The sequence below is a fragment of the Melanotaenia boesemani genome, chromosome 2, assembly GCF_017639745.1.
Source record: "Melanotaenia boesemani isolate fMelBoe1 chromosome 2, fMelBoe1.pri, whole genome shotgun sequence".
NCBI classification, from domain to species: Eukaryota; Metazoa; Chordata; class Actinopteri; order Atheriniformes; family Melanotaeniidae; genus Melanotaenia; species Melanotaenia boesemani.
The window spans coordinates 13,773,662-13,917,840 of record NC_055683.1 but is presented as its reverse complement, the minus strand read 5'-3'; the positions used below and the strand labels follow the sequence as shown (position 1 = coordinate 13,917,840).

At 39.5% G+C, this 144,179-nt stretch overlaps 4 protein-coding genes and 2 long non-coding RNA genes across 10 annotated transcripts; 3 read left to right on the top strand and 3 right to left on the bottom strand.

Annotated features, from left to right (window-relative positions):
• Positions 1-9,090: 9,090 nt before the first annotated feature.
• Positions 9,091-21,306, bottom strand: rtbdn (retbindin). Its single transcript, XM_041996585.1, has 6 exons — positions 20,909-21,306; positions 19,278-19,439; positions 19,074-19,173; positions 17,192-17,320; positions 15,937-16,033; positions 9,091-10,146 (listed from the first exon to the last, which is right to left on the bottom strand). The coding sequence occupies exons 2-6, from the start codon at positions 19,435-19,437 to the stop codon at positions 9,799-9,801; spliced, it is 834 nt and encodes a 277-aa protein (XP_041852519.1). The 5' UTR covers positions 19,438-19,439; positions 20,909-21,306; the 3' UTR covers positions 9,091-9,798.
• A 27,356-nt stretch (positions 21,307-48,662) lies between these two features.
• LOC121631249 lies at positions 48,663-71,929 on the bottom strand. The gene is made up of 4 exons (XR_006008709.1): positions 71,918-71,929; positions 71,076-71,079; positions 59,274-59,280; positions 48,663-48,945 (listed from the first exon to the last, which is right to left on the bottom strand). It is a non-coding gene; the product is annotated as an uncharacterized LOC121631249 (long non-coding RNA).
• On the top strand, positions 48,989-109,460 carry LOC121631234 (microtubule-associated serine/threonine-protein kinase 1-like). 3 transcript variants are annotated; one of them, XM_041972023.1, is made up of 27 exons: positions 48,989-49,427; positions 60,830-60,858; positions 78,626-78,720; positions 80,855-80,930; positions 86,280-86,349; positions 88,955-89,115; positions 91,269-91,344; positions 92,042-92,251; positions 93,064-93,165; positions 95,066-95,198; positions 95,293-95,360; positions 95,821-95,897; positions 96,082-96,290; positions 97,941-98,079; positions 98,166-98,298; positions 98,906-99,071; positions 99,174-99,275; positions 100,103-100,225; positions 101,577-101,686; positions 101,781-101,941; positions 102,654-102,913; positions 103,002-103,184; positions 103,268-103,497; positions 105,214-105,336; positions 105,433-105,566; positions 105,664-105,851; positions 105,975-109,460. In XM_041972023.1, the coding sequence occupies exons 1-27, from the start codon at positions 49,389-49,391 to the stop codon at positions 107,597-107,599; spliced, it is 5,022 nt and encodes a 1,673-aa protein (XP_041827957.1). In that variant the 5' UTR covers positions 48,989-49,388; the 3' UTR covers positions 107,600-109,460. The 3 variants fall into 3 exon arrangements, with proteins under 3 accessions (XP_041827957.1, XP_041827949.1, XP_041827939.1); XM_041972015.1 differs by having other exon boundaries at positions 60,827-60,858; XM_041972005.1 differs by lacking the exons at positions 48,989-49,427; positions 60,830-60,858 and adding an exon at positions 65,295-65,484.
• Positions 87,022-100,087, bottom strand: LOC121631255. The gene is made up of 3 exons (XR_006008712.1): positions 100,013-100,087; positions 96,205-96,264; positions 87,022-87,279 (listed from the first exon to the last, which is right to left on the bottom strand). It is a non-coding gene; the product is annotated as an uncharacterized LOC121631255 (long non-coding RNA).
• Positions 109,461-109,652: 192 nt separating the features above from the next.
• On the top strand, positions 109,653-116,495 carry LOC121633857 (cysteine protease ATG4D-like). Of its 2 annotated transcripts, none has more exons than XM_041976161.1 (11): positions 109,653-109,782; positions 111,682-111,876; positions 111,982-112,065; positions 112,155-112,328; positions 113,572-113,869; positions 113,956-114,020; positions 114,134-114,261; positions 114,349-114,424; positions 114,534-114,610; positions 115,645-115,764; positions 115,946-116,495. In XM_041976161.1, the coding sequence occupies exons 2-11, from the start codon at positions 111,687-111,689 to the stop codon at positions 116,114-116,116; spliced, it is 1,383 nt and encodes a 460-aa protein (XP_041832095.1). In that variant the 5' UTR covers positions 109,653-109,782; positions 111,682-111,686; the 3' UTR covers positions 116,117-116,495. The 2 variants fall into 2 exon arrangements, with proteins under 2 accessions (XP_041832095.1, XP_041832086.1); XM_041976152.1 differs by having other exon boundaries at positions 114,346-114,424.
• Positions 116,496-119,521: 3,026 nt separating this feature from the next.
• smarca4a (SWI/SNF related, matrix associated, actin dependent regulator of chromatin, subfamily a, member 4a) lies at positions 119,522-139,054 on the top strand. 2 transcript variants are annotated; one of them, XM_041968548.1, is made up of 34 exons: positions 119,522-119,736; positions 121,567-121,830; positions 122,135-122,267; positions 124,439-124,870; positions 124,951-125,049; positions 125,138-125,393; positions 126,469-126,595; positions 126,712-126,885; positions 127,046-127,219; positions 127,330-127,497; positions 127,587-127,637; positions 127,738-127,868; positions 127,982-128,045; positions 128,133-128,245; positions 129,311-129,458; positions 129,538-129,701; positions 129,794-129,860; positions 129,979-130,089; positions 133,137-133,379; positions 133,466-133,579; positions 133,698-133,805; positions 133,896-133,982; positions 134,068-134,114; positions 134,207-134,373; positions 134,509-134,672; positions 135,388-135,654; positions 136,048-136,125; positions 136,220-136,438; positions 136,533-136,795; positions 136,892-136,997; positions 137,094-137,195; positions 137,946-138,078; positions 138,168-138,307; positions 138,436-139,054. In XM_041968548.1, exons 2-34 carry the CDS (start codon positions 121,609-121,611, stop codon positions 138,466-138,468), a joined length of 4,905 nt encoding a protein of 1,634 aa, XP_041824482.1. In that variant the 5' UTR covers positions 119,522-119,736; positions 121,567-121,608; the 3' UTR covers positions 138,469-139,054. The 2 variants fall into 2 exon arrangements, with proteins under 2 accessions (XP_041824482.1, XP_041824491.1); XM_041968557.1 differs by having other exon boundaries at positions 119,523-119,736; positions 135,388-135,615.
• The last annotated feature ends 5,125 nt before the right edge of the window (positions 139,055-144,179 follow it).

Below are 144,179 nucleotides of genomic sequence, written 5' to 3'. Positions count from 1 at the left end.
CCCACGGCCCTACCTGTGTATGTAGTGAAGAGTGGGGAGGGGAGGGGTCAGGAGATGTAGGTCCAGAGGGGGGTAAGCCTCCCCCCTGGAAGACGACCCGCCAGTGGCTTAGGGCGCCCCCGTCCCCCGCCGGCCCCGAAGGGCGTCACAGGCCCAGAGCAGGCACCCCAACCCAGGCACGCCACGAACCCCCCCAGGGGCCAGCCACCAGCCCAAGGGGCCACTTTCCTCTTTCTGAGTGGGAGGGGGGCGAGGCGAAGGAAGGGAACCCCAGGCCCCCGCCCCCAACACCCAGCCAGGGCGCCCCCCAGAGGACACGTCCTAACCCCCTGCAAACGCACACACTCCCTTTTTTTTTTTTTTTTTTTCTCCCCAGCCACTCACACACACTCTCACACACCTCTATATACCAACACCTCAATACGTGCACATACCTCCACACACACACGTCACGCACATATCTATAAACACACACACCGGTGCCCACATACACACACACTCTCATACCCCTCCATACACATACACCACTACACACACACTCACATACATACCTGCATATACACACAAGCACCTCCATACATACTCACGCCTCCACCCACTCCTTCACTCCTCCACACACACCTCGACCTCCACGTGCACACACTCATATATACATACCTTCACACACACCCACATCCCACATAGACCTCCACACACACACCCGCACACTACTCACACACACACATACACGCACACACCCAGACCTTCATACACACCCACACACACATACGGCACACACGTCCCTCTACACCCACCCACACACCAGCATACCCACAGACACACACACACACACACCCACACACAAACACACCCCCACCCAGGTTCCGGGGCTGCGACCAAGCACCAGGGCACGGACCAACCCCCGGCACGGCACATCCGGACGGGCCCAGCCCCCCCCAGCAGCGGCAGACCCCCCACCCCCAGGAGCGGGGGGAGACCAGACGCCTCAGAGCCCGGGGCCCCCACCCGGCCCACCCCGGGCCCGACCGGCCACCCGGCCAGGGGCCGACGGACACCGACCCAGGCACCCCGGCAGCCACCCCCCACCGCCACGAGGCAGCCCCACCCCGGGGCCCACCCAATGCCGCCCGCCCAGACCGGAACCCCCAGCCGACCCAGCAGCGGAGCAGCCTAGATCCCCACCCAGGAGACAACCGGAGACCTGAAGCCACCAGGGACCCCCCACCCACATCCGCCCCCATCCCAGCGAAGCCGCAATCCTCCACCTACATTAAGTGATGTAGCCAGTCACAGGGGACCAGAGGGAATGAAAGTCATCTGACTGGTTCCTGGAGGAGGCAGACATTGTCTCAATGCTGATGTGATCTAACAGGAGATTTCTAAACTGCTGGATAGACAAATTATTCTTATCTTTCCAGTTCACAAGAATAGTTTTCTTTGCGATGCATAAGACTGCGAGGACCAAGTTTATGGAGTGTATTCCTATGTTGGTGTCACCCAGGTCGCCCAGTAGGCAAAGTGTGGGGTTTGCAGGAAAACTAGTTTTAAACCATTTTGAGAGATCTTCACACACCTTAATCCAGAACCTTTGGACAGGTGTGCAGGACCACAGCGCATGGATGTAGCTATCAGAGGTGTTCTCAGAGCAGTGTGGGCAGATATCTGATGGTGAAAGGCCCATCCTGAACATCCTGTGTCCTGTATAATGAGTTCTATGGAGAATTTTGAATTGTATTAGTTGTATATTTGAATTCTGAGTCATTTTAAACGTGTTTAAACATATTTGTGACCATCTTTTCTGATCAAAGTTATTAGATAAATCATCTTCCCATTTTGAAGTCGGGAGAGATATCCTGTCTTCTAGCTTTGCAAGTAATCTATATATTTTTGATAATAATTTTGGAGTATTATGATTCAGGAATTCTGCTATTCTGACAGGAAGCTGCAAGTCTAACTGTACAGGGGTATACTTCTTACATATAATTGATTTTAGTTGGTGGTACTCTAAGAATTTATTGCTGTTGATTCCATACTGTGAGACAATTGTGTTGAAAGATACAAAGTTTCCATTTTCTATTATCTGTCCTAACTGTTGTATTCCTTTAGTCTTCCATTGAGTGAAGTTTATCATCTTTTTGTTCTGCAGGATGTCAGGGTTGTTCCAGATGGGTGTAAGTCTACATGGAAAGAGGGAAGATCTGGTTATCTTACAGAATTCCCACCAAGCCATTAAGGGAAAACGGATGTTAAGGCTTTTAAAGCACTTATATGGTTTAATGGTTGAGCTGATGAACGGCAGGTCAGAGATGACTAAGTCCTCACACAAAGCCTGCTCCACATCTAGCCACGGCTCATCCAGATAACTGGGTTTGAGCCACTTGGAGATGTACTGCAGCCTGTTAGCTATAAAGTAGTTATTAAAGTTTGGTAGGTCCAGTCCTCCTCTATCTTTAGTCTGCTGTAAGGTTTTAAGACTGATACGTGACGGCTTGTTTTTCCAAAGAAACTTGGATATGAAAGAGTCCAGAGATTTAAACCAACTGGTGGAGGGTTTAGTGGGTATCATTGAAAATAAATAATTAACTTTAGGTAGGATCATCATCTTAATGGTGGCAACTCTCCCCATTATTGAGATGGGTAAGCGCCTCCACCGTAAGAGATCATCTTCTATTGTTTTTAGTAGCTGAACATAGTTTAATTTTGTTAAATCTGATAATCTGGGGGAAATATTTATACCTAAATATCTAATGTTTCCTGTCTGTATTTTGATATTAGGGATGTTTTGTAGGTCACAGTTGATGGACATGGCTGTAGTCTTAGACCAGTTAATAGAATAATCAGATATTGATGAGAACTTATTAATAACCGTGATTGTCTGAGAGAGTGGTGTTTGTGAGTTCTGAAGGAAGAGTAATACATCATCTGCATAAAGACTTATTTTATGTTCTATATTTTTGCCCTGGATTCCTTTAATTTCTATATTTTGTCTAATAGCAGCTGCTAACGGCTCTATGAAAATGGCAAAAAGTGAGGGGGAGAGTGGACAGCCCTGTCTGGTGCCTCTCTGTAAGCGGAAGCTTGGAGAAGTTTGATCGTTGGTTTTCACACATGCATTTGGGTTATTATATAATATTTTAATCCACTCTATGAAAGAAGGTCCAAACCCAAATTTGTCTAGTGTTGCAAATAGAAACTTCCAGTTTACCCTGTCGAAGGCTTTTTCTGCATCTAGAGAAATGATTGTGGATTCTAGATTATGTAAAGTAGAGTAATCAATGAGGTTAATTAGTCTACGTGTGTTAGTAGATGAATGTCGACCTTTTATAAAACCTGTCTGGTCCGGATGTATTATAAGAGGGGTTATTTTTTCTATCCTTCTGGCAAGAGCTTTACTAATTATTTTCAGGTCTACATTTATTAAAGATATGGGACGGTAACTGGATGGAAGTGTGGGGTCTTTGCCTGGTTTTAGCAATAGTGTTATATTAGCTAAGTTCATATTTTGCGGTATTTTTTGTTTTTCCTGTATTTCTAACAACATATTATAAAATGTAGGAGCTAGCGTTGTCCAGAATTCCTTGTAAAATTCTGCTGAGTAACCATCTGGACCCGGGGCTTTATTGTTGGGCATATGTTGGAGAGCTTCGTGGAGTTCATCTACAGTAATAGGTGCATCTAAATTTATTTTATTTTCATTTTTTAGTTTTGGTAGATTAATGTTGTTTAAAAATTGTTCAATATGTTCATCTGTTGGATTAATCTGTGATTCATATAATGTTTTATAGAAGCTTCTAAACGTGTCATTTATCTTGTCTGGGTCATGGCTGATGTTTCCGTCTTGATCTTTAACAGAGGAGATTGTTGTTTTCTCCTTGTTTGTTTTTAGTTGATTTGCTAAAAACTTTCCAGATTTGTTACTGTGTTCAAAGTTCTCCAAGCGAAGTCTTTGCACTAAAAACTGTGTTTTTTTATCTATAATTTCTTTAAGCTGCAATTTAGTTTTCCTTATATTATTCATTGTGTGCTCTTCGGGGGAAATGCGGTAAGCCTCCTCCAATGATTTAATCCTGAGTTCTAATTCTAAAACTCTTGCTGTTTCCTTCTTCTTCTTATGTGAGGAGAAGGAAATTATTTTCCCTCGCATTACTGCTTTTCCTGCTTCCCAAAGGAGACACGCTGAAGTTTCAGGCATGTCATTTTTTTCTATATAAATTGACCATTCTTTTTTAAAATAATCAATGAACTCAGGATCTTTCAATAAAGAGGTGTTAAATCTCCAGCTTTTACCAATCGGTTTATTATTTTTGTTTCTCAGAGTGAATGAAACTGGTGCGTGATCGCTAATGCTGATTGGATGTATCTGAGTCTCTGAAATGTCGCCCATTAGTGAGTTACTATTTAATATATAATCTATTCTAGAGAAGGAGTGGTGAACTGAAGAGAAGAAGGTGTATTCTCTTAGTTTAGGATGGTGAGAGCGCCAAGCATCGCAAAGACCAAAATCCTTCATGTACTGTTTGATAGTTTCTGACGACTGCCAGACTCGATGACTACCTGATGTGCTGCAGCGATCTTGTTCAGTCAAGACTACATTAAAATCACCAGCTAGCACTATTCTGTTATCTGAATAATTCTGGAGTGTAGCAAACAGGGAGTGGAAAAAGGAGGGATCATCTGCATTGGGGCCGTACACATTGGTAATACATAATTTGATATTACAAATAGATAATAAAGTTATCAGAAATCTGCCTTCCGGATCCGCTACTGTGCTATCTATGTCAAAATTTAGTCTCTTATTAATAAGAGTAGCTACTCCTCTTTGCCTAGAATTGTAACAAGCTGAGTAAACATGAGGAAACTGAGCTGTTTGAAGAAGGTCTATGGTTGAGTTTGTTAAATGAGTCTCTTGTAGTAAGACAATGTCAGCCTGCAGCTCCTGTAATTTATTAAAGATCTTCAACCTCTTCTCCCTGGAACCGGCTCCATGTACATTCCAACAGACGATTTTTAACATGGTTATTGTGAACGGTTTAATGCTTCATGCGTGTTACTGACGCGTGTGTCTTTGTGCGCCCCTCTTGCGTGTTCGCGCGTGTTTGCATGCAGCCTGATTGCGCGCGTTTGTCCGTATGTTAAATGTCCGTATATGTACCTTAATGCGTGTTCTCTCATACATAAAACGCGAGTGTTTATATTTATCATGTATGGTGCGGCTGTGCGTCCTGACGGTTTTTCGACCGGCCGCGTGCGCTGCTGATATTACGAGCTGGATTACAATTAACAGTGAAAGCGTGAAAGATAGTGAAAAGTGAGAAAAGTATTTGTGTGAAATATAAAAACAAAACAGAAAAAAATACATCGATCTAGATGTAGAGGCTGTGGTGAGACGAGCAGTGTGTTCTACTGTCAGTGATCTATAATGGCGAGTTAAGAGTGATCATTTGGAGAGATTGACATACAGCACCTGGGATCAGAAGAGCCACGGAGTGACGTCCGGGTCGCGGTACAGTTGTCCATTAATAAACAGTTTATCCACCGCGATGACAGCGCGAGCGCCATTAGCCATAGATTTCCTTCTGATGGGAAACAGGACTCTCCGTCGGTCCAGAATCTCTCTCGGATATTGGTCGTTTACTCCGAAGTTGGTCCCCTTCAGTTCGCGGCCCTGGTTCTTCACCTGCTCCTTCTGTTTGAAGCTGACGAACTTCGCTACGATGGGTCTTGGTCTGCTGGACCCGGGTTTCCTCCCGCCGAGCCGATGGACTCTGTGAAAGGAGATGTTTTTCACCGTTTCCTCCGGGAGCTTCAGGTGGGTTTTGATGAAGTTTTTCACCGTGGTCTCGGGGTCCTCCTCCGTCTGCTCTGGAATCCCTGCAAATACCAGGTTCTCTCTCATGCTCCGCGCCTGCAGATCGATCACCGTTTCCTTAATCTTCTTATTTTCATCTGAGAGACGGGTCAAGCCCTCGGTGAGGGATTTTACCGTCTCTCTGAGACCGGCATTTTCTGCAGCCAGACTTTCCACCTGCTTCTGGCTGAATTCTAATGATTCACGTAGCGCCTGGAACTCTTTGTGGAGAATTTCTACCAGACTCAAACGCGCATCAAAACTACTGAGTTTCTTATCTATGGAGATCAGAACATCTGTTGAGTCGTTCCCCGGTGGTGAAATAGCTCCAGGTGAATCCTCATTTCGCTGTCTCTTGGATTTAGATGAGGTGGAGGGGGTGGAGGTGTTGTTTGGTTTCCCCATGACGATTCTGTCGTAACAACGATCTATAAAATCTGTCAGGCTGGCCAAATCCTCCCCGCTGTGCTCCAGAGTGTACCTTTTAAAGACACTATAGTCCTACTTTAAAGAATATTTTTTGATTAAGTTGGCACAAAATACAATCGAATGAAAGTAGAAATGTTTGGGCGCGCCTAGTTTGAATCTGCCGTCTCCCCCGGAACTACGTCACCTACAGCATTAGCGTCACTTACCTGTTGCAGAGCAATTAACCGAGAAGGCATGAAAGGCTTCATAAGGTAAAGCATAACTCTAAAAAAAGAATGAGCTAATTCTTATATTAGAATCTATCACAAACAATGGAAAGCTATTTAAAACCATGTATGTTTTTGTAGCTCCTTCACTCGTTAAGAGACTTCCAATGGATTGCTGAGCTGTTTCATCTAGGAAAAGGGTACAGTCCACATGACAAAAGTCTAACACACTGCAGCTGTACACATTGTTGATTTTCATGTCGGTACATAAACCAAGTAAAGCCAGCATGAAAAGGGCTGTATGTTTTTAATGTCCAAGCTGCATCTTTCAATGTTAATAATTGACTGATTCTGTTATAAATAAATAAATAAAGCAACCTTGCAAACGTTTCAGTGACCATTCAGAAATGGATTTAATATTTATTATTTTAATATTTGGGCTCTAGCTTATCTAAAGAACCTTTTTCAATTTTAAACATGAATCCCAATATTTTTGTTATTGATAAACACTCTTGCTGATTCAGTTAATTTGAAATAATTGCAGAACCAAGTTAATTTATTAAGTTCATTCAACTCAACAATCAGACCTATTCAAACAATCTAGTTTCTTTTAAATAAATAATCTGAATCTTTGACTCATTTTAGTGGAATATCAACGTAATAGATTCAAGCTGTGCCAAGGCTTCTAATTCATTTAAATCTTTTGTGATTGCTACCCGATAAATGTGAGTTACGTGTGTTACTGCCTGTGTTGTGTTTACATTTAATTTAGGATGTTTTGTTCTCTTTGAATGTTAAAGGGGCAATAAGTGGAAATGAATCATTTCTAGATCTCCTCTCTCCTCACAGCCCTCCACCCTCCCTCCCTGTAAAAGACTTCAGCCAGGCAGCAATGACAGCACATAGTTTTGAAGCGAAATGGCAGAATGAAACGTTCACCAGAAGACAACAAGGATCTGACATAACCTTGAAAACAATGGTCATTGGTGAAGAAGTTGTCGGATAAAGAAAGGGACATAACCCAGATTAACATTGAGCTTGTATTTCTGAAGAGGAGAGCACTGTAGACTACAGTGATGAGTTGAAATGTGTAGTTATAAAACATTATTTTTAGTTAGGGAAGTAAAACCTAAATATCCACAGCAAACTGCACCAGGCTCACTTGCAAGTGAACTGAGACCCCTGGTTTTTAAATGGATTGGAGTATGCTTCTTTGGGCTTCATCAGAGTCTGAATGCATGTTTATGCTGGTTCAGATGAAGTGTATGATCCGTCAAAGTGGACCAGGGGTCACGTAAAGTGGACCAAACAGCATTGGTGTGAAAATGCTCTCTGTTTCTGTTGACAAGGGTCAACATTAGACTGACTTTTATTGGCTGGAGAGAGCTCAAAGAAGAGACAGGATGCAAGACAGATGCTGAATTAGCCTTTACTATAAGAGGCATCAAAGTGTCAAAATCTGAAGTTCAGAAATAAATGGACCATCCAGTGAACCAAAGAGAGGAAGATATGTAGCACATGTTGTAATGCAACGTGTCAGGTATCTGGCTGCCTCCCCTGCTGCTCATACCGGACAGAATTTGGTAAAAAATGCATAAGCTCTCCTCTTTTGTAATATCCTCCCAAAAACGACGCCATTGAAAATGTGCTGGCGACGGTTGGACAATAACTTTAAAATTGTAACATACACTCTGCTGTTATCATCCGTCTTTACTCCCACAAACATGAAGACATCACATGCACGCTCACAATTTTGGTGTATAAAATTCATACAGGAGATCACATAAAAGTTGCATTTTATTGGAAATGTGAACAGACTCCAAAAAATCGTATTTCACAAAACAAATCAGAATTGAGCATTATGCCCTGCAGTGTGAACCTAGCCCAAGTGGCCTGGGTCGCATTTGAAAAAAATTGAATCTGTGTCTTCAGACTGTTATGAAAAGATCAGATACAGGTCGCATAGGGGCATAAAAATCGGATTTGGGTCACTTCAGCCTGCAGTCTGAACGTAACCTTTTTGTCGCCCCAGTGTTTATTTGCAGTGAATGAGCTATTTTTGGTCCTGGCCAATCAATGAGTTGAAATTTTCTTCTTTCTTCTTGGCCAATCGTCGTTTTGGGGATTTCAAACAGCATAACATTCCGGTCATTCCCAAAGGCTTATAAATTATTTACACACTAAATTACACTAAAATCAGAATGCACAAATTGAAACATACGTGTAATAATTTTGTTGCATTACAAATGACAACAATGTTGGGTGACAGTTAGAAATATTGTCTTTATTGAGAATATCAAGAAAAGCACAGACTTCAACCAGCTCACCATACATTAGACAAAACACCCCCCTCCCTCATTTTTTTTATTTTTTTTATTTACAAAACGTTTACATCTAACAGTGCCTCACTCTACAATGACATGACGCAATTATAAAAGAAACCCTCACAGAACATTGGTGATCAAACTACCAGAGCAACCTTCTCTGGTATTAAACCAGCTGTGTGGATTTAACCCTGGCTGGCAGATTTAGTTCCTGACTATTTAACTTTACCTCAGCTGTTATGCATGCCTCTCCACTGTCATTACCACATCAGATCCCTCATATTCAGGCCAGTAGACTCTGTTTGAAAATCTAAGTTACATTCATTAATATGGTTACACTGCGTGACCGTCTCAACTACTTCAGAACAAGCAGACTGCACAGTTTCACAACAGTAAGATCTGTGTTTACTAAATGACGAATGCACAGATTAAAATCAGCTAGACAGTTGATAACAGTAGCAGGGTGGTGGAATTCAGGTTGACATGGATTCATGCAGATGTGCTAACACCGTTGGGTTTTATCACATGCAAGACTTCAAACACATTATTCCCATGTTGTTTCATACATTTACTTGAATCATACTTAGAAATTCCAAGCAAAAAAAAAAAAAAAAAAAAAAAATTACCTTTTTAGCTGACATTTGTACAATAGTTGATAGTTGTGGCATATTCATTTATTCATGAAATCAGAGCCCTTTCTGAGTTAAGAATTTTGCCTTTAAATGCTCTACTATCACTCAGCTGCAGAATCTTTAATGCTGATATTTATATTTTTGGATATTTAATCAAATCATTGTTTACTGACATTGTTGAACACTTATCCTTCTCTGCTACAGCAGTACTGTGATATCTGATATGGGATGGTGATAATGAGATCTTAAGTTTGTGTGGTAAATTTAGTAAGAGGAGTAAGGCTACAACTCTGTTTAGGATAAATTTATTTATTTGAAACTACACGGTTATCTCTAAATACGTTGCCATCTATCATCATCTACAAACCGCTCCCACTCCCTTCCACATCTTCAACTTCAACTGAGCGCTTGCGCAACACAGAGTTTCCCTTCCTGCCAACTTTGGGCTGCACGGCCAGCTTAGCCTTGCACGGAGCTCTGTACTGAGGTAAGCCGGTCTTGGTGGTATCCAGCTCTTCTGGGTCGTCCTGCTGGGCCCTGAGGGCGGCGATCACATCCTTGTCTGAGGGACTGAGGGTCAGGCAGCCGCAGGGGCGACCCTCTGCTCCGAAGTCTCCAGTTTCTCCGACTTCCTGCGGGTCGTCCTCCACGGTCATGAAGGCATCACCCCACAGGCTCTCGCAGAGATCCCTGCCGTGCTGGTACATCTGTGGATATAAAAATCACACACAGAGAAATTTATATGTGATGGAGAGAAAAAATGGGGCAACTTCTGACTTTATCATCTTCATCAAAAGGTCACAAAAGTCAATTTTTATGTGGATGATACCATCCTGCGTCTGCACTTATTAAAATAAACTGCATCTACTGTGTAAATTACACACTGTAAATTTAAAAAGCATGCAAAAAATGTAAATATTTAATTATGATGATTCTGATGCTTACATTTTTGTTCTTTGTGCTGTAAACAAATTGCATGTACATGGTTATGTAACTACAGCTGACCTGAGCTGTTTGCCTGTCCCTGGGGTGCTCTTGTGAAAGATTAAAATCTTAATCTTTCTCGATTAAATAAAGGTTGAACAAAGAATTACTATTTGCAACATGCAAATCTCAGGGCACCATTAAACAACTTTGAGGTCAGTTCAGCTGCATCAATAAGAACACCTGCGTGGGTACACCTGCCTTTATACTATAACAATTTAATTAATTAAGCTGAACTGTCTAATTGTACTGGAGAACAAATATAACTCAATGTCAGTATCCACTACCAGGGGTGGTGGTTACTTCTCCTTGTGAGGTCACAAAGGGAAAGATCTCAGACTCACTTGTATAAGCACAAATTCTCATTTTTTGGCCTCATACACAGCCTATGATGACATATATGACTGTTAGAAAACCTTTAGAAAGTGAATTTTGCATAATATGGGACCTTTAAGTTGTAGTCTGATGTTTCACCATCTCCTCATCATGTTTCACCATACTATCCTGCACCTTGCTTTGCAAAACAAACATCAACTGAAATAATTGATTTTGCCCTTTCAAGTCGGCTCTGGCCTTGAAAAACAATTAGACTCTCCCAGGTGTTAAAGGGGCCTGCCGGCGCCTGACAGCTGATCCTGCCAGTTGCCTTTGTCTGCCTCTGCTGCTCCTCTCACCTCATCTACACCAACCTTGAATATAAATCAAAAGGCACGACCATGAAAAGCTCAAGTTAGTATCAGCAAGGCGTCCTACTACATCTCTGATATGCTCCAGAGAGGAGAAATAGATGTAAACTAACCAGATCGGACACTCCCAGCACCTTTTCTGCTGCCTTCTATCACCCTATTCATTACAGTGCTTAGTGTGTGTAAAGTTGTTTTGAAAAAAAACTTTATGGTTTATGCGGCATTAGAAATTCCCTTTAATTGGACATGTGTGCGGATTTAAAAGGATAATACATGTCCAATTAAAAAGCAAATTGCAGTTTAAGCTATTAAACTCCACAATTCAAAATAGTTAAGAAAGCAAATCAAACTTCCTTTTTTTAAATCTCCCCTTTAATTCTTTATCCCATGTATATTCCTGTAATCACCGAATCTCTCTGATTTCCCCTGTTTCTCTGCAGAACAAACCCACTCCAAAGTATGCCTCCTTTCAGCCTCTGTACGTTGTGAGATTATGATGGAGTCACGCAGGATGAAAAGAGGAAGCTGTAATATGTGGAAGCTAAGGACAAAGAGGATGACAGTAATTTCTCTCAACTATATATGCTCTCTGTTTGACACTCAGACTCATCACATTGGTCCAAGAATACACACAGGGGTATACACACAAATATTTCTGTCCTTCCTCAGGCAGACATGGTTTGCTGCCAGAGTTAATTCACTGCAAGCACAAGTGGCTTTAGATGACATGCTGTGATCGAATAAGGGAGATAGAGATGTTTCCTGCGGCTCTGTGATGTCCTTCGCTTCCTTATCTTACTTAATTCTGCCTCTCTAAAACCTGTTACACTGCAGCGGAGAGAAGAAAACTGAGCAGAGAAATGACAGCCCAGTCTAACCAGAAACTGTAATATAAAACAGTCGTATAGAAAAGTAATGGCTGTTGTTTGTTAAATAGTAACATATTGTGAGGCAGTCATGTTCTGTTCAGCATTTTTCATGTGACATGATGGAAATCTGAGGGCATGAATATAAAAATCTGAAAATATTACAGTATGTTGCAACTAGTCTAGTATCAGCAAAAAAATAAATAAATAAGAATGCCTGCCCTTATGTCCAATTTGTAGTTGTTACAAAAAACAAATCAAAACAAAACAAACAAAAAAACTTTTTGGTAGGCGGTTGTTGCAACCAATGTGCCTTTAACTGTGACAAGTTTCCTCAACCTAACCATGAACACTAATTGTAAGCATAACCATACGTGCTACTCCAAATTCTAACCATTAGCAGGTGGAGTGAAGTAGAAAAGTAGATATCCATAAAGTACAGATTTATGCAAGACAAGACATGAATCAGTAATGTTTTAACACCATCAGCCTCAAACCTACATGAGCTTTTGTCCCCACTAAGGGTGGCGAGAGGGGTGATTTTAACTGTATCACAGAAGAGAACTAAACCTTTTTTTTTAGGTATTGTACAAACCTAATTCCAAAAATCTGAGAAGCCCTCTGAAATGCTGCTGGTATACCCAGGCATGTTACTGACTTGTTGCCAACTTTTTTAACTTGATAGTAAGATATATCCTGTCCAGTGCCTTTAATTGCCTGTTCAATTAGTAGCCTCCCCTGCTCCTTTAATACAGACATACAGTTTCTCCCATTTCTTGTGAAAAGTTGCTCCTCTGGTACTCAGGCAGAAAGTCATCTTTTTAATTGCTTCCACTGAAAGGAGGTATAGGGGAGAATGTCAACACCGACAAGAGGAGGTGAGATAAAGAAAAAGGATGATTAATATAGAAATATAATATAAATATAAATATAAAAATGGCTTTTGGGTTGGGAGTGGCTGGTGTCCCACCAATAAAATACATAATAGTCTGTAAAGACTGCCACATTAATACAAATGAAAAAGATAAATTACATTACAGTCATTTAGCAGACACTTTTCTCCAAAGTGACTTACATCTGGGTAGGCAGTATAATTAAGGGTCTTACCCAAGGACCAAACTGATATTACAAAAAAAGTAGATATTTTATAATCTTTCATGAGACTGTTGGAAAACCACAATAATTCCTTTTTAGAGTGACTACAAACAACACAAGCTCTTTAAACCTGCAGTTGAGTTTATTAAACTAAATATTTAGGTGGTTTTTAACTCATTTAACAAATATTGCTCCAAGACTCTACCGATTTTGCATCTTCAATATCTATCAACAGATGTTAATAATATTTTAAAATTAAACATGCAGTTTATAGTATAGCATCACAGCCCACAGGTTACATTTATCAGGTTACAATTATATCAATATTTTAAATAGTATAAGAAAGTAGACAAATAGATGTACTCAGAGGTAATACTGTATATATTTCTATATATTTATTAGCTTAGGCAGCTTTTTAGGAATTGGCATATTATGAGTATTATTATAATATATTAAACTAAGCTGCATTTTATTAGATTACTATGACTGGGATTAAAGTGGACTGATTCTGTCCTGTTTTAATGTATGTTAATTGAATTGATTGCACCTTGAGTGTCATGAAAGGCACCCAGAAATAAAATTTATTATCATAATTACTATTATTCAAACTGATATGTAATGAAACGAGTTGATTAATTCATACACTGTATATAACACTATCAGCTGGGAAACAATATATGAGATTAAACCAGAAAATACAATGTGTGCTTTATAGCTTCTTTCTCAAAATATATATGAATTATATTTAATCTGTCAATTAAAACAAATAAGAAAAATAACTTTTTTTCTTTTTGTTATCAGGAAACCTAAACCTAAATAGCTGAATAACAGTAATTTCTTTTTGTTTTGCAGTAGAAGGAATTGTGTTGAGTAGTTTCTGAAATCATCAATCCAAATGTTTTCTTTACTCTCTGGTAAATGCTGGATATGTAGCTACAAACTGTAAACCTACGTCCTCCTCAGTATTCATTAGATGCAGATTAGATACTGTTTGCAGATGCAAACTCCTTCCCATAAAATCAGAGGCAGAGAGATAATCTAATGCCGAGATAAATCAGACTTTGGATAGTGTCCATAGGGATGGTTGCATGCAGAGGATGAATGGCTAAGTGTGTCTTTAAATCTATTGAATGGTGTTATGCATGTTGTCGTCTACTGCAGTCAGCATCTTACACACATACTCCCATCATGTTACATGAAGTTGTGAGAAGTTTTAAAGTGATGCCAGCCAGAGTTATGACAGTTTTGTTTTCCTATGCAGCACATCTGAGGTGAACTCAAGTGCTTTAGTAAGTCCTCTGTGAAATCCCCCCTTTCTGCTGGCTGGAGAGAAAATTAACAGCATTACTGCTGTGATCACCAAAACACGGCAGAGACGGACACTTGTTTGCACCCTCTCTAAAAGAGGTGGTTTGTTGAATGTGCTGACTACTTTCACTTTCTTCTAATTGTATTCAGGAGCCATTAATTCATTGATTTAAGGGTCTATTACAGCATTAGTGGTGCCCTACATGAAAATGGGCCAACACAATAACACCCATGTAGACCTTGAGACACACACAGATATTTGTCTTTCAACTTTCTAAAGAATTCTGTTCATCATCTAATATCCAGCAGTCTCAAAAAAATTGAACTGGGGATGTGTAAAAAAGAGAGAAAGAGACAAAAGTGTAGCAGAGATAAAGAGAGGTAGAGAAAACATGGAGAACAAGAGCAAGGTACCGTCTCCTATCAGATTGGCTGTCATGGGGTGTGATGCATGAGAGTTAGTTTGCTGCCGGCCTCAGCTGCACACCAGCCTCTTCTGTCACTCTGCTTCTTTTTAAATCACCCAGCTGGCCTCTGCCCAATGAACCTCGGCCAAACTCTTTCACGCTCCAGTCCACAGTGCCGCCCTGCGCTGTTAACCCTTCAACACCCACCAGCCTCACTACCACACAGTTTCAGACCCTCTACCTGCAGCATGTAACTCAGATCACAGGTAAGGTCACTCGCAAGGAGGACTTGAATCACTGACTTGTCCTCTGCTGGCCAGAAAATGGTAGCTTAGCTGTGAAAGTAATCTGCTAACATCTTACAAATAAGCAAGAGCTAGTAACGCTCCACCAACTAAATCATAACTAAAAAACTTTAAAGTTTTAACTATGATAGTGATTAGTTAGCTAATGTGCTAATATTTAGCATGTTGGAAAACATGCTTTATTATCACATAGGCTAGGTATAGTCACAAATTGGTAATACTAACATGCTAATATCTAACAACTGTGACGAGTATAATGTTCATTATCAGATTAGTTTGTTAGCATGAAAAAATTGGCTTGTTGGACCTAAGAGAAACTGTGAGGATGTGAGTTTACTCTGCTTACAACTTGCTAAGCTAATTTTAAAAAAAGCTAGTAAAGTGCTACCCAATGAACAATAGCTAAAAGTCTATAAGTTTTAGCTCTTAGTCAGCTGGTGATTAGTTTTGATTTAATTAGCTAACTTGCGGAAATTTAGCATGTTGGAAAACAGGGTAAAAATGACCTCGTTAGCATTGTTGCAAAGGTGATCGTGCTAAGATATTAATATTTAACAGGTGTAATGCATTCACTGTCAGCTAAACCTGTTACCATGCTAAAATATGTTTATTAGCATTAGATATCTTTGTAGATCCAAGTACTAAAGCAGTATAAGAATACAGCAGTTACAAAGTTTTAAAAAAATCCTAAACAGACACTGAAAGCTACCACCAGTTTTTAATGTTAGCAAGGTATGCTCTCTGTTTCTGCTTCAGACACTTAAAGTATCTGATTTCTGTGGGGACATACAGAAAATAGAAACAACAAATACTAATAAACAACAGATGTATGAAGCTACAGCATACCTGCTGATACTGAACGCAGGTTCCAGTGCAGTTCTGTCCTCTTGGGTCTCTGGCCCAGTTACGAGCACATGTCATGTCCATTCTGCAAGCATCAAACCTGAAAAAAACATATTAACTTAAAAAATTGGAAATGGTAAAACATCAAAATTAGGGGTAATTTGGGTCTTCTAACTTTTTAGAGTTTGATTAGAAGAAGGAAAGGTTGCCACTATCCTATCTTTACAACCAGCAAATGATTAGCAAAGGCCCATATGAAGAGACAGGATAGGCTACTCAGTACTTCTGCATCACTGACATTCTTGGTTGAGAAAATACTGAGCATTGGAAATTAATCATCTAAGGTAAAATCCACAATACTTTCTTTCAAAACATTTGACGTTTGAATCATTTTAGATGGTGAACATCTGCTTTTCTCCTGTCATCATTTTGATCTGCTGCTAGCTCGACTAACCTGTCAGAACCAAACCCCACTTCAGAAACAATGATGTATAACTTTAAGCTGCCCTATGTATGACAATTATTGTAGTTGTATAAGTATTTTATTATTCATACTATGAAATATATCTGATTTGTAGACACGTCTGAAATTACTAAATTACTCAATTTGTCATGACTATAATTCACATGCAGAGAATTTATGCAAATTAAACTACTTCAAAATCTTTAATAGGCTTCAGCACTTCAAACTTTCCTGTTTGGCAAGGCTGATGTGATTTTATTAGGTTATGTGGAGAATTCTTGTTATTATTACTTTATAATAAAGCTATAAGGGGCCGTTTTTAGATTTTAGATTTTGCATGCTTAAGTGTTACAGGTTTTAGTTGTTGGATTTTCTTCTGTTTAAACAGAGTCTGTGCTAAGCTAGTCTAACATGCTACTGAGAATTAGCATATTTTTCCATATATCAAATTAATCTTTCAGATAATGTTCTACGTATACATTGTATATATACAAACATATGTTTAACTAATGAGAGCTCACTAGCTATTTTTCCTTTTTGTCAAGACCACTCAGAAAAAGGATTTATCTAAACAAGTAGAAATCCCCAGCATGTGTTGACTTTCTCTTTCATTTCCAGCTGTGGATGGTCTTATCTGCATCATACAGTTTGATGCTGTTTACTGGGCACTTTGTCTTGGCACTGAATGTTGTTGTTACACAAGATAAGAATCTTGCTTTGGCCCTCTTATTTGTGATAAGGGAGACATACTGATTTTGATTTAGGTTTACTTGGCAGTGTGGGTGGGAGCCTCACCAATCACGGCAGAAGCTGTGGCAGAGTGGCACGGCTTGGATATAGGAGCGGCGATGAGGATGAGGCCAGCGGGATGCATCAGGGGAGCATCGGTAAAAACATGACACACGCTTCAGAAAACCCTCACACCTGAGGAGACAGAATCAGCCTGAATCAACATGTAGTACAATACAGCTGAGCTTGTGTTCGAACTCTTACTGATCCTTACTCAGCATAGCTGGCCAAGGCCAGCAGGTAATAATACCTAAGTAAAGTTCAGGAGAAATAGTAGCTGAATGCTAATTTTACTTTACTGCCAAGTTTGCAGTTGGTCTTTGTGAGTTTTTAGGATTTTTAATGTATTAATGGGAGGTGGGAATGATGTCACATCTGAGTTCAAGCATTTCAGTTGGAAGGTGGAAAACCAGTTGGATTTGTGCATAGTTGTGCCAATAGACATGGCTAGCTATCATTAGCAAAACAAGCTGATGACAAAGCATTAGGTACTATTTTGCACACAGAAAAACAATAAGAATGTGTTTGCTGATAGAGGGTGGACAGTAACATGTCTGGGACTGATTTAATAAAACACAAACTGACAGAACGACAAATAAACTGTTAATTACTGCAGCTATCATTATTTTCTACTTGCAGAGCAGCCATATTGGATCTTCAAGTCAAGGCTGAGATTCTGCTAACTTTTAGAGTAAAGGAAATCCTGCTTGTGGTAGCCTTCTAGTTGATTTTTCCTTCTGGCAAATCAGAAATTCAGATTTTTAAGATTAAATGGAATATCACCTCTTAGAAATATCCTCTTTGAACCCTATTTTTGGTCTCCACCAGCGACATAATGCACCCTTATTAGATCTAAAGCATGGCACTTGGTATTGTGGAAAATTTGTCTTTAAATATTCTTTTCTGGGAAGTAATAGACTGATTTGACTCAGATTACTGGTGAGAGTGAGAAGAGTGAAAAAATGATGAATTCATAACAAAAAATAAGCCAAAGAACAATGATAACAGGCTGTGTATCATCCAGTAGACTGGATTTACCGTTAAAATGAAGAACACTATTTAAACAGGTTTAACTTCTTTTTATCGGCTATCTGTTAAATATAGAGTAGATTTTAAAATTCTTTTCACATTTAAATTCTTTTCACATTTAAAGCTCTTAATGGTTAAGCTCTATTGTTACTTAAAATCAAATTGTTCCATATTTTTCCAACAGAGCACTTAACTCCCAGACTGCAGGTTTATTTGTGGTTAGTAAAGTCATTCAAAAACTTTCATTCAACACGCCCCTCTTTTATTAAACCAGCTACCAATTCAAACACCCAAATGAGACTTAAAACTTTCCTTGTTGATAAAACTTTAGTGCTGACTGCTGAAGGACATTACATGGTGAATTAAGCACTTCCTTCCACTTGTCTCTCTTTGCTCTTTATTCTCTCTATATAAATAGAAAACATTATTGTTGTCTTTTATTAGTCCCTTTCTTTTTCTTTCTCAGCAAGTTTGCCTGGTTTAGAGTTAAAGAGCTTTCCTGTCCTCTCCATCTACAACCAAAAGAAGGAGAGGGACATGAGTCTGATTCTGTTAAAATCAGTTGCCCGCCATCTTGTGCATGCTCAGGATGGGGGATTGAATGAGATTAGCTAGACAAATTTTTTTAATGAACTGGCTTTTATGAACACAGATATAAAATTGACTAATGTGGATCATGTAATGGATTTGTTTCAATTGAACTACAATGAATTGGACTGAATTGGACTGTATCTGTAAAAATGCCTTGAGCTGACTTTGTTGAGAATTGGCACTATACAAATAAAGCTGAATTTAACTGAACTGAACTGTAGTCAATTTAAGGGAATGTAAGAGTACATAAAGGATGGGTGAGACTCACTCAGTGCTCAAAGGTCCACACTTGTCCCAGGGTTCATTCTTATTGCTGACAGAGGGAACATGGGCAATGTCCTGAATGTCTTCTTCGGTGCAGCAGCTATCTGCAGCAGCAAGGATGAGAAAACATTTCAGTTTCTGCCCGTCATCAGATTTAGTTTCATGTTGTCAACAGTACTGGAAATGATCATTTAAAGCAAACACTTACTGTCAGCGTACAGCCCACACTCAGTCAGGTGCGGCTCTGGGCTGGGTGTGGCCTTGTGCTTGCCATCTTGAAGACAGACCCCCTCCGAGTGGGTTCCTCCAATCAGCACAGCCGCCAGGTAAATGCAAATAGGTAGTAGAGGTGGAGACATGACAGCCATCTCTACAGAAAGAAACAGATTTGGATAGGAGTTCAGCACAATAGACAGCTACCTGTTAGTCACGTAGGATAACTACTATTTAACAAGTGTATTTGGGGTCTGTTTCATCTAAAGCACCTTTTACATGATTCCAACTTGATTATTTTGGTTAGTAATAACAACTTACCTTTGACTCATGGGAATGGCCATTTTAAAAGGAATGGGCATATGGGATTGTTACCCTATAAATCTGAGTTATGTGCTTTACTTCCTGTGTTATATTTACATTTTGACACAGTTGTTGGGATGTTTTGTTCTGTTTGAATGTTAAAGTTGGTACCGTAAGTGTGGAAGACAGTACATATGAACATGTGTTCTTAGGTTGCAACACTTCACACCGCAGTAATGTACTTTTAGTGACAAAATAACATGACACAATTAAAATACTTCCTTTACATGCTATATTATTAAGTATTAAGTGGCTTTTAGATTTGTCAAGTATTTTATTTGTTTGACTTTCCATGATACTAAGCCAGAGTAATTCCAGTTTCTTTATTTGAAATTAAAAATAATTGACTTAAAGCTGTTGTGATGAATTAACTTAATAACTGAACTTAATTCAGTCACTTGGTACTAATGGAAGCAAGTCATTAAAGTTGGATCAACTATTCTCTCTCTTTTTTACAGAGCAGGCTACAAATTAATACATGACATCATAATTTATAAAAACTTAAATGGAAAAAGCTCAAACCTAAAAGCAATAAAGCTGCTTTCATGCCTCCAGAAATACAATGCAGGCTGTTGGGCTGTGTGTGTGTTGACCTACTAGTCAGGGTGAGCCTAATTAGCCCGGACTGAGGCACCATGCTGAGATGCACGACATGCGTAGTCGTTTAATCTGACTGGTTGATGTGTGTCCTAACCTACATAGCGCGACTTAAACAAATCTGTTGACCATGGCTGGTAGCCCCCAACGGGTCCTGTGTGGCCCTAATTTTAATCAGAGCCGCTGCTCATTGAAGTCAGAAAATGTAGTAAGATTATAATTAAAAAGAGGTTATGATAAGATCTCTTAAACACAAGGAATTTGTACCGCAGTCTTCCTCTAATAAAATTATGAGTTTACAGTAAATCACGCAATTTGGTGCATAAAGGACAACAGAATAATTCAAAAATATCCACGGAAATGTGTGATCTGAGATAAAATAGTAAAACAGAGATTTTAATAAAGATTAAACAGGAGATTTTAAAGTTAAGACGATTTTTAAAATCTCCAACTTACTGCAAACGTGTATAAGCGTAGTTGCGTGGGAAGGGTGTGTTTTCATTTTACTGACCTTAAGACCTCCACAATAGCTATAGGTATCAACATTTTCTTCTTTTTTTAAAAAATTATTCCACTGAACATGTAGTTTTCACTTGAATGTTTCTAAGTATAAGATTATTTTTAAAGAAAGCGTTAAATCAGGTTCACATGGCGGCTGCTTTGTACCTGTCAGTGGGAAAAGATGCTGCTCTGTCCCGGATAGTTTCCTCTTGCTGTTTTACCGTCGCTTTGCTGTGGATGTAGCGGCTGCGCGTGGTGCTCCGTGCTCCGGTGTCCTCCTCGCGCTCTGTCGCTGTCTCTGCGTCTGTCTGCTCTGGCTGTGATCTCTGCTGCCCCAGGGGCCACTGCTCGCCACTTTGTCACCGGTTTACATGAAGGACATTTCAGTCTCTTCCACCAGGCACCTCACCCCCTCCATCTGCCACACGCTGGGAAGCCCTTTCTATCTCTCTCTATCTCTCTCTCCTCCCTCCCTCTCTCTTTCTCTCTCTCTCTCTTGCACGCACATACACAATCCAGCAGAAGAGACTGGGCTCCCTTCTTGTTAATCTCCCAATAGGATGTTTACCAAATCCTCCTTGTTGACAGCTTTCCTTCCACCTTCTAAGTAATGCTGTGGATGAAAACACTGAAATCAGATTTGTCAAAATGATTTAAAGTTGAAACAACCTAAACATTTTGAGGCTTTGCCCTTCATTTTCAGAGGCTAAAAGAAAAACAGGTGGTGCTGAGTCACACCTGTCCTCCCCCAGCTCTATCCATCCACTCGCGCACACACACACACACACACACACACACACTGAGGTCAGGGTTTTTCAGATGACAGGGTCAGAGCAGGGTATTGCTGAGATTTAATACTGTATGATATGCTGAGGGCAGAGAACACAAATCTCTGCAGAACAAAATGCCATGAACTCACTTGGAAGTTGCAGCTTGCTGCAAAGACCCTTCCTCTTCTGAAGGCAGGGCTTGGCTAAGCTTCTTTTTCTCAATGTGCTTCTTACAGCACCGGTGTTACTGGATGCAAGTGGGTCAAGATTGCAAAGCATGTCACTGATTCTTCTGGAAAACAGTTCAGACATTCATCTTTGCTCAACGACTACCCTGAAAGTGCAGAACATGGTCTGAACTATGTTATGTGGACACAGGAGTTGTTTGCCTGCTGTGTATATTATTGTTCCTGGCTTTTAATCTAACCTCTCCTTGGACCTGTTGTGCCAGCCTAATCCCTAGCTGGGTGCATCTCTCTCTTGCTCTCTCTGTCTCTCTCTCTCTGGCTGTGAGTGCCCTCTCAAGGCTTTTGGCCACAAGAGCAGATGGAGAGCGTCTTGTGGCCTAGATACATCCGCCTCAAACCAAGGCTGTGAAATTGGTGACATGTCTTAGACATGATTGGTTTTGGCAACAAAAGCGTGCAGCTAGGGACAGGAAGGGAGCAGACAGATTGGCCATCCAATAAACACACAGACTGAATACTGTTTAAATGGCCTCAGTGGAGAAACAAGTCAGATACGCACTATATAACCTGGAGGAGTAAACGAGGGCCCTCTTGGGCCCCGCTGTCCACCAGACTGTTTCATAACTGCTGAGGGTCATCACCACAGAGCACTTTATTTCTAGGGATGAGCGCGCAGAAGCGAGAGGCATGCGGACAAACAGCTCTTCATCTGGTAATTAGAGGAGGAATAACGATATCCTTTGTGCGAGAGCTATTCAGGGAACTGAGGGAGGGAGGACAAAACAGGCTAAAAGGACTATCTGTGCACTCTCATTCTCATTTAATAGGGTTTAGTTGAATATGTTTGAGATTCAGGCTGACCTTACTGCTGGCCTGCAGTTACCTACCACCCATCCTTGTTGAGTCATTAACTGGTTAGAGTTTCTTTGATTTGTTCCACTGACCCATTTCTTCAGGATGGCAAACACTCCAGCTACTATTGTAGCAGAAGCAGAATAAAAACAGTTTGTGTAATTGTGTACTATTTTCATTCATGACTTCTTCTGAAAAGCAAGATAAAGAAATGTGAATCTAACACATTTCCTGTAGTTAATTGGGAAGCAGGTAAACTACATAGTGTCTCCAGAGGGAGGCAGTATGTTGCTGGGGTTTGTAATTCAGTAGAAGAAGTAGCAGAGGTGGAAGTAAGTAGATAGAATAGAAGAACTAGAAACAAATCTCAAAGACAAACTACAATCATAGTAAATACTTAACAGTAAAGAAAGTTATTTTAAATGACTCAAATTCATAAAGGTTATTTGTATAGTGGTCTCAAGGTGAAAAAACATTAAACATAATGCAAAACACAGTGATTCTCAGCCCAGTTTCCACCAGGTGCGTGGGCGTTGTGTTCAACCTCCACAGCAGATCAATTCTAGCTGGATTGATGCGTTCTGGACACATGCTCTATCAAAAATAGAGCGTGTATGTTTAGTGGAGAGGCTCTCCTGGGACACTTCTGACACACACCTGGTGGAAATAGATTGTTACCTTTCCATTACATGTAACTTAAAGGTCCCATATCATAAATTTTTTCAACAACTTCATTTGGGTGTCAGCGATCCAAAAAACATTTTTTTTTTTTTTTTTAAAGTGTATTACCCCAAATTCAGCCTTGGTCCTTAATTTCAGCCATTCCAAATGGCTCTAGTGAGCTTTATTGAGAAAGGGCTGTTTCTGTGTCTGAACCTTTAAATGTTCATGAGTGGTGCCTGTCCACGCCCACTCTACGCCTCTCTCTGGGAGAGTATCTAGCTTTTGCTGGAGCCTGTTCTGTGATTTTACAGGGCAGGCTCAGCTAGCCGGGGGCTGGGGCAATGCTAGTATCCACTACTGGGGGCAGTGGTTATTTCCCTTTGTGAGGTCACAAAAGGAAAGAGCTCAGACTCGCTCGTTTGAGCACACATTTGCTAAAAAGGGGAGCAAGCAAGTGAGAGAGGTGACTGGCTATGAGGACACATATGATTGTTAGAAAACCTTTAGAAAGTTAATTTTGCATAATATGGCACCTTTACAAAAATCACCTCACTTTTTCACCTCACCTCCCACCTGTAATGCAATAAGATTTTTTTATCATTTCCTTTTGGCACAATATGTTTTACTCCACATGCTACTTGCACTTATAAAAATATTTTCCCTTTTTCTGCTTTCATCCACTCCAAGTTTAGTTGTATTCATGCTGTTGTTGTTTCGAGGGATAGATTCATATGAGGGAGAAAAGGGAGCTGATACTGGCATATTAAGATTACATTTAAAAACCTACAAATTTCACATAACATAATCACAAAACCAGAGACAATAATATTCCAGAAAACTACTATGAAACACAAAATGTATCTGTTTTGTGATGGAGACTGGTGGTTCCATCCCCACAGGTCATACACATGTTTTTGAAATGATTGGCAGAAATGAATTTAACGACCACACAGATTAATTGATGGTTTTATTGAAAAAATAACAAAGTGAAAATGTTAGTGTTTGTTTGCAAAGGGGGACTGGCTATCCTGCCTGTGTATTTTTTCAAATAATTATGTTTTCTGTGTCAATGTTGGTGCCAGTTAACAATTAATTACACCAGAATCTAGAACACAAGAAGATCAAGGTAATCTAAAAAAATTGTGTCTAGCACCTATAGCCTTATTTTATAACCCTTGTTATGTAGAGATAACTAGATATTTACCTTATATGCTGCTAACAACTTAGCAACAGTTATGATATCTCCACAAGTCACTAAATGGAAATATGAAAATCATATTTGTTTGCCTTTAAAACAGCATCAGTTAGTTTCTCTTGTACGTCATCATCAACTCTCTTATCTGTTTAGGAGCATTTGTTTACATGTAAAAGTTGTGCAAACTAATTCTCATAGGCTAATTCGTGTTTTGACAAGCAGATGTAGGTCTATAACAACTTTGTAGCTCATAAAGTGAATTACATTTACAATTTATGACCTTTTATTGTGAAACTGCTACATTTTGCAGTTATTTCCTTTTGTGTGTATTGTTTTTTGTTCGACTGTTGTGTTGGATTCATGTTTTCATGAATGTCACCGTGTTTGTGTAATGCTGCTGTGCTTAAAGCTTGTAACTCTGGTTGAGTATATGGCACCACACGGGCACTTTATATTTATGTCTACTCATAAGAAGAAATAAAAACACCTAAATGAAATAGAAGATTGCTGTAGTGATGAACTGCAGTACGTTTATGATATGAATGCTTTACATCAACCTTAGTGACTTCAATGTAGAAATCAAGTGAGAAGAGAAGTTATATTTTCCTTAAATTAAAACAATCCATCAATTTAGATGTTCTGTTACTAAAACGAAAGTGAGGATGTGCCCGCAAGTCAGTAAATTAAATAATGAATAATAATATTTGTTTGTCTTTAAAACAACAAATGTTCTCTTCAGTTCACTTTGCACACAGTTTCTCTATGGGTTTAAGCTGCCTCCGTGTCTCTTCATGTAATCCTGAGGCCATGATGTCACGGCAAAGTCAATTTGAGAGCGTTCAGATATGTCCCAGCTGGAATTGTGTGATGGATTAAAATCCACACATCTCAAGTGCCTACATCCGTAGGCTTAACAATAGAATTCATCTGCATCTGTCACTGCACAAAAACAAATTTTACCAACAATGGCAGGTTTGTGAGAATGGGGGGTGGAGATAATGTAATAATATCATTTTTAATTTTAATTAATTGTTAAACCAGTAAGATGCTTATTTTAGGACTGTGACTTATGGTGAAGATAAAGAGTTATTTGTGGTCAAAATTTAATAAACACTAGTCTGCTGTATGTTGAGTATTTCATACAATATCAAGAGCCCAGGGAGGACTTTAAAATCCACTTTTTATCTTAAGAAAATCCAATATGGAGAACATCTGAGCTAATCCTAAGCATAGAAAACTCCTTAAGCAAATTAACTTCTACTTGTTAATTTGGAAAATGGTTGTGTTTTTTAAGATTAACAATCCATGGTTGATTGTATAGCTCTGTGCAGAACTTTTGAGCCACAATTAATTTTTTTTTATTTTGTTTCTGGCTTTAATGTTCAAACAGAACAAAGTCTGGCTGTTATATATAACAGCCAGACTTTATCATTTAAAGTGGTCTTAAGTAATTATTCTTCAGACTTCCTGAACTTTTCTCAGCGGTTTTCTTTGGGCATTGACGGCCTTGTTAACCTTCTTTGTTTGATAAATAACTGAAGGCTGACCTATTACTCAAGCATAAAAAGGAGATTGTATTTTATGGCGACCTATCCAGGGTTTACCCTGCCTCTTGCCTGCTAATTGCTGGGATAGGCTCCACTTTCCATGTGACCCAAATTGGTAAAGAAAATGGATGGAAGGGTTTTGTGCTTTATAGTTGTGTTCAGGCTGCATGGTGGTGGTTAGCACCACAGCCTCAAAGCAAGAAGTTTGCTGGTTCAAGTCTCGGGTAGGGAGAGGTTTGAACATTCGCCTCTCTGCATGTTCTCCCTGTGTACGCATGGGTTCCTCCCACCATCCAAAGACATGATGTTAACTGTACACTATAAATTCTCTCAAGGATATGTGAAGGATAAAAATGCGATGGCACATTGCAAAAAGAATGTATTTTAGTCCAAACCATGGATCGATTTTAAATCCTAACCAAGCAAATTTAAACATAAACAGGAAATGACAGTGTTTTAGTAAAGTGTTATCATGTAATTAACTGAATGTAACAAAGGAATAAACATATTGACAAAAATTGGTCTGAAACTCAAATTACATGTTCAACAATGCACAAATGATTAAAATCCCTTTGTGTAACCACCTCATCCAACCCCATCTCCTATGTCCTGATGAAAATTTTGTGGTTTGTTAAAAAAAAACACACACATGAAAATGACATCTGCTCCCATGTGTAAAAGCTCATATGACTGCTGCCGTAGAGATGGTTCTCTTACAGGATGTGGTTGTGGGTTGTATTAACGGTTTTAGCATATGACCTAGAAAGGTATTCTGACTGGAGATCTTGTTTTGCGAGATGCAAAATGGTATTTCTGTACTAAAAGGTGATTCATAGAGAGCAGTTGGCCAAAAACTTGGCATATATGATAGATCACCTGTCCAATGACCGGATGATTGGCGGTTCGACTCCCACTCACCCTGTCATCTGTCGTGTCCTTGGGCAAGACACTTTATCCTCCTTGCCTCCAGTGTCAGCGTCACTGCTGTATGAATGTTTCGATGGCGGTCGGAGAGGCCGTTGGCACACACTGGCTGCCAAGTTTCCGTCAGTCTGCCCCAGGGCACCTGTGGCTGCACATGTGGTTTATCATCCCCAAGTTTGAATGAGGAGTGGATGAATAATGGATCCAATGTAAGCGCTTTGAATGCCGAGCAATATAACACTAATCCATTATTATCATTATTGTACCTCTTTTCCTGTGTGCTTGGCAGTATGCTAAAAAAACATAGGGAAAAATCTGGAGCGGCTCAAGACGTTTGCATAGTTCATTACTATTAATGTTTTTAATAATTAGGGAACTACAAGTTTAGAAGCTCTTCCCAATAAAAGTTGATGTTCAGTGACCATTTGCTTGACATGTGGTAAATGCCAAATTCCCCAAAGAATAATGTATATTTTAAATGTTTATGAGCAGTATACTTGCCTATTGAAAATTTGAAAAATGCTCAATAGTCAAATAAAAATTCACTAGCTGTGACACCTGAACCACTCTTCACCCTTCTTTTTTTGTTTTTTTTGTCTGTCCTCCAAACACTTTTGCGACCTCTGTGTCTGACTGCTTGCAGCGCAGGTGTCAGGTGGCAAGAAATCAATCCAAATCAAAATAGAAATCTGCACACAAGGCAACATTTAACCATTTATTCAAAGGCAGTGCTTCGATCCATCGTGGATGCCTTTTGTTTTTTTACTACAAATAATTTTCTCTATTTAAGCACACAGAAACATTCAAACAATGCAACATTATGGTAGAAAAATTATCCTGTTGTACAAACATTTACTTACAAAGCACAAGGCAACTTTGGAACAAGAATAAAAACAAAAGAGGAGTTATTTAGTCATTGAACTGTTGCCCTTGTTTGATTTTCATTAATTCTAATGGCTTGTGTTCCTAAGTATCTTTGTTAGGTGATAATTGAGCTGGCAGACACACGAAGTTTTCTGTAGGCTGAAAGTTTGCTGCTGTTGGAAGTCACAACAGGAAGTGGTCCCAGGTCTCCACCTTGTGGTCACATGGCAGCACTGCAGGCGAAGCATTTTCCATTAATTTCCATTCACTCATGGTGAAGACCTGCATTTTGTTTAAAACCAGATGAATCCACACCATCAATTTGGGATAAACTGAGTGGAATAAATTCGGCTCCTCCTGGTATTTCTGCTACTGCTGGTGAGAGAATTTCAAGTCCAGATCTTTAATGAAGCCATCGTTTCTAGTTGCCATTTGGTCTCAGTCTTCGTTCTTGGAGGTTCTTCCCAAAGTTCATGGTCATGGTAGCAACAGCATAAGTGGATAGGATCATGATGGTGCTCCTCACAAACTGAGACGAGGCTCCCCTCTTTCCCACAAACCTCCACCCACGCCTCTGGAAGTGAGCTTCTGTAGCTTCTGCTGCTTGAGTGATGGAGTCCATGGCTGCTGCTTGGACAGAACCCTCCTTCAGCTCCTGAAGTGTAAATGAATTCAGAAGGCTGTGCTTCTGTCTGTTTCTCAGGGATGATGAATGATGTCGCTCTTGCTGCTGCTCTGCTGTTTGCCTTTTCCAAACACACTTCTTTATCTAGTCGGCCTTGTTGGTACACGTCAAATCCTCAGACTCAGCTCGGTGCCAGACTACGTCAACAGTATCTGTGTGAGACTGACAGGATGAACTAGGTTTGCTCCCCCGCAGCGTAAACTGTCCAGACAGGACTCATTAATAGAACTAACAGCAGTTATTAAGCCACCGCCTGTGTAGACTGGGACAAATGTCAGTGCCAAGCAGATTATGTCCTTTAAAAAGCAACACTTAGATTTATTTTTTTTAAACAGTATAATCCTTCTAACAATCTGCCAAGTTATTCACCGCTTAACATGAGAACATTCTTCTGTTAAATCCCCTTATTTGTCTCTTATAGACTATGTCTGAGCATAATAAAAATCATCAGAGTTTACCTGAGCTGAACCTCATTCTGTTCAAAGAATATATATATATATATATATATATATATATATATATATATATATATATATATATATATATATATATTGCATATAAGTTGCTTAATAATTTTACTTTCACACTTATTATACATTGTAAAAAGATGAGAGCTGTATTACTTGTGAAGACTAAATGAAGAAGGCACATATTTCCAATGAAAAGAGTTTCAGGCTCATCTAAAAGAACCCTGAGTCCCTTCAGGATGAATACGAATACCTCTGGATTGATGCAGCTACGGTTTTAAACATAGGTCAGATTATTGTACAATATGTGAACATTATCTCTGCAAAGGCCAACTCTGATAAAAGTAAACCAGGATAAAATAAGTGAGGTTTTAGTACAGACAGTTCAGGTGAGGTCTTTTACAGTTTTTCTCACATCAGAATTAACATTCTCATAACTATTAGTTCAAACTCCACAACGATTAGTCATTTTTAGAACATCAGAGTAGCATTTCTTATTGCATTGATCAAATTGCAAATACCTTTGGACATGTAGAATTTGCTTTTATACAATTCTCTGCTATTTCAAAACATTATCATTTGCTTTGGTCGTATCAGTCAAAATTAACTACAACTGCAGAATGGTCGGTTCCCATGAAACTAATAAGCCACATTTAATTGCCTGAGTCATTACATACAAAAGCGGTAAACTAGTTATCAAAATCTGTCATGCAGATTTGAAACGTTTCTTTATAATATTTTCCTGTTATGTCTCCTAAACGTGGAAGGTGGAAGGTGTACGACCAGCATCCACATACTCAAATGGCTCTGCTTGCAGCCATGGACAATGCAATGAGATCACAGCAGCGTCCTGCAGAGGGTGGATCCACCACTTTCCTTACTGCATCACAAGGGATGATAACTGATGTTAATGAAAATATGTGGCAAGAAAGGAACGCCTGATGCACAGGGGAGATTTAGTATAGTACATACAGTACAGTGGGTATCTACTTTTACATCAGGATATTGTTTACAGTTATGTACAACTTTACCCAAGGTTTGTAACATTAAGTTTGTTGTGTATAAGTGACTGAAGTATATTTTATTGTTTTTAAGATGGCAAAGAGTGAATGAAGGGGAAATATATATTCACTTACCCTACTAACAAGTGTAATGTGTAACTTTACTGTAGTTTTCTAATGGCTGTACATCTAGTAGTGTGTATTGCTGTCTTGGGCATTTTCAGGTAGTGTCTCAGAGATCTGACTTGTTTGTATTAAAAACACTAACAGATTAGACTAAAGACTTTATAATTTCATAATGAAAACATGACTAAGCCATTTGAGTGCCATGTTTATAATTAATGGTGACAGGACATTTCATTTTGATGGCTTGGACAGCTTCATTGACAGAAATACTTGCTTTTTTAAAACTTGATCTTGTTTTAATACCGTTTATATGTTCTTCTCTTTCTGGTTTCTTTTGTTTTGAATGTTAAATTATGCTTCTTGTATTGTGTAAAGCAGTTTGAATCACCCTGTTGTTCAATTGTGCTGCACAAATAAACTTGCTTGCTTTGCGTTTTGAGAAATGATCTATTTTTAGTAAGTGACACACTTTTGCAGGTTATCCACTAGGTTCTTTTTGAGAAAAGCACTAACTGATGTGCAAGTGTTAATTCTGTGTCATGATCATGGTTTACGTTCTTGGTTTTGTCATGTTTAGTTCTGTTTCCAGATTTGTTTTTGTAGCTCCTTCCCTTTGCGTGTTCTGTATTGCTTTCTGTTTCCAGCTCGTTAGTTCACCTGGTCTGATTGCTGACGTCATCTGTTCCCTGTTAGTTGTCCTCAGTATATATACCCCTTGGCTTCTCTTACTCAGTGCCAGATTATTGTTGGTGGTTTCTTGTGTTCCAGTCTGTATCAGTTACCTTGTTCTTTGAAAATGAAATCCTGGATTGTCACATTTGGCTGCCTGCATTTTGGGTCTTCACCTCAGCTGCACTGTGACATTCTGATGTGAGAAATGCACTAAAGCCACTGAGAAAGACTGTAAGTCACCTAAATATGCTCCATGAGTAATTCAGGTATAAAAACTCAAAGGATAAACTAATGTTGTGTCCTCACATAACAGGAAAACTAGCAAAGAACCAATTCTAGATGGATGGATAGATGGATAGGGGAAAGCTCTGAGCTGAGAACTTTCAGCATGGTTTGCAGTGTGCATATAAATATCCAAAGGAAACCGTACAGGATGTGGACAAAAGGAGAAATGGCTCGACTTAAAAAAAGACTTCAACTAAATACAATAATTCAACATTTAAAGAAGTCATTCAAAGAGCCTGGAGAACTATTCCTGAAGACTTCTACAAGCAATTAATGAAAAAGCTTTTCTAAGAATGAGACCAAATATTTACATTCAAGCTGGTTAAAATCACACATAATCTGTTTTTACTCTGTATTTCCATTTATGTTTGTGCATGTTTCTATAAACTGCTGCACTTTTCATTTTCCAATTGAAGATATGAGGGATGATTCAAGACTGCGTTTTAGGCTACCACCACCATTTAAATCAAACTTATTGTAAAATTATCTCTAATATCTTTAAATAAAAAAAAAGACCAAGACTAAAAAGAATCTGTAAATGTAGCCCTCATGGCCAGAATTTCACTGACTATGTGATTGAAAGTAGGTCCTACGACCTGTCAGGAGCTTCTACTGAAGTGCATTCATATCAGCCTATTAAAAATAAATTAATAAAAAACTTGATGCATCATTCAGGTGTGTGTTAGTAAAATGCCAAAGCGAAGGAGGAAAGACATCAACAATCATCTTAGCAAAAACAACGGTTACTGCCCATCAGTTTGGAAAAGTCATAACGTCAAACTATTTGGAGTCTATCATTCGTTAGTAAGAAGATTAACAAGTGGAAAACGTTTGATCCAGCTGCTGATCTTCTCAGGAGTGGATGTCCCACCAAATTCACTCCTAAGTCAGATTGTGCAATGCTCAGAGAAACTGTAAGAAAACCTGAGAGCAACATCTCAGACTCTGCAGGCCTCAGCATGTAAAATGTTCAAGTTCATGGTAGAGCAATTAGAATTATTAGAAAATTAGAAAATTTATGACTCGTTTTGGATGGATTGTAGGAGAAAGCCTCCTCTTTTTAAAAATAACATTGCTGCAAAGCTGCATCTCAACAAACTGCAAGACCTCTGGAACATTGTTGTTTGGACAAACCAGACCAAAGTGTGGCTGTTTAGATATTATGCATAGCAGCATGTCAGCATAAACACTTCATACCAACTCTCAAGCATGGTGTTGGAGGGCTGATGATTTGGGCTTGCTTTTCAACTGTAGGACCTGGACACCTTGAAACTTCTGTATGCCAAGTAAGTATGCTTGGATCAAGTGTGAGAGCATCTGTCTGACAGCTAAAACTAAGCTTAGTTTTTATTAGGTTAACACAATTACATGGTGTACAATTGATCAGAGGTTGTATTTGATTTGAAAAGCTGGTGTGGAGAAATGTTTTTCTTTTTGTTCCAATTATAAAACCTTAGAACAGAAATATGAGTTTTACTTCATAGAAGCTCTACTTTGCACATGGTTTGCTTTCCACATCATCTCTCATACCTAGACTACTACTCTATAAGAGTTTATCAAACCTCATTTCCTCTGCTTACATAAGTAAAAAGACACTAAATGCAGAAAAGGGATCTCTGAGCTACGATCAAACTCCCTTTTTGACATCAAGGTGGGGATAAAGAGACACAAACCAGGGACAAAATCTCAGAGCTTGAGCTGTGATGGTGTACATTTGGGAAGATGTATCACACAACAGACGTCTAGACAGATTCATGTCGGCATTACAAGCACAGGCTCAGCAGCAGAAGACGGATGGCTGGAGAAAATCCTGACAAACAGAACTGTTTGTTCCATAACTCCGCTTCTGAGATGACACCTCAGTGGGAGCAAATCAATAGATGGCACAAATCATCAAGTCTCTTCAAGTCATGTTTTTAAACTGGTTGTATTCCAACTAGTAAATATTTAAATGTACCGTGCTGTACGGAGGTCAGGAAAGCTTATATGGGTCTGAGCAGAAAGCAGCAGCTTTGCTGTGCTTTTGGGAAGCTGCTGTGTACTCCTTCAGGGCTGTTTGCGTCATTGTAATAGGCTTATCTGTACTCTTATAGGTAGGTCTTGTCATCAACTGTCTGAGGTCTGTGCTGCTTTGAAGCTGCGCCCAATTCCCAACAGGACTTCATCAAATGCAGACACATATAGAAACTGCAGTGACTTTAATCAAGTCATCACCTGGATCTGTATGAGCACCTCACTCAGATGCTCTTTTGTTCTCTGCTTTGTTGACTCCTGATGTATTGATGAATAATACAACAAAGTTTCTGTCATTTCCTTCCTCCCTCCCAGTTCATCTTACTGTTCCTCCTCAGATCAACTGAGGCTGTATAAAGGGAACTGATAAAGCTCTCAGAGTCTGTTCTGTTTACAAAGAACCCTGTCAGATCATTAGATTTATTTAATCTCTGTATGCTTATTAAAGTGAAGATAGAAATTTCCCTTTTATCCCATGTTTTATTGCAGCGTACAGGCATAGTAACAGGCAATATTTTTGACACTGGGATTATATTGTCTGGTGTTCCTAAACATCAAGAAGATGCATTTGGATCTTATTATTGTGGAGAAATCATTCCTTTATTTTGGGCATGTCTTTTTAGGTGTTAAAACTCTGACAATATTAAATAAAATAAAATAATACTACATAAGGTTTTTACACTAAACCTTGTTTTAATCTCGTTTTTTTGTTGGCACACTGTAATTCATAGTGCATATTCTTCATTCCTCTAAGTCTCACAAAAATGAGAAACAGCCCTTGACAACTTTTTTTTCCCACCTGGAGCATCATGTGACAGCTGCAAATTGCTTAACTGCACCACGTCACATGCCAGCAACTGGATATCAACACACTGGGCACTTCCAATGCACATTGTGGCTGATTAATCAAAGAAATGCAAGAGGACATTATTGGAGGAAGAGAGGAAAAGTAAGAGAATAAAGTGACAGAGCATCAGATAAGAGTCAACAATAAACTGACTTTTACTGGCTGGAGAGATCTCAGAGAAGAGACAGGAAGCCAGATGGATGCTGAAAGTTCAGCAGTGACATTTTAATAGGTTAACAATGTGTTTTGTTTATCCATAACCTTGACTATGGTTTAACATATATTCATATTAAAATACAAAATCCTAAACAACAATAACTAATAAAGTTTTAAAGCTAAATGTTATTGGACGCTGTTGGATCAGGTGGCACTTATTAGCCTTCCTTGTGTAACTGTTTAGGATTCAACACATCCATCAACCCCTCCTACCTCCTCATAAGGGTTTTCTACCACATAATGAAAAATGTTAACACAGTATGTTACAATTTGCAAAGACAAACTGATGCATGTGATGTAGTATCCATCCATCCATCCATCCATCCATCCATTTTTTATACCTGATTTATGCTATTCTGGGTCGGAGTGGGGATGAAGCCGCCATGGAGGGAAAAACAGCTTTACGCTCTGGACAGGTTACCAGATTATCACAGGGTTAACAAGACCATGCACCTCACCTCTAGAATCTATGCAGAATCAACAGTTATCCTAATCTGTGTGCTTTTGATCATGCATGACATCTTTACATAATGCAAAACGTAGGCATGTTGTGAGGTTTCAGCCAAGATAATGTCATTTCACAAGTTTTGAACCTGCAACATTTTGTGGACCAACTTACCTCATTCACATTCAGGTGTTGTGCTGCATGGGCTTGAAATATTTCTCTCTGACATTTTCCATCGCATTGAAAAATTGAGTTAGTTTGCTCCTTTGAACTCAGAATTAATCCTGAAGCTGTTTCATTGCAAAAGATAAAATGATTGTCCACAAAAGCCCCAAATCACATCAGCAATCCAAGCACAGACATAAACGTAGAGCAAACTTCAACAACCATAATAAATAAATCAATGACCTGATTGGCATTTTGTCACCCAAGAAGCCTTGCTTATGCAGCCGGCTCATTAACACTGGGCTGCTCGTACAATTTGAAACAGGCAGATCTCACACCTCCTTTACAAAACATTTTGTTAGATTTTTTGCATTTCAAATGTGGAAAGAAGAGGATCTATGCTTTTTTTAATCTCTAACCTAACTTTACAAAGTTAGAACACAAACTCAGTTTATCATCAGATGTTGCAGGGATGTTTGGTTTTATCGTGAGCTGAAATCAAGATATTATCAGAGGTGTATAATTATGAATACCAGTATGTCGTGACGACCACATGCAGATTATGTGAACTGAAACGTGTGAATGTTAAAAGGCGTTCAGAGTCAGCATGCAAGCAGCAGTGTGTGATGCAGTACTGATGTGGGTTTTGGGACATCCTGCTGGACAGCATCATTGGACTCCCAGCTGGAGATGTGCCCTGACTCTCTGATCACAATAAGACACTGCTGCCATCAGGATTACCAAAACTACCGGCTGCTCCTGTCTAGACCTCTAATTGGTGACGTCAACCTGTGGGTGCGTGTGATTAAACTGTGGGGTGCAAATGTAGGAAGGAGGGTTGGTGAAATTTGGGAGGAAGTGAGAAATGAAATGGGAAATTTTTATTCTTCCCCACAGCTGCTCCACATGCATTTTAAATGGTAGAAAGGACACATCAGTGAATCTATTTACTTCTACTCTGACAGGAAACAGTAGATTTAAGACTGTCTGAAACGACATCTGACACCTTGGCTTTAATTTAATCTAATTTAAACAACAGCTTGTGTGTGTGTGCATGCTTGTGCATTTAATTCTGACCCTAGCGTGACTCTGTGATCGTCTTACAGATTAAGCTGGGCCTCCACTACGCGTTGACTCTAATTCATCACCACAAAGTGACGTGGATCTCAGAGGAAGTGTGAAAACAGACTAACTTCATCCATACTTAGATGGGGATATTTTCCCAAAAGATCATTCAAACTCAAGCAAATCAACATAGAAACGGATATAAATTTGTAATTTTAAATTATCACCTTGTGTAAATTTACAGAAAAGCTGTTTTTCCTTCGGCAATGTGTGTGATTAATTGCAAAGTTTTACATCCTACTGAGTTCTGCAAACAAATGTAGCGTCAGTGCTGCACTGCCGAGTGTCACCACAAGGAGTCGCAGTGGGGGTTTAACACTAGAAGTCCCAGAGAGGGGTCAATGGACCTTTCTACCTTTACAACCCAGAGATGGGTCGATTGACCAGTAGGATTTTAGCTAAAATCCTGTCTTAAGCTGCGAACAGCTTCTTTTGTTTGTAGACGAGTCAATTACTGGCACACCCCAGGAGGGCGCATACTTAGGGGAGACACTGTAGACTCTTGAAACCGGACTGTCAACTTTTGCCCAAAGCTTGGCTTGAGACACTGCTTGGTCCCCTGAGTATGAGATTGGAGTAGACCTCAAACAGATTCAGAAAGGTTTTCCTGCATTCTAGTATATTTCAAATAATTAAAAATATATTTGATATGATATATGATATATACCTCCTCGACACATTTGTGTGCTTTTAGAAGAAAAAAAAAAGATAATCATTGTGGGCCTTCAATAAAAAAGCAAACAATTTAGAATGATATGACAAAATGATGAATTCATATTTTTTTTAAAAATCACTTTAAAAGGTCCAGCTCTCCTCTTTTCATACAAATGAAAAAATACAAATTTTTCAGAATTTTTGACCAATTTTTCAAACTTTCTAACCCAATGTTCATGTACCTTATGTCCAAAAAGCCCAAGCAATGAACAATTTTGAATATTTAAAATGAACATTTTTTGATTGTGGTGGTACAGGCAGGGTCTGTGAGTAAAATGTCCAGAAGCATTAGTGTCTAAGTCAAGAGGGCATAAATGTCAACATGACAAAGATATAAAAGAACAACTGTGAATTTTTTCCAATGCTTTTTATTTTTGTCATAAAAAAAAACAACAAAACAGTTAAAATAATGCAAGTAATGAAACAATTTCACAAATATTTACACAAGGCTACAGTGGCATGCCCTTGTGTGAATGGCTTTTCTGCTCTTTCAGCAGTCCGTCTGTGCTAAGTCCAAACATGCTTGGCACTTCCATGGTATCTCCATCCTGCATTTGCCACATGTGTATTTGTAGCAGTCAACACATCTTACAGTTGCGCAATTGTTCTTGCATCGATGGTTGACCTGACATTTTGCCCTTTTCCCAGGGCTAGGTGTGGGAGGTTGCTGCTGAAGCAGTTGCTCCTTATGTGCCTTCTTCTGACTCACATGAGAGTTGGCCAACTCTTTCGCGAGCTCAACCAGGAAGTCCACTCTTCTCTCCTGCACTCCGGTGCATTCCTTATGAAGAACATGAGCGTTCAGTGCCGCCATGTCGATCATGTTGTAGAACACGGCGACTGGCCATCTCCGTGTTCCTGCACGCACGCTGTACTCCCGCACCATCTGGTCCATCACATCCACACCACACTTTGTGGTGTTGTATTGTGTGACAGTGTTTGGCTTCCTTTTGGTGGTATTCTCAGTCTCAACCACATTGTGCATGCTGCTGAGAAGATAGACAGTCTTTTTCCGTTTCGGCGCATATACTGTGAGTGTTGCACCAGTGGTGGAAAACACTCGAGTGGTGAATTTAGTGTGGTCCTTCTGTCTAGTTGACTGAGGAATTTCCCGGCGAATCTTGTTGACTGTGCCAAGGATGGTGGTTTTCCGGCTAAGCAGTCGTTGCGCAAGGGACAGCGATGTAAAAAAATTGTCTGTTGTTACAGTTCTGCCCTTATCCATGAACGGCTCCATCAGCCTCATCACTACACTCTCAGAGAGTCTCTCTCCACTGGGACGACTGGGGTCCTTGCCAAGATATGGCAGGATATTGCAAATGTACTTTGATTTCAAGTCACAAGCCAGCCAAAACTTAATGCCAAATTTGTCCGGTTTTATGCCAAATTTGTCCGGTTTTGTTGCAATGTACTGCAGAAAACTGCAGCGAGTCTTTGTCGGGAAAAGCTGTTCATCAATAGTGATGTGTCGACCAGGGTTATAAGATCTGATGCAGTTATTGACAAAAGATTCCCACAGATTAGAAATTGCAGCAAACTTATTTGTCTCCACTCGCTCACTGCGTGTGAACATGTTATCAAAGCGTAGGTGTTGCATGATGTTTTGGAAGCGGTTTCGGGCCATAGTAGCAATGATTCGTGGGTTTCCCAGCTCTGCTGACCAATTGTCACGTAGTGATGGAACTTTCTTCACCCCCCGCAAGATAATAATTGCAATAAATGCCATTAGTTCTGGGAGGTTCATGAACCATTCTGCCTGCTCCTTTTGCCGTGCATGCTGAATGGTCCATTCTTGAATGCTACGAAGCATTTCAAGTGTTATAAAACAGAAGAAGCTTTGAAGACGAGTCCGGATACTTCTTCTGGCCTTAGCAGTTGGCTCTCCATCTGTGCCGTATGGTTCTATTGGGGTGAAATTGAGACATGTCCCCAGCTGTTCTTCATGCCACACTGTGCCATCTTTAGCCATCTCTGTCCTCTCACTTCCCAACCGAGCCCTCTTTTCTGGCAGTGGAGCAGTCTCATCATCTGCAAGGTAAACAATTTCACAATTTCAGAGGACGAAAATAGGATGTTTTGGAAATAAGATTAAAAAAATCCTTTATTTGTACAAAAATGGAGAAATTCCAGTGTTGCAACTCACAGTACAGGACAAAGCAGAAAGAAAGAAATTTGTCATACCAAAAAGTTCAATAATAGTTTCAAATCTTACCTGAAGACTGCTCAGAGTCAGAGTCCGAATCCAGCTGAATTTGTATCTCTTCTCCATCTGAGTCACAAGGGTTTGTATCGTTGAGGATCAGGTCCAATGCCTGCTGAGTTGTAAGCCGCCTCTGCATTTTGCTTCCTTCTATTTGTTGGAGGTGAAGCTAGCTACTATTTATCCCCCTCAGCCCACCATCCCCCACTGCCACAGAATTTACCAGACGTTTCAAGGTAACAAGGAGGGGCTGGATGCAATGGGTGCATTCCTCAGGTAATGGCTGCATTTACAAATGAAGAGATGCTAATTTTTGCCAGCAGAGTCGTCAGTTTGGACTAAAGGTCTTTCGACCCTTCTCTGGGACTTTAGGGAGATATCAAAATTCCTGGGACTTCTAGTGTTAAGGAAGGCAAGTAGGTTTATTCTCATTGTACATTTCATGTACAAAACAACTCAGTATTTTATGTACAACATTAACATAAGAAACATAAAAAATGCAGTAAATTTTTAAAATAAACTATGAAGAAAAAAGAAACAGGACAAGTTCAAATTAAGAGAAACAGACGACAGAATACATACAGTGTACATATAAAACAAATAGATATCAGTGAGAAATATATCATCATCACTATCACTGTCAATGTACATGTGTGATATATTCAGAAAGAAAAACAAAGGGGGAAAAAACACAAAAAAGTTTTTGTTTAATTAAAAGCATCTATGAATAAAAGAGTTTTCAGACCTGACTTAAAAGAACTCAGGTTTGGAGCAGACTTCTGATTTTCTGGTTATTTGTTGCAGACATTAGGAGCATAAAAACTAAATGCTGATTCACCTTGGTCAGTTTTAACTCTCAGGATGTAAAGCAAACTCTACTCAGATTTATTATGTAGAATAATAAATCAGAATGACATGGAGAAGCAATCACAGGAAGAAGGAGGATTAAAATGAATTGCTATTTTAACTATTATGTTTTGTAAATCATCTTCCAGTTGTAGCCCAAACTCTGAGACCATCAGACATAAACACAATACCTTCCATAAGACTTTGAGGACAACCCTGATAACTGCACTAATCACAGTAATTTAAAGGTGCTCTTATTAAAAAAAAGAAAAAAGTTTAAAACAAAAATAATATTGATAAAAAGAATTCAACAACAGGATGTAGTGCATTTCAGATACCACATTGTACCACTGGGTGGGGCATGAGTCAGCTTAATATGCTATGCAGAACAAGCAGAAAAATACAGACCAGTAGAAAACAGAAGATTTAAATCAGTAAAACCCTCCATAACTACAACAATTGAAGTTCCTGGCAAATGAACTTTACCTAAACTAAAACCTCCCACAAAGAAACCATGATTAGCTGCAAAGATGTTAATTAAGTAGAATTATTAAGGGCTAAACTAATGTAAATATCAGTGTGGCTTTTCTTTACTTGAGACACCTGGTGGGAAGCAAAGTACCAAGATCTGATACAGAATGTGTAATTGAAAGGTGAAAGGCTGAAGATGCAGCTATTGTTACTCCTATAAGTACCTGCCGCCCCCAAACTGCCCCCTGATGATTAGCAGGGCTTTGCATCTGCAATGTAAAAATGACGGATACACACTTTTCATTAGAAGTTCATTATGTAATGTCAGGACAAGAGTAGTAAAGTCAGAGAAGTAAAGGACTCCAAAATACTGCTGTGGTTTCTTACAAAGGAGAATATATTTAAAGAGTGGGGCACGGTGGATTGCTGGATATGATGCTTCTGCTGTTTCATGCTTCATGTGTTGGGCTGAAGCACGGTGCAGTGAGGATCAGCTGTACAGTTTCAGTGTTGCTGCAGCTGGATGACAGAGGAGGCCTTGATCTGGAAAGCTTTGCTGCTACCATCTGTTCACTTGTGTGTGTCTGTGCATGCGTGTGTGGACCGTGTACATTCACCACGTGCACTGTTTTGTTGTCCTCAGGGTTGGTGGACTGGAAAAATTCAGCAACTCAATCAATGGCGTTTTGTTTGAGTAGAACCTGATTTTATTTGTTTGTTTTCGAACAAATTGTACTTTTCACTTTCACTTTTCATTAGACAGCAGGAGGGATAATTCTAGACTTCTCTAGAGCAGAAATTACAACCAAAGTTGAATTACTGTTACGTTTATCTGGACTTTTGTTTCATTTCAGACACTATGACACACATGAACACGTTTTAATGTCATCATTCCTTTTTACATCATTCTCTTAGTGTTGATATTATCTAGACAAACCGTGTTAGTAAAGCTTTTTATAGAATGTTTTTCCATACTATAATTTGTATATTTTATCCTATTTTATTTAGTTTTATTTTAATTATTTTTATCTCAGCTAGACATCTTTAAACTTTCACTGTCTGACGTGGTCTGTGGTGGTTGGTTGGACAACGCTCTTGAGACATGATTTTATGTACATGGGTGTGTGTGTGTGTGTGTGTGTGTGTGTGTGTGTGTGTGTGTGTGTGTGTGTGTGTGTGTGTGTGTGTGTGTGTGCATGTGTTTGTGTGTGAATATGTCATGTATGTGTGACTGGGTTTGTGGTCTGGCGGTTTTGATAGGTAAGGATGGGGAGGAGAGGGGGGGTGTTGTTCATCACGTTTTTAATGTAAAGCACTTTAAGTTGCATTTCTGTGTATCAAAAAAAATCTTTAAAGTTTGATTGATTGATGTTCTTCATGCTAAAAAACTCCACCTGTTCTCCACTGGGTACAGTTCATCTGCCGGCAGGTCAGTCCAGCAGGATGCAGCACCAGATCAGAAATCACAGGTTTCTAGGTTTGTTTGCATTTTGCATTGTTTAGGGAGAAATATACAAATTCCTTTCAATCTTTCTTTGAGGAACATTATTTTAAAAACATTTCAAAGCATTTCTTACGCATTTTGAGAAACTCAAACTCATTTACCCATCATTGCTCCTCTAAAACTGTCATTGATGCTTCTTTTGTACCAGATCATGCTTGAAAAATATATTTTTTAAAATACAATTTCCACCGTTTTACAGTGTGCTACAGGTCTGAAATACTAAAAAGGGATGAATATTAGCAAATAAATGTAAGTTTATGTGAAATATTCCAGGTTCATGCTATCTGCAAATAAACAAGATCCCAAGTAAATGTAAGAATGTTTTCATTATTTAGTATTTCATATTATCTCAGGTGCTTCTGATGTGGGGTTATAGGTTCAGTGTGTCTGATGATTACTGTTTAAACTGCATTTGCAACCTGAATGAAAGGAGGCCAGTCGATGTTGTGACCATCTACAGTTTTCAGTTTTAAATTAATGTGATATTAAAGCATTTCTCTGCAGTACAACTAAACTAATTATGATGCCATTTACTTGGGTTTTGCTGAGATGAACAAAACAGATACATGAGCTCATGTTCTAAACAAAACTGAGCAGCTGTTGCTGTCTGAACTTGAAGGGATTACAATTTTGTTATGTAAGAATATATAAAAAGCAGCATTATCAGCATCACAGCTGCTAAGAATCAGCAGTTTATTCTGCATCGGCCATAGTGACAGCGTTATGAAATTTGTCTGACCCGCTTTTTTTGTTGTGTGTGTGTGTGTGTTTTTTTTAGATCAGTTCAGTGATGCTGCAGCAGAAATCCATCGGCTCTCCTGCTGCACGTCCACCGTGCTCATCGCAGCGTAAGGAGCTGAGAGGAGTGGAAAGACAACAAGGCTTTGGAGCACATGAAGGGGGAGCTGACAGTGCTGGGAGAGTTTTGTCTGCTCGTCAGGGTTTACACAGCATACAAGCTGCAGAACAAACCACAGTCATCAGCACTGAGATGATCTGGCTCTCTGACTGCCAGCCAGACAGGCCTGACAGCTCCATTTAATCCAACAAATAACAGCCTGCTTACTGGGCTGGTTCTTTTCTTCTTCTTCTTCTCTTTTTTCTGACTCAGTTTGTGCATCTCTGAACACATTCTGACACAGCAGGGAAGAGGTTTTTAGATTACACTGTAGAAACAGGTTGGATCTCCAGTGCTAAGTTACACCAAGATTTTTTAATTCCTCTTAATCATTAATTCCATAGTATTTCTACTATGAATACTGGTGCACAACATATTTTAGCATCACTTGTAGAAGTTACTGTGATTGTTAGTGTTGTTATTTGGGCTTATGGTGAAGTCACTGACACAGATATGTTAAACAGATAAAAGGAAGGTTGACTTCAATGTACACACACAGTGAATGCACAAGCTGTTTGTTTTGTTATGGTCCTCTGAGTCCTCTGAATGTCCTGAAGAATCTGTGGTTAGACCTCAAAAGAGCAGCACATCCCAAAGATGTTGCCAGAGGGAAACATTTTTCCCTTTTTTCTCATTTGTTGAAACAATAGAAGATGATTATCAAACAGCAGTCTTATGAATTATTAAAGAAACTCCAAGTCTTTTGGAAATCAGATAATCTTTTACTAAGTAAAAGATGACATCCTTATAAAGGTTAGCTCCCCAAACCTTTGCATGTTGCAGAAACTAGATAGAAATGTTTTTTGCTACCTTTCCAAAAAAATAATCTACAGCAACCCAATTTACACAATCTAAACCAGACTGAGGTGATTGTGGAGATTTGGCTGTGGCTGAAAAGGTGTAAGAATAGTTTTTAAAAACAGTGACACAAAATGTTGCAGGAGTTCTTGTCATGATTGCTGCTCTGCAGTGAGCAGACTGTTTGCAGGAACCTCCACTTCCTCATCAAGCTCTTCTGTCCCACCTGCCCTGATTACCCACTCTCCCCACCTGCTCCCCGCCCTACTTAAACACCCTCCAGTCTCTGCTTCCTTGCCAGATGGTCAACATAGCGTACCCTGGTGATATCCAGCGTTTGCCTCTTGTTTCTAGAGTCCTGTTACCGACCTTGCTACGTCTCCTGGACTTCCCCGTGTCTGATTCCCTGTTGGATCTTTTCCCTGCCTTCTGCCTTTTCTGGATTTCGACCCATGTTTGGACTGACCACTGAGCCCTGCCTGTCTCTGGTGAATAGTCTGATTTCTGCCTTCTTGTGAATGACCCTGCCTGTCTGATTACTACTCTTCTGGATTGTTGGACTTTCTGAAAGTCTTTCATTTGTTTGGACATTTGACATTTTATGTTTTTTTTGTTTGTTTTGTTTGTTTTGTTTGTTTTTTTTTTTAAACAAATTTTTATTCCAGTCCTTGACCATTTTTAGATATACTTTTTTTTTTTTTTGGTATTCTTCTAAAACAAGGGTAGGCAAGTTTGGACCTAGAGAGCCACATTCCTGCAGGTTTTCAATGTTTTCATGCTCTAACAAATCTGATTCAAATTAAATGGATCCAACAGCTCATATAGTTCTGCTCAATGGCTCATTGGTTTTTATTAGTTGTGCTGAAACGGGGAAATATAAAACTGCAGGCCTCTAGGACCAAACTTGCCTACACTTGTCCTAAACCATTTATCACTAACCTAGAAATAATTTAAGTAATAAGAAAATTCTCTAACTCAAGAAATGAAGCAATGAACCAATGTTGTGTTGACACATGACAGAGAGTGACTTTGTTATGAGCCGCCTGTTGAACAGAGATCATTTGTTTCCATTTCTTTAACAGCACTTATGGAAAACACCAAAGATAAATAAGTATTACAAACAGAGAAAAAAAGTTTTGCACCAACAATGTGATTCACAAAGAGCTGTCAGGTTTAAACTTGGCAAATGTCACCATGGTGTGTAGTGTGTCCTTAGAACATATGAAAAAAACTGGACGAGTGGAGGACAAGGGTCAGTCCCAAAAACCTCTTTACAGCAGATGAACAGGATCTGAAAGTGATGTCCTCAAGAAACAGGAACAAAGATCAGACAAAGGACCTGAGAAATGCATCTTACCTTCAATTGATCCATTTACTGTTCACTAAATGCTCACCAGGAATGGCCTCCAGGGAAGGGTGGCTGTCAAGAAGTCATGTTTGAGGAAGGAAAATGGGGAGAAAAGGCTGAAGTATGCCGAATGATGCAAGAACTGGACTGAAACTGAACTGATGGAGGGATGAATCCTACCCAGAGCCTGGACCTCAACTTCACTGAAACAGTGTAAGATCATCTGCAGGGAACAGAACAAAGGCAGAAAACATCAAAGAAAACTTTGGAAAGTCCTTCAAGAAGCTTGGAGAGCTATTCCTGATGACTACATAAAGAAACTATAAGAAAGTCTAAAATGGTTCAGGTTCACACCAATGTTAGAGCTGTTAAAATTTACATTTAGGTTGGCATGTTTCAGTTAATCAGTGCCCCTCGCTCCCATATATACGGAAATGAGGAATGGCTCAAGATTTCTGCACATAACTGACTTATTTGCATTTTGAAGAAAGTGCAGGATAATATAATGATAATGTTTTTTATCCATCAAGAAATTTGAAGTATATGTTGCTGACCACCTCATCTTGTTCATTAATATCCGACCAGCAGCATCCCTGCCGTCAGATGGGCCAGCGTGGGCTGTGTTGAGATTATTGGATGTTCCCTTGCAGATCTCCTGCTGCGTTTGGCACTGATGAGGTCACGGCTGTGTGGGCAGCCTGCAACATATGTTCCATCAAAATTGTGTGAAAGGCCTAATCCCTTGCAGAGCATTATGCAATGTATTTGCCAAAGATTCACTCTGAGAAAAAAAATGGAAGCATTCATTTCTTTTCCTTAACATGACCAGGTTGTTTTGTTAATCTATTTAAGAAATTTGTCTCATTCATATATTTAAATGTACTGGACATGCAGCAGCTTCTACAATGGAAAAGTATGCACACGTGCCACATATAATTACGCTGTTTTCGGTCCCTGTCAGGATGAGAGATGATTTTTGTTGAACTGGAATCATAAATGTAGGTTTTAATGGCACAGAAGCTCAGTGTTGCCTGGTGTACATGCCATGAGAACAATAACAAAAGAGTTTAAACAGAGCTGTTCTACAGGACAGGACCACTATTCTGATTTTAAGGAGCTACAGTAGTTCAGCATTTCAGGAGGCTGCTTCTGTATCTTCAGCCAGAACAAGGCTAACTTTCCTCCCTGTTTCCGGTCTTTATGGTAAGCTAAGCTTACCAGCAACTGTCTACACTCTCAAAATAAAATTGTACCTCGCTAATTGGACCTTTCGGGTATTGAGTAAGTATTTGTACCCCTATAGTTTGTATCTCATAAAGACTAGTGTTGTACCTCTGTTCCACTCTAAGAAAAGTCCATAAAAATAGTGCCAAATGTATCATTAAAATGTGAAGGAAGTTTCCGTCGTAAGTTTTCATAGTAGTATTACCTGATTTCTTTTTTTTATTTTCATTTTGCATCTTTAGAGCAAAAACTCTTCTAAAAACTATACCTGGAGTCCCGTGTTGGTTAATCTGAGATTCATTTTATATGCTCAAAGTTCAACATTTAAGTTTGACTAAGCTTTAGTGTCCTAATGATATACACATTTTTTTATATTTAGATCCATAGTGTGCAAAGACCACAAAGGCTCATGGGAAATGCATATTCAGCATGAATTTAACCTTTTGTGATTATTACCCTCTAAATTCGAGTTATGTGCTTTACGATCTGTGTTAGGTGTACATTTAGACAATGTTGTTAGGATGTACAAATCTGTTTGAATGTTAAAGTTGGGACTGCAAGTGTAGACAGTACAAGGAGAGACACCCACCACCGCAATTAATCTGCAGTGAGAGAAGAGTGTTGGGAGTAGAAATGATGCTGGATATGAATTTGATAATTAATCTTGAATAAACTTGATTCAATCATCTATTACAAAGTGAAGCAAATCAATTCATTTGGTTCAGCTATTGTCTTTGTGTTCAGTGTGGTGTTAATCTGTGAATGTAACAGTTTATATACATAAAAGTACAAAAATTTCCATTATTGGATAAACAGACATGTCCGTAAATGTAACATGGAAGTACAGAATTTTCCTTTTTTGGATTAATGTGTCTTACAGTCAGCGGTAAAATGTCCTTATAATTTTTTGCTGTTTTTCTACAGACATTTTTCTTAGAGTGTGTCTATCTTATATCCTAATTTAAAAGTAGAAAATGTCTACCTTGCACCACAGGCCAAAAGAAAGATAATGCTTCTTCTCAGTTACACACATATTGATCAGCCAATAAACACACAGGAATCAACATAGAGTTCAGTCTTGTACTGAATGACACATTGACACGCAGTTTGGGGAAACTTGGGTCAAACCACTAACATACTGAGTGGCAGATGACCGCTCTTCCTCCTGATCCAGCCTAAAAACAAATAAGGATAATATTTTTTTCCCCCCAACATAGACTTTCTTCTAATATTGTACCCTAACATTCAGAAGAAACGGTACATATATTCAGGGGAAACCAAGTTTGGTTGTTACATTGGAGAAGTTGTAACACCACTATTTACGTAGAGATGCTGTTACAAGAGTCATTTCAGTGTTTACCCTTTCATCTTGCTCTCACATGGTGGTTGTCAAAGGCTGGAAAAGGGTAGATGCAGATTTTACAGAGAAAAAAAATCTTTTTAATTAAGACATTTTTTGACTTAGATTAACCTTTGTTTAGTATTTATACAAATGCAGATAAAATCCTTTGACTTAGAATAAATCAAATATTATGCATTATCACTCTGCTTATTTCATACCCACCTTTGGATTTTTGACACAGTAAGCCATGTCTCCTCTCTGTTTCAACAGCTGTCTGAGGTAAGCTTGTGTCCCAACTGTTTTTAAGCAGACTGTCCACTAATCAAAGAACTTCATTTTGATCCATCTGTTCTACCTTTTCTCTCTAAGGTTCTGGAAAAGCTTGTCTTCACACAACTACAGTTATATTTGGATCAGAACTACATATTAAAAAGTTCCAAACCAGTTTCAGAGCATGTCACAGCCCAGAGTCTGTACTTGTAAAAGTGCAGAAAAGCGTCCTGCTGTCCTTGGACACAAAAAAAACTGTGCTGCTAGGACTGATGGACCATACTGCAGCATTTGACACAGTGGACCATTCCATCCTCCTGACCCGCCTGGCCCAGCAGGTAGGCCTTCAGGGACCCGCACTGCAGTGGTTCAGGTCATTCCTAACAGACAGAACTTTCTCTGTAATGATCAATGATCTCTCTTCCTCTCCAGCTCTGTCCTTTGGTTTGCCACAGGGTTTCATGTGGAATATAAATTAGAGCATAAACCACCTTTCAAACACTCGACAAATGTTCAAATAGTTACCTCAAGGTCCAGATATGAGCCTTTGTGGGTACATAAGCCTAGTTTGTACCTAAGGGGACAGAAATATATTCTTACTGGCTTTGTCTGACACTGTTGCTTCATTTGTTGCAGCTTTGGCAGTTGTGAAGATTTGAGCATTTTATTATTGGAAAAATGGCAAATAAGCTATTAAAAAAGAAGAAATTGTGGGTTTTGATAAAAGTGACACAGGCCTACAGATTTCGAATACAGTCCATGCCAAAGAGGCGCTCTGATCCCATAAATACTAAGTTTGTACGTTTATTCTTGAAACAGCTTTCTTTTATGCTAACAGCTGGGAGTGTTTGATGTCAAAATTGCACTGGAAAGGAGCTCAATTCTCATTATGCCTCCTTTGGAAGTAATGACGCAACGTGCACGGTTCTGATTTCGTGCGCTGTTAATCCCGAGTCACTGTCTGTGGTGCTGAATTTTGTGATGCAATGTTAGTATGTCCAAGCTTTTAGTCAATTCAGGATGGAAACGCAATACAACAACTGATGTTTCAGCTGACATCTATAAGCCGACAGAGGTGCATTTGGTTGCAGTACATCTTCTGATGGAGAGGGGGTTGGATGTTCCTCCATTCATAAGTGGAAACATTCGGCTTCTTGCGTAGGAGGAGGGGCAAAAGGGAATCCCAGGAAGGGGGTTAGAAATATCGCGTTGCTGCTGTCGCCCTGTCCACTTCCAGGAAGTTAAGCTTGAGAAGCGAAACGAATGGATGAATGAAGCGGAGAAGAGTTTAAACTTGATGTGTTTTTCAAAAGGGACGATAGGCGCTGGTGGGGGGTAAAGGAAGGACGAGCTCTCCTCCTAGGGGAGTGAGAGGACGAGCTCCTCCGCGGTGAATCAGTGGCAATGTCAGCCCGACCGAGGAGCGCGAGGATAAAGCGCGTCTCAGAGCAGCGCCACTCCGCTACAATGCATCACTAAATTATCGCCGCGCGCGGCGCTTGAAACACCCCGTCCTTTGTGATCAGATGTGGAAAGTCTTTTTAGATTCTTGTAACAACTTGCGCTGATCCCACGCGAACATCGCGTTTTATCTGTGGCAAAATGTCAAGGATGCTCCGGTAAAGGATCGCAGATGCCAGCAGCATGACCGTCAGCAGGGGCGGCACAGGACGCGCGGGTCACACGCGAAGCTGAGGAAGCCAGCCGATGCTTTCTTAAACGCTTTTCAGAGAGAATGGGACCGCTACATATGCGTGTGTCTTCGAGGTTTTGCTCGACGTGACACCGGACTGCTTCTTTGCCTCTGTGTGAGCGCGCCTCTTTGGCTCCGAGTGCGCCAGGACGCTGCGGCTGTTGTGCAGCTCGGCTGTGAACAGGAGCGCCGACGGGGTTGAAACAGCAGTGAAGGTGGTGAAACGATTGTTTTTGTGAGAGGAAACCCCTGACTGGGGTCCCGCTGCTCCTCGTTAGGTATCAACCATGGATGACTCTGGAATAATAAGGCGCAGGAGGCTGCAGGTGAGCTGCGTGCACCTCACTGGAGTTCTGGTTACTGTTGAACATCTTCCTTCCTCTACTGAGAAAAAAAAAGTTTTATCATCTCTGGGATCTGCTAGTTGTTTTATTGACCAATAGAGGTTTTCGTCTTTCATAGACTGCTAATGACAAAATGTACACCGATATTTATAAAAACAATGCCCTAAATCAAAACATATTTACAGTAAATAGAAGGCCATGAACACTTTAAACATGAAATGTGTTTTGCTTTTGCTCAAATTGAAATATTTCTTCAAAATTATTATCTAATAGTGTTTGAACCAAAGAAAACCCCCTTTTTCGTTTGAGGTTTTGAGCCCGGTGCAACAAACTGACCCCATTACGCTTGAAAACAATGTCTTGTGTATATCAATTCCTGTCACATATGCTATATTTGGGCTTGTCGTTTTCCAGCCATTAATCTAATTTCAAGATTTAGGTTTATGCACAATGTACAGTCTCTTTAAGGAAACCCTGGATGGTCACTCATGCATGCTGGTTTGACGCGTTGAGATAACTGTGTTCATCCATTATGAAGCCGCCTGCATTACCACGGGTCATACCCTCCCCTCCATCATTGTGCTGTTCAGTCAAGTGAACTGAGCAGAGATGAGCAGCCTGCAGGCCGGGCGGAGAGCAAGCCTTCTGTGGGCTTCTGCACATGCAATAGTGTTTATGTGTGTGCATTTCATTTCTCTCATTCACTCAGTTTGTACTTCCAGAGGTTTCATTTACTGAAAAGAAGCACTATGAAAGAGCACTCTGAAGTCTGAGCTGCTTTGAGGAAAATTGAGTCTGATCACAGAGAGGGAGAAAGAGTGTGAAAGAGGGAATGGAGGATTGTAGTTAGGTGTGCTGATGATTTCATGTCTCATCATCCTGACTGTTCAGCTCTCTGCAATGCTGCTGTGGATGTATGACAGGAGCTGAAGGAATTAATCATCATAGAGTCAGACTCATAAAGTCACTGGTATTTTATAGATATAGGCAGGGTAGACCAGTGATTTAATGTGTGTGTGCATGTGTGTTATGGTCTAAAAATGTGTGCATTTACCTTATCCACACAAGTTTTCTGCCTTTATGTCATTTTTATGGCTTTGTGTGTCTATAAAAATCGTGTTGAAAAGTGATTGGCTTTGTATGGTGTGCTCAACTGCCGTGTCAGTCCCCTGGGTTTCATCATCCCAACCGCCATTCTCCCTCCATTTCACACACACAAAAACACACACAATTATTCTCTGAGCACCATATGGTGACACACCCCTCTCGTCTGCTGTTGGGGCCAGGGGTTACACCCCACAATGCATTGCTCCAACATGATGCATTGATGGTTCATGTATTGTTGGATGGCATTTACAGCCTTTTTGCTGGGCTATTTAGCCTCTCCAGAATGTGGATGACTTAGCATGGTAGCATTGGCACTTACCTTGTTCAGTTTTCTGTCTGCACACATTCACTCTCCTGTTGAATTAAAGTCAAATTAGACCCATTTGAAATTAATGTTGCATGAATGTTATCCTTTTCCTATAAATTGTTATCAGTCTGTCACTTCATTGTGGAGGAATTTTGGCCCACTTTACAATATTGCTTCAGTTCATCAAATTTTGCAGCCATTTATTAATGCACAGCTCTCTTATAGTCCCAACACCAAGTTCCAATCAAGTTAAGGTCTGGACATTGACTAAGTCGTGTCAACTCCTTGTTTCTTTTCTTTTCAGTCATTTTGTTGTAGATTTACTGCTTTGTTTGGGTTTCGTAATCCAGTTTAGGCCAAGCTACAGCTGTCAAGACATTTGACTCTAGAACAGTTTGGTTCACAGAGGAGTTCATGGTCCACTCAATGATTGCAAGGTGTCCAGGTATGACAGTTGGTATAAGGACTTTGTGCTAATAAACATGCTGCTGTTCATTATGACCAATTGTCTCCACTTGATCTGGTCTGTCCAAAGGACATTTTTCTAGAAGTCTTGTGGTTTATTCAAATACTGCATTGCAAACCTAAACCGTATTGCCATGTCTTTTTTTTTCTTAGAAATAATATGCTCTCTCTCCTGCAATCTTTTTCAAATAAGCTAAACAGGTTTTTATGAACTAATCTTAATTCCTTGATGCCTGATGTCATAAATTTGCTACGAACCACTTTGGGCCTTTTACATTTTTTATCTAATTAATTTATTATTTGCCCACACCTGCTCGGCGCCTCTCACCAGGAGCAACCCCAGAATGGAAGAGTCTCCCTCGTTCTGCTGGGGGACTTCAATACCCACCATGGGCAATGACAGCGAGACCTGGAGGGGCGTGGTTGGGGGGAATGGCCCCCCCTGATCTAAATCCGAGTGGTGTTTTGTTATTGGACTTCTGTGCTCGGCATGTATTGTCCATAACGAACACCTTGTTCAGGCATAAGAGTGTCGACGTGCACTTGGCACCAGGACACTCTAGGCCGCAGTTTAATGATCGACTTTGTAGTCGTGTCATCGGACTTGCGGCCGCATGTCCTGGACACTCGGGTGAAGAGAGGGGCAGAGCTGTCAACTGATCACCACCTGGTGCTGAGTTGGCTCAGATGGTGGGGGAGGATGCCGGTCAAGACTGGCAGACCCAAGCTTGTTTTGAGGGTCTGCTGGGAACGTCTGGCAGAGTCCCCTGTCAGAAAGAGTTTCAACTCCCATCTCTGGCAGAGCTTCAACCATGTGAGGCGGTGGACATTGAGTCAGAGTGGGCTGTGTTCTGTGCCTTTATTGTTGAGGTGACCAGCAGCAGCTGTGGCCACAAGGTCATTGGTGCTTGTCGTGGTGGAAACCCCCAAACTCGTTGGTTGACACCGGCAATGAGGGATTTTCTCAAGCTGAAGAAGGAGTCCTATCGGGCCATTTTTGGCCTGTGGAACTCCAGAGGCAGCTGATGGGTATCGGCGGGCTAAGCCGAACACAGCTTTGGCAGTTGTTAAGGCAAAAACTCAGGCATGGGAGGAGTTTGGAGATGCAATCGAGAATGACTTCCGGACAGCTTCGAGGAGATTCTGGTCCACCATCCGACGGCTCAGAAGGGGAAAACAGTGCTACATCAACACTGTGTATAGTGGGGATGGGGGGCTGCTGACCTCGACTCGGGACGTTGTGAGGCGGTGGAGGGAATACTTGGAAGACCTTCTCAATCCCACTAACACGTCTTCCGATGATGACGTATCTGGGGACCCTGGTGTTGGGTCTCCCATTTCTGGGGCTGAGGTCGCTGAGGTGGTTATAAAGCTCCTCAGTGGCAGGGCCCTGGGGATGGATGAGGTACGCCCAGAGTTCCTTAAGGCTCTGGATGCTGTGGGGCTGTCTTGGCGGACATGCCTCTGCAGCATCATGTGGACATCGGGGACAGTTCCCCTGGACTGGCAGACTGGGGTGGTGGTCCCCCTCTTCAAAAAGGGGGACTGGAGGGTGTGCTCAAACTACAGGGGGATCACACTCCTCAGCCTCCCTGGTAAAGGCTTATTCAGGGGTTCTAGAGAGGAGGGTCCATCGGATAGTTGAACCTCGGATTGAGGAGGAGCAGTGTGGTTTTCGTCCTGATCGTGGAACAGTGGACCAGCTCTACACTCTCTTCAGGGTCTTTGAGTGGGCATGGGAGTTTGCTCAACCAGTCTACATGTGCTTTGTGGACTTGGAGAAGACGTTCCCCCGGGGACTCCTGTGGGGGGTACTCCAGGAGTATGGAGTGCCGGACTTGCTTGTACGGGCTGTCCAGTCCCTGTATGACCGGTGTCAGAGCTTGGTCCGCACTGCCGGCAGTAAATCAGAATTGTTTCCGGTTAGGGTTGGACTTGCCAAGGCTGCCCGTTGTCACCGATTCTGTTCATAACTTATGGACAGAATTTCTAGGCGCAGCCGAGGTGTGGAGGGGATCCGGTTCGGTGGCCTCAGGATTGGATCTCCGCTCTTTGCGGATGATGTGGTTCTGTTGGCTTCATCGGGCTGTGATCTTCAGCTCTCACTGGAGCGATTCGCAGCCGAGTGTGAAGCGGCTGGGATGAGAATCAGCACCTCCAAGTCTGAGACCATGGTCCTCAGCCGGAAAAAGGTGGAGTGCTGTCTCTGGGTCTGCAATAGGGTCCTGCCCCAAGTGGAGGAGTTCACTTATCTCAGGGTCTTGTTCACGAGTGAGGGAAGGATGGAGCGGGAGGTCGACAGGCGGATCGGTGCAGCGTCTGCAGTGATGAGAACTCTGCACCGGTCTGTCGTGGTGAAGAAGGAGCTGGGCCAAAAGGCAAAGCTCTCGATTTACCGGTCAAATTACTTTCCTACCCTCACCTATGGTAACGAGCTGTGGGTAGTGACCAAAAGAACAAGACTGCGAATACAAGCGGCCGAAATGAGTTTTATCTGCAGGGTGGCTGGGCTCTCCCTTAGGGATAGGGTGAGAAGCTCAGTGATCCGGGAGGGGCTCAGAGTAGAGACGTTGCTTCTCTACATCGAGAGGAGCCAGATGAGGTGGCTCGGGCATCTGGTCAGGATCTCTCCTGGACGCCTCCCTGGTGAGGTGTTCAGGGCACACCCACCGGAAAGAGGCCCCGGGGAAGAACCAGGACACGCTGGATGAACCATATCTCTCGGCTGGCCTGGGAACACCTCAGGATCCCTACGGATGAGCTGGTGAATGTGGCTGTGGGAGAGGGAAGTCTGGGTTTCCCTGCTTAGGCAGCTGCCCCCCGTGACCCGACTCCGGTGGATGGATGGATGGATGTATATGATGGATGTATTTTATTTATTATTGTTTATGTATTATTTTATAATGTTACTTTACTATTATTTATTTTTATTCTTTTATTTTATATTTAATTATATTTAGTTTAGTTTCATTCCAGACTTTTTCTTTTTGTTTTTTTCCTATTTATTTTGTTTATATCTATCTATCTATCTATCTATCTATCTATCTATCTATCTATCTATCTATCTATCTATCTATCTATCTATCTATCTATCTATCTATCTATCTATCTATCTATCTATCTATCTATCTATCTATATATATATATATATATATATATATATATGTATAATTGGTATTAAGGCATTAATTCATATGGAAGAAATAAGGGAATAAGGGTGGTGACTAAACTACACATTTTGGTTCAGTTATTTAAAAGTGATGACACAGTGTTATATGTTATGCATTGTTACTTAGCAGTGGTTGTATTTACTCAATTTTAAGACCTGGTGACGACTACATTACTTTTAGATAAAACCTTCAAAATGAAGAAGTATGGACTTTTTTCATATTTACACCTTGTATTCCAGTGACAGGGTACCTTTACATGTTTCCTTCTTATCCATCAGCTCTTTTGTTTTTTTTCCATTTTTTTAAAATGCACTGGTTAGACCGTAACTTATGTAGGCGATAACGCATCTGTTCACTCTCACTTGACAGGAAAAATACTCCTTGATTGATCCTTGTTGTTTGCCTTCTGGCCAGCTCCCCACCATTTCTCTTTACACGGCATTGACTAAATGAGTGGGGTGGCCAATGCATCCTGAGTGAGCAGCAGTGCACTCTGTTTTCATGCAGCCTAGCTAATGCTATTTCCTTATTACAGGGGCCATTTTTTTTTTCATCATTTCTTTAGTGCAGCCTGTATGTCCTGAAGGACACAACAGCAAAGGAGCTTTTATGAGCATAACTTATGACCATACCAGGAGACAGAATTCACTGGCCTTAAAAGTCTCTGTTGGTTTACTGCCTGCATCACAATGCTTGTCCCTGACTGACTGCAACAGCGGCATTCTAAATTATTATAAAAGAAAGGAAGGTTTAACATGCTCATCGTTCCTGCTCATTCCCGATTAGGCACAATTTAATAAAAATAAATTCTCCAGCAGGGACCAATATAATTTGAAGGATTGAAGGAATTGTAAAAACAGGTGCACAAACAGAAAGCATAAAGATAGGTTATTTTTTGTCAAAGAGATTATGCTTGAACTGAATTGTCCGCAGGATAGATATTTAATCTGTATATTTTATGTCAAAATACCTGCGCTTTGACCACAGACATCACAAGACAGCCGCACAGCCACCTTGAAAAGATGTTTGCAAAACACTGCAACACATTCTCACATAGTCTCCTTTCAATGTGACAGCCTGCAGCTAAAAGGGGATCAAACAATCATTTATAAGCTCAAACCCCAGCTTTTCTCCCCTCAAGAGGACACAGCTCAACCTCGATAAAAAGAGCAAGTTGGAAAAGATGGTAAATAAAGTGAGGAATTCATCTGCAATCGGTGGGTATTTTGTATATTTTCATCACTGACAGTCATTAGTGAAAATAAGAGAGTAATTAGTCTGAATTTCACAAAAATTTCAGCCTTAGACATAATTATTTATTTATTTGATAAAAAGCAGGCTTTATTAATGCAGTCATGGAAGAAACTCAGTCATGCAATGAGCAGTAACTATGATATTCTGACAAACTAATTAAACCACATGAGAGTTACCATAAACCAGGCTACAAAATACATATTAGGACCCAGATGTGGAAAAAATGATCTTGTATCTTTATAAAATGTTGTCTGCTTATCCATATATCATAGAGTGTTGATGAAGTCTGTAAAAGAATAATGAAATGAATGATCACTTTATGACCTTTTTAAAAGACTAAGCATTACTATCTGGAATAAATCAAAGAATTATCAAGGAAAATGATATGAAAGTTTAATGGAATCTTAGCAAGTTAATAAGGGCCATGCTATTTGAGGGTTTAATAAGTAAGCTTCTATAAAACAGGCATGTAATGTACTATCCTGCCCAGTTTGGACTGAGTCTCAATACATTTTTTGTGTGTAGGCTCTAAGCAGCAAAAGACATCGTATAAGGAGCGGAAGATGGAGGTATTATGGCTGCACCTTGTTTAATTTGCCATCTGGGTCTTTTATTGTGGATATGCTGGTACAAAAGAACTCTGCTTATATCCAGGGGTTACTGCTTTTAGTTGTAAAAATTTACACACAACAGACATGCTTTTTGTTTCTGTTTAAAATGCGGTGCCTGAGGCAGCCCAACATGAATCAAGAGCTTTTCCTTTATCTTAAATAATCTAAATAATAATATAATCTCCAGAGTTACAGCTACAGCTGAAAAACATGAAGTACAGTCTTGTCTAAAATGTATGTAATATTCTACAAATTATTTACTCGAAAGTTAAGATGCCAAACATATGCCGGAGGCAGCTTATCATATTTGAGCATTGTCTGCTTATCTCTGTCTTGAGAGATGCTGTTCTGACCATCAGGAGCAATGTGAGGGTCAACGTTTTGCCTGAGGATGTTTTACAGGGAATTGTAATTAATGAATCCCCTTTTCTTTCCTAGCAGCCCCTTTTTTGTTGTCTAATTATCATTTCAGGGGACACAGGATGACATTTTGAGCTACTAAAAGGGATGGCCACATTAATCTATAACGAAAATGTTGTTTATAGTTTAGGTCATTTTGCTGGTAAAGCCATAGTGGAGTCAGAGCATGTGTTGTAGTCAGAGCTTTCTCTGTTTTATGCTGTTCAATGTAGTCATGCATATAAGTTCCTACCATGTAGTTTATGACTTCCAGATGCGTTTTCTTCCATCAAGTAAACCACCTGTTTTTTTTTTTTGTTTTTTTTGTTTTTTTTGGTTTTTTTTTGCCAAAAGAAGGGTTTGCTTCCACAAAGAGAGAGATTAGGACTACGATCATCATTTCTTAGAGTTGCCTTAGACTGAGCACCCCACAAGCCCATGAAGGCTGTGTAAAATGGGGAACAGTCTTGAAGCCCATTTAAGGAGAGCAGTTTTTAGGCTTGGAGGAAGCCCTGAGTTAGTTTTTATGGAGTTGTGTTTATGCTGCATGGAACAGCCATTCTGCTCTACTACTGTCTGGTGTGTTTACAGTAAACCTCCTCATGCAAGCTTGATCTTCTTGCCTTTGGAAGTCATAATCACCTTGGCTGTGACAACTCAGGGCCAATTAACCGGATCAATGAAGGACAAAGTGAAGAGGGATCAATGGGTTGAATATTCGGTCATCCTTGTAGAGAGGGATTTGTCTCAGATAACATGTAAACCCTGGGGACATGCAGTCCAACAACTAGAGTGTGTTTCCTCTGACTTGCTTATAATCCTGGGTGAGGACAAAACATTAGTGTTGCTTTCTTTTTGTTTGTGTGTTTGTTTGTTTTGTCAGGTGAGAATTGTCTGCTTTGTTTGATAATTTAATCTTGTGGATGCCGACTGATGAAGCTGCCTTATAATTTCTTTTTATGCTGTAGCATGTATAAGTGGCAGCAGGTGCTCATGTGCTGGCCCAGCACCCAATCTTTATCTGAAGGTTAACCTAATAATTGTATTGACTAGCAGACTGTCAGTGCATTTCTGACAGCACCATAACAACATTACCATGTGTGTGACAGAAGGGGGTGTGAAGCAACTAACACATTAACTGCTTCTGTTACTTTGAGTAATGGCTCACACCTGACACACAAACAGCATACTGGACACATACACAAATACGTAGAGTTGAAGGCCAGAAGGATGAGGCTGCAGGCAAGAACGAACCTATTTCTCACCCTTTACTCCACCCTTGTTTATACCCTCTGTCCCCTCAGTGTCCCTGACTTAGCAAAGAGCCAGGCTGTGCTGGCATGAGACTCGGCGCTGCTCATGCTGTTTTCATTTGGTGCAGCAAGCATCGGCTGCTGTTTCAGCCTAGCGTTACATGTCCATATGGCTCCATGAAGTAGGGAATGAAATTAATAGACTAAGATGATTTCTAAACAAAGATATGACTCAAACACACTTGCGTACAGACTGTGGGCAGCCCTGTTGGGGAGGGAGGTGCTGCTGGAGTTAATGAGGACAAGTAGTCAAACTGGTTATTCTTGATTAGTAACTTTTCCAGGGTCACTGTGCATTTCCATCCAGTTATGACATCCACAGGCCTGATGAGATTTGGATTTCTCTAGTGGTGTGTGCTGCAGTCACTGGAGCTGGGGAAGTGTGGGAGCACTGATCCTCTTTAATGTCACCCATAATGATAGTTAATACAGAAATGTGACATGTAAAGAATATGGCATATCTTTAAACTCAGTGTTTTGGCAGTTTTAATTATTTGAGCTGTACTTAGATCCATGTCTCACTGGTCAACAGTACAATACCCACAAGCCCATGCTGCCTTTGCAAAATAAGTAAGATATAACTGTATGGAGTTCATCAAAATATCAGATACTGTTCTACTCCCAAACACTGTCACATGGATTGTTGTTTCAAATGCTAATAAACAACCTCTAGTGGTCAGTAGAGCAACTGTTCATGCAGCTGTCCGTTAAATGACAGGGGCGTATTACAGAGAATGGATTTTTATTCCTATGATGTTCGTATTTATTTTTCTTAAAAAAGAAAAAGAAAATCTGAACAAGTAGCTTTGAATTTTAAGCTGAATCACCTGAAATTATTGCCCAAACACAACCAGAAAGTCAGAAAGTGCTGCTGTGCTGACATGTGGTTTGGTTGAACGGCCCAAGTGCAGAATTTCCCAACAGGAGTCAGGCAAATGCTGGAACTGAAGGCTTTATTTAGAATAGCTAATGGTGCTGCCGCAACAGGATAAACAAAGTACTTAACCCACATTCTTAAAGTACTAATAAACAAAACTCAGGGGACAACACATGGCTGACTAACTGGCTTGTTTACTGACTGACTGACTGGGACCTAGGTGACCATGGTAACAATGATAACAAAATGGATAGGAGCAAAGGAAACCAATCAGAAACAGACACCTGACAACATCTACGACAAGTGAGATTTTTTCAAAGGAAACAAAGGAACTGGACATTTAAAATAAAACAGGAAGCAAAGCAAGGTAGGATATAAAACACAAAAAAGTCAAATACTGACAACACCAAAACCAAAAGCAACGAGCATAACACCAAAGCAACCTTAAAAGTAAAAGACATTAACAAAAAGTTATATTTAGCCAAGAAAAAACAAAAAACTAAATCCAAAGCAAACAAAAACTTACAGACCATGACACATGTGACCAACGTAAATGACACTGTAACAAGATCATATATTTAACTGGTAACCAAAGGATTGTCTGAATCCAACCAAAATGTGTATAAGTCATGTTATTAACTGAATGTAACCAAGTCGTGGAAAATATGTTGTTTTAGCTGGATGCTGGATTGAAGTCCAATGATTAAAATAACACCTTTCACCACTGCCTTAAGATGGCTGTGGGTTGTTAAAGGAAACATTTGAGAATAAGGTTTGTTTCAAAGTGAAAATGCATTACATTCATACAGTATTTTACACCCACCACCTCTAGAAGTCATTTAGTCATTTAGAGGACCCACTTTTGACTCATGAGGTCCAACGATGGGGGATGTTGACAACAGATGACCAAACTGTGACTGAGACTTTATCTGAACCATCTGTGCTAAAACCTCTAACTTTGTTGTGCTTTACTTTATGAGTTTATGGGAGCGTCTTGCATGGCAGCTCCTGCCGTCAGTGTGTGAATGGGTGAATGTTATGTATATGTAAAGCTCTTTGAGTAAACACACTATATATGTACAGACCATGTACTATTTATGAGAGGGACTTTGCAGAGTTAATGATCTGAGATATAGAGCTACAGCTGCATCATTAAAGAGATATTTATTCTGAAAGTGTTTGGGTTTTCTTTTTAGGCTAGCCTGAAATGTTTTTTATTTGTGCTATGTGCCATTTTAACTTATTCTTCACCAGTAACACATTTGTTACACACCTCAACAAATGTGTTTGTGTTTCCTTTATTTTGACTCCAACAAGTATTCAAATAGACCTCGTAATTGCAGAGATATGCTAATTTCATAATGGGTATTTACTTTTCAATAAACACAGAGCTCAAAGTGTTAAAGGTACAAACAAATAACATATTTATTCATTTTAAATAGAGGTCTGGTTAAAAAAAAGTAAACAAAACAAAAAAAACTGAATCAGTAACTGATCAATAATGTAAATTTTATAACTAAATTAAACATTTTTTTGCAAATATATATATATATATATATATATATATACATACATATAGATAGACAGACAGACAGACAGACAGACAGAGAGATAGATAGATAGATAGATAGATAGATAGATAGATAGATAGATAGATAGATAGATAGATAGATAGATAGATAGATAGATAGATAGATAGATAGATAGATAGATAGATAGATTCTAGAAAATGGTAACTGTGACTCTAACACTTTAATGTAGAGATGCAATCATCTTTGATAGCACCTATTATTGTATTATTGTTATTATTATTATTATTATTTGCATTTTCTGTACCTGATCTTTCTTTTTCATCTTCTTTCTTTGCATTTCTGCCAGAAGGACTTGCCACTGCCTCGTAAAAACAGCAGGTGAGTGTTAAGTTTCTTTATCTTTCCAGTCTTCTTTCTGTCTGTCTTTTCTTTTCTCTCTAAGGGGAACGTTGGCCTTTCCATAAAGACAAACAATCATATTGAGCTTGTGGGCATCAACAGAGTCTGTCCTCCCGAGCTTACATCACACTGGCAGGCTTTCTTGGATCATCAGCATGATTTGCACATTCTGTTTGAAAGCTGGGAGGATGCTTCTGTGGGGCTTGTGGTGTGGAGTGTGTAGTCCATATGTGAAGGAGGAGGAAGCCTCCTGGAGTGCAGCTGTCAGGCTCTGATTGTGGCCAGCAGAGAGCTGTGGATGCTGTCCATGGTGCTGAAAGCTTTTCAGCCTTTTCTAGTTCCTTAGCCTTTATCTCCACTCCTCTTTTCCTACTGCTCGGTAATTAAACTGTTGCTGTTACACTCAAATTTCCACCTCTCTGATTTTCTACTGTCCTCTGTCCGGGTACAAAGCCGTCTTTCCTTAATCCCAGCTCTTCCTCCTCCCTTTCTTTAAAAACACTATTATGTCAGTAGCAAAGTGTGATTAAATTAATTTAATAATTTGTAATATAGCTCATATCCACTTACAGTGTAAAGATGTCACATGTATGAATCCCTCAGCTAACAAAATGAGGTATGTAAAACAAACAAACATAATAAAAAAAAACATTTTTAGGAACCAGATAGAGGATTTGTTTAGCTCCTTAATGGATAGTTTTAAGTGTTTCATACAACATGAGAAAAATATAGAATAAGTGTGTAATATATGATTATCAAATCTTCATAAAATTATTGACTGTTAAATTGTCTTTCTGAGCTGGTCTCAATTAAAAAAAAAAGTTCTGCTTGAAAACCCACAACAGAGGACAAAGACTGAGACTTGGAGGAGAATATAATAAGTATCACTTAACTTTTGTTTTTCTCTCAGGCAGCGTCCATGTGACATGAGAAGAATCAGGATACATTAAGTTAAATTAAAGCTGAAACCATGCAGAGATTTGCAACATTTAGACCAGGGGTGCCCAAGTCCGGTCCTCGAGATCTACCATCCTGCAACTTTTAGATGCAACCCTCCTCCAACACACCTCAATCAAATAGCTGGCTCGTTACCAGGCCTCTGCAGAGCTGAATGATATGTAGAAGACATCTGATTCAAGTGTGCTGGAGAAGGGTTGCATCTAGAAGTTGCAGGATGGAAGATTTTGAGGACTGAACTTGGGCACCCCTGATTTAGACCAAACCACGAGGTGTTTTCCAACTTCAGTATTGTACTTCTGACTCTTAAACACAGTAAGGAGTGGAAGGACATGGAAAACTTAAACAACCATGGTTGATATAAACCAGTGAGCTCTTATAAGAAACTCAGAGAATAAAAGCCTTCCACCATCACATCCTTCGTCTATACCAGGACCAACTAGGGATTTGTTTTAAGATGTATGACATCAACTTGCTTTTGCTTATAGATAAAAAATTTAATCAGCACATGTGTAATGATAATAATAAAATAATAATAATATATTCATATTTTTGTGAAACTGCAGTGTTCTGCATTGTCCACAAATGTTGCTATTTAATGTTTGTTAAGAGCTTAAATTACCTAAAGAATTGTAGTTAAGGGGCAAGAAAAGGGTGAACTTGAAGTTTGTATGGTAGTTAAAAAATAAATACACAATACTGGATGTTTACGATCAGCAAACCCCCACAGTCTTCATAAGACATGACACAGGTTATTTAAGTTATTATAACCTGGAGTGACATATGCATTATTGTACCTTTACATCCTGGAGCAATGCATACATCAGACAAACACTTTAAGAAAAGAGAAAAAAAAGAGAGATTTTGTCTGCTTTTCTGAAGAATGAACACAAGGACTAACATTGAAAGTTTAGCATCTTAAACGTTCATGTTTCTACTTCCTTCAGTGGAGGAAGACTGAAAAGGTTAAGTGGACAGTTTGAAATTTTCCAGTTAAACTCCCACAGGTTTTTGAGGACTGCTTAAAAAAAAAAAAAAAAACGTTAGACATTAAACTGCCTTCAAGTGTTCAGAAAAATCTCTTTGTGCAGATTTAACTCTTGTAATGTTTACACTGCAACAAAAGGCAAATGGTAATTTCTTTCTTTGCATATTTTATCATTATCTTTGGTCAAATATAATAATGAGACTTCTATTTTTAAATAAATGGTCTGGGTGTAAATGTTCCAAAGTAATGTCATGAAATATGCTCACTGCTCAGAGTATATCTACTTAAACAGGTATAGGTAGCTATGTCACGGACAGGTTTAGTTCCAAACCATTTTAATAAGATGTAGTGATTAAACTCTGACCTACTAAATGGATGAGCTTGACATTAAAGGGTTAAGTAGGACTTATAATATGACCTTTAAAGGTCTTATTATGGTAATTTTGTAGACAGGTCAATAGTTTCCTGTTTCATGCATACAACAGTGCATACATGTACACTCTCTTTGTTAGGTCCACCTGTTCAGTCGCTTGTTAACACAAACCCAACACATTTAGTCATGTGGACATGGTCCACATAACTTCTGGAAGTTCAAACTTGCCATCAGAATGAGAAAGAAAGGGGATTTTAGTGACTTTGAATGTGGCCTGGATCTTGGTCTAGGTATTTCAGAAAATGCTGATCTACTGGCATTTTCTGACACAACCGTCTCTAGGGTTTACAGAGAATGGACTAAAATGAGAAAATATCCAGTGAGCAGAAGATATCTGGACCAAAATGTCTTTTTGATGTCAGCGGTCAGAGCAGAATGGAAACACTGGTTGGAGGCAAGAGAAATTCAAATGACCACTGGTTCCAATGAAGGTATGCTGAATGCCATTTCTGCATACACAAAGTGTCCAAACTTAAAACAGATGCCCTACAGCAGCAAAAGACCACACGGGCGCCACTCTTGTCATCTAAGAACAGAAAACTGAATCTACAATTCACACAGACTCACCAAAGCTGGACAACAGAAGACGGAGAAACATTGCTGGTCTGATGAGTCTCCATTTCATCTCCACATTAAGATGGTAGAGTTAGAATTTGGTAGAAACAACATGAAAACATGGATCCATCCTGTCTTGTATCAACACTTCAGGCTGCTGGTGGTGTAATAGTTATGTAGGAAATTTTCTTGGTACACTTTGGGCCCCTTAGTACCACCTAAGCATCACTTAAACCCCACAGCCTACCTAACTATTGTTACTGGCCTTGTCCATCCCTTTATGACCACAGTGTAGCATCTTCTGATGCTACTTCCAGCAGGATAATCCATCATGTCACAAAGCTCAAACCATCTCCAACTGAGAACATAACAATGAGTTGACTGGACTCCAACGGCCTCCACAGTCACCAGATCTCAATCCAGTAGAGCAGCTTTGGGATGTGGTGGAACGGCAGATTCTCATCATTGATGCAGCCGACAAATCTGCAGCAACTGTGTGATGCTGTCATGTCAATATGGGAAAAACCTCTGAGGAATGTTTCCAACACCTTGTTGACTCTATAAACAAGAATGAATGCAGTTCTGAAGGTAAAAGGCAGTCCTGTCCAAGATGTGGCTAATAAACAGGCTGGCGAGCATGTGAATCTTATAAGAACAACAGTGTAATAATATGTCACTTAAGGATCTTTGTTTCACTGAATATAATTATTTCCATATATGTGAGTCTCCACCCTCGTTTTATGCTGCCTCATCTCATTAAACATTATGTAATCAAGCCACAGACCACTTCTGTTTATGCCCAGGCTTTGCCCTCCACTTCAGCTCACTGCCGTCTCTAACCTTCCACTGCTACCTCATAGTTTTTACCACCACACCATTGTCTCTTGAGACAGTTTCCACTTGGATTTAGCATGTCACTGTCTCCCTCACATGGAATTCCCTCTCCCTCTGTAGGATGCTATTAGCCCACTATCCATTATGGATGAGCTCAGTTGAGTTGGCCTCACATTCAATCTGCCTGGTGCCTCTATTCATGGGTAAACACAGTCATTCAGCGTTTGTGTGCATGTGTGGCATACATCATCATTATCTATGCTTTCTTAATCTTTGATTCCATTCAAAACCCTTTTTCACAGTTATGTAACAGTCCACATGAGCTTGTTCTTCCGTCATTTCTTCCCTCTCTGCTGGGGTAGATTAACCTCCTTTTATTCTCCCCTTCCTTCATTCATGGTGTAAATAGCCCGCAGTGAAAGCTTTTTAACTGAAAGGAAAACAAGAAACAGAAGCACAAATCACTAAATACACTGTGTATAGCATCTTAGCCTTGAGAAAAATGGCCTGCCACTTTTTGTTATTTTTTTCTAAAAGGCCGACCCACCCTTCCTCTGTTCATCCCTCCCTCTGCGCTGCTCTCTCTCGCTCTCTCCCTCCCTCCTTTCTTTTTTTTTTTTTTTCTCCCTCACCTTTGGTTCTCGGATACACTCGCTCAGACACGCAGACACCAGAGGTTGTGTGACCAACAGTATGCATTGCTTTGCGAGGATATTTTTCCGGAGACTTGCTGTTTTATGACTGCTCTTCCTCAACGCCCAGTCGTTGCTGCTGCTGTTGCCCAGACCCACAACTATAGGAAAAATCCAATCAACAGCATGTTTCGACGCACTAAAAGGTACCACAAGAGGCTGGAGATGGAGTAGTGATGATTTAGTTTCTATGGTGCAAGGAGTGATAAACAGGCTTTCTGTTCATCCTCAATTTTGCTAACATCTCATTCTACCTGTTTGATTTTCTTTTTGAGTCTATAGCGTTTGCAGTATAGATTACAAACAGGCTGTGGCTGGTGTGTGAGGTAATAATTGTGTGTGTTCATGGACCTAACTTAGTTGTAGATGCTTGCTTTTTTAATTTTAATTTTTTTTTAACTTTTGATTAGTGTACACATTGAGATGTATATTTTTTCTGCTGTTACTATCATGCTGAAGGTCTAGTAGCTTGCATGAGGGTCAGTTCAAAAGGTCCCACAAACAGATGTAAGGTCAAACCTTACATCCTTTAAAGTTTATAAGGTGTTTTCATGGAAAGTTACATGCAGCCAAGTAAACCGAATGTTGAATCACATGAAAGTATCAATGCATGTTTGCGCCCATGTGAGCATGTTATAGCTGTAGCTGCACATAGGGTGGAATGATTACATTTTTAGACTAGTGTTCATTGCCATCAAAAGATAAATCCTATTTTCAGAAATGTCTTAATTTTCAAATAGTTAGCATCACTAGCAAGTCTTTTGCAAGTAAAAGATCTTATTTTAGCTAATTTAAGCTCTAATAGACACAGATATTCAATTTCTCAGATTTCAGAGCTCATTCCGGATCAGTAAAAGGTTTAATTAATCTTTTCTTTGTATTTGCACAAATACATTTAAATAATCTGTGGATGTAGTTTTTGTATGCAAATAGTGGTTCTATTCTATTCTATTCTGCAGTCATTTAGCAGACGCTTTTATCCAAAGTGACTTACATTTGAGGTGTTCTCTTTTTACTTTTTATTTAGGATTGTCATCATATCATATAGTTACCTTGACCAGAATTATTAATGACTAAACTCAAAAAGTTAATGGCATACCCATAGCCTTCCTTTTTGTTTAATGCTAAGAATCAAATGGCAACATGCTAACATGCTTGTGTTTTCTTAATATTTTCCATATTATCATAGTAGCTTTCTCTATTAGTATAACTTAAGAGCACAAAAATGCTTGAACAATAATTGATAAAATGTTCTATGTTGCACAAACTACAGTTGACTTTAAAACTAATAAAATAGCAGGCTAGACTTACATTGGTTTTGTTAGCATTAGTTGTTAAAGCTAAAGTCTCTATAGCAGCAGACATGGAAAGTGATTGTATTGTCAGGGTATACATGAGGTAAGTTCTGTTTGCATTTAGGTCTTTACAAATCAACAAACTTTGTTAAGGGAAGCTTTTGTTTTTGAACTGCTCTGCACATGCTAGCATGCTAACCTTTTCAGTTACCCCTAAGCTCAAGGTCTTTGAAAGACACATAGCTTGGCAGTTGACTATCAATACAACCAAAGTATCTGTGATAAACCTGCAATAGAAAATGAAAATGGGTGCTAGTAAGAGATTATCATTTTGTAGACAAAGTGTTAGCAATACATTTGGCACTGATTTTGGTGTTGTTGAACCTGATCTAGTAGAAATAGCATTAAATAATTTAAATGCTGCATCATTGACTCGTCATACTGACATTTCTGGCAGAGCTGCAGGTTCATCATCAGCCAATGACTGTGTGAGTCAGACAGAACCACAGGCTGAAGATTGATTTTTCTGGAGTCTGACTCTCTGATGCTAAGGCAAGCTTTTGTGGTGTTGGATGACTGGCTTGGGAGGTTTCTTTACTGTGATATCAAATCCATTTTTGCTGCATGATGCACCACATCAGGTGTTAAATTAAACTATCAAGTCATCTAATAACTAGAAGGTTGACAATTTAAATCCTGCTCCATCACAGTCAATCTGTCATGTTCTTGGGAAAGACACTTCACCCTCCATGCCTCCAGTGTTGGTATCGTTGGTGTATGAATGTGTGTAAATGTTTGGTGGTGGTCAGAAAGGCCATTGGCGCAGATTGGCTGCCATGTTTCCATCCGTCTGCCCCGGTGTAGCTGTGGCTACACATTTAGCTCACCATCACAAAGTATGAATGTAGCACAAATGAATAATGGATTCATTATAAAGCACTTTGAGTGCCTTGAAAGCATTATATAAATCTATTATTATTATCATTATTACAATGAATACCATAAGCCATGTTTTCTTTGAGGTTATAATTAATATCTTTAATCACTCCCTACCTTTAAAAATTTGAAGATTTCAGCTGACATTTAAGCACCAGGGATTTCCTCTTTGGCACTGGCACTAGTGGATGTCATGCTGAGTCTCTTAGAGTGGCTTCACATGCCCCTGCTGATGAAGGATTTAACAGGCACTGAATTACAGACGAGACTCTGGCTATGGCCCACCTGAGCCCAAACACATGATCAAAGAGATGGAAATAATGCTAACGTCTCATAAACACCTGACAAGACAATGTCCTACTAGGGGAATCTTTCTGAAACTATATTGTTGGGTTTTTAAGTTTAAATGTGGTCAGTTCAAAATGAACTGTCTCATTCCAGTTGCAGTAAAATACATTTCTTAGCTACAAAACCTGTGAGACAAGTAGGCGATGTCGCAGCTAGTAAAGAGAATTATGAAAGTGAAAGAGGTGGAGACAGAAGGAGGCTATGCAAGAGGTGAAACCAGGAGAGATAGAGCGCAGGGCCCTGGAGTGATATATGCGTCTGCTCTTTCATTAGGGACCAGCTCGCTGAGGTTACGTGAGCAGGAGGCAGGACCTGCTTACTCGCTTTGACTCGTCTTTATCTTCCACTCTTTCTCTGTTTCCTCTGTCTTTTCTACTTTAGTTTGAGTTCACGAACCAGGGACTGGGGGCATTTTGGGGAATGAAGGCATTTTGTCTTGTCTTCACTTCTGACACATCTTCAGAGAGCTGTTCAGCCACAGATTTAAGTTTAAGGTTAGACATATAGTTGGATTGGCTATTGATAAGGGAAATGACAATCATACGAATGGCTCTGGTGTGTGTGTTTGTATTGTATCTTATGTGGACTTAAATCTGTTTACACAATTTTATATCCTATTATAACAAAAGATCCATCCAAACTACTTAATTTAAGGTTGCTGAAATGTCAAAGTCAAAGTTCTTTCATAAGATTTTAATTCCTGTACTTACTTTTAATGCATGTGTATGAGTATTAATTAAGATAAAATGATAAATCTTTTGTTGAAATTACATTTCTGGGTCTGTTTGTGTGAACTCCAGCCTTCAATAAACAAGGTATTCTAATTATAAAGATAGCTGATTTTATTTATTTTGTAGACATGACATTTTATATAAGTTAAAGGTTTGTTCTATGAAAATCCTTTTTTAAATTCTATTTCCACCTGGTTAAATCAGCAGGTAATTACAAAAATATGTTATAAATTAGGTGAACAAATATGTTTAATGTTTCAAATGCTTCTTTAAATATACAAAAAAGAAAAAAGAATATTTTTTTCACATTATGTTTGAATAATTTTTTGCTTCCTGCATCTCATAAAAGGGAAAATAACATGTAAAATCTGACAAGAACAACATAGTAGTTGCTCACACACACACACACACACACACACACACACACACACACACACACACACACACACACACACACACACACACACACACACACACACACACACACACACACACATTCATACAGCACATGCAATCACGTATTTTTACAATCATGCAATCAATTATGTATTTGATTTACATATATATGTATATATATTCAAAAAGGTTAATTTTGTCTTCTATCTTAATATATTAAAGGTTTCCTCTTTCAGACAATATTGTCTAAAAAAGGAAATAGATATATTTAGCATTATAATGAAAAAAATTTGCCATTATAATGAAAAAAAAAAACATTGAAAGAAACACGTATGATTAAATGCATTTAGTTGCACTTATAATCTGAACAATTTTCCCCCCAAAAAGAAATAGACTATTGAAAATTCTGATTAACTTTACTAATCTACTTGACAAATTGGCTGGAGATTTAAACAGCTTGTTTAGAGCCCTGACACAAATCATTCATAATTGCTAAATTGGGGTAATAAAGGAGCTCCCAGTGATACTAAATGAAGAGCTATTTGGGAGCAATAAGAGCTGAATCTTTGAAAAGAGTCTGACCTCTAGTCAGTACTAGGATGTAAATGGAATAAATAAGGTACTTGGTGAGAAGAAATGCTTTGAACAACTGGACATTTACTGTTACAGCTGCTCACTGTGCTTGGACCAGAGCCCTTTAATAATGAGGAAGAAGGCCATTTCTAAGGGTCTTTATAAAGGTATGAATTGAGGTAATGGTTAACTGGTATTTTTTTTATTAGATAGGCAAGCTGTAGCTTTTGTGTGTGTGTGTGTGTCCCTCTGGTGCTTTGGCTCAGGTGCGCTGTGCCGCTAGGCAAACAGCACAGACATAATCACATCTAATTTAATGCCTGCTTGCCACACATCCTTCACACACTAACATCTCCACACCTTCTACTCATAAACACTCTTCCTCTGTACCTAAATAAGCCATTACGCTTCACCAAGCTAATAATGTGGAAACCAAAGTAAGTCAGTGGGAGGTCAGATTAAAGAGTGTGTCCTGCTAAGTGCTGCAGCTCTCCCTAAGAAGAGTCCAGGGTTTTATGCCCACAACCTTACTCCTCCACTGCTACATCCTCTACTTACTCCTGTTGTCAGTAAAAGGCACTGCCTTTGCTCTGATGTAAAAGTAATGGAGCCCTTGGTCTCTTTCATCGTCCCCCCCCCCTGCTGTCTACTCTCAGCTTCCCTTACTAGAGGAAAACCTTTCTAAGATCACAGACCTCTTTATGGCACTAGATTTGCGTGTGTTTGATATATATTCCTAATGGCAGCTGCAGTGTAACTCCACAAAGTGACTCAAAAGATTTGAGCACACTATAGAGAGGGAGAAAAGAAGTGAAAGGCTTTGAAAGATGTTTCAAGGCACCAGAGAACTGACAAAACTGGGACTGATGAAGGTCATACTTTATTTGTCTCCTGGCCAAGCATTGATTCTGACATTTTACTCAATCCTCTTTGCAATCAAGGAGAGATCTGAGGGAGCTAAGTGAGGTCAGTGTAGTGCCTCAGGCACTTTTTGGGGTGTATGTCCTACTGCTGGTCATGTGATACAATGGACAGTACTGTTAAATTTCTGTTGCTAGTTAACACAATTAGCCAATCACATGGCAGTAACTCAACACATTTAGTCATGCAGACATGGTGAAGACGACTTGCTTAAGTTAAAACTGAGCATCAGAATGAGGAAGAAAGAGCATTTAAGTGGCATGAACGTGGCATGGTTGTTGGTCTGAGTATTACAGAAACTGTTTCACACACAACCATCTCTAGGGTTTACAGAGAATAGCCTGAAAGAGAGAAAATCTCCAGTGAGCAGCAGTTGTCTGGACCAGAATGTCAGAGGTTTAGAGGAGAATGGGCAGACTGGTTGGAGATGATAGAAAGAAAACAGGAAATCATTGGTTCTGACCATGTCCATCCCTTTATGACCACAGTGTAGCATCTTCTGATGGCTACTTCCAGCAGGATAATGCACCATGTCACAAAGCTCAGACCATCTCCAGCTGCTTTCTAGAACATGACAATGAGTTCAGTGGACTCCAGTGACCTCCACAGCCACCAGATCTCGATCCAGTAGAGCAGCTTTGGGATGTGGTGGAACGGGAGATTCTCGTCATGAATGCAGCCGACAAACCTGCAGCATCTGTGTGATGCTGTCATGTCAATCTGGAGAAAACCTCTGAGGAATGTTTCCAACACCTTGTTGAATCTATGCCACCAAGATTTAAGGCACTTCTGTAGGAAAAAAAGGAGTACAACTCATTATTTAAAACCATGATCTGTGAAAAATATATATTCAATATTTTCCAGATGTATGAAGACATTCATGTGAACACATAAATAACGTGCGTTGTCATGTGAGACTTGACTGAGACGGTGATTATTGCTTCTGTTGTTTGTATGCAGTCCTGTTATTTACTTTCCTTCCTCTGCTGCCGCCTCAATTTTTTTTTCTTTTTTAGAAAGTAACTGATTCTCTTTTTAATTTCCACAATTTTAGGAAGGCATAGCTCTAACTAGAAAGCTAAGACCATTTGTTTTACTGCACATAACTAATCGGAGCCCAAGGATCTCTTGTTCTCTGCTGCTAGTGTTTTTTTCTAATGCCAATGATTTATTTGTCTTTTCGCATTAAGTCTCATCAGATCATTTAATGCGCCCTTCTTTTCTCTCACTCTCTCACTCCACCCTTAACCAGGAAACATGACTGACTTCTATAATGAGCACTATTTCTTTTCCTCTTCCACTCCTCCTCTGTGGTCCCTGGTTGGCATTATCAGAGGTCTCCCTGCTGCACGCTGCGTAGCAACAAGCTGTCATGTGACCAACTCCCTTTTTTTTCCCTCCACCACATTCCCTCCAGGCTTCTAGATGTTGGATAAATTAGCTTTGATTTCTACCCCTGCTATAAATTAATATCAGTAAAGGGAATCTGAATCAAAATCATTGATATTTGATACATTTTGTGTCTGCACACCTTTTGCTCCCTTCATCCCTCCCATGAGTTGATGGATTTATCTTTTTATGCCATGTAGGTATTTAAAACACACCTCCTCATCAACAGCACCTTCCTCCACCTCTTTTGATCCACCACTTTTTCTGTATCTGTGCTTGCCATGAATTTCTCTTCCTCCTTTGCCTTAGATCTACTTCTTTTTGAGCCTCACATAAATGGCCAGTTTGTTTTGATCGATATTAATGGTCCCCCTGCTGTTAAATAGAGGGAGGAGAACGAACGAGGAGCAGACGAAGGCTCCTGTGTGTCTGGCTTTGTTTGAGCTTTGCCATTCCTGTCTGCCTTCTGCTCATGCGCACGGTGAACCATAGTTCCCCACGTGCTCGGTTTATGCATCCTGTCATGCATGTGGAGAAAAAAAATTAATAATAGAAAACTGGGTTATGTTTACATTGTGCTTGGGATGAGCAACACTGGAAGCACATTTAACCTTTCCTGCATCTAAATCTTGTTTTTCATATTTTCTCTGGGTTTCCAGAAGCTTTTACTTCCCTCTTTTACTTCACTGTCATCCCTGCTTTAACTAACACCCTTCTCTCTGTGTACATGTTCTTAACATGTAGCCCAGACTACTGGCAGTATTTTATACCCTGGCTGTGCTGAGGAATCTCAAGGCCAAAGCTCTGTGGGGTTTTGTGTGTTTACAGCTGGCTTCTATCGATTTTGTTCAGCACTGAAAATCCATTAAACAAGAATAGTCCTGCCACTGAGTCTTGGCATTACTCTCCCTCTGTTTTTTTCCTTTTTACTCAGGAGAAGCATTGGAAGCATGAAATGATGCTGAACCACACACACACACTCATACAGCACATGCAGTCACGTACAGAAATGATTGGTATTGCTGGGATCATTTAGGCCAGAGTGTGTGTTACTGTGAGATCACTGCATCATCAAAATAGGATTCTCTGAATATAATTGATGAAGGAGCGAAAGGGTGAAATTGCGCATTAGCAGTTTGCTGCCCTGAACCATAAATCCATCATATTGATGAACGTGATCAATGTCTATAAAGCCAGTAGAGATCTCATCGATCAGGATATCTTGTGTGTATTCTTTGCACTTTCTCAGTTTTTTATTATTATAGTCAGGCATGGCATTAAACTCTACATGTGTTAAATCACAGAATTACAATCAGTCCTGTTTCCAGATGTGCAGGAAGGGAAGCTGTGATCGACTGGTTGTTCTCCAGCACACTCGCCTATCTACCCTTTTTTTCTGGTCATATCAAACTCACAACTCTGCATTTTTATATGACTTCATAAAGACGCAGATCTTTGCCTTAGTCCAATCAAAACTAGACTTTAAAATGCTTGTAAACATGTTAGTTGACACAAAATAATGTGAAGTCAAGGCTCTCAAAAGTGCACTAGCACACCCAGGTGATGTTATTACCTCAAAGGATGAAGAACTCCTGCACATATATAATGCTCAACTAAAATGGGCTTAGGTGCCATACAAGCTCTGATTACACATATCTGAGCATGTTTTTGTAAAACAGTAAAGTGTTGATATACTAACTTATGTCAGATGGCAAAACGTGTCAGAAACTTGTCAGGTTTAAAAAGCAACCCATAAAATCTCCAGACTGAGATTTCCAGACTGTTGTTCTGCTCTAATATAGCCCTATACAATAGATAAAGTCACCACTGAGGCAACTTAAAGACATCTGTGGAGTTAATTTTACTGTAATTACTCTACATGCGTAACGGTCTCCCCCTGAGAAAGTTAGAAGCAGCAGAATGTCTTCACACGGTCCACAGCGTTGTGGCGTCTGACATAACTCTGTGAATAACTATATTAGCCTCCTGTATATGTAAAATAAGGGACAGAAATGGTCTAATTATACATGCAGGTCAAACTCTAGCTGTGGATGGACTCAGCTGTGCATGAAACTAGGGTGAATATCTTAAGGAGTGAATGTTTAATACATGAACAAAAAACTCATTCTGAGCAGATTCTGCAGACTTACTGCATTGCTGGAAGAATCTCTGTTTAGAAAGCCTAAAAAAAGGTGGAAGAAGCTGCAGAAGTGTTAGTGTGACTTAATGATTTGACATGTTGCACAACCCGTGAGTACAACATTAGAAAAATGTCGAAACTGCACAAAAGAGCCAAGTGACCATAGAAGAAGAATAGAGTGGAAAATAATTTTTATGATTCCATAAAAAATCTCTGACTGAAGACACAATGTTTGCTCACTGTTTACATGGCTTGATATGTTGTCCATTATGTTGAGCAGCTATTATTGCAGATTATTAGCAACAAATCTCTCTCTGCTCTCTTCCTCTACATACAAACAGGATTTTATTTAGTTAGAATTGTGCAATTTAACTCACCGAGCCTATATGTAATGCTGGGCAGTATGAGAAAAATTACACATGATGGTATTTCTTAAAATAATGCCAGTCGTATTACTTTTTTCCATGCATAAATGGGTGTTTACTACATTTTCCACTGACTGACTGAAGAATTTCTGCAGTAGAGGCCAACCTCTTTTTGACTAAAACCAGCTGTACAGGAGGCTGCATGGGATACATGCAGTACAGGAGATCTTTGCACAAGCTAGGAAGCAGCAACGCTAGTGTGTAGCATACCAAAATGATGGGTAGAAACTCAGCTAAAAGACTCCACCAAGCATTGCCAACAAAAAGAAAAACAGTTCAAACCCCAAGCAATTACAGAATCTCACAGAAGTGAGTACACCCTTCACATTTAGCTAATATTTCATTCTATCTTTTCATGGGACAACACTATAGAAATTAAACTTTGACATACAGAATATCAAAGTTTAATTTTATAGTTTGGTGTCCTGTATATCAAAGTTTCATTTCTATAGTGTTGTCCCTTGAAAAGATATAATTAAATATTTGCAACAATGCAAGTGGTGTACTCACTTCTGTGAGATACTGTGGGACTATAACGAAAACATAAGAACATTACTGTCCATTTTAGAGTGTTTGCTTATTTCTTCACTTCAGGCAAACCACACAAACAATGTGTTAAATAAAAGCTGAGGCTCTGCTGATTACAAAGATATTTGTCCCATCATTGTGGAATGAAAACTATCAGCTGGCAGCCGAAGAATAGTAAACAAAAAAAAATCCCTTAGTGATAAATCATGTCTTAATTCTTCTGTTTTGTGGTAAAAAGTTTTATTTTACCCCAAAAATGTGTTCTCCTTTGCCTCTGCCTTTGTTTGAAATGAACCATGAAGGTCCTGGTAGTTTCCATGAAGATGAAGGAGGTTTCCTAGTGAAGTATTCACCATTCCCATCATATATTATCTTGATCTTCACTAATTTTTGGGTTCTCATGGTGTTTATAAGGTGAATTCGGGGACCATCCCTCAATTCTCCACTTTGACAATTGAAGGTGATGTCCATCATGAACACTAACTGATAGCTTCCTGAAAATTATATAATTATATATTTAGCTGTGTAACAAATCTATCCAATGATCTGTTAAACTGCTCACTTTTTTAGCTTCTATTTTTGCACAGTTCCTCATAAGACATGACGTCACTCATTCCTAGATGAATTGGGCTGCTGTCCTCTGGTTTTCAATGAATATAATGTGATTTTCTTTGAGGAGGAGCCCTAACCCTGTGTTCCAGGTGAATTTACTTTGACACAGAAGCACACATCTTGATTCTGACAATTCTGTAGTAATCTGACATGTTTCAGCTTTCTTTTGAGACCAAGATTATACATAGTCCTTGCAGCTGTGAAGATATAATTCATTTCTCACTTGGTCACTGCCCAGAGTGTGTTGATCACAGCCCTGAATGCATCTTTCACCTCAGTACTTAGCAGAAACAGGTCTTTGGCTGTATGGATTGTGATGGTGTTGTGAACTCGATCAACCACTTTTTTTTTTTTTTTTTTTTTTTTTTTCGTAGACAGTACAAGCACTGTAGACTCATCAACTCACCTGTCCTCCAGCTTCTTCTTTTCACCTGAGGATGTGGAGGGTATTGATCTCAGTTTCATTCATTCTTGGTATGCCAAAGCATGTTTGTGGCTAAGACGGTGCAAGAAGTTGCTTGTGTTACCAACAACTTTAGCTCAGCAGCATTTGCAGTAAATAGTTGTATTTTTTTTTTTATCAAGAACTTAGACTTTGTCATGTGACAACAAACTAAAAATACTGTAAATAATTTTTGGAAGACTAAACTGAAAGCTACTCAGACTAAAGAACTGAAAAACCACCTATGAACTGGCAAAGAATAAAAGAAAACCAGGAAGGAGAGATACCGCAGAACTGATAATAAACTAGGAACCAGTGTTAAAGTCAGGAACCGGAGCAGGTGTCTCAGGAAAGCAGAAAGTAAACAAGACAGAATACATAAAGGGAAAACCTCTACTAAATAAAACAGGAAGTAAAAGCTGACTAGAATACAAACTGAACCAAGAAATAAGAAATTTATCAGGAAAAGAACCAAGACTAGCCCAAACAGAATGAAATCCCACAGATCCTAACATTTGTGCAGGTATGGTTTAATTTTTTTATTATAACCCTGCATCTGAAGGAGGAATGTGTTAAACCTACATAAAGATAATTTGCAGAAAAACTATGTTTATCCAAAACAAATTATTCATATAAAAACAAAATTATATGATTTCAAAAATATTGCAGAAATCTGAAGAATAAGCAGAAATCCCTGTACAGACTGGGCAATATTAAAGTGAATTTAACTCACAAGCCTTCATGTAGTGTGCATTTTAAATAGTGAAAGCCACCACATGACTCAGGCACATCACTGAAAAACAGCAATGATAATTCAGAAACAGTGCTGCTTTTTTAGGGTCTGACCTCATCTATAATCAACTGAAATAAATAAATAAATAAATAATAACCACGTGGCAAACAGTGACCCTGGTTTAAATTGGAACAGATAAAAATTAATTATAAATTTCTTATAACACAAAAGAATGTGTTATTAGCTATTCAGCTAAACATAAACAATAAAAACAACTAATAAGAGAATAAAATTAAGTTTCAAAATAATAATAATTAAAAAGGTTTTTTTTTGTTTTTTTTTTTGTTTTGTTTTTTTTTTGAGTAATGATTTTCAAATGAAAATCAGACAAAAAAGCTTGGAGACACTAGTGAGAGACAAGTATAAGAGTGTCCCAACAAAACAGGTCACTCATGCCTGTAGAAACTTTCCAACACCCCCTCATTCCTTCATGTTAAGCGTTTGTGGTCAAATAAACCTTAAGGAGAAACTGAAAGTGGGTATTGTAATGTAGGAACATGTAAACAGATGAAGGATGTTAAGCTGCTGATGAAGAATGATTACAAATCAAACAAAAATGTGTTCATCTATTGTCTAAGTGTAAGTGTCCATTCAGATAGTTATACAATACATGGACGGAAAATTGATCATTTCTTGGATCCTCTGATTTACAGCTGGTAAAAGCAACCTTTAGAAAATTAAGTGAAGATGGAAAATACCCACAGAGCCACAAGCTGCCTGTGTCTGTGTGCATTCATGGAAAATAAAGAATCAGTTGTGAGATCCCTTCGTAAATTATTCACAATTGAAGCTGTTGTAGAAAACACTTTGTAATGTCAGAGCCGTCCTGTCGCCTGGCTTTGCAGCCTCCCCGCCTCTTGTCATCTTCATCTTACTGTGTTGATCTCGTCACTGTGATCTCACATCTCTGCACTACACTGCCAGTGTGCATGGAGATCTTGTGTATGTGTTTAGAGGTGACACGTCCAGCTCACATGTGACCCCATGTGATGGTGCTGAAAGGGGAGGAGAGGGGAAACCAGCCCTCTTCTTTATCTAACAGCACAGATAAGATGATGTGGTTTGCATTTTGTTTGTTCCCTCCTCTTTGTTCTCAGTTGTATTCATTTGCATTTGGTTAAGCCCCTCATGCAGCCTTAGAGTAAAGCACATTGCGAGGCTCAAACAAATAAATAAAAAGGAAAAAAGAGGACCTTAGATTATATGACACAGCTGGAGGGGGGTTTTGACTAAATAAGTGGAACTTATCAACACATAAAGCTTCCTCGGTTGACCTAATGATGTGGGAATTGGATGCAGAGTTTTCATTTTTAGTTAAACGTGACTGGAGTCCAGAGGCAGAGTGGAAGTGACTCCGTGTGGGCGCTCCAATGTAATTAATCGAGGTCTTAGAAGAATGTGGGTGTTTTTGACACCATCCGTTTTTCACGGTTGTCATCTCTGTCTTTTCTCTTCTCCCCCATTCTCTCCTCCAACTTTACCCTCTCCTTTCCTTATCTCGGCTCAGAGGAGCCAGACAGGGATGGATTACTGAGGAAATTGAATTCTCTTTATCGCCACTGTGCTCATGCAGTGAGCCATGCATTTGCACATCAGCCTCTTCTGCACCCACAGTTTGCAGCTATATGCACATTAATGCACATTATTGCACAGTGACACAGATATCATATCCAAACACAACTCTGCTGAGGTGACTTGGACATGCTGGATGCAATGTCCTATCACGCTTATGTTTATCTCTCCCTGTTTTCTCCACAGTTGCCGCACAAGCAACAGGAAAAGTCTAATCCTGACGACCACGTCTCCCACGCTGCCTCGCCCTCACTCCCCTCTGCCTCTCCCTGGACACCTCGGTATGCACATCAATGGATGGATTTATTTAAATATCCAAATATATATTCTGGAACACTTTTCACTTGAACAGAATCCAGTCCTGCTTGGCAAAATAAACATTGACATTTAGTGTTCTTATGTCTGGGAATATGAAGTTGGAAGACAGAGCTAGCAATAGGTTAGCTTAGCAATAAGACTTGAAACAGATGGCTGTGTCAACGGAAAAACAAAATCCATTTAGCAGCACCTTTAAAACTTTGCAATTAAGTATTTATACCATGTTTGTTTAATCTGTATGAAAATCAAAATGTAACAACTACATGCTCCGGTTTTACAAGCGATTATGAGATTGTGGTTAATACCAGGTTTCCAAGCAACCAGTGGGAACTCTAGGAAATTACTGCCTCAAGCTTAGCTACGCTGTTGCTCCCTGTTAACAGCAAATTGAATTTTTCATTATACAATGTGTATAGCAGTTGTTTTCTTAAGCTAACTGCCTGTTAGCACTAGCTTAATTTTTATGATGTGTACTAGTTTTTGAAAGTGTACCAGTTTTTTATTTGTAAGAAAAATATGTAATTGTTGAATTAATCGTTTTATGTCATGATCCAGAAACAAAGCTCCTCCTGAAAGCCGATTTGGAAGAAATTGTTACTCTCTTGAGCACCTTAAATGTTCAGTTGCCTCAACAAGATATTTGACCATTTGGGTCCCAAAGTGAATAAATCTAAAAAAAAAAAAAAAAAAAAAAAAAAACGCCACTGTTTAGTTTCCACATTTACAAATCATTCGCGTCGTTCCTGAAATGATGACACCATTGCCCAACTTCTCTGTAATAGATACAGTGTGTAAGAATTACTGACATCCGGTGGTAAAGATGAGCATATCAATTACTTCAAATGCCAAGCACAGTTGTAAATGGACGGTGGCCATAAGTGGCCAAAAAGTTTTCCAGAGTTGAACATGTTTTCATCTGCGAGTGGATCCACTACAGGTGAAATTGTGTACTATCTTCTTCTATATACCATTTAAGGCATTGCTTATTCAAAATTCTAATGAACCTATGAAAAACAGCCAGTACTTGCAGTTTTAAAGCTTAGACTGTTCTCACTTCATATACAGATATTTTGTACATTCAGAGATGCCGTAGTTAAAATGGTGGCACAAATATGGCAGATTTCATTTATGTGGCCCCATGGTAAGTAGATGTTAGTGGTTCATAGAATAAAAACACAACAGTTATTTTGTAAAGAGAGTAAATAACTATGGAATCTTTTTTGCCATTTAACAAATCATCTCTCCACGAGTGTGCCCATGTTCTATGCCTTATTCTCTTCTTTTTGTGCACCACATCACTTGCACTTCTCGCTGTCATGTAGCTCTCAGGTAGAGAGTGAGAAGTCTGTTTTAGTTGAAGATCAGTTCTGAAATCACAAAAGGAACAACAGATCTGTAAGTTCAGAGCAAAGGACCTTACTGAAAAAAATAAAGAAATGGTTAGGTCACAAAAGAAAGGTCAAAAAGCACTTTGGGGCTTATAGAAAGACAATCAATCCCTACTTGTTTTTTTTGTTATGCATTAATACACATCCTATGTATTGGGTCATATACCCTAGTGTGGGGATGACACTAATGGAAGGATTTGGCTGATTTCTGAAACAGCCTTTGAGGGTCTGAAGCAACCTATGAGCCAAATGTCGTGTGTCAAAATTAGTGCAATCTCTAAATAGTTGGTCTATTCCTAAAGTGTGTGCCAAAAGCAAACTAGTTGTGTTTGTGTTGACACATGTCATGGGGATGTTTATTCATCCCTATGGATTTGAGTAATGTGCTCATTCATAGACAATGGGTTTATGTTTGCTGTTCTTTGTGTGTGTTCTAAACTTTAGATGTCTCATTCTTTAATGTTTGGAAATAGTTACTGTACAAGAAAAGAAGGTTTTTAAACTTTATAAACTTTAGAAAACAAAACATTTCTCAATATTTTTTATCCCCAAAGCCTTATGTAATAATAACACTGTTTTATTGAATCACAGATTTAGTGAGCCTCTGGATAGAAGTCTTTTACTACTGGGTCATACCACTATGACTTTTCTGACACCTTTGTCTCTCCTGTCTGTCTGACCATCTGTTCTTGTCTTGTTGTTCCACCAGGAAGCAGCCCCCTGGACAGCCCACGAAACTTCTCTCCCAGCAACCCGGCACACTTCTCGTTCGCCTCTTCCAGAAGGTCACTGCTTTATTACACTACATGATATCGATTGTGACTACACGTGTTTTCTTTAGCCCGTGTTTCTGCCAGAGGTGTGAGAAGGGCCGATAATGAGACGGGTACAAGTCAAGTCAGTTTGAGACAAAGGGCAGAGGGGGAAAGAGAGCAAATGAGCATGTGGGTCTGTTGTTGCACATCCTGTTGAGCCGGGAGCGCCGCAGTTGCTCACGGTGTAACAGGATGACTCATGCATGACGGGGCCCTAGCCATTAGACTTGCAGCGCCTTGGTGTTTACTCTCACTGCTTTAGTGTGGAGGCTGTGACACGGGTGTGCATCTGTTCATAATGATGTTTTGTTCTAAGCTGCTTTGGATTTTACACACATCTCTGCACACACTCATAAATATTTTTTGGAAAGTACAGCATAGTAGCTAATGTATTCACCCCTGGCCACATGCTCGTGTGCTTTTGGATATAGCAGGGATCACCAACTCTGGATTTCTGGGGCCACTGTCATAGTAGTTTTCCTGCTGCAACACACCTGGACAGGACAGTGGCACAAGAAGTCTGAAGCTGGTGATCCCTAGTATAGGGACTGTTTTTAACTCCAGTAATGGAATATAAATCCCACAGTATAGCACTTTTATTGTTGGTAAAAATGGTAAAATTGTTGAATTAGTATAGAGGATGCCCCATCTTTTATGACTTCAACACCAAAGACAAACCCAAGTCCAAACAGAGCATAACTAACATGCACCTAGTTGTGACTTCTTTGGCAATGAGCCACAGCCCTGTGCAAAAGGCTTTATCCACCCCTTATTTTTTCATATTTTGCTTCTAAAAAACAAGACTTTTATGCATTCCTTTAGTGTTGTTGTTCCACTTAACACTTACCAATAAAACATTCAAGCATAAAACAGCCCCGAATTCAAGCGATGAAACAGTGTAACTCAGCATGCAGTAAACATTTGAGAAAACTGGAAAAGTAAACGAACAAAAAAAGAGGCAGGACTTAATCAATCAATTAATCAATTAAACGTTATTTATATTGCACTTTTCATGCAGGATTGGAGCATAAAGTGCTTCACATAATAAAAAAACAACAGCTTTTGCTTCTTAAAAGTATCTTAAAGACACCAGTAGTCACAAACCAAAGTTTATCACAAAAACAAAGCACAAACTCACCTAAACATGCTCTCTCTCTCTCTCTCACACACACACACACACGCACACACACACCCAACACACACAGAGATTAAATGGACAAACTGCCCCCTATAAAACAAGCTGTCTCGAAAAATAACTTTATAAGTGAACATGTCTTGGCACCAGGTGAGGAAACAATATCCTTCCACACCAGGGGCCAACCCACCCATGACCACAGAGACCATTACCACGGGAAACCACCCAGACCGAGGCAGGCCATGCCCACATCACAACCATAATGCTGCAGTGCAGGGCCTCGTCCACCCAGACAGGGACAGTCACCATAGCAATGACCCTGCAGTCAGAGCAGGGGTAGTTACCGATGTGGAAGGCCCCCATGGGGAAAACACTGGAGTTAAAAAATAAATCAATAAATAAAAATAAAGCAGAATCATAAAAGCTACATAAACAGGCAGCAGTTACAGAATAAATTAATAATTATATTCGTAAGTAAATAAATGAATAAATACAAAGATTTAATAACCATATATAAAAATGGATTAGTTTACCGGGTAATAAAACTTAGTTATAAGCTAAACTAAAAGGTAGGTCTTAAGCCTCTTTTTCAAGAACATTAACAGTCTCTGCGGCCATGAGGCCCTAAGGCAGGCTATTCCACAGGCGGGGCCAATAATGGTGAAACAAGGCCCCGCCATAGGTTTTGGTCCAAACATTAGGAACAACCAGAGGACGTCAAGGTCCGCGAAGGTTCATACTCTAAAAGCAGGTCAGATAAAGGTCAGATAAAGAAGAAGGCCCAAGACCATTAAGACATTTATAAACAACTAAAAGAACTTTAAAATGTATTCTGAAACATACAGGGAGCCAATGCAGCGATTTCAAAACTAGTGTTATGTGTTCCCACCCTTAGGTCCTCGTCAGACCTCGTGCTGCTGATTTCTGGAGCAACTGTAAACTAAAAGTACTCTTTTTGAGAAAACCAGAGAGCAGGGCATTACAATAATCCAATCTACTAAAAATAAAAGCATGCATCAGCACGTCCGTGCTGACAAGAGAGAGACTGTGGCAAAGTTTATAAGATGATAAAATCCTCTTTGTTACATTTGTAATGTGTGGCATAAAATCCATCTTCAAGTCAAAAAGAACACCCAAGTTTCTTACAAACTGTAAGAAAGAGGGTTTAAAACTCTGTAGTTTGCTTGAAATGATCTCTCTTTTGTCTTTAGGACCAGTAATTAAAACCTTTGGTCTTATCCTGGATGAGCTGTAAGAACTTTTCTGCCGTCCATGACTTTATATCTGAAAAACAGTTTAAAAGAGTGTTAAATGGCTCCGGGTCATCAAGAGACATGGCATCGTATCATTAACATAGCTGTGAAAATCAATAGCGTGTCTCCTGATGACTTCCCCAAGTGGCAACATATACAGATTAAAAAGTGTTGGGCCTAAAACAGAACCTTGGGGAACCCCACATTTTATTTTATGGGTCCTTGAGGAGCATGTATCCATACTTACAAAAAATTGTTGGTCTGTGAGAGGATTAAAACCATTTTAAAACAGTACCTGAGAAGCCCACAAGACTTTTAAAGCTGGATTTATACTCATGTGGCATCTACCGAAGGCTGGCTCCGGCGTCACCACCATAGGCACCGCATAGGTCAGCGGAGGCATGACGAGCACCTCTTCCAGACCTGACGTGCACCCCTGCTACACAGACGCTTACGTGGAAGTACTCCTTTGTGATTGGTCAGTTTGGGATTATACGTTTCCGGATTTCTGGATCTTCTCGCTGAATTTGTGTGGTAACCATCATTTTTGAAAACAACACCCACTGGATCAAGCTGATGAGAGGCTGATCAAATTTTTTCTTTGTTTGCTTCTACAAGCTAATAAAGACACTGCACCATGTTGGCCTCCACTGTTGTTTTAAAACAGGAAATACCTACGAGAACTGAAGTAAACCATCACATAAACTCAGACCTGTTGAGTTTACCACCCCTGTTGCCACCTTCAGATTAGGAAGAGAAACTGCAACACAACACCAAAACTATGCATACACCTATGCTCGAGTGCAAGAACAAACTCACCAGCGTTAGCTACGCCGTAACTGCCCTTACGCAGATGCCACGCGAGTGTAAATTCAGCTTTAGTCTGTTTAGTAAAATCTAGTGATCTACTGTGTCAAAGGTGGCGCTTAGATCCAGTAGAGCCAGGACAGAAAGTTTCTGTACATCCAAATTACATCTAAGATCATTGACAATTTTAATAACTACAACAGGTGAAAAATATCTGAAGGTGATGTCTTTAAGAAATAGGGGGAAAAAAATTTTACTATTCACTAAAGCCTCATCAGAAATGGTTTCAGTGGAGGGGTGGCTGTCAAGAACCCCATTCTTAAGGAAGTGAAACTGTAAGAAAAGGCAGAGGTATGCCAAATGACACAAGAACTGAGCTGAAAATCAGTGTCTGATGGAGTGATGAATCCTCCCCAGAGCCTGGGCTTCAAATTTATTTAAGCATGAAACATCCAAAGAAAAGCTTTGGAAAGTCTTAAAAGACTAAAAGAAGTTACAGGAAATTTTGTCTTAGAGGGTTTAGACTGTGTTGAAGAATAAAGCTGCTCATTTCAAACACTGGCTTTCATGCTAGCTAGAATTGCACAAACCATTTATGTTGCAGTAAAACATTGCACCTTCTTTCCCGCCACAAAATCTGCTATACAATATTTTAAAACATTTATACATTCTCTAAAATGTAAGCTACTTAGTAGCCCACATCTTGAGCATCCAATCAGTTTTAGTCTGTGCATTATGTGGATTAGTGAGGTCAGTAAGCTGGTGGAGCTACGGTAGTGAAATAGTTCATGTCTATCCTGGAAACCTTGAGTTTTCCTTCTAAAATTTCATGAATAAAACATGAAACACCGCAGTGCAGATGATTTGTCCCTAGAAACAGAAGGAAAGAATATAAAAGTAAGGCTATATGTCGATAGTTCCCTTAACTTTGGTTTAATCGTAGGTCAGGACTCAGCCAGAATGCATCATTTGTGGTGAGAAAGCCAAGCATGGATTCAGCATGGGATGGGGTCACATCTTTCTGGGGATTGCTTTCAGGGGGTCTTAAAGGAAAGTAGGTTTGTAACCACTGCTGCAGGGTGACTTTTATCTTCAAACATCAGAGGATGACATCTTCTTAATAAAAAAAAGGGGCAAATTCACGCAGCCACAGTTAGAAATCTTCCACAGTCTATAAGAAGATTATTGTATATGTAATCTATAAGCAGATTAATGCAGTCACGTTTGGTTTTAATGCTGGTATGTGCACATATTTTGCCTTCCATTGCAATTTTGCATAAAATTAACCTATTTTTAACTTGGTTTTGCAAATCTGTAATACGACTAAATGTGTTTTGGCAATCCTATTTGCTGTAACAATGTAATTTTGCTAAAAACATGTTTTTTGACTAAGTTCAGTCAAACAGCTCTCAGGTTAATGTGTAACAAAGAGTGTGTTTAGCATTAATATTTCCCACTTTCTTACTTTTACTTAAAAAAATTTTTAATTGGTGCATCCTCAAACAGGCTTTTAGTCTTGGCTTTTTCTGCATGATCTGATACTCGTTTTATTTCAGCAATATTTCTCTCAATAAAGTAAATGTTCAATAATGCTAAAAAAATATATGAGAAAAAGAACTAACATTCTTTAATTAAAGCCAGAGTGACTAAAATATCTATTAACTAGAACAAAACTTCACTCTCATGTATCCTAATGACAGAGATTACAGTGAAGAAGAGCGACTAGACTGTTGTCTAGCTCTGCTTCTCCTCAGCTGGACATAGTTCTGACAGTGGATGTTCTGGGAGCCTGTCGTGCCCATAAATCCTTCATCAAATCCCCATTTATCAAATCTGCCTGCCTGCCTGTCACTCTGCGACTAAGGAACATTGAATAAGTCTTCTGTGTTCGTCTCAGCAAAAAAAAAGCTCCACGGACTAACTAGATGCTTTATAAGACATTTGGTTGCTGATATTTTTGTCTTTATGCACTGAAAACCAAAATATGGCCATAAAGAATGTAAATTAGGTTAAAGTTTCTTGTTTGTTTGTTTGTTTTTTTGCTTTTTAATCAGAGCAAAGCTAACAACACAATGCCAATTTAGCATGTGTCATTGAGTATGAAATTTATTTTATGCATTGCAGAGATGGGCGGCGGTGGTCTTTAGCATCTTTGCCCTCATCTGGATATGGCACCAACACTCCCAGCTCAACGGTAAATAACTTTTCTATTATGATAACCATTACAATTTATTACCTTGTTGGCATGTAAATTTACACATTTGATCACAATAAGAAATATCAATTTACTGGATAACGATTTGATGTTTGCCAATATCACAAATTCTGCAAAGAGGCCGTTATGATGCGATTCAATTCAGGATGTGGTGATTGATATGAGACGATATAAAAATGCTGAATTAACACAATCCCTTCCATTCATGGTAAATTACAAGGAGCAAATAAAATATCAAAATTTATTTTATTCTTTAGCTCAGTCACACATTTATGGAACAGCTAGCACAACCTGATACAGCACTCCTACAAATATGGGCAAATATTTATTGCTGCTGTATTTACTTACATGGTAAACTTATTAGTCTAGCTACTGAGATAGTATCCACATGAAGTGTTGACAAATAATAAAATGAAATAAAACTAGTGGAGTCAATCTGTCAAGTCAAACTGTTTACCATGTTTGATAAAAGCCAAATAAAACAGCTTCATAGTTTAGATTAGAAATCTTTCATGGACACATTTTGGAACACTGCAAGTTATCAGCATAACTACAAACTCTATAACGGATGATTCATTGTTAAGAACATCTGGACCACGGGTAGGGCTGTGGATTTGATAAAAAAAAAAGAAAAAGAAAACACAGCTGTCATCCTACAATCACCACACTGCTTGAATATAAAACAACCTCATGCATTAACATATAAACAGAACAATTCATCTTTAGCTCTTTATTTAAATTTCTCTCCCTTGTTGTCTTTTTGGTGTGAAGCTTATTGCATAACAGTGATGTCAGAAGCCTGGCTCATCTCTCCATCTGTGGATGGAGGGTTAGATAAATGGAGGGAGGAGAGCAGGAGGGAAAGTGATGAGTACCGGGCCAGTGGGATGAGACAGCATGAGAGATGTGCTGTGGAGAGGAACGGATGGTGTGAGGAAGAGTGCAGTTTCACAGTAATTTAACCACAAGACCATCTTAGCCAGACAAGGAAAAAAAAAAGATAAAATGAATGTTTTTCTGAAATAATTAGATCATTTTACACAAAATAATTTATTTTATTTTTTTCTTAATTTATGGATATTTTAAAAATAAATAAATAAATAAAAATAAATCAAACTAGTAAAAATTAAAGGCATAATTTAAAGTCAATTAAATGATTTATTTAAATTTACGGAAATAACAAAGAATATAATTTTGGTTTAAAATGATCTAATTATTTCAAATAACAAACAGAAAATATATCTATGGGAATTAACTTGTTCATTTAGAAAAATGGACATGAAATATGATTTTAATGTAAATACTTTAGAATAAACAAAGAGAAAATATATTTTTATGTAAAATGATGTTGCTTACTCACAAAAACAAACTGAATGTGTAATTCAAATTTAAAACTGTCAAATTAATATAGAAAAAAAGAAAATATAATTTAATTAAAAAAAAAATTTAATTAAGAAAACAACAAAATTAATTATTTTTTCTTTAAATAATCTTGTTAATTTAGAAAAGAGGAGCTTTTAAGCCCCGCCCTTAAGCTGTACTCTAACTGTATTCAATTTAACATGCTAACAATGTAAAATAACAAAAAGTTTAAACGCATATAAATGACACACATAAAGTGCCAGACAACAAACGTTAGCTAACCTGCTCACTAAAAGATTGCTTGTAAACTTGGCCATTATTCACTTCTTACAAGGTCAACAATAAAAGGACGAAGAATCCAACATAGCTAAAATATTATCCTGTAAGATACTGTTCTAAATAATATTTCTTTTGCATAATATACATTCTGACAGCATGGCTGAGCTTCTTTGAAAGTATCTTGTTAATTCAGGAAAACAGAGGGGGTAATGATGTAATGTTTATAACAAACCCCGAAGGTAGAACTAACAAACATGACATGCATGAGACTGGTAACTCTGCTTGTCACCAAAGTAACAAAAGCCAACACTTTTGCAACTTAACAGAAATTCAAAGCCAAAACAGATGTTAGGCTTTATTCAAGGCAAGAAAGAAGCAATATTAAAACAGAACACCCTAAAAATATTAAAAAGACAAAGCAGGGAAGCCTCCATCATTCTACTAAATCTTCTGGGTCTGAAAGTTTTAAATTAGTTTGTTGCTTGTTATTGATTTACAATCGTTCTTTCAGTCATCTTTCAGTCCTGATCTCATTGCGGTGATGGAGGCAAGTGAACCTGTGATGCAAAGTTTGCTTGATAGACCGATTCCCGGGTGTGGCCCTGAGGCTCATGGGACAACTTCATAACATTCTAATTCTTGGTCCATCATCATCATGTCTGGGCTGGTGAAGAATTCGTAGGCTTTGGCCTACAAGATGTTGTAATTGGATGTCTTTTAGAGTCTCACTTAGATACGCCTCAGTCACTCACTCAACTTTTGTTGCCATAAATTTCATGGCATTTTTCTTTGATCCTCCAACTCCTTCTCCCCTCACATCAACATTCACTATTTCCTCTTTTCCCCTCTCATTTCCTTCTCCCCATTCTCATCTGCTTCCTCTTTCTCCTCCACCTTCCACTGTTGCTTCCCCTCCTCCTCTTCTATGTTCGTCTCATTCCAGTCCTCCAGCTCCTCCCAGGAGAGGCTGCACCAGCTGCCCTCCCAGCCCACCATGGATGAGCTCCACTTTTTATCCAAACACTTTGGCAGCACAGAGAGCATTACGGACGATGATGGCGGCCGCTGCTCCCCCCACATGCGCCCACGCTCCCGCAGCCTCAGGTCAGCGACTGTAGCAACCCAAATGATTAAACAGCAGCATCTGCCAAAAAGCACAATTCTGTCCTTAAAGGACTCTTTCAAAGCAGATTTGCTATCGTATCTTGCCATGGTCCAAAATGAAAAGAAAATCAGCTAAATGAAAGAAAGACACCTGAAATCAGCAGACTGAACATTCACTTTTTTCACACCAACTATCTTTTGTTGTGGCAATATAGTTAACCAGATTCGTTTTGTTGTGGTTAAACCCATGCTGTAAATCAAAACTACCAGAGTCAGTATCTGGCTGGTATTTCACAGCCAGATGTCACTTAAATGTTGCTTTAACCTGGGATGCATTATTGTACATCATCCTGGCTATTTTGATTTTATAATCATCTAAGAAGGGCAAGGTCTTGCAAAGCAATGGAGGCTTCAGTTCATCAGACAAACACACGATCTTTGAACTCCTCTAAACCAAGTTGAAACCATTAAATGAATGTTTAATCCTACTTAGATTCAACATTTAAACCATTCAAATCACTGTGAGCTGAATAGAAGATTTAATGTTATACCCTGAACTACAGTGAAGCTGCAACTAGGGATAAAGTCTTAAGCTAATATAGTTGTTAGCTACGAAATGTTAGCTGGCAAAGGATTCCATGACAAATTCTCATGAGACAAATGCTCACAACACTAAGAGAAAAAGAAACAAATGCTCACAAATTGTTTTATAATGTACACTCACTTTGATGATAGATATACAACTATGAAAAATGCTCACATATCAGTTTCATTATGAAAATATGTTCAAATGCTTTTTAATACCCAATGCACTTGTATAATATAATGGGGGCGGCATGGCTCAGTGGGTAGAGTGGTCATCTTGTAGCCCAAGGGTTGCCGGTTCAATCCCCGCCTGTCAAACTCATGTTGAGGTGTCCCTGGGCAAGATACCAAACCCCAAATTGCTCCTGATGGGTCGTGGTAAGATTCTTGCACAGCAGCTTCTGCCATCATTGTGTGAATGGGCCAATGTGACGTACAGGTAAAGCGCTTCGGATTAAATCGCTTTATAAGTACAGACAATTTACCATAATATAAAACTTTCTTTTGTAGTTTTATAAAGTCCCACTTTATTTCACACCACTGGTGAGACAGGTAAAAGGTTGAAAAATGTTGCCCCCATTATGCTAATTGTATACTCCTTTGGTTGGTCTTTTATTTATTTATCTATGAAAAATAACTATTTAAAACTGTTTGTGGGCATTTGTCTCATTTTCTGTTAATTCTCTTGTGAGCATTTGTCTGCGCACCTGGCTAAGGATACTAATATGAGTAGGGTAGCTAAGAGAGAGATTATTTTTTCTAAGTGAGAAATTCACATTTTATTTGCAGTAGATGTAAAACTTTATATCAGAAGTTTTGTTAATTGTATTACAGTTTTTTTTTCTTTTTTGTTTGTTTTTCACAAATAGGAAAAATAAGGATAAACCGATAGCTAAGTAGCTGCTAGCTTAACATGAGCTAAGCTAGCAAACAACCCATGGGAGTAGCTGCTACTCCCATGGGTTGTTTCAAAAGGTGACAGTTATGTGACATTTGGAGCAGCTATCTTAATTCACTGATTATTTCAACTGCTTGATTCTCCAAACTGAGTGCTTAGTCTACACGTAATACAAAGGCAGCTCATAGATACACTACCGTTCAAAAGTTTGGGGTCACTTTGCCATGGGATTCAATAGGGAAGTGACCCCAAACTTTTGAACGGTAGTGTAAATTATCCCACTAAAATAAACAAAATAACTGTAACAACAACAACAAAAGCAAACACAAACATTGTTTTAACCTAATGGTAATAGCAAACCGGGCTTTAGCAGATAAGCTTCCCAATGTATCAAACTGAACAATGGTTCAGTTTCTGATTATTCCACCTGATTGATATGTGCATCAGTTAATTAATTAATCTATTCATTACTAAAAGGATTGTTGATTAAAAATTTAAATAGTTTAACGTTTCTTTCTTTTCTAAGTTGTTTAAGCTAATTTCGCTTTTATTGGTTCATTTTGTGTCCAAATCAAATCTGTCTATATTTCTACTTTCCACTAAACACATTGAACACTAAACTGAGTTTGGGTTGTATATTTATTGACTTTGTAATGTTTTTTCCTTCCAGCCCTGGACGCTCCTCTTCCTGCTATGATAATGAGATAGTCATGATGAACCATGTGTACAAGGAGCGCTTTCCAAAGGTAAAACACACACACACACACACAAATACCCTAAAGCTAATGCATACGCCCACATGGTATTAAAGCCAACCTTTGATTCTAATGTCAAATACCACAGCATCACCCCTAAAATATGAATGAGTTTAGAGATTTGTACATATGATTGATGTCTGAAATCTTAATAAATAAGAAGCATAGTGTCTGTTAAGATATTAAAAATAATGTAATGTGATGCTTTCAAGCTCTTTTGCTTTGTCTGGGAATGAAGTTCATCAACGGCACAAATGCTACTGCTGCTTTGAGCAGTTGAGTAAAGGCGTATTTCTCTCTCTCTCTCTCTTTGGGTTGAGGTTGGTATCAAGAGGAAAGGAGCTAAAAGCTTTTACACTGATAAAAATCAAACTGTAGGAAATTGTGCCTCAGAGTTTGTTGGGACTTCATCAGGGGTAAAGCTTTTTGAGATTGTTCTGACTCACGTTAAATGGAAAAAAAAAGACACTGTTAAAGTCGGTGTGGATCAGTCCTGTCACACTATCTGAATCACAAATGTAAAAGCTTTTTCAACTTTCTGTCCCACATCTTCAGCTCATCTAAAGAAAGAATTTTTATTATCAATATCATTACACCATTCCCTCCAATCCAATGCAACCTCCCCATTGTCTTTTTTCCTCTGTCTTGTTATGGCTTCTGTACCCCCCACCCCTTTGTCCTCCAACAGGCCACAGCACAGATGGAGGAGAGGCTGTCCGAGTTCATACAGGCTTTTTCTCCTGAGTATGTTCTTCCATTGGCTGATGGAGTCCTCAGCTTCATCCACCACCAGATAGCTGAGCTGGCCAGAGATTGCCTGGCCAAATCCCACGATGGTCTCATCACCTCTGTGTACTTCTTTGAGCTACAAAAGAGTCTGGAGAAGTTGTTTCATGATGTGAGTTAAATTCTATTCTGTTCTATTCTACAGTCATTTGGCAGACACTTTTGTCCAAAGCGACTTACATCTGAAAGCAAGAACACAAGCAAAAAAATGTTCTAACTCATAGGTTTGCTTTCATGTTGAGGGTCCCACATAAGCATATGCTGGTGTTTCCTGCAGCAGGCCAATACATTTGTTTCTGCTTCGTCTGTAGATTTTGTGCAAGGATGATATCATGTAAGAAAAATAATTTTACTAGTTTTTGGAATGTTTTACAAGCAGGAAGCGTTTAGCAGCTAACTCATTTTATTTTCACAAACAAAATTAGTAAAAATTGTTACCACAGCCTAGGTTCTCCCAGGTTCTCCAAACCCAATCCCACCTCTGTAACCACAAGGCTACCACTGCCCACTGTGGAGAAGATTTGTAAGTCATAACTGAAACAGTCTCATAAACAAATACACATTTCTTCTACCAGTTGAAATAATGTGATGCTTGGGATGATTACAGATACTACATCCAGTTCAAGCCTTTGTAATTTCATTCAACACATGATGACTTTAGTGAGAATCAATTTGAGATGTGGCTAAGCCTAGTTATGCTTGTGATTTTCCAGAGCAGATAACAAGTATCAGGGAATTTCATCCCCTACACCTTCTTCTCTGCTTGATTAAGTTGTTTAGATTGCTCAGGGTTACCTGTGTGGCGTTTAATTCTATCTTCTCATTTTTGTGATCAGGTCGTCTCCTCCTTCACAGCTTTTTGAATCCCTGATCGCCTTTAATCACAAAACCTGCCATTTTACCTCTTCCATGTCTGTTTTTCAGGCTTTTGAGCGCTCTGAGAGCTCAGAGGTAGCCTTCGTCACAGAGTTGGTGAAAAAGCTTCTCATCATCATCTCCCGACCTGCAAGGCTTTTGGAGTGTCTGGTAGGTTCATACACAATCCGGCTACAATGACCACAGTCCTTCTTTAATCCCACTCTCTATGATACAGGATGTTATAGCTCTGATGGTAAAAAAAAATAATAATAATAAACTGATTTTTAAGCCCATTTTAAGCATTTAAGCAGCCTAGTATATTACACAGCAGGAGATAGAAAATCAAAACAAGCAAAAATAAAGACAAATAGAGACAAAAAGAGAGACTTAGTGGTTGGTGGAAGACATTTGCATTTAGATTAAAATTTGTCATGCCACAGGACAGCTAATTCCAGCAGGCCCCTGCCAATTGGCTGCCTTCCAGCCTGACTCAGACAGACCATGACCACGGAGTCTTTTAAAGTTTGAAGGATGGCTGAGCTGGGGTTTGTCTGTGAAGCTTTTTCAAAAATAGGTTTTCAACTGAGACCCCATGTGTGAGTCATACCCTGCTGATATGGATGATGAGTGACAGCTGAAAAGTAAGGCAGAGGATTCAATAATCCAATTTGAGTCTGAATGTCACTACCTTTGATTTACAGAGTCTATGGTCCTTGGCGTGCTCCTGATGTAACAATGTGTAAATAAGCATTCAGGATTATACAGGGACAATTAGTGTAAATATATATACTGTATATATAACCAAAGGTTTAGAGTTTTCTCTGTATTATGGTGATATATCTTAATAACAAAACTGATGAGTTATTGCTTACAAGTTTACAATTGTAACAGTTTGTAAACTTTCAAATTTTCTGTAATTTTCTGACCTGAATTTTAGGGTAGGGTAAGAAGAACTCAGATATTAAAGGCAGGTTTATTTGAATGGGACATTGCATGAACAAAGCTGGTCAAAGTGCTTTACATAAGACATAAAACACTGGGTGCAGAAGAAGCATTAGAATGTGGAGAATGTTTGTGAGTAACCTGAAGTGAAAAGTCGTGTAAAGAAACATGCCAACATCCCAGATTTTTACCAATTCTGTGCATTGGAATGGGCCAAACTTTCTCTAATGCTGATGTCCAGGGCGGATCATAATTGCTCAAACTGTTTAGTGCAGTTATTGCTGCAGAAAGTGTCACACTGCATTCTATTTTTTACAGCGGCTTAATCTGCTTCTCAGGTGTGATATGTGATAGAGTAACGGCAAGAATTAAAAGGAAAGTTATACAAGATGTTGATGCAATGCTGCATGGTGCCTGAGGAAAAGACGGGGGACAGAACTGGAGGTAGCAAGGATTAAAATGTTGTAGTTCTCTTTGGAAGTGACGAGGGTGGCTAGGGACAGAGTACATCAGAGGGACAGCATGTGTTAGATGTTTTGGAGACAAAGTCAGAGAGACCAGACTAAGATGGTTTGGGGATGCACAGAGGAGGGATAGTGAATATATCTGCAGAAGGATGCTGAGGTTGGAACAACTAGACAGGAAGCCCAGACGAAGACCAAAGAGGAGATTTATGGATATAATGAGATAAGGCACTAACTTAGTTGATGATGAAGAAGATTGGATCAGATGAAGGCACATGATTCGCCATGGTGACCTCTGAAAGGAACAGCTGAAATGCAAAAGGGGTTCAATCTGCTTCTCCTTATGTGGTCTGATTTTATGTGAAAATCTGATGATGCTTGAGATCATATTTATGCTGAAATATTCATGAACCTTTAAAGACTACTGCAACTCTGTGAGCAGTGAGGCAGGATCTGGAGGGTAAGTGTTGCATCTGTAACATATCTGAGAATGCCATAAGCATAACATAAACCTTGTAAAGCATATCTTTAAATGGAGAATCTATCCCTAAAACAGAGTTGAGATGAGTATACATGAAGCATCTCCAGAGGAGCAGTGCAGACTGTTGAAACAAATCTTCAAACTGCTCTACAAGCAGTTAATGCAGGATCTTCATGTGCAGGAGTTTAACCCTGAGGAGTTTTACCACCTACTGGAGGCAGCGGAGGACCACGCCAAGGAGGGCCATCTGATGAAAACAGACATTCCTCGTTACATCATCAGCCAGCTGGGGCTGACCAGAGACCCAATTGAAGGTAAATTTAAAAATTCAAACTTATCTATATCACTGTCTTTTTAGAAAAGAAAATGTCTTCCAGCTGGTATAACTAGACATTTCTTTGTCATTAGACATGGTGAATCTGGAGAGTTACGACAGCGAGGGGCCGGTAACGCCTGAAACAGATGACTCAACAGAGGTGAGGTCCAAAATAATCCTCCGTCTGGTCAGTTCTCTTGACTCCAGTGCTTTTCTTACTTCTTCAGACAGCATTACGTCAGACTTGCCGAAATGTTGTTGCCCTCAGTGAAATGTCTGTCTCATCTTCTAATGACTTGGCATGCCTGCTTTTATTCTTCTAATTTAACTAATTCATGCTGACGTTCAGAAAACAGGATATCCCCCCTTTTTGAAACCCTGCCTTCCCTTTAGCAATGGGCAGGCCTCCAACAGACTAAATGAAACTGACAAAAAAATAAAGATAATTACAAAAGAGGAAGAGAAGAGGATGTAAACCACAATGTGTAGCACCAACGATAACGTTATGTGGTGATAGAAACAATATAATACATGGAATAAACTTTTTAAGGGCTTATTCTTTACTGATTTCATTGTAGATGATCAGATTCAGTTTGTTCATTCTGGTCTTTGATCCACAGGGTAAGATTAAAATGATAAAACCACCAGGAGAAGCAGACTTCCAGACCATCAAGCTGATCAGTAACGGAGCATATGGGTGAGCAGCTTATTTTAGGACCTTTTTCATTCAGCTGATGAAAATGTGTTTTTGTATAAATGATTTATTCCCACACGTGTAACCTCTGATATGAACACAAATACTTTTCCAAGCAACACAAAGCCAAAGAAAATAAAAAGTAATGTATTTATATGTTGCCTCTGTGTGTGTATGTGTGAACTAGTGCTGTTTACTTGGTGCGCCATTTGGAGACACGTCAGCGGTTTGCCATGAAGAAGATAAACAAGCAAAATCTGATCCTCAGGAACCAAATCCAGCAGGCCTTTGTAGAAAGAGACATCCTCACCTTTGCAGAGAATCCCTTTGTCGTCTCCATGTTCTGTTCCTTTGAAACTCGTCGGCACCTCTGTATGGTCATGGAATATGTGGAAGGTGAGGATTTAGAGATAGAGATCTGTATCAGTATGCATGTAGGGTACACTGGATCTAATAGATGAAGAAATATTTGTTACATAGATATTCTGTTAATGACTACACTACCACATAGTCTAAATAAACATTTTAATTTCTGCCTTTTTAGCTGTGAATTTGCAACATTTTGAAGGGCAGATGTGTCCAATCTTTTTAACCGGTGCTGGAAACAGTACTGCAAATGCTCACTACAATCTAACTCCAGTGGTGGCGTTCATGTGGCGTGACTCTGTGTGCTTCACTCTCACCCAGTGCCAGGTGAAGGATATTGTTAATGCCATCAAGGTTCGCATTTCTATTGCAAAAAATTAACATTATGTAGCCCTTGTAGAGGATGCTGCTTGTAACCTCACCTGCTGACTGGTTAAAAGTTGGTTGAGCTAAAGGAGGGCTAAAGACAATACATTTAAACACAAAAAGACCAGACTTGAAAAACACTAAAGAATGGTGGAGTACAGGTGAATATCAGTAGTTGACAGTCATTATTTCTGCACCTAGTTTTTTTCCCCCATCATAATGCAAAATTATGTCTAGTTTGTCTTCTCTGCTGCTAGGCAAATGGCACTTTAAACAGGAAAAACTAAGTTAAACACGCTCAAAAGTTAGATGTCTAACTCAAAGTTGTAGAAAACCCTCCAGCCCTGACTCCAAAACTCTATTTGGCCACCCTACTCATACAGGTAGCCATAGCTGATCAGTGGTGCATTGTTCTGTCCACCTTTTATCAGAGAATAGATTACTTACTAGATTATAGCACTGATTACTAGATTACAATTTCCCTCTGGGAATAGATAATTCATATTTTTTATTACTATTATTATTTCATGTATGCTGTTTGTATGCATAAATACAGCATAATGTATAATTAGCTTGTATGCTAATAACAACAAGACTGCTAAGTGAACAAATCCTAGAAGTTTTACAACTTGCAACTGAAATTGTCAATCCTAATTCTGAGATCGTGCTTCTAAAAGCCATGTATGTCTTTGCTTTTGTTACTCTAAATGCCTTGGAAATTTTTCAAAACAAATCAAACAAACATGCAGTCCTCCAAAAAGCTAACAACACAGAACCTTTGGAGCTGAGGCTATACATTGATTGAATACTGATTGATTAAAGGTTACATGGCACTAAAGCTGAAAAGGCCTGACTCTGGTTGACAACAACCAACTTAATAGCAAATAGGACAAAGCACCAGACATTTCATCCTCATAAGCACAAAAGTGCCGCCTGTAATGATGTACTCTGGCAGTAATTCATACTTTTAATAATTAGACTGGAAAGCTAATGAGCTCTTTCCACTGTCAGAGCAGAAATCCAACAACAGGAAAAGCAAAAGCCAAAAGGCACTTTGTTCTAAGCCATTTCATATTTTGAACATTGCTCTTGTAGAGCCATGCTGCTAGCATAACATACAAACCAATAACACTACTACCACACTTACGCTACCAAACCACACTCAAACTCATAGCTTTCTGCTTTTCACTGTGTTTGTTGCGCAATGTCCTAAATTTATACTAAAATAACTTGGGTCAAGAGGTACTCTGAGATGTTCATGGTAACCAAAAATGTCAGAGGAGAGACTCATGAGACAATGAATTCTGTTGGCAGGTGGGGACTGCGCCACTCTGTTGAAGAACATTGGGGCTCTGCCTGTGGAGATGGCGCGCATGTACTTTGCAGAGACAGTCCTTGCATTGGAGTACTTACACAACTATGGCATTGTACATCGTGACCTCAAACCTGACAAGTGAGGCAATGAAGTTTTCTCAAATTGTTGCACAGATTATGCAAACTACGACTTACCTGCTGTAACTCTGCTGTGACTGTTCTTAGCCTCCTGATTACCTCAATGGGCCACATCAAGCTGACCGACTTTGGTCTGTCTAAGATGGGTCTGATGAGTCTGACCACCAACTTGTATGAAGGACACATAGAGAAGGATACACGCGAGTTTTTGGACAAACAGGTATGACATCGTGAAGAACGTCAAGCTGTATTCTAAATAGAAATCCCACATTTTGTTGTAGCATGAGTTTTGTTGGCACTATTTTAATGTGGACTGCTCAAACACATTATGATCCAATCAGTGTCTCTATAAAATGTCCTTTGAAGTCTTCATTTTTATGGAAAGATATTCCCTTCCATTGTGTGGCAGGCATATCTGAAGCCCGACTAAATGAGTCTGTTAACAGTTGGCAGAACAACACAAAGTTATTTCCCTTGTTATTACAATAATTTCTTTTACGTAAGGCTTACATTCACAAGCCTTTCATTTGGTGCACATGCTTTGAAACGAAGCCTCATTATTTCTCGTGGCCTCATCATGGCAGCCAGGAATCTGTTAGCATTCAGTGTATGCCCATCTGCACATGAAAACACTCGCTAGGGCTTTCATCTTGTCTTGGCATTTTTGAGGGTGCTTACTTGGCTAGACATGAACGTGTGTTCTTATGATATGGTGCATGGGCGTTTGTACCTCTGACTTCACTTAGAAACTGCAAATATCTAATCTGGGCCAGACTAAAAGGAATTCGACCATTGTCTGACTAAATCAAGTGTTTCTTATTTTTTAGGTGTGTGGAACTCCAGAGTATATCGCCCCAGAGGTTATTCTTCGTCAGGGTTATGGGAAGCCAGTGGACTGGTGGGCTATGGGCATCATCCTGTATGAGTTCCTGGTGGGCTGTGTGCCTTTCTTTGGAGACACTCCAGAAGAACTGTTTGGACAAGTGATTACAGGTAAGGATTACAGGTCTTTGTGGGATGACTGTGTATTGCTAATAAATAAGCCAAACTTCTTGATATACACCCTCCTTCATCCTCCACCTCGTCTTGCTGTAGATGACATAGTGTGGCCAGAAGGGGATGAGGCTCTGCCTGTTGATGCCCAGCACCTGATCTCCTCCCTACTGCAGACAAATCCACTGATTCGGCTGGGCACAGGTCAGTTATCTACAAGAAAAGGTCTAGCATTTTCAGACTTTATAACGTCATTAGATGAATTTGTGCACCTCTAATGTGATGTTCCAATATTTTACAGCTAGCTGTTGCACATGTTTATTCATTATTTTACGGTTTTGACTGCTCTGTTCATTTGCTCTTTGTTTTTGTGCACCAAGGAAAGCAGAAATAATTACATGTTTCGATTTTGTCACATTGCAGTCAAATGTAATTTACCAGTACACCAATGAGGACATGTCACCTCAGGGATGTTAAGTCACAGATTTTAGATCAGTCAAATCCCAACAAGCACAGAATGTTAGGCTAAAATTAGCAGGTGGTTCTCTTAAGATTAAAATAGCAAACAACCATAAACTATTCAGAGAAACCTTCAGAGAAGCAGAACATTCCCCGAACATTTGAAGAACTGAAAATGCAGATATTCTCTTAAAGATGCATTGTGCTCTTTGCATATTATTCCTAACTGGTTGCATGGTGGTAAACAAGAAAACAGCTGGAAGAGCACGTTACTAAAACGTTGCACAGAGGTTGACAATTTTTAAATTGGAGTTGTACACTGGCGTAAGGCTCTGAATTAATCCTGCATCACTAAAAGTACCCCTCGGGTACCTCTACCCTTAAATGGGACTCGCTGACCTAGAAGATTAATTGTTATCATGCATGTCTGCTCACTGGTTTGGTTTACCCACATAAGTCAACTTCTGTCAGGGTCAAAATACCTTTAAGTGCTTTCAGGCTGAAGCTATTTGTCTTTCCACCTGCTCCTCTTTATGTATGCACCCACCCACTTCCTTCCTCTTGCCCTCCAGGTGGTGCTTTTGAAGTGAAGCAGCACTCATTCTTCACAGAGGTAGACTGGAACAGCCTGCTGAGACAGAAAGCAGAGTTCATCCCTCACTTAGAGTCAGAGGAAGACACCAGTTATTTTGACAGTAAGTTTATCTCTGTGTATTCAGGATGCTTTTTGAAAAGTTGATCTTAGGAAAAGACTACGTCTTTTGTTGCTTTAGATTTCTTAGAAACCAAAGGATTTTAATTCTCATCAAGTTAGCATTATTACTATAATCAATGTGAATGAGGAATATGAAGTTTAAATAGTTAAAAATGTGTATTGTACTTTGTTTTTTTTTCCAAATTAGCAACTTCAATACATGCCAGCGAACCATCTACATACACTGCCACTTACTGTGTAAATGTCTTTGCCTCACTGATAAACAGTAAAAGAAATGGATACAGCTATATTTTTATATAATATTCATATTATATATCATATTAAATAAGCCCATATATTATCTTATTAATATGTTTGTAGAATTGATTCATGTAAATTAAATAAATAAATAGTAAAATATGACGAACCTTAAAAAACAAACCCTTAAAACTAAATATGGAAGTAGTTTCTGTTGTCTGCTTGTTTCAGTGCCAATATTTCCTCTTAACAACCAAGACTTGATAGTAGTTCTGTTAATAACAAAATATATGTAACTGTAACTTTTGTTTTTATTCATGCTTGAAAGGGTCAATTATGTTTTCATGGAAAGCATCCAATAACTATAAATAGAAAAGAGAGAACACTCAAATCTGATAAAAATCCAGGTGTCCCAGCTTTCCACCAGCACTTAAACGCAGCATGTATTTGTGGATCTGTTGTGAGTAGCTGTGAGAATGTCAAAGTCATCCCAAAACTCTGCATGCACACATACATGAGCTGATCTGTGCACAACTGCAATGTGATCCTTGCACTTCAGGCTCTGTATTCACACACATTTAACTATTTGTACACAAGGGAAGCTTTTTAAACACAGAATGATCACATCTGTGAGGTTATGTGAAGACATCTGTATAAAAATATTATTGTTTGTGCAATTTGTAACGTATGCATGTGTTAAAATTGCCTGATATACATGTGTAGATCTGAACATATATTTGCAAGTACCAAAAGTTACTCTAAAATTGTGATGCGCATTTGTTAATCATGTAACACATGTTTGTTATCACTTTGAAACCAATTTCTCTGTAGGAGAAAGACACTTGTTGACATAATGTGTTTTGTTAAGCTTGAATGCATCAACTTAGTATAAAATGATGAGTTAATCTCAGTTTGCAACTTTGACTGCTCATGTCTAATAAAATTTAGGCCAGTGGCAGCAACTTGTAGCCTGTAAGAGTATTGTATAAGAGTATACCTGTAGGATTAAGAAGAAAACCTAAAAAGATGCTGCACTGCTGGGTGAATTGATGCTCTTTTTTAAGTAATAATCTCTTGTCCCTTCTCATCTTCAGCCCGCTCTGAGCGCTACCATCATGTGCAGTCGTATGATGAGGACGACACCAATGATGATGAGCCTGTGGAGATCCATCGCTTCTCTTCCTGCTCCCCTCGCTTTAGCAAGGTCTGCACCTTAAGTTATACATTTTTTCCCAAAAATATTAATCTCTCCATGTAACATTGTGCTAAAATGCAAGCCGTGATATGTGGACCTGCAGGTGTACAGCAGCATGGAGCATCTGTCTCAGCTGGAACATAAACCCCACACTATAACTCTGAGGGAGCATAAAGTCCCCAGAGAGGACCGAGTCACCAAGAGAGAAAGCCTGGGAGGTGTCACCCTCAGAGACAAGAGCTGGAGGACTGGTTCACCTGAGATGTGAGTGAAGACAACATATGGGGGTATTTTTCTATCTTTAATCAAGAGCGTAATTGTTTGCTTTGAGAGCAAGATTTCTGGTTTTCATGCTCAAATATCATCTTGCTCTCTCTCAAAACTCTGCTCTCACACTCAGAAAGTCCCTCTTGCTTTCAAATATATTGTTCTTCCTTTCAAAACTCTGCACTCAGACTTGGTCTCTTTCCCTCACACTCAGACACATCCTCTGCTCTCAAAACTTCTGCTCTTGGATATTTTTTCCTCTCTCTTGGGTTGCAGAAAGAGCTGTCTGTCAAACCTCCTCCAGCCAATAGAATACGAGATAATTCAAGCAAATAGTCCTCACCTTCTTCAGGGTGCACTTGTTTTACTTGACACAGTGACTCCACAATCTTAGCCCAGATTTTGTTTGAATATAAACTTTTTAGTAGTGACTAATTATCATTTTATGTTTTATATAACAGTGTCTCATTAGTAAAACAAATAAGTTGTTTCTAATAGTTTTCTACATTGTGCACTGTATAATAATAATAATGTAATAATGTAATAATAATGATTAGCCAAGAAAACTCAACATGTTACGTTTCTGTCAGAGGGGGATATGCTGAGTTTTGAAAACTTTTTTGTTTTGAACCCCCCCTTAACATCAGAGCAGCAATTTTTATTTAATAACTACTGTAATATCTAAAGGATGACTGCTTTGCTGTTCCAGGAAGCGTTTCTCTTGTTCTGAGTCATCCTTCACTGAGAGCGATTCCAGCCCACCATCAGGGGCCCGAAGACGCTTCTCCGCGCTGATGGATACACACCGCTTGGCATCCCCTCTGGAGCAGGACTCTGAGCTGCCTGTTCCAAACAAGCAGCTGCCGACAAAAACCAGGGGAACTTCCCTGGAAGGAGCTATGGGGGCCAATTCCTCTCATGGAGATCTGAGAACATTCCTCAAAGATGGAAATGGCCTCACAGCAGGAGGTAAGAGGGGACAATGAGGAATATGATATGTGACTGTATATCCATATTTAACGAAAAGCATCTGTTTTATGTTTGGTTCATGTCACAGACAAACTTTTGAGGCCTGCTGATGCATCGCTGCCTCTGCCAGCCAGCGCTACCACAGACCTCGTGCTGCGGCGGGTCCGACACCAGCAGCTCTCAGCCGAGGGAGAAAAGCGGAACTCGCGACCAGGAAGCAAAGTTATCAAATCTGCCTCTGCTACTGCATTGTCTGTCATCATTCCTGCAGGTAAAGACACATCAGATTTGTAAAAGAAACTCTGAATGAAACTTAGAAATAAATCCTAAAATTCAACCTGAACTCTCCCGCAGTGGAGCAGCATGGAGTATCCCCGCTACCGAGCCCCATGTCTCCTCGATCCCTCTCGTCCAACCCCTCCTCTCGCGACTCCTCCCCCAGTCGAGACTACAGCCCACTGGTCAGCGTCCTGCACTCTCCGATCACCATCCACCGCTCTGGGAAGAAGTATGGGTTCACTCTCCGTGCAATCCGAGTCTACATGGGAGACAGTGATGTTTACAGCGTGCATCACATGGTCTGGGTAAGAAAGCACAGCAAACAGTGTGGAGAGTTCACGGAGTATCAAGAAGCACAACTCATTTCAGTTCAAGTGTTTACATTTTGTAAGTAAAATCTCAGATTTAGAGCAACATGTTAGACTGAATCATTATTATTTGAACAAAAACTAAATAAAAATGCAGAAGTAGTTTTTTAAAAACTAAGTGCAATGTCAGGATTAAATAGTTCTTAGATCATTTTGGTGGGATTGTGGTCCTCTCATCTTTACAAAGTTGCTGAAGTCTGCAGACGTTCATTTAATCACAGCTCTCTCACGGGTCCTAACACAGCAATTTCTTGTAACACCTTGATTCTTTTCTTTTTTAAGTCATTTTGTTGTAGGTGTGCTGCTGTGTTTGGGATCGTTGTCCTGTTTCATTCCCCAGTTTTAGCCAAACTTTAACAACCAGACAAATGGCCTCAATTTGACTCAAGAATACTTTGGTATACAGAGGAGTTTATAGATGACTCAATGACTGCAACACACCCAGGAACTGAACAAGCCCAAATCATCACCCATCCACCACCGTGTTTGACAGTTGAAATGAGGCAGGGATCTCCAACTCTGGTCTTCGTGAGCTATTGTCCTGAAGGTTTTAGATGTTTCGCAGCTGCAACACACTTGACTCAAATCAATGGATCATGTAGAGCCTTGTGTAGACTTTTCATTTGAGTGTGATGTGTTCCAGTAGGGAAACATCTAAAACATGCAGAACAGTTGCTCATGAGGACCAGAGTTGCGGGTCCCTGGTATGAGGTGTTTGTGCTGATATGCTGTGTTTGGTTTTCTCCATGCTGCTTTGCATTATGACCAAACACTTCCACAGAAGTCTTGTGATTTGTTCAGATGGAGCTTTCCAAACCTAAGCTGTGCTGCCATGTTCTTTTTAGAGATAAAATACTCTCTCTTTCAATCCTTCCAAACAAGCTCTACTTGTTCAATATTTTTCTAGCTGTACTGACATGAACTTTAATATTAAACATGCTAACTGAGGCTTGGAGAGTCTGAGATGTAGCTTTTGGGTCTTTTGCTGTTTCTCTGAACACTGCACAGCCTGATGTGAATAATCTTTCTCATCAGTTGCTTCTCTAAGATCATTGCTGATGTCTTTCCTCCTTGGCATTCTGAATGCTACAGACAATGAACCAAAACTTCTGCTTCACATGATGATCAGTTATTCAGGAGAGTTTGATTAGCAGCACCTGACTGATACTTACCCTCCTAATTCCTATGGAAGCAGTGAAGGTGGATTTAGTTTTTCAAACACTGCTTCTGTGTTTTTGCTAAATTATCGTTAAATGAGTACCATAATTAAACGGTGAAACATGTCATGTGTTGCTCTTTATCTGTGGGTGTATTTTCCCAATGTTAAGACAACAAATGACATGCAGAAATTAATATATGTATAAAACTGATTGATAGACCACTGGAAAATCCTGCGTCCTTTTCCTTAAAGAGAATATTTGTATTTCTATTTTTCTTTGCCAGTTTAATATCAAATAGTTTTTGCCCATTTAAACTGAAATATTTTAAATTTGCTCTGTAAAATATGAACGTGTGCTGTTGGAAATGTGGTTGCAAGTGGAAATTGGTGCAGATGATGAGCAGAATATCACATATCTTGTACCAGGGTTTTACATTAGTATCTGTCTGAATGTCAAAAATATATTATATTAAGGTTTTTTCTTCTATTATCAGCATGTGGAGGATGGTGGCCCCGCCCAGGAGGCTGGACTTAGTGCTGGTGACCTCATCACACATGTGAACGGGGAGTCAGTCCATGGTCTGGTCCATACAGAGGTGGTGGAGCTTATACTGAAGGTGAGAGATTGTAGCTAATTTGAACTTTTGTTTTTAATCTTTTTTGATAAAGTAATATGAATAAATTGATTTGATTTAAATATGTATACTCTGCAGAGCGGAAACAAAGTTACAGTTACAACCACCCCCTTTGAGAACACCTCAATAAAAGTTGGTCCTGCCCGCAAGTCTAGCTACAGATCCAAGATGGCCCGGCGCAGCAAGAGGACGGGAGTCAAGGAGGGACAAGAGTATGTTGATGGAAAATAGACGTATTTTATAAGAATGGTGCAAACAACGAGCTTCAGTTCACCCTACTTGTTTTTAAATTTACTTTTTGTTTTTCAGTAAGAAGCGCAGCTCCTTGTTCAGGAAAATCACCAAGCAGTCCAACCTGCTCCACACAAGCCGGAGCCTCTCCTCTTTAAATCGCTCTCTGTCTTCTGGAGACAGTCTTCCAGGTTCCCCCACCCACAGCCTCACCGCCCGCTCTCCCACTCAGAGTTACCGCTCCACTCTGGAGTCCTCTTACCTGGGTTAGTATGAAAAACATGAACACCATCCCAGCAGCATAACATATGAGGATTTAAACAAAAGAATAAGGCAAAACACTGTTCCTGACATATTATGATCAATAAGGTTTCCTCATCTGTCTTCAGGCACATCGTCTCAGAGCAGCTCCCCAGCATCCAGCACTCCCAACTCCCCAGCAGCCTCTCACCACATGAGGCCCAGCTCCCTGCACGGCCTTTCTCCCAAACTTCACCGCCAGTACCGCTCTGCACGCTGCAAATCTGCAGGCAACATCCCTCTGTCGCCTCTGGCTCACACCCCGTCCCCAACCACTTCCTCTCCTCCGCCTCTCACAGGCCACTCGATAGGAAGCTCCAACACCACTCAAATCTTCCCCGCCAAGCTGCACTCCTCCCCTCCCGTAGCCCGCCCTCGTCCCAAGAGCGCCGAGCCACCCAGGTCCCCGCTGCTGCAGCGGGTACAGTCTGCAGAAAAGTTAGGAGCACCGATCTTGCCTTCCTCATCTTCATCATCATCGTCGCCTTCTCCTTTGACAGGAGGGGTGTCGTTACGCAAGCATAGCTTGGAGGTAACTCATGGAGACTACAGGAGGGAGTCTTTCCACTGTGAGCACAGTCTACAGAGTTTGTTAGAGATTGAAGGAGAGAACGGACCTGCCCCGCCATCTCCGTCTTCATCTTCCTCGCCTTCTCCTCCCATGGGGGTAGAGATTGGAGGTCTGAAGCCTGTGAGGAGGCTGGGGAGGCAGGAGTCACCACTCAGCCGAGACACTCTTGTAACAGCAAAAGAAAAAGACACCCAAACAACAGAGTCTGAGCCAACTGAGGTGGAAACTGAGGTCACAGTTTCTACAAAAGGGCCTAAAGGCAACATCACTGAAACGAGGAAAACATCATCCACTGCTGAGGTTAGAAAGAGTAACGAAAGTTCGACTTCTGTTGAAATAAAGTCCTGCGCTTCATCCACAGAGACCAGGCTAAGTCCTGGGAACAACCCTCCAAATTCTGGCACCTCAGCCTCTGAGGCAGTAACTGCCAAGAGTAAGCCCAGTGAGAAAATCACAACTTCAGGCACATCAAAGAGCCTGCAACAAGACACCAAGCAGCAGAGTGCACAGACAGACAATGGACCTGCTACTAGAACTCCAGAGAAGAAAGAAGAGAAAGAAAAAAGCTCTACAGCTGTCGACAAAGCTAACTTGCAGAAAGCATCAGGAACTGAGCAGCCCAAGCAACGAAAAGGCAGCGAGAACGTAGAAAAAGGAGGCATCAGTGGGAGTGCAAAAGCAGTTGATGCCACAAAAGCCAAAGGGCCTGCACCTTCAGTTCCAACCCAGGTCCAAACCCACTCTGCAGCCAGACACAGAGTGGAGAAGCCAACAAACAGCTACCAAAGGGCCAAGGAAGAGAGAGCACATTTAGAGGTCCTGGAGGAAAATCCAATGTCTCCCTCCTCAAACGCAGCTTCGCCCTCCTCCAGCAGGTCCCGGCCTATGTCTCCGGGGGATAAAGCCAGCTTTGTCACCCAGCTCACAAGTGTGGCCAAAACAGTGCTGGGGCCCATTAAAGGGGGATCACAGGAGGGGGGAAAGGCAAAAGACACCTCAAAGTCAAGCGAGGAGAAGAAAGGGAACACTGCGGGAAAGGCGGAGGCGTCCTCTGGGGGTGTCCGTCGGGGCGTCGCCTCAGCCAGTTCTGGCATCGCTCACTCCGATAAGGGAAGCAGTCGTGGCGCCAAGCATCATTTGTGATGACAGAGTGAGACTCTCCCATGCAATGCCTTTTACTTTAGCATCATACAGACATATTATGACTTAACATGACTCCAAATGGAGGGGAGACATAAATGCCTGAAGAAAATAAATAAATAAAAAATAAACCACACCAAATAGATGACATGTGACATGTAGACAAGATGTAAAAAACATACATCACCTACTTTTGGAAAAACATGTGCACATGGTGTCATGATGTAGACCGGTGTATGTACTGTATGTCAATCACGATGTGTGTCATATATAGTAAAAACAAATGCATATGTCTTAATGCATGTCTGAAAATGGATAATGAAAGAATATTTAAAAAGAAGATGAAAAATATACAGCAGACCTGGAGGTAGAGATCACTGTGAACAACTTTTCAACTGAACACAACAGGCTAACCTTGAACTGTGTGTAAACAAGTAGGCTTGTGTTAGAAACGGGCATTACTCACATTTCAGAAACGCTCCAGTTCCCTCGTTTAGTTTTCTTAGTGTTGAGCTGTTAAGAGGTATCAGAGGCAGGTTTTTTCCTTGTATGATGTACTGAAGAATATCACAAAACGTACCAGAAACTGGACCAAGAAACCAAAATTCTAGCAGTGATGGAGCTGAAGGGTTGATCAGACGTCTTCAGATCTGTTTAAGGGCTGACTTTTAGTGGGATAGAAAGAGGTAGATTAGATGAACTTGCACAGGGACACTATGCAATGTGCTGATAATGCCACTTATTTTTATTTTTGTTTTTGTTTTCATGCTTGGGTGTCCCCATTCATGAAGTTTACATTGTGCTCTAGACAAGGAAAAGAAAAAAAAAATAGGTGAAAAGGTTGCAATAAGCCAAGCAAACACATTTTGATCATAGTAAAAATGTGCATTTCTATAATTTAGTGCTCGTAGTGTAATAAAGGAGGCAATTATGGAAGTAGCACTTAGAGGTGAGTATGCTCTTTCATTCACTGTTTTATGTTCATCCAGAATTACTATCTAATGTTTGGTGTGACAGAAATTGCCAGTGTTTTTATTTGGGATTATGTGAAGTTTATTTGTTGTTTTTGTACCTAAACGTATAACAATATGCAATCCATCAATTTCATAGAACTGAGCATCCTCGTCAGTGAAACTGTACAAGGCTATATGTAAACCAGGAGTAGATTTGTAGAGAGAAAAATTTGTGGTGAGGTCTTGTTTGTTGTTGTGTGTAAAAAGTGTAGTTTCTGAACACCAGGCAACAGACCTGTGTTATGCTGCCACGTTGTGGACAGCGTGATACGGCACCAGAAATTCCTAGGTACAAGGAAATTTGGAATTTCTGAGAAGCCTCATATCTTCTGCCTGTGGATGTTTTCCATTCCAAAATGTATAATTAATTACTATGAACGCATTTACATTAGCTTCAGATTAGCTTTACAGTCATTTGTTCCCCTATGATATATTGGATTAAAGACATTAACCTAATGTTTAGACATGAAACAGCAGTGTTTTTGTGTGTGATGTGACAGAATTGCACTTTATGTTGTGTTAAATATTTTTTTATTTATTTTGTCTTTCGTTTGTTTTTCCTTTCTGTTCTATTTATTGAACTGTCTCTTTTTTATTTATCAAAAACTCTGCTGTAGGCCTGCTATATAAAATAGTTTGGGTCATTTTGAAATATCTGCATTTTTACATCCCTAGTAACCCTAGTTTTGACTTATCATCCCTTAAATCTGAAATTGTAAGCTAATTTAGCTGTCATATCAATTTTATCCAAGTCTCTTTTTTTTTCTTTTTTTAACAGCAACTATCTCTGTTATTGTCTTATATTGCTACATATTTACCAGCCACTGTTGTCAAGAACCAATGCAGGGGAGGAAAAAAGGCTTACACAAACGAAGTGTAATAAAATAAAAACTTTAAAAAGAAAAAAATCTTTATTGCTTTATTTAGCCAGCTTTTGTTCTTCAAGAGACTATTCCCATGTAGAATGGAAGCCCTTCGTGATTGGCTCCCTGTTGACCAATCACAGAAGTGCTGACATGTGACTGTCATAAACAGGAAGTGGACTCAAATTCAGTACTACGCTGTTTGAGAGGGTCAGGCAGAACGGACAACTAATAAACAAAAGGGACGACACTCTTCGTTAAATCTTACAAAGCTGTTTAAAGGAGGAAGAATGAAGTTTTCAAAATGAAGGTAGATATTATTCCACTAAAGGTTCATTTACCCGTAAACTTTAAATACGACACTGTCTTTGCATAAACGAGATGTTTGCAAACGGTACTTGTCATTTAAATTGCTCAAGAAGTTTCCTAAAGTAACAGTTGTTATTGATGTACTTCATATTAACTACAATACGTTTATTATACTGTCAACACAGTTCACAGTTAGAAATTTAAAAAAAGGTCCAGTACGACATTACTTTAAATATTGTTAGCAGTTATGTGGCTTGTTTAGCAAAAATATTATTAAACATAAAACAGTCAGAAATGGAGAGTGTTGTACATTAACATTATTTTAATGTAGACTAGTTTTTTTCCCCGTTTTTAATCTATCGGATGTCTGAGATTTTTTTTCCTATCGCATATATGTTTAATGTAGTTTTTATTGTTGTTGTGTTTACAAGATAAATTTAATTTAAACTGATATTTATAGTACAATCCGTTGCTAAATATTTTAATGAGTTCTTCATTTGTCTCGGGATCGTATAAAATAACAAAATACTTTTTTTTATAAAGGAATATGTTTTTTCAATATTGCATTTTATACTATATAACCTGTTATAAATAGTTAAATATTTCAAAGGTTATTGGTTATAAAAATAAGGAAAATGAAAATTAATTGGTTTTTAAGATGTATGTCATTTCTTAGATCTTTACTTTGGGTTTATTTAATTGGGACAATGCAACTAAATGAACATCAAACAAAAGGGCACGATGTAAGCATGCTGAATTACAGCAAAAAGAAAGATAATTTCCCTCCATTGTCACAAGTGCAGGAGTATTTATCATCTGCCTTACTTTCCTGTGTCTGAGTATACAGAGGGGCCTGACCTTTGGAAGCCACTGGACCAACCTACCAAACACTACAGGCAGTTCAGTGACTGGCAAATAAATAAATCAAGATATAAAGTCTTTACCTGGATAAGACTCAGCAAATAATTAGAGGTTACTTCAGTTTCCCATGTATTTTCCAAGATGGCAATCCAGGAATACTTGGGCGCACTTTGTGAAATCATGGTTCAAAAAGCATGAAAAATCACAGTTTACATGTTGACTGTCCATTCCATAATCAAGACTTTAACCACATTAGTAATCTTTTAAAAGTGCTGGAGAAAACTTTATGTAGTGGTCCAACTTTTCCAGTATCAGTACAAGATGTTAGAGGCAAATAACTACATGGGATTGATGGAAATAAATATTTTGACATTGCATAAGCTTATTGAAATGATGCAGCAGTGAATGTGTGCTGTAATCAAAGCTAAAAGTGATACTAAAATTACAGTGTGTGACATCACTTTTTGAGTAGGCAGTGCAGTTAAAACTGACTCCGTATTTAAAAGGGTTGCTTATCCATTTCTGCACTAGCATTTATCATTTATTTAGACAAAGGTCTTTCTTTTCTGTTGTTCAAGCAGTTTCTTATAATGAAGCTTTCTACAGCTGTTTAATTCTCATTTCTAAATACCTCTTATTGCACTACACACTGTCTAGACTTTCTATATACTTGTAACTGCATATGTACAGTGGTATTATAGCTCCATTCTGTTTCTATAAGGAGGATGTTTTCAGACCAAATGTTGATGATAACCAGCACGTCTCCATTTGCAGTTAAAGTGGCTTATCTGAAATTCCTTGAGTCACAGGGTCCAGTCACATTTTCCCTTTCTACTTACTGTCAGCGAGGCTGATTTGCTTTGCTACAGATAACATTAACTCATCAGAATCCTGAGGCAAAGCTTGTTTGTAGCATTCATAATGTGTACTGCAGTTCACCGTTCACAGCTGCCTGGAACATGTGTATACAAGGGAACTTAGTTTAGGTTGCAGTGGTCATGAGGAGCAATCCCTCTCTCTTATTTGTGGTCATCTGCAGCTGTTATGAATCCCACCTCATCCTACACTCGCTGTGATGTGTCTGCTGCTGAGCATTACATGGATGACTGGCTCTTCCTCTGCCCTGACCCTGCTGAGCCACTCGGCAGAGAGGTGTGCAGGGAGGATCAGGAGGCAGAGGACAAAAGCAAATTCAAATCCAAGCTGGTTTCGGCGTGGAACAGCGTCAAATATGGTCAGTTTTCATTCCTTGATATTGGAGCTGCATCTTGTCTTTTTGTCATGTTTCTTTCATGAATCTGAGATATTTTTCTTTTTTCTTCTCTCTTTGGTGCATCAGGTTGGACATTGAAGCAGAAATCAAAATTCAGCAAGAGCTCTCCTCTGATCATGTTTGGAAAGTTTTATGATCTCAAAGATGAAGGTAATCTTTTTTTCTTTCAGAATGATGTTTGTCGTATAACTGCAAAACCAAAGTGGCAAATTTAAACTCAAGCTCTGTAATCGTGTCAGGGGACAAAGAGTGTTTCCGTCGCTCCTTTGCTTCTCTGCTGTGGTTGACGTACAGACGGGGCTTTCCTAAGCTGGCCGGCTGCTCTCTGACCACTGACAGCGGCTGGGGTTGTGTTCTACGGACGGGTCAGATGCTGCTGGCACGAGGCCTGATTTTACACTTGATGCCACCAGGTGACACACACATGGACACTATGATAAATCCAGTACAGTCCAGTTAATCAGTCAGTCAACATGCATTAATAAAATCATTTCATGTATACTTTAAGATTTGCTTCTGTTCCGTTTCAGTAAGTATTAAACTCCTTAAAACTTATCTGTTTTTGTTCCGAGTTGTACATGTGGATGTTTTTATGATTAAAATAAACTTTTTATGGCCTTAAAAAGCTTGAGGGTGACACTAGACCATTTTGCTCATACAGTGAAGGAGAATATCCTGATCCAGTCTCCTACATCTCCACCAACACTGAAATAAAGAGCAAACCCAAGCAATAAAGAAACTTCAAGTAGGGACTAGGAGGTTATTGAGACTCCTATCAGTTTATTGATAAGCTGCCACTTTTTTGTTTGACCAATTCTTGATGGATGACATCTAATGCCCCCTTACTCAGCCAAGCTAGTCCCAGTGGCTGCTAGCTCACAGCCAACTTCTCCTTCAGGGGCCACAAGTTTTTAAATCTGAAGACAGAAAACTGACTGAAAAGTGGACTAGATGTTTTATTACCACAACTTCTTCTGACTAAATAACAATTCAAATAGGGTAAAGACAACATCTCTGCAGGAGTTTCTGCTGTGTAGAACTAACCCTAGCAATCATAGCTAACCCAGGTCAGGGGCGATCATAGGATCACATCTTTAGGGGTACTCAGCCCCTAATGAGGTTGAGGTTGATTTTTTTTTTTTTTTTTATGGGTCTTTTATGGGTAATCTTTCCCTTTTTTCTTTTGGGTTTGTTTTGTTTTACAATGAGAAATAAAATCTATTTTAGGAAATAAAAAAATATTGATAAAATTATCATAATAGACCAGTTGTTATGGGGATTTTGAAAACTGTGAATTGCGTGATTGTCATGATCATTGTGTAGGACATGTGAGTCCTGAGTGGACCACTGACCTCGCCTTTTCTAAGACTGGAGGTGAGGCTGTTCCAATTTAAAGCAAAACTGATGCACTGATGAATGAATTAGCTCATGATTTGTTTTATTATAAAAAAAAAATTACAACATAATTTAAAAAAATAGACATTTAGTGGAGGGGCCTTTTAAGATTTCTTTTCAGGTTGTATCATTATTTATTTGAAAGAAACTCAAGTAGAGAAAGTTATTGGATGACATCCAGCAAACAACAGCTAGTACAAAGTGTGCTGTCTCTTTTAAATGTTTAATTATGCTTTTGTAACGTCCTCATATCATTTCCAGATTGGAATTGGTCTATGGGGACCCGGGCGGTCAAAGATGACATGGATCTGGTTCGTCCTGCAGACAACGCAGAGCCGGTCTGGAATGTAGAAGATAGAACAATTATGAGAGGTCGAAAACTGAGTGTGGGCTCCATCCTGGACAGACCCAAGGAGGCTACGCACAGAAAGGTGGTATCTTGGTTTGCAGACAACCCCAAAGCTCCTTTTGGTATCCACCAGCTCGTGGAGTTGGGCAGAAGCTCTGGGAAGAAGGCTGGGGACTGGTATGGTCCATCTATTGTGGCACATATCCTACAGTGAGACCCGATCTGATCTCTTAAAGTCCAGTTTTTCCAAGGAGATTTTTAATCCAGCTGTAACTGTGAATGTTATCCCGTTTCAGAAAAGCTGTGTCTGTTTCACCAGACCTTTCCAGTCTAGCTGTGTATGTCGCACAAGATTGCACCAGTACGTTTATTCTTTCATTTTATTGTTTTTTCTTAAACATAAGTGTAGATTGGAGGATTCACCAAACCATGTGGGAACTTCGTTATACTGTAGACCCCTTTCTTTCTGTTCAGTCTACCTACAGGATGTGAGGAAGCTGTGTGAACGGCCTCACCCTCATTCCTGGAAGTCTGTTATCATCCTGGTTCCAGTTCGACTTGGAGGACAAGATCTCAATCCCTCCTACATCACCTGCGTCAAAGTATTTACATGTTCAGATATTGTATAAACTGAGATGACAAGTAACAAGTTTAAAGTAATTAAAGACAGATAAATATTTCTGCAGAAGCTGTTGAAGTTACAGTCCTGCATTGGCATCATCGGTGGCAAACCAAGACACTCTTTGTTCTTCATTGGTTTCCAGGGTACGTTTGATAAATACTATGTCACGATAACTGATCATCAACTAATTGATTAGTCCTTTATATGCATATATGCTTGTTTTGTTATTTGTTGGCCCTGCTGTGCAACAAGATGACAATTTGCTGTACCTGGACCCTCACTACTGTCAGCCCACAGTGAACATGACAAAGGAGAACTTTCCCTTAGAGGTATGAGGTCCCATTTCTCTTCCTGTGGTGACGTTCTGTTTTGTTTCCTCTTAAAACACCCACTTCACTAACTCACATGAAAAGTTTCCAGATGTATAAAGCTAAACTTTATGTGCTTGTCATGTTCATTGTCAGATATACATTTAAACTCATTAGTACAATAATTTGTAAAATTTGTTTCCTTTTTTGTTTTAATTCACATTTTAGTTTGTTTTATAAATTTAATATTTTATTTTACATTAATTTGCTTAATCATGTTTTTATTTTAAATGTTATTTTAATCTATATTTTTCATCTATTCCTTATCTATTAAGTTATTTAAAGTTTTTGTTTTATTCATTCATTTATTTAAGTCATGTTTTTGCTCATTAGAGTAGTAAATAGGGATTATTTATTAATACGTGTGAGATTCTAAATATCAGAAAATATCCTGGAAATATATTTTCAAGCCAAGGAAACATAGTTAAGATTGTTTTTTAATACTTTGCACTCAAACTACTGTGAATTGCTTTTAGTTCTTTTATCTATTCTTTTTTGTGTGTGTGTTACTTTTCATCCATTTATGTATTACTTTAGATTGGACACAAAGGATGGGCATAGCGACTGGTTATGAAATATGAAGCCATTTAGTGCCTTATGTGCAAGTCTTACAGACCCAGTTGGCTCCAAAAACACAAATTTTTCTTCAATGAATGTTTTTATTTGATCCACAAGCCATTATTAGTCGTATTGCTCTATCCTTGCTTCCTGGTCATCTCTAGGTTAAACATAAAGATGACAATGGCCTAATGCAGAACTCAAGGCTTCAAATTTACTCTGCTTTTCTTTGTTTTTGTTCATTTACATTTTTTAATCAGTTCTGTTAACTCGGGTTAGTTGAGTTAGTCTACAGTTTTTCCATGAACTCTCTGCTACAAATAACTCTTGCTGACTTTCTCAATTAAGAACAAAGTCGAGTATTAGTGTTAAATTGATGCATTGATAATTCATTAGCATTCTCTTTCTGATCTGATTGCTTTCTACGCTACTTGCAGTCGTTTCACTGTAAACAACCCAGAAAGATGAATTTCTCTCGCATGGACCCCAGCTGCACCATAGGATTGTATGCAAAAGGACAAAAGGAGTTTGAATCCTTGTGCACATCTGTTAATGAGGTACGACTTTGTAATAATCTAGTCACTGAAACTGCTGCTTGTTTGGTTTAAACCATGTAATAGAATTCAAATTGGATTTGGTGGCCACATAGTAGATCTTTTTTTTTTTTTATCATTTGTAACTCTGACTGATTCTGTTGTCTATGAATTGGGTTATTGTTTCTGTCCTTTTCTCCCATAGGCCGTCTCCACATCTGCAGAGACATACCCCATGTTCATATTTTCAGAGGGACAAAGTCGAGAGGACGACGAACACAGCACACCAACAAACAGCATCACCTACATTCAGAGGAAAAGCGGACTGGAGAGGGCCGACATCAGCAGCAGCATGGACGAGTTTGTTCTCCTTTGAGCTGCAAAAGGATCAGATCCACCTCATATATGTGACATTCGTGTCCTTTAGAAGGACACCGTTTGGTTTGGTAGAACAAACTGCTCAGGTATCAGCTACACTGTATTTTTATTTCCGTTTCATGCATATTTGTAGTTTTATTTATTTCTTCAGCTGCAAAGTGATTAATTCCATTCAGCTGACGGCCTTTAAGGGATGAGGAATGTTTATGTTATCTCAGTCTGTTTAAGGTCATAAAAACAGCAGTTTAATGTGTTAAACTTGAATAATAAAACAAGAATCAGAGGAATTGCACTCATGAAAAACACTTAACAGGGATATTGTGCTCACATTTAATTGAATGTATGTCAGATTATAATTAAAAAGGACATTTCCAAGATATTTGTTTGTTCTTTTCTGAGATTGTTCACTTGAATATATTTAAAACAATCAGCTGTTGGATTTAACCGCTGTATTCTCAGGCTATGTCCACACAAACATGGGGATTTTGCAAAATGGAGTTTTTCCTTCCTACATACCCCCAAAAAAGTGGCGTCCACATGGCACCATTTCCAAAAAAGAAGGTAACTGCAAATATTGTGACACAAGCCAAAAGCTCTGGTCCTCACATTCATGGTACAGCCAGATAATCAGAAAATCTTAACCAAGGAAGATTTTACTTTTATCACTAAAGTGTCCAAATTTGTATTTGCATGTGGTCAAAAGACATAAAATCTATTTTAAAAAAAAATCTGCATTTGGCTAAATACTCATGTAGGTGTGGACATGGCCTCAGTTTTTCATTATGTAAGCACAGACCTCATTGCTGGATTATAGTACTGGAAGTACACGTGTATGGTACTGACGTTCAGACATTACAAGCTGCATGCAGAACCCTTGCTTCTATTTGGTCAGATTACCCTGTACATGATAGCCCATGATGGTGACTGAATCAGTCTACCAGGGTCTTATCAAGTGCCCAGGAGGCCCCTTTCTTCTTGCTGCATTTCTATCTGATTATCTCTGTGGAGGTCCTGAGCTACATCTCTGTTCTGCCTTCTCCCAAAACACTTGGAGTAAAAAGTCAGTAGCAAATCCATGCAGATCCACGTTTGAATCTGGGCTTCAACTGCATCGTCCAGTGGGATTGACATTGTGTGAGGAGCGGATATTGAGGCGAACTAAGGCTAGCTTCGCTAGCTCCAGCTTCAGGCTCTCAGGAGGACCAGGAATTCATCAAAGTGCTCTGCAACCATAATCTGCTGGCAGGTAGTCTCAAGCAGTCAGGCTCGCTGGCCAGCAGGAGTCCCAATGCTAGATGTCAAGGCCAAAGTCAAAGCTCATGGGATTCATCCCAAGGCTGTTATCAGGAACTTTAGTGTCAGGAACACAGACAGTGCCAATCTGTGCTCCATGGTCTCTGCTGCTTTTCTGGCTATGGAGAATGCAGGAACAGAGCTGTTGTAATACGAGAAAACACTCAAATGTCTGTTCATGATCACAGAGGATGGCGATGTAGATAGTGTTTGATGGCATCAAAGGTTTCAGCTCTTCCACACCTAGATGCATGTGACTACAAAGTATGTCAAAATTAGATCTGCCTTAAACCTGAGAAAGAAGGAAACGAAAATGGCATTTGATTACCACAAATGGAGAACAAATAAAGCAGATGTTCACAGCGTTTTGAGGTCTAAACATAATATCTGCTAACTTATCTGGAGAGCTGAACTGCTAGTTGGAAGAAGGAAAAAGCAAATGTAGTTCCATCTTTTTCTTCCTTGTAAAACACCAGATTTTGGATGATGCTGCTTCCTGTTTTGTGAGTTTTAAGGAAAACAACCAGTGGAATATGTGTCAAAGGGAGAATTTAGATTGGGACTTGTGTGCTTTTATTTACCTTGAATGCTGTTAAGTGTGTGCCTACAAGTATAAGTAAAGAGGTTACCCCCATGAGACCTTCAACACAGTATCTCCTAACCTAAGCGGGCAACTCATACTGGAGGTCCAACCAAACCCAGTTTTTTTCCCCCCTCTGTTGGTTTCTTTGTCTGCACTCTGTAAATATCTCCTTAGCATGGGGTGGTAACAGCTTACAGACTTTTACTGCCTTAACCTCACTGTCCTTAAGCTTGTAAGTCACATGGCAAACAGCCTCCACCATGCTGCATTGAATAACTTGCAAAAAATATATACATTTTTAAAAAGAAGCATATTTGTATATGAAGTACATTACAGTTTCCTATAAGTATTAATAGCCAGCCATGGGAGTTTTTGTTATAGATATATCACCTGCAATAAGAAGAAAAAAAACTGTCACAAAAAACCCTTAAGAAGAAGCTGAGTATATAAACTGAGCACACCCCATGTTTCAATAACTTGTGGAATCACCTTCTGCAGAACTACACTACAGGTATTAATTTTTTTTTCTTTATATAGTTGGTTCAATTCATTGAACACTCATACGATTTTCAAAGATGCTGCTGTGCATTGTGACCAAACTTGGATTTATCTGTCGAAAGGATATTGTTTTAAACAGTTTGTTCAGATGCAGCTTTTCAACCCTGAGCTGTGCAGTCATGCTCCTTTTTTTTTTTTTTTTTTTAGAGATTATTTCTCCTGCAACCCCTCTATTCCAGTTGAACTGATTACGTTCCATTTCAGTAGCCTAAGATGGTTGTTTTTTGTTTATTTATTTTTAAGATTTTTGAAGATCTGTTAAGGACCTATTTTTATTTATTAAAAAATATCATAGAATGTAAAGGTATAATATACTTTTTGAGGGCTTTTTTCATGCTTTTGCTATTTTAGCTGCTATAATTCTCTCTTCCTTCACACATCATCACTTGTATGGTCAGCACAAAATAATCAGAACCCAGCATTGATTTGTAGCCATCCAGCAAACTCAAACCAACACAATGCACCCCCACTACCACCCAAGAGCCACGTCTTTGTTGGGGTGAAGGGTTAGATTTATCCACTCACCTGTACTGGTTTATGTAAGTGGTAATAAACTCAGATACATCAAAGCTGTTTTTATTCATTATTCTAAATTGCGTGTATAAACACTCACTATGATATAAATAAACATCTAATTAATCAGGCAATTAAAAACGGGTATGAAACAGATTATTTTTAGACAAATGTTTTGTTTATCAGAGGAACCTGTAACGTGTAGCAAAATTAGAAATACCACAGTCGTTATTTCTGATGCCATTACCCGTTGTTTTGTTTTTTTTTTGTTTGTTTTTTTGTGTGTGTGTGTGTGTTTGTTTGTTTGTTTGTTTTTCATCCTATTAAATATTTAGTCACTTTCGGTATAATACAGGCAGTTAAATCGGATTTCTTACGGTCTTATCCATAATAACGTGTCCAACCCGAGCTCCCATCCCCCACGCCGGCCGGCTTCTCGTGCTTTCGTACCTCCCTGTAACGCAGAGCCTTCACTGGGCATGCGGGAAATTAGACTGTGGAGGGGGGGCGCTACCGAGTCGCACAGGCCGGCTTCTGCGATACAATCTACCAAGAGAGGGGGGTGAAGGGAAAAAAACCAATTGGTTAGGTCGCTCTTTGTTTCTGGCTAGGAGGAGAACTAAGAGACTGTGTGACCTGTGAGAACCCAGATTTCAGCGATCACCGCTCGTGTAAGTCCACTATAATATTGTTGCTGGATGATAAGACTTTGTCTTTGTTTTACGCTGCTGTTAAGAGGATAACCGTGGTTCTATAGATTTTTTTCTCAGAGGAAAAAGATGAGACCGACATTACCCTACTGCTGCTGTCGCGCGGCACAGCGCAATGAATGAAAATTATTTTTGGAAATGTACTCAGAGCGGAGCGCTTGAGCCAAGGGTACGGGAGGCGCGTTGGATCAATCAGCTCCCACGATGAGTGATGCTCTAATCTTTCACATGTCGCCAAAACATATCGCTAAACAGCACAGTTTTTATGCCTAATTGGCCAAGCAGAGCATGGCCGGCAAGGCTAACACTCTTAGCTTGTTAGCATGCTAGCCACCATAACCAGACAGCTTATGTTGTTAGTTCAGGCTTTAACTTAGCAGAGCAGCCCGAGTCCGGCTTTTGTCTTTTGTAGCATTATCACTGTCCCGGTTTCATTTATACGACTGAACAAGATACTCAGTGAAAACTAACAAACTGGTTCAACGTTAAATGAACGAAGAAATTGAAATAAAACGTTTTAAATGTCGAAATCTAACGTTATGCTTAAACCCCGGCTAGGCCCGGCTAACGTTAGCAAAGCCCCAAAATGCTAAAGTAACTGATAACTTAGACTTGAAAATGTAAACATTGTAGCAGCTGTACTGATATAAGTTTTTCCCTCCTGTTAGCTTTCTGTTCATGAATTCCGGCTTGCAACCGATAGCATATGCGTTGTGGCTTTCAGTTTTTTATTATGATTTCATAAACCTCATAATTAAATGTTTTCATACATAAGTTTTTTTTTGTTCTGTTTTTTTACATCCACATTCCAGACTGCTTTATCGATTATATTAAAAGTATATTTTTTAAAAATGATCTTACTATTCCTGTCCTATTCAGCCATTTACCATCTGTCACAATTAGTATCAATTAAAGGGACATCTTGTAAGAACATGTTCTTAGCTGTCACTTTGACATGCGTTTGCTCAAGTTCACTTAATTGTTATCTGTTTCATGTTGACTGTGGATTGTGTTTTGTCACATTCTGATAAACACAATGAAAGTATTACTTTTCCTTAAAAGGTTCCCAGTGATCTGCACAAATCATGAACTACTTTCTAGATCATTTGTCATCACAAGAAAATATTGAATTTGCATGACTGCCATTAGGTGTAGGACTGAAACTACTTATTGAAAGTTAGTAAACAATTTTAAATGAATCATTAGGCAAAAGGGGCAGACATGATCAGATTCCTGCTTCTCAAAGGTAAATAACTTATCATTGATTGCTTGTCATGTTGCTGTATATTTAATGTTATGAGATTTAAAACGGCTTCTCTCGTTAGAAATAAACAATGCAAAGATGATACCTTCTCAATTTAGAGAAATGGCAATGGTTGTTTTAAACAAATTTCAGAAATTTTTTGCACAAGTTTGAAAGAAAGTTGTTGGTTGATATAAATATTAAATAATGCTACATTATGGTTTTTTATATGATAAGGTAGTTTAGGATTTTAGAACTATTCCTAAAATGTCAAAATAATGATATGAAAAATTGATAGATAGATAGATAGATAGATAGATACTTTATTGATCCCGAGGGAAATTCAAGCATCCAGTAGCATATACATACATTAAAGGTTAGTACTTGACATTAGGGGTTAGTACTTAAGCATAACTAGACTAATTTAAAATTAAATAGAGGCAACGGTAGATAAAGAAGACCATTATTATGGTCTATGATAGATCTGTATATGTGTCACAAATGAGTCCTGATCTTTATTCTTTGTTGCTTTTGCTGTTTCTCTGTAGGGGTACTTGCTGCTGCCCCACATTCCCAGTACCACCTGAGAGATGTCCACTCCTGATCCCCCAATGGGAGGGACACCTCGGCCAGGTCCCTCCCCAGGCCCAGGGCCATCTCCAGGCAGTATGATGGGCCCAAGCCCAGGTCCTTCACCTGGCTCGGCCCACAGCATGATGGGACCCAGCCCAGGACCTCCAGGGTCTGGACACCCCCACCCTCCACAGGGACCCTCAGGATATCCTCAGGACAACATGCACCCAATGCACAAAGTACAAAACCCTTTTTTTTAAATATATATATATATAAGAAACCCTTCATTAGTCACTCAGTGGGGAAATTGCTTTTAATCCTGTAACAAACAATATATTTGACAAAAAAAAAAAAAAAAACATAAGTACAGTTTGTTCATTGCTATCATTGTTATATTCTTTACTAGAGTTAAATTTGATTTATTCTGCAGTAACAACAAACTACCAGTTTATAATGCTTTTTTTTAACAATTTATGGAGTTATTTTATAATCAAAGCCCACAAATCAAGATGTGTGTGTTGCTTTACTTATGACCTTGTACAGCCCATAGAAGCCATGCATGAAAAGGGAATGCCTGATGACCCTCGCTATGGCCAGATGAAGGGTATGGCCATGAGACCTGGTAGTCACAGTGGGATGGGACCCCCTCCAAGTCCAATGGATCAACATTCCCAAGGTAACACGTCTCTCAGTACTTCATTTTATGTAGTTTGGGCATTACTTGCGATCTAGATTAAGAAATGGTTTAACAGGATTAAATGGACCATTTACTTTCTCTCCTGATGTTGTGGGAAAAAAGTTAAGAATTATGGATCTTCTTGCCTAAAATCTTTGTGCAAGAGGAGCAGATAACTCAGTCATATGATATTCAGTATATGTGTGAACCTGTCCTGTCAGTTTCTCCCCTTCTGTTGCTGTTTGTGTGGCAGCAAGGAGAAGAGGCGGGGTCGAGGTGCTTCCCCTTTCAGACAACAACAAAGGTGCAGCTGCATGTACAAAACCAAACAGTCAGTTAGTAGGAGAGGATGTGATGAGAGGGAGTTGCATAGGAGCACCTTGCTGCCTGACAATGGCATGGTGCACCTTTTGGGTTAAAACGCTTTTGATTTCTGTTTTTTGTGACATTCTGACCTGCTGATTACCTTTGTCTTTTCATAAGAACAAGAATAAAACATGCATACATTTATTTTTACTTTTTTTTCCATACTTTGACTTGTCAGTGGTTAAAAAGCTAAAGTGTGTAAGGATAGTTAGTTTATCTGATCATTTATTAATGTTTGGTTTTATGAACTCAATTGGAAAAGCTTAGTAGACTTTAATTACTTTTACAGAGGTCATTGTTTAGTAGGGCTGCAACTAATGAGTATTCTGATGGTCGATTAGTCACCGACTATTAAAACGACTAGTCGACCAATCGGATTATGTATCTCATGATTATTATAAATGGATCTTATTTCACTTTCAGCTTTGAAATTTTGCATAAGGTTGTTAAGTCCGACGTGCCTCCTCTTTAAATGTTCGAGCATTGCAGACGTACTTCCGTGGTACACAAGGTCCGCTTTACAAATCTCACAAGTATTTAATTTATTTTATAAGTTTAACGTTAAGTTATCCCAGACTTTTAACGTTCTCCGCTGCCGTTTTCTTGCCTAGTCCGCCACCATATTTTTCCCCTGGGGGACTTTACTGCGCATGTGCAACTCTCAGCAGAGATTAAAAAAGAAGACGATGTCTCACGCTGTATTTTTTTCCCCTCTCTGCGCATGTGCATTGTGCAACTCTCAACAGAGATAGGATTAGAAGACGATGTCTCACTCTGTAGTTTTTTTATTTATTTTTTTTGCCGACAATAGTCGACTGCTAAATTTGTTGTTGACTATTTTTATTGTCGACAACGTCGACTAATCGTTGCAGCCCTATTGTTTAGTTACTGACTAATTTTTGTCATAACCACAGTCTAAAGAGGCCCATGAGGTCAGTGAGTTCTTTTCATCTGTACATATGTAAAATTACAACTTGTAATCTTAAAGTAGACAGCTGGACTTAAATGATTTGTCTGCTGTTGAAGTGGAAGCTGGGGCTCTGTTGATTTTGTACATTTTATTATTTTGTGGAAAGCTCCTGCCCTTCCCCTGGTGTCTTTTTGGGGATTTTTATTTAGAGGATTTTCCTCTCGCAGAAATTTTACAACATGCTATGTTAGCTTAGCTGCATTTGGCTGTTGCTACTAACTTGGTGCATTCACTTGACTGGGGGAAAAATTGGATTTCTGGCAGTTGAGCTGTGTTTCCACCCAGGAGACTGTTGCGTTTCCACAGCCAACCGTATCTTACCTGTAAGCAGGGTATAAACCGGATAGTAATAAATGCATCAGCTACACAATAATGTGACTTGATGGAGGTGCAATACCTACCTTGAATTATAACGACGAAGAACACGACACATAAATAATGGAGAAGAATGATGGACATCCAGATTTTTTTTTCTTCTTGGCATGTGACTTTAAATGTAATAAAAGACCCACAGTAAGTTTAAACATGGAGCCGATTCTGCTTTTTTCTTATTGCTGAGTCACATGTGAAGTGACTATTCTTTCGACCAATCAGTAGACTGCAGTTTGTCAAGCTCCACCCTTTAGGGTTGGCTCAGTGAGATTGAGATCCCAAGGGATCCCAAATTCATCATGTTCCAAGCCGGGCCGCTTGGTGAAAAGCTTTAGACCCACCAGTCCACAGTTGACCAGGTTGATAAGTTTGTAATTCCTGCTCATGATTAACATGATTTTTTTTTTTTTTACCATATAACAACTTCTTTAACAGTAACTTAGTTATTATTATGTGTCTCCAGGTTACCCCTCTCCGTTGGGAGGTTTAGAGCATGCACCCAGCCCTGTCCCATCCAATGGCCCTCCCTCAGGTCCCGGGTCAGGCCCTATGGAGGGCAGCGGGGACCCTAATCAGGGTATGGGTCAACCAAACCGTGGTGGTCCTCAGGGTCCAGGTGGACCTCCTGGTCCAGGAGGTGGACCAGGTGGTGCAGGTGGACCCACTCCTTTTAACCAGAACCAACTGCACCAACTCAGGGCTCAGATTATGGCCTACAAGATGCTGGCACGCAGTCAGCCCCTCCCAGAGCACCTGCAGATGGCCGTACAGGGGAAGAGGCCCATGCCAGGGATGCAGCAACAGCCAATGCCCAACATCCCACCTTCTACAGGGCCAGGAGGGGGACCGGGTGCTGGGCCAGGACCAGCTCAGACCAATTACAACAGACCACATGGTGAGTTAATAAAGCACAATGACAGTGAACGTACACATTAAAGAAAAAGATCAGCAAAGACAATGTTTTTTGTTTTTTAGGTATGGTAGGTCCCAATATGGCGCCTCCTGGACCTGCAGGAGTTCCTCCTGGTATGCAAGGCCAGCCTGCTAATGGACCCCCCAAGTCATGGCCTGAAGGTAAAATTGATCATAGCACCCAAACACCTTTTGTTTTTATGTTAATCTCAAGTAAAAAGCTAATTTCTTTTAAATTATTCTCTTATAGGACCAATGGTGAATGCTGCTGCTCCATCCAACCCTCCTCAGAAGCTGATTCCACCTCAGCCCACCGGCAGACCCTCTCCTGCTCCGCCCTCTGTGCCTCCTGCTGCCTCCCCAGTAATGCCTCCTCAGACGCAGTCTCCCGGGCAGCCTGCGCAGCCGCCTCCCATGATGCTACACCAGAAGCAGAACCGCATAACGCCTATCCAAAAACCCCGCGGGCTGGACCCAGTGGAGATCCTCCAGGAGAGAGAGTACAGGTGAGAACGGCTTGGGAATCGTGAGAAAAAACGCAAACAGGGATTCCCTGTTTCCTCATTTGTATCAAGCAATTCTGTTAAGAACTGAAACTTTTTGATGATTTGGAAGATTTTTGAACGTCGACTTAATCATTAGTACGAAAAGGGGCGACAGAAGTGGAAATTTTTGGTCATTTAAAACAGAAATTTCACAGTGGTTCAGTAGTGGTTCATTGGCAGTATCTACAGTTCTACCGGGGGAGTTATTTCCTTTCGTGAGGTCACAAAGGGAAAGATGTTAGACTCACCTGTTTGAGCACACGTTCACTAAAAAAGTGGAGCAAGCAAGTGAGAGAGGAAACAGAATTTTCTTATAATTGGGCCTCATACACAGACTATGAGGACACATATGACTGTTAGGAAACCTTTAGAAAGTGAATTTTGCATAATATGGGACCTATAATTCAGAATGGTAATTTTCATTTGGAATTGGGCGTTTACAAGGTCATTTTAAATTATTTTAAAGAGGATTTAATTTCATTCTGAATTAAAGAGGAATTAAAAGTCATGTAAACGTGGTCTTTTGTAATATCGCAGGTGTGCCACAACATAAATCTTGTACAATACCAGCCCTTGCTTAAGTGATAAACACATGCTTTTCCTCTTCACAATAAATTAAATAATTCCATGTAAGCGAGTGTGTGTTTTCTGCCTGTTTTATAGCAGCAAACTGACGCCCACCAGCATTCCTTTAAACTACCAGCAAAATGTTAAGATTTAAACTTTTATTAAAGAGCGAAAAATGAACATTTCTGTTGTTCATCTTCTGAGTGATGGTTAGTTCGACCTACATGTCAGGACTCTGTCCTGATTCTCTCATTTTTCTCCAGTCATTTAAAAAGTCACATTTTTGTGTCATGTCGGGATCATTTCAATTCTTATCTCTACAATTGTACATTATTGTAGAAGCTAAGCTTTAGTTTTAGTTTAATTTAAATAAGCAAGTTTAACACTCCCATAACACTATCCTCTATAAAAGACTTTTGGAAAAGAACTTCTTGATGTTATATTTATTAGAAAAATGTTTGTTTTCCAGGCTACAGGCTCGTGTAACTCACCGTATACAGGAGCTGGAGAACCTTCCCGGCTCCCTTGCAGGAGATCTTCGCACCAAGGCCACCATCGAGCTCAAGGCCTTGAGGCTGCTTAACTTCCAGAGACAGGTAACCAGGAAATGATCTAAAATCATAGTAAAAAAGATGCAGATTATTGTCTTATGTTTGTAATTTTCCCTCAGTGGAATATTAACCAGAAAATGACCTTTCTTGTGTGCTTGCAGCTACGTCAGGAGGTGGTAGTTTGCATGCGCCGTGACACGGCTCTGGAAACTGCCCTCAACGCTAAAGCCTACAAACGCAGCAAACGCCAGTCACTACGCGAGGCCCGCATCACAGAGAAGCTCGAGAAACAGCAGAAGATCGAGCAAGAGCGCAAACGACGGCAGAAACATCAGGTAGGTGTTTGGAAAGGACTGGTATGAAAAGAACGAATGGGTGGTTACACATGATCAAGGCATTGTTCTGCTTATTTGTGTTGCTTAAAATTGCATGAATGAGAAAACCGACTGAAAGAAAATAGCTTGAAGAGCTCAATTTGTGTCCTTTTCTTCATAGGAATACCTCAACAGCATCCTGCAGCACGCCAAGGACTTCAAGGAATACCATCGCTCCATCACAGCTAAGATCCAAAAGGCCACCAAAGCTGTCGCCACCTACCACGCAAACACTGAGCGCGAGCAGAAAAAAGAGAACGAGCGCATTGAAAAGGAGAGAATGCGGAGGCTGATGGTGAGGCTTTCTGTCAAATATGTCGCTAACTTGACAAATGTCATAGAGCTTGATAATAAAATGTGTTCACAACACCAACAATCAGAGCTGTCGGTGAATCTCTTTCGCAGGCTGAAGATGAAGAGGGTTACCGTAAACTTATTGACCAGAAGAAAGACAAGCGTCTGGCTTACCTGCTGCAGCAGACAGACGAGTACGTGGCCAACCTCACCGAGCTGGTGCGCGCCCACAAAGCTGCACAAGCGCTCAAAGAGAAGAAGAAGAAGAAGAAAAAGAAGGTAAAATATTTGTAAGAGGCACATGTGAAGTTTGAGATTTAACCTACACTTTTTTTTTTACGTTTACTGAAAATGATTTCTACTTTCAGAAGCCAGAACCTGCCGAGGGCGGTGCTGCTGGTCTAGGACCTGATGGAGAAGTGAGTTTAGAAGAAAGAAATGACTTTTGAAGATCACCTAATGTGCAAATTTTCCTATTAACAGCCATGTTTTCCTATTCTTTTAACTTTTCTTTGCCAGCCTTTGGATGAGACGAGTCAAATGAGTGACCTGCCAGTCAAAGTCATCCATGTGGACAGTGGAAAGATCCTGACGGGTATCGACGCACCGAAGGCCGGACAGCTGGAGGCCTGGCTTGAAATGAACCCAGGGTAAGTGTCACTGTTGCTATGCAACAGCTATGCAACAGCTCAGGAGGAGTTAAGAGTCAATAACATAGGTGTAACGTGACATGATAATTTTTAAAAGTCATCTTCCTTCACAGATACGAAGTAGCACCACGTTCAGACAGCGAAGACAGCGGTTCAGAAGAAGAAGAGGAGGAGGACGTAAGTAATGTGTGATCCTCGATGCTAAATGGTGGCATGCAACGACACGTTCACTTCTCAAGTTTCATTATTGTATTTTTTTGTCAGGACGATGAGGAGGAGCATTCTCAGCACACCACAGCTCCAACAGAAGAGAAGAAGAAAATTCCAGATCCTGACAGCGAAGATGTCTCAGAAGTGGATGTCCAGCACATCATTGAGTAAGCTGCTTCAAACACAGTTTTGGAAGTATGGAATAGGGACAAGAGTACAGAGTAAAAAAAAAATTCCTTGCCATATGGATTCTTTAGGCCTTCATCATTCATGGGGGACAGGTTCTTTCTTTCACTTACACTTTACTGTCCTTATATTTTCCAAATATCAAGGTGTTTCAACATTTTCCTGGATGGAGGTTTCGTGCTCGCTGCCAACAGGACCTGCAGCAGTTTTTTTTTCTCCCCTCTTTCAAAATCCTGTTGAACACAATCTGATACTTGTCTTCTGTCCCCTAACAGATACCTAGAAGCAGAAAACCACATTATAATATTTTTAATATATCACATGATAATAAATGGTAGATACCCCCCCTAAAAAAAAAAAAAAAAGTAAATTTTTGTTAAAGGGCCAAATAAATACTTCATATTAAAAAAATTTGACATTTTTCATAGGTTGGTCCTTGATGGGTTAAATTTACTGTACTGTAAATATCCCTCCACTGCTTGGTGAGTTCAGAGCAGTCCCAAAATATGTGGAAATGAGTCGTACCTTTACATTTACCTCAGTGTGGAGTCTTATATCTTTCCAGCAATGTTCTCTCCACTCCATGGAGTTTGCTGATGACCATGGGGAGCTACATATCTACTGCCAAACTTCCTGATCCCTGATTCACTTTCCTTCTTTTTTTTTTTTTTTTTTTTTCTTTTTGTAAGGTGTTTTTGTCTTTAGGCTTTAACAGAGCATCATATTATTTGGAGACAGGTTGAGTAAGAGCCTAGTGGAAGGTTGAAGTTAGGATGCTGAACTCTTAATTCTACTTTAGTTAAGTCTGTAGGTCTTTATATCAAAAGCAATTTGTACCAAATCAATTAAAAGAAATTAGGACATTTTCACCTGAAAACGTCTGAAATTTATGGGAAAAGTTGAAAAATGAGTTAGATTCCTCTTCAGTTCATACTTCATCCTTTGTTTTTTGGTCAGCGTTTGAGTCAAAGAAGGATCTGTGCTGCTGTGTGTTTTATTTTAGCCCACTAATGTGTATTTTTTTCTCTCTCTTTCTCTACCATCAGGCACGCCAAGCAAGATGTGGACGACGAGTACGGCAACGCAGCGTTTAACAGAGGCCTGCAGTCTTACTACGCCGTCGCTCACGCTGTTACTGAGAAGGTGGATAAGCAATCCTCACTGCTGATCAATGGGCAGCTCAAACAGTACCAGGTAATCACTGAAAGCAGAAACCTTCATGAGATTTATTCCAACTAGATGGTTAAACCTTTCTTTTTTTTTTACTGCTCAGATTAAAGGTCTGGAGTGGCTGGTGTCTCTTTACAACAACAACCTGAACGGCATCCTGGCTGATGAGATGGGTTTAGGAAAAACCATCCAGACCATCGCACTTATCACTTACCTCATGGAGTACAAGCGCATTAATGGACCCTTTCTCATCATTGTACCTCTCTCGTAAGTCCTAAAACCACGTCCTCTTCTAGAAACAATAATCACATGTTGAGCAGAAACTTCTCACACTCAAATTTTTATCTTGTGTTTTTTAGAACTTTATCAAACTGGGTGTACGAGTTTGATAAGTGGGCGCCGTCTGTTGTGAAGGTCTCCTACAAGGTGGGTGGCTGCATCTTTCAGAGTGTGTGGTGTTACCAGTTTCCTGAATGTCCATTATAAGTCATTTAATTGGTGAACTTGTTTAGTTCAAGCTGAAAGCAGTTCTCTTCACCCTCAGGGGTCTCCTGTTGCTCGTCGTTCATTCGTTCCGATCTTGCGAAGCGGCAAGTTCAACGTGCTGCTCACCACATACGAGTACATCATTAAAGATAAGCAGGTGTTAGCCAAGGTAAGGAGAGACTTGTTCGGTTTATTCCACACACACAGACTTTCATTTGTTTAAACTCAACAGGCTGCTTTCTGCTTCTTTAGAGTTATGTATCAGATCCTAATAAATAAATAATCTGGTTCTTAACAGATCCTAAAATACAGTCTCAGATGCACAACAGCACAACATATTGCACTATGTTATTATTTATTTTAACAAAAATTAAGCCAAAACACAGCAGTTAACAGTTAAGGCAGTGCCAAGGAGGAAAGACATCTGCAATGATTTAAGAGAAGCAGTTGTTGTGGCCATATGTCTGAGAAGGGTTATAAAGCCAGAAGCTGATGTCCCAAAAAGTTCACCTGAAGGTCAAACCATTCTCATAAAGCCCTTTTTCCAGTTTATCCACTGCTGGTTCAGGTCAGGCCCGAAGCCGGCATTAAGTTAGTTCTCGTTATCCTTTTCTGGTTTTCTACTGCCAGAAAACCCACCACGGAGCCACTTAATAATATCAGTCCCAGTGTATGCTTGACTCTCCCTCAAGTGTAGTCTTCACAGAAGTCATAACAGCAGCTAACAGTCTGGATCGCTTCAGTTTTCAGCTAATTTTTCACCCCCAGGTCTTTCAATCAACCTCAGTCTTAACCAAAACTACCAAATATGCAATTATTTTAAATATTTTAACTCTTTAAATTCCAATTTATTTACTCCAATTCTCAATGTTAATATGAGAACAACAATATTAAGGATTTTGGGTGGATTTTTTTTATCTTCTTACATGTACTGAAAATGAGTAAAACATTGATTTTAATCTTTCAGTAAATTCCCCATTCCCTTTAATAATGTATTATATGAAAAATAACTCCTTTTTTATCTCATTAAAATAGTGACACGCGATCAAATTTATATTTAAAGGGTTTAATTAATTTGAATAATCACAGATTTGGTGGTTTTAATTATGAATAAAGTTGATTGAATAGATTTTATTTAAAAAAAAAAAGTGGGGGGAAAATTAATCTAATGATTTCTAGCAGCGGTAGAGGACTTTTTAGCCTAACCACTGAAAACAGTAAATTTGTCTCCAGAGTCCAATTGACCTTAAAGAAATAATTTAACTGGAATTTCAAAGTTCTTTAAAAGTAATGGTTTCTTACTAACAAACATCCCATAGCACAACCAAAATGGCAAAAATGTGGGGAAAAAAGTACCTGAAAGTACAAAAAAAAAGAGGGTCCATATCAACAGTCTAGTTTTAAAACCAAAGTTGGTGTTTTTGAACGCTCTCTGCAAAAGTGTTTCCAAACAATGGCCAGTATGAATGACTGGCAACGACAAATTAAATGCTACACTGGCTCTGGATTTTTTAAACATGCTGGTCTTAATGGTTAGCTGGTCTGGTGGGTCTCTGTAACTCTGTCTCTAGTTTTTGACGTGGCTCAGAAAAGAGTTGTTTCCAATGTAACACCAGTTTTTTTTTTGTGCTGGAATCTGAGCCAGTGGAAACAGGAAGAACTGGTGCTAAGTCAGGTTCTGGCTCTGAAACCAGTTTTGTGGGAAAACCCTTCCGAGGAACTGTAAAAGAAATCCAAGAGATAAATCACACACTCTCCAGGCCCCAGTTAGCATGATAAATGTTAAAGTTTATGACAGTGGAATTAGAAAAAGACTGAACAAATATGATTTATTTGAAAGAGCTGCAGGAAAAAGCCTCTTCTCTCTTAAAAAAACAAACAAAAAAACATGGTAGCACAGCTTTGGTTTACAGCAAACCACAAGACTTCTGGAGAAATGTGGAGATGTTTGGGAATAATGCACAGCAGCATGTTTAAATTGTGAGTAAAGTCCATTTTATTTTTATAACACCTTTCAAGATAAAAAATAAAAAGAAGCACAAGAAACATGAAAATATAAAACATAACAAGACTAAACAAAAGAAAGTTTAAAAGATGAGGTTAGCTTCTTCTTAAAAGAGATCACCGGGTCTACGGATCTCAGGCTCAAAGGGAGGGAGTTCCAGAGTGGGGGGGCCATCAGTACAAAGGCTCTGTCACCTTTAGTCCTTTAGTCACATGACCTCAGGGAGGTGACCCCTAGAAAGGTATGCCTGCAAAAGTTCTGATAAAAATTGGTGCTTAACCATGTAAAACTACAAGTTTAAACCAGTAATTCTAAATGTACTCTGTAGTGAATGAGGAGCCAGTGCAGCCGAGTTAACAACGGGTGACTGACGGTATTTAATAGATTGTGTTAGGAGCCTCGCAGCAGCGTCTTGTACTACTTACAGTAATCTAGACGTGATGAATTAAAATCATGTGTGATCGTTTTCATCTCAGGGCATCTAATAATGGGACTTAGCTTGGCAGTATTTTTTAAAAGATAAAAACGAGGGCGAACCCGTGATTAAACATGAGCATCCATAGACAACACTTTAGTTACTGAGGATGAGGCGACGGGCCGTGAGAGAAGTTTTCTCATCCTTAAGTTTGTTCATCCAATTTCTCACAGAATCTAAGCACCTGAGCGAGATGTGTACCTTAAAAAATCACGAGGCTTAAAAGAAATAAATAACTAGATGTCATCAAACCACCTCTGGTCTTTGTTTTTTTTTATATATAGGTATTCTATTTGATTTATATTATTAATTCGTATTTATGGATTTATTTCTAAATTATTTATTAATCTTTATTTATATATTGTTTTTAATTTATTTTATACTGAATTGTATTTTATTTTGTTCCTGTCATTTTCTTATTTTTTTCCTGAACATTTAAAGACTGTTAACTTTATAATGAAAATAAAAATTCATAGTAATTTCAAGTTATTGCTTTAAAAGTCAGTTCTATAAACTGTTAAACATTCTGCACTTTGGCCTAATTTTTGTTCATCAAACAAGAAGGATGTAATAATTTATGGGTGTTTTATACAAATATTTAACCAATTTCAAGACCCTGGTGAGGACCAGTTGGTATTTTATGTGTTATAAGACAACTCTATTTATCTTGTTTGGTAGATTAAACTGCAATTATAAACTTGCTCTTCATCTACAATATCTCTTCCCCTCCTCAAAGATCCGTTGGAAGTACATGATTGTGGACGAGGGTCATCGTATGAAGAACCACCACTGTAAGCTGACGCAGGTTTTGAACACACACTACTTGGCCCCACGCCGTGTGCTGCTCACAGGTACGCCGCTGCAGAACAAACTCCCTGAGCTCTGGGCCCTGCTCAACTTCCTGCTGCCCACCATTTTCAAGAGCTGCAGCACGTTCGAGCAGTGGTTCAACGCCCCCTTCGCTATGACCGGAGAGAAGGTGAGGTAGAGGTGTTTATGGAGACATGGAGCCTGTTTTACTAAAAAAAAATAAGTACTAGTAACTGTCTTTTATTTTACCTCAAGGTTGATCTGAATGAAGAAGAGACCATCCTGATCATCCGACGTTTACACAAGGTGCTCCGACCGTTCCTGCTGCGCAGACTCAAGAAAGAGGTGGAGGCCCAGCTTCCGGAGAAGGTCAGGCTGCATCAGCGTCTCTGCTTTCCCGCTGTGTAGATTTAAAACATCTGGTTGTGATAGAACGGGCAACAGCGGCTGAATCGTTTCCACCAACACGCTTTTATTTGACTTCCAGGTGGAGTATGTGATCAAGTGCGACATGTCAGCCTTACAGAGGGTTCTGTACAGACACATGCAGGCCAAGGGAGTCCTGCTCACCGACGGGTCAGAAAAAGACAAGAAGGTGAGAAGATTTGACATCACATCAGTGAAGCTTCTAAGACATGCGGGATCTCGCTGTGGTTTTAAGTTTTTCTCTTTCTAAATTTTCCAGGGTAAAGGTGGCACGAAGACCCTGATGAACACTATAATGCAGCTGAGGAAGATCTGCAATCATCCCTTCATGTTTCAGCACATCGAGGTTTGAAACAGCTCATCACATAAAAAAATCAGACTTCAAGCCTTGAACTTGGAAGCTAAACTTGGCGTATTGATGGTTTTTACAGGAGTCTTTCTCTGAGCACCTCGGTTATTCCGGCGGAATCGTGTCTGGGTGGGTAGAACTTCATGTCTGTTGGTTAGGAATGATGTGTGTGGATGTTTTTGTGTATTTTTCCTCATATTATTTGTCATTCTTCGGCTCAGCCCTGATCTGTACCGCGCCTCTGGAAAGTTCGAGCTGCTGGATCGTATCCTGCCCAAGCTGAGAGCCACTAACCACAAAGTGCTGCTTTTCTGTCAGATGACCTCACTCATGACCATCATGGAGGACTACTTTGCTTACCGCAGCTTCAAGTACCTGCGTCTGGATGGTGAGACATCTCTGAACAAGTCTGGCTTTTGTTCTTGTAATGCTTCAGAAAACGTGTGGATAGTTTTTAAACACAGGACTTGTGCTGCCACCTGATCTTTAAGAGCACTTGAAACTAAATATGCTGTTTCATCAGGAACAACCAAAGCGGAGGACCGCGGCATGCTGCTGAAGACCTTCAATGACCCGGCGTCGGAGTACTTTGTGTTCCTGCTCAGTACCAGAGCCGGAGGCCTGGGCTTGAACCTGCAGTCTGCTGATACCGTCATCATTTTCGACAGCGACTGGAACCCTCATCAGGCAAGTTCAGAGACGGCATCGACGTCAAACATCACATTTAAACAATACTGGATAAGTGTCATGCGGAAGCGCGTTGCTGCCTCCTCCGGAGAAGAAAAGTGGGCCTTTTAACCTTGTAATGTAAAAGTTTATTGTTCTGACGAAATATTTTTCATGTAAAATCTTATGTTTCAGTGTGTTAGAATATTTTCTTATTGTAACAATTTTTTTATAATTACAACCTATATACTATATATACCAATATAACCTGTGTCAACAAACATTTTTTTATATGATTTATATAGTGTTTTAACTTGAATTTAAAAATATATATATATATTTAAAGATTTTTTTTTTTTTTTTTTTTTGCTCTCTTGGCCTTTTGACAGCGACTTGACATGAAAAAGGGTCTGAGAGGGCGGTGAAGGACATGCAGCTAAGGACCTCAGGCCAGGATTTGATCAGATTTGACTGGATTTGTTTCGTTGGCTGGCTGGTGGAGGAGCTGTAGCCTCTGTATCAGGCTTTATTTAAGAAGTTCATGATAAGAAAGCTCCAAGTGATGTAACTTGGAATTGGTTGGTGTTGGTGTTTGTCGTAACGTGTTTCATCAAACAGGTTGGAGGGTGACTAAACGCTTGTGGTCTGCAGCCCTGATCAGATTGTAAATGGATCTGTTGTCCACCCCTGGTCACCAACACTCCACCTGAACAATCCTCTCTCCTCCCACTTCCAGGACCTGCAGGCTCAGGACCGAGCCCACCGTATCGGTCAGCAGAACGAGGTGCGGGTTCTCCGCCTGTGCACCGTCAACAGCGTGGAGGAGAAGATCCTGGCAGCAGCCAAGTACAAACTGAACGTGGACCAGAAGGTCATCCAGGCCGGCATGTTCGACCAGAAGTCCTCCGGCTGCGAGCGCCGGGCCTTCTTGCAGGCCATTCTGGAGCACGAGGAGCAGGACGAGGTCGGGGCTCGAGGAGGCTGCCGCACTAGGGGGGCGTGGGTGGGTGTGACCTGAACCTGTTCTCGCATCGCCCACCCACATCCGCCTGTGGGCTGCCCCACTTCTTCACTCCTTCTTTTTTCCTCCTTCTACTCCTCCCTCCCTTGTGTTTCCTCAGGATTTCATCAATCCAAGCTTCTCCTTTTCTCCCTGATGTATTTCTGCTTCTGTACAAACCTTTGATGGTTAATATGATACTTTATCTTTCACTCTCTTTTTTTCCTTTTCCTGCTGTTGGCTTTTTCTGTTATTATTTTTTATTTTTTAGTGTTAATATTTTAGTAAGCAAAGGTTCTTTTTTTGTTTGTGTACAAAAGTCAGAGACTTTGCTCTGAGGTGCCAATAAATGTGTGGTCAGACTCTTCTTATTCCTCCTCTTTGGTTGATCCACAGGAGGAAGATGAAGTTCCTGATGATGAAACAGTCAATCAGATGATTGCCAGAAGTGAAGAGGAGTTCGAACAATTCATGGTTTGCCTCATTTCTGAATCTGTTGTACAGATTATTTACTTGTATGTTTTTGTTTTTGTTTTTTTTTATAAATTTGACTCCTCTCTTTTTCCAGCGCATGGATCTAGACAGACGCCGCGAGGAAGCCCGCAATCCTAAGAGGAAACCTCGCCTGATGGAGGAGGATGATCTTCCTGGCTGGATTTTGAAAGATGACGCTGAGGTGGAGAGGCTAACCTGTGAAGAGGAGGAGGAGAAGATGTTTGGTAGGGGATCTCGTCAGCGGAAGGAGGTGGACTACAGCGACTCGCTTACTGAGAAGCAGTGGCTCAAGGTGATGATGATGATGAGCTGTTGAAGCGAGATTCTGTCCACTCAATCTAAGATTACTTATTTGTCCAGTTGTGGTTTTTGTTTCTTTACCACAGGCCATAGAAGAAGGTAACCTGGAAGACATAGAGGAGGAAGTTCGTCATAAAAAGACGACTAGAAAGCGAAAGCGAGACCGCGACCATGACTGCGGGCCGTCCACGCCTGGCTCTAGCAGCGGGCGCGGTCGGGACAAGGACGAGGAGGTGAAGAAGGCAAAGAAACGAGGTCGCCCGCCAGCTGAGAAGCTCTCTCCTAACCCTCCATCCCTCACCAAGAAGATGAAGAAGATCGTCGACGCTGTCATCAAATATAAGGACGGGTGAGATAACAGAGCATCCTCTCAGCATCATGACCAGATTACACACGCCTGATTTTGTCAGTGACAAGACGGAAAAATGTGTTTTGTGCTCTGCAGGAATGGCCGACAGCTGAGCGAGGTCTTCATCCAGCTGCCTTCTCGCAAGGAGCTGCCAGAGTACTACGAGCTCATCCGCAAACCAGTGGACTTCAGAAAGATTAAGGTAAGAGGAAAAGTGACTTCATCTGTTTTTTTTGGTTTTTGTTTTTTTCCATCTTATGACGGCCTGCATGCTTATTACCGACTCCGCTTCCATCAGGAGAGGATCCGCAGCCACAAGTACCGCAGCCTCAACGACCTGGAGAAGGACGTGATGCTGCTGTGCCAGAACGCCCAGACTTTCAACTTGGAGGGTTCTCTGGTGAGTCTCAGACCAGTGTTGTGTACATTACTTTAAAAAAGTGATTAGTGGACTGGTGACCTGTCCAGGGTGTTTCCTGCCTCTTGCCTGGCAGTAGCAGGGACTTGATTAATGAATGAGATAGAGACTTAACTAAATAAATTACTAACAGAAAACATTGACATTTACTACTACACTGTTTCCTTTTTCTCACACATAAATGTTTACAGCCAACATAGACAAACACTGTTTCTGGTCTTAATGAACATTTCACACCATGTCCTTGTTTTGTTTTTTGTTTTGTTTTTTTTTGCTAATGTCTGTGCTTCTATTTTAAAAACTCTTCCTTTGTATTCTCTGGATTCACCATTTCTGTTTGTGTGTCATCGTGGGAGTGACTGTGTGTGGTGTTTGGGTGTGCACACTTTCCCAGATCTGCCTCCATTTGGCTTACCATGACATTTTACTCTTCCTCAGCCAGTCATCATTTGTACTCTTTTCTCTGATCTTTTTATGTATTTATTCTGTCTATATAATTATCAAGTAAATGAAGTGGGATGACAGACACACACAAACTATTGGTTGGATGAAAGAAATAAAAACATATGGGTAAAAATAAGAGGAAATGACTACATTTTAAATAAAAAAACATTATTAGGAATATTTCTAATAATAAGGATGATGATAATGTGCGGAAGAAGCAGCAGCAGAAGACCTAGAGACCGCCCCCCACGTCCCAGTTTTAAACCTAACTTGATGTTAATCTTCCAGATCTACGAGGACTCCATTGTGCTGCAGTCGGTCTTCACCAGCGTCAGGCAGAAGATCGAGAAAGACGACGAAAGCGAGGGGGAGGAGAGCGAGGAAGAAGAGGATGACTTAGATGAAGGCTCCGAGTCTGAATGTGAGTATTGTAAATGGCTCTTAAACCCAAGAGTCCGAGCAGGAGCAGGCGTTGTGACCTCACGCCGGTCTGTGTTTGACTCCCATCAGCCCGTTCGGTGAAGGTGAAGATTAAACTAAGCCGGAAAGATAAGGGGGAGCGGGGAGGTAAAAGCCAGCGGCGGAGGGGCCGCGGCTCCCGAGCTAAGCCTGTGGTCAGCGACGACGACAGCGATGAAGAACAAGAAGAGGTGAGAGAGAAAGAACAGAAAAACTGATTATTGTTTTAATCATTAAAGACCTTAAAAAAAAAGTAAATCTGCTTCCTCTGTGTGTGTGTGTGTGTGTGTGTGTGTGTGTGTGTGTGTGTGTGTTGCAGGAACGTTCGGCCAGTGGAAGCGAGGACGACTGAAGTGAACCTGGACTCGTATATTTTACTTAGATACAGCAGGAAGACAGTCAGTGGAAAGGCCTAGTTTTACCTAGATGATCTGATTTTAGTGAGACAGTGAACCAATAATGAAAAAAAAAAACAAACCCTAAAATATGAAATTTATGAACCATCCTTCATATTTAAACCATTTCCCAGTATAATTAGTTGTGTCTCTTTGCCTTTTTTGTTTTCTCTTCTAAGTGGAACATGGACAGAGCCTGAATTATTATAGACTGATCGTGGGCCATACTGTTTTTTTTTTGTTTTTTTTAAGTGATATTTTGTGGTCTTATACTTTGAGACAAAGCGTACACATGAACCAGGAAGTCCCTGCGTTCCTCCAAGTCTTGAATGCATGTCGTGCGTGTCTGTGGAAATGCACCTGGATGTGTCTTCACTATTATCTATGTGTTTAATTTAAACTTTCAACCGGGATCGCGGTACATCCCACCTTGCAGCCCCCTCCCTCTCAGGTCACGTATGTAAAAGGGAGGGAGGGATAGGACCCTTTTCTCGTGTCGGTGTCACTGGATTCCAACATTTACAATAAAGGCATCTCATGATTCATGTGCCGTCTTTGTTTTTGGTGTGAAATTTAACTATTAGAGATGCAGATAAACAAAACATGATAAAAGCATCACATTCAGATCACATTGACCTAATTTAAACACGCTAAAAAACAAAAAGGAGATCCAATATTTTCAAATATGGTCGTTTTGTGTTAGGGTAGACCTGGATTGTGATTGGATAAACCATTTTTAATTATTTCGGCATAAACAGAGTATTTTAAAGTAAAGTCATTGCTAGTTACTGGATTTGATGTGTCTCATGATGGTAGAATGTTCAGTAACATTCATTTGGCACATTAAGTCAGTTCTTATGCTGCTGTCTACATTAATTGGTGTACATTCAGGGCTAATTGGATTGTATTTGGTACACATTGCTAGAATAAATTCTATAGCTTCACTGAGTACAAAATTTATGATCCTGAACCCAAAATGTCTAACAGAAACTTTATTTCTGATAACTGAATTTTAGTCTTAAAAATGGCCATACCCTTCAAAGTGAATAGCCATGTTGAACTTTATGGGCAACATGTAAAAATTCATACATTTTGATTCAGAAGTCATTACAAACATGATGTCAGCCATCTTGGTTTTTTAGGTATGCTTTTTTTGTGTTTTTCTTTAAAAATATCATAGGTATTCTGTAAGCCAGTTTTGGTATTTATGTCTAAAAATGTCTAATATTCACCTTATCTGCCGCTCTGCTTTAAGGTTGATAAGCTACACACACTTGTACTGGTCGCAGCTGCACACTAGATGGCCCTCTGATAACATGACTGCTACATGTTCTCAAAACCCTATTTCTAGTTAAATAGTTGTATTTCTTTTGAGAATCACACTTTTTTTTTTTTTTTTTTAGTATAAAGAGCTGGTATTTTTATAAAGGGTACTGATGATGGTGTAAATGTACAAAAATATTCTCCATAATCCATCAATAGATGTGAAAATGGATTGATGAGTGTGTCTGTCCATTCAAAAAGCCTTCATGTATGAGCGTTGTTTTTGGTTTGTTTTTTTTTTTTATTATTATTCATTCATCCTGGAAAAATATATTTTCCTTTCAAAATCCATAAGATATTATTCACATTGGTTTAGTTTTTAGCTAAATGTGTACTTTTAAACTAAATTGTAAAGTGCGACTCTTTTTAAAGAGTTTGCTTTTTTTGTCATTAACATCTTTTTATTCATATTAAATCAGTCAGTATAGTTTTTTTGTTTTGTTTTTTAACCAATGACTAATCCTGAAACTGTAATTTTCTTTTGAGAATTAAGTAAATATAATTCAAATTACTTTTATTATTTCCCATATGCATTTTTAATATATAAATGGTAAAAGCTACTGAGTCCTTAGCAGCTTACGTTACAGAGGAATCATTTCAATCTCATCTCCACTTCTCAGAATTTACCTGATACACCCAGCTACACACCACCTTCATGTGGGGGGTTGTATAGTCAGTGTGTGTCATTGCTCAGGTTGTGTTTTGGAGAAAATTTCACCTCAGCACAATTATCTCAGGAGACTCATCTGTGTGCTTGAGTGAGTGTTTGTACATTTCTTTTAGGATGCACCGAGAAATTAGCTAACAGACATTATTTTGTGTAGATCTCTTATTTCAAAAGCTATTGCAGGAAAACTTTGCACCCATGCTGGGATCAATCTGAAATTATTCCTTCCCTTATTTTTTTGCAAGACATTGTGAGGCTCATTCACAAAGGACGAGAAGATGAAGCCAAGTGCAACTTCTCCAGAGAAATAGGTCTGCACAGCCACTCCCAAACCACAGTAAAACCAGAAAGTCCAGAGTTGTGTCACATTTGTGGGAGGTGACATCTCTGGATGAAAGAATGACAGAACGCAGGCAGCTGTTGACATGCAGCCAAGTTTTATCCTCAGATTTTGTTCTTTAAAAAAAGAAAACGTTCTCTATATGGTCTTTTGGTGTTTACCAAAAATATGCTTAACTGCAGCTTATCTGCAGCCAGCAATAGTGTTTGTTTTGCAAGGAAAGTGGTGATTGTGAAAACGGCTGTCAGGGGTAACACACTGGAAAAACCAGAAACTGTTTCCAGAGGCTTTGACAAGGAGGTTTAGAAATTCCATAAAGACGGAGAGAGTAAGGCCATCAGTTGCATCAGTCAGGTGTGTGCAACTCTGGCATCTTTGTTTCTGTTGAGGGGAATCAGAAATTGATGTGTTTCAACATTGTGACTCATCTGTCTGATCAACAAACATCCAAACGGGACATTAGAGCTAACCTGTGCCACAACTTTCATCTGTTTAATGCACTCGACCAAAGGACCAAGTTTTTGGATGAGGCTGGAAACTTCCTTGTCAGTACTTGTTAAACAAGGTTGGGGGTAGATTCATTCTCAAAATACTGGACAGAGAAGGAGATATTAATATATAAAGGACACCCTGAATAAAATAATCCATTACTATCCATCCACTGTTCTGCTTAATCTCATAAAAATAAATTTTAAAATCTCAGAGGGGAGAAATTATCCATTATATCCACTCACCAGTATTTTTACCAGGTACACCTGTTTCAATGCTTTTTAACATAAATATCTCATCAGCCAATCACATGGCAGCAACTCAACTCATGTAGTCATATAGATGTGGTGAAGACGACTTGCTGAAGTTCAAACTGAGCATCAGAATGAGGAAGAAAGAGGATTTAAGTGACTTTGAACGTGGCATGGTTGTTGGTCTGAGTATGTCAGAAACTGCTGATCTACTGGGATTTTCACACACAACCATCTCTAGTGTACAGAGAATGATCTGAAAATTGTCTGGATGAAAATGTGTTGATTATGTCAAAACTAAGAGGAGAATTAAAATACTGGAGATGATAGAAAAGCAAGAAGACAAATAGGCACTGGTTCCAACCAAGGTCTGAAGAATAGCATGTCTGAACACACAACATGTCCAATCTTGAAGCAGATGGGCTACAGCAGCAGAAAACCACACCCGGTGCCTCCTGTCAGCTAAGAACAGGAAACTGAGGCTACAATTCACACAGACTCACCAACACTGGACAATAGAAGATAGAGAAACATTGCTGGTTTGATGAGTCTCTATTTCAACTCCACATTCAGATGGTAGGGTCAGAATTTGGTCATGGACATGAAATCATAGGTTTATCCTGCCTTGTATCAACAGTTCAGGCTGCTGGTGATGTAATGGTGTGGGGGATATTTTCTTGGCAGTTTGGGTCTCTTAGTACCACCTGACGATGGATTAAACCCCACAGCCAAGCTGGGTATTGTTGCTGACCATGTCCATCCCTGTCTGACCACAGCCTAGCATCTTCTGATGGCTACTTCCAGCAGGATAATGCACCATGTAACAAAACTCAAATCATCTCCAACTACTTTCTACAACATGACAATGAGTTCACTGGACTCCAACGGAGTCCTGTGAATAAGTGTGCAAACAGCTCAGCTAATGACTTTAATCATTTGCCTGCACCCTGCCAAGAGACTTGAAATCTGTAAAATTCTACAAAGCTGGAAAGAGTTAAAATGGATCTTTTAAAAAAATCATTTAATCTGTCTGTAATTGTTTTAACTCTCTATGTGATGCAATATAAAAATAAAATGAGGGCTTTGAAAGAGAACATGAAAACATAATTCCTCTGGTAAAGTACGGTGGGGTGAGTATAATGATCTGGAGCTATTAGCTGCCTCTGAGGCTGAATGACTCATTTTACTTTATAGTAGACTTTTCCAGCTGGAATGAACCAGTGAGCGGTCAGAACCCAGACTTAAAACCGTTAAAGTTCCTGTTGACTTCTAGGGAACTGTTCACGTCAGATTATAACTGGGAACAAGCAGTTTCTGTGAATAACTCAGTTAACAGAAGAAAATTGCTTGAGGTTAATAAAAGCTGGAAAGGAAGAACTGAATGGTAATATTTGATTAAAACAATAAAAAAATACATGGTGTTTGTCAATAGTGATGACTTACATGAAGAAGACCACGGTTGTCTGTAACTGGAAACTGTGTAGTTTTGTTTGTGTCTCATTTGTAGCTCCAGATGAAGTCTACAGCTCTAAAATGTAGTTAGACATGAAAGAGTTCTGCAAGTACCAACTGAACTATGTTAACGTACACAGTGTTTGATTTGCATTGAAGAAATCCCTCAACTTTTCCTATCAGCCATGACCATGCATTATTTGTGTGTTTCATACTGTATGTTTATTTGAGTCATAGCGACACTGAAGGTTATGCATGGTAAAAATGAACTTATGCAATCAAGACAATCTCAGGAGGTCCATATCAGGTGACTGTGTAACCCTTCTTCTAGTAGGATATGGGTCACTGTTTTCCCTTTACTCTATGATCAGTTATATTTTCCTGAATTTAGTTTACCTTCTTATTCTTCAAGTAAAATCAAAGATCCAGCTCGTCTTCCATTAATCATATAATAATATAGTTTGTGATCACACATTTTTTTTCTGGTAATTAAAAGTCAGCTCTACATTGTTGTTTGTGTGTTTTATCTTGGATGGGATTTTATCTCTGCGCCTCCTCTCATGTAAATCTCACTTTAAATCAGCTTATGGATTCACGTGCGTTTAAAACTTTGAACCTGTAGCAATAACATAAGCAACAGTTTTTATGAGTGGTAATAAACCTCAGTTCAGGATGCCGCAGTGTTTAGATTAGATTACTGCCCTGCAGGTTTTAGATGCTCCAAAACACATTATTCTAATGAAACCGGATCTTCTGAACAGCTTTTCTTCAAAGGCCTCCCCTCTGGTTTGCAGCGGAAACTTTCCAATTGAGGGAAATGACTCAGGAGTATCTGAGCAGCAGCCGAATTCTTCAGATTGTATTGATGCTATTGGATCATTGATCATTGAATTTATGTGTCAGTGTAGACTGATGTGTTATTACACCTCCAGCATTTCTGTAGAATATTTATTGATCAGTATTTTTAGAGATGCTGACCTGCATAGAGCCAATGGTTGGACGCTCATGGTGACACATTCATCTTTTCCAAAGTCTATATGAATTTATCCCAAAGCTTTTGATTAACCTCATGGCATTTTCCAACAAGGGCAAGGAAAAGATGATAGGATATATAAAGATGATATATGTTCAAAGAGGAGGAGGATA

Coding starts and splice junctions, on each gene's coding strand:
- smarca4a (XM_041968548.1), top strand. CDS start 121,609: ATGTCCACTCCTGATCCCCCAATGGGAGGGACACCTCGGCCAGGTCCC. Junction 129,861..129,978: donor TTGTGAAGGTCTCCTACAAG/GTGGGTGGCTGC, acceptor CTTCACCCTCAG/GGGTCTCCTGTTGCTCGTCG. Junction 138,308..138,435: donor GCGATGAAGAACAAGAAGAG/GTGAGAGAGAAA, acceptor TGTGTGTTGCAG/GAACGTTCGGCCAGTGGAAG.
- LOC121631234 (XM_041972005.1), top strand. CDS start 65,384: ATGACTGCTCTTCCTCAACGCCCAGTCGTTGCTGCTGCTGTTGCCCAG. Junction 78,721..80,854: donor GCCTCTCCCTGGACACCTCG/GTATGCACATCA, acceptor TTGTTCCACCAG/GAAGCAGCCCCCTGGACAGC. Junction 89,116..91,268: donor CCACGCTCCCGCAGCCTCAG/GTCAGCGACTGT, acceptor TTTTCCTTCCAG/CCCTGGACGCTCCTCTTCCT.
- LOC121633857 (XM_041976152.1), top strand. CDS start 111,687: ATGAATCCCACCTCATCCTACACTCGCTGTGATGTGTCTGCTGCTGAG. Junction 114,262..114,345: donor CCTACATCACCTGCGTCAAA/GTATTTACATGT, acceptor ATATTTCTGCAG/AAGCTGTTGAAGTTACAGTC. Junction 115,765..115,945: donor TGTGCACATCTGTTAATGAG/GTACGACTTTGT, acceptor TTTCTCCCATAG/GCCGTCTCCACATCTGCAGA.
- rtbdn (XM_041996585.1), bottom strand. CDS start 19,437: ATGGCTGTCATGTCTCCACCTCTACTACCTATTTGCATTTACCTGGCG. Junction 17,321..19,073: donor TGTGGACCTTTGAGCACTGA/GTGAGTCTCACC, acceptor CTGTCTCCTCAG/GTGTGAGGGTTTTCTGAAGC. Junction 16,034..17,191: donor CACAGCTTCTGCCGTGATTG/GTGAGGCTCCCA, acceptor TGTTTTTTTCAG/GTTTGATGCTTGCAGAATGG.